This window comes from Mustela lutreola, chromosome 17 (assembly GCF_030435805.1).
Source record: "Mustela lutreola isolate mMusLut2 chromosome 17, mMusLut2.pri, whole genome shotgun sequence".
Lineage (NCBI taxonomy): Eukaryota > Metazoa > Chordata > Mammalia > Carnivora > Mustelidae > Mustela > Mustela lutreola.
In genome coordinates this window covers 33280270-33398162 of record NC_081306.1, presented here as the reverse complement: position 1 = coordinate 33398162, position 117893 = coordinate 33280270, and the positions used below count along the sequence as shown (strand labels likewise).

General features: G+C 40.9%; 3 long non-coding RNA genes, 1 other non-coding gene and 2 pseudogenes across 4 annotated transcripts; 3 read left to right on the top strand and 3 right to left on the bottom strand.

Annotated features, from left to right (window-relative positions):
• Positions 1–30606: 30606 nt before the first annotated feature.
• On the top strand, positions 30607–43526 carry LOC131819440 (uncharacterized). Its single transcript, XR_009349187.1, has 3 exons — positions 30607–30724; positions 39739–39864; positions 42913–43526. It is a non-coding gene; the product is annotated as an uncharacterized LOC131819440 (long non-coding RNA).
• A 10-nt stretch (positions 43527–43536) lies between these two features.
• Positions 43537–62374, top strand: LOC131819441 (uncharacterized). Its single transcript, XR_009349188.1, has 3 exons — positions 43537–45655; positions 45970–46025; positions 61289–62374. It is a non-coding gene; the product is annotated as an uncharacterized LOC131819441 (long non-coding RNA).
• On the bottom strand, positions 50292–55870 carry LOC131819442 (uncharacterized). The gene is made up of 3 exons (XR_009349189.1): positions 55794–55870; positions 53638–53734; positions 50292–51983 (listed from the first exon to the last, which is right to left on the bottom strand). It is a non-coding gene; the product is annotated as an uncharacterized LOC131819442 (long non-coding RNA).
• An 11300-nt stretch (positions 62375–73674) lies between the features above and the next one.
• LOC131820254 (U4 spliceosomal RNA) lies at positions 73675–73757 on the top strand (annotated as a pseudogene).
• A 5844-nt stretch (positions 73758–79601) lies between these two features.
• On the bottom strand, positions 79602–81017 carry LOC131819801 (Y-box-binding protein 1-like; annotated as a pseudogene).
• An 11162-nt stretch (positions 81018–92179) lies between these two features.
• LOC131820217 (U6 spliceosomal RNA) lies at positions 92180–92286 on the bottom strand. The gene has a single exon (XR_009349535.1). It is a non-coding gene; the product is annotated as a U6 spliceosomal RNA (small nuclear RNA).
• Positions 92287–117893: the final 25607 nt, after the last annotated feature.

Sequence of the window (117893 nt, the reverse complement as noted above, 5' to 3'; positions counted from 1 at the left end):
AACATATAGATGGGTTTTGTTTTTTTATCCATTCTGATACCCTGTGTCTTTTGACAGGGGCATTTAGCCCATTCACATTCAGGGTAACTATTGAGAGATATGAATTTAGTGCCATTGTATTGCCTGTAAGGTGACTGTTACTGTATATGGTCTCTGTTCCTTTCTGATCTACCACTTGTAGGCTCTCTCTTTGCTTAGAGGACCCCTTTCAATATTTCCTGTAGAGCTGGTTTGGTATTTGCAAATTCTTTCAGTTTTTGTTTGTCCTGGAAGCTTTTAATCTCTCCTTCTATTTTCAATGATAGCCTAGCTGGATATAGTATTCTTGGCTGCATGTTTTTCTCGTTTAGTGCTCTGAAAATATCATGCCAGCTCTTTCTGGCCTGCCAGGTCTCTGTGGATAAGTCAGCTGCCAATCTAATATTTTTACCATTGTATGTTACAGACTTCTTTTCCCGGGCTGCTTTCAGGATTTTCTCTTTGTCATTGAGACTTGTAAATTTTACTATTAGGTGACGGGGTGTGGGCCTATTCTTATTGATTTTGAGGGGCATTCTCTGAACCTCCTGAATTTTGATGCTCGTTCCCTTTGCCATATTGGGGAAATTCTCCCCAATAATTCTCTCCAGTATACCTTCTGCTCCCCTCTCACTTTCTTCTTCTTCTGGAATCCCAATTATTCTAATGTTGTTTCGTCTTATGGTGTCACTTATCTCTCGAATTCTCCCCTCGTGGTCCAGTAGCTGTTTGTCCCTCTTTTGCTCAGCTTCTTTATTCTCTGTCATTTGGTCTTCTATATCACTAATTCTTTCTTCTGCCTCATTTATCCTAGCAGTGAGAGCCTCCATTTTTGATTGCACCTCATTAATAGCTTTTTTGATTTCACCTTGGTTAGATTTTAGTTCTTTTATTTCTCCAGAAAGGGCTTTTATATCTCTCGAGAGGGTTTCTCTCATATCTTCCATGCCTTTTTCGAGCCCGGCTAGAACCTTGAGAATTGTCATTCTGAACTCTAGATCTGACATATTACCGATGTCTGTATTGATTAGGTCCCTAGCCTTCGGTACTGCCTCTTGTTCTTTTTTTTGTGTTGAATTTTTCCGTCTTGTCATTTTGTCCAGATAAGAGTAAATGAAGGGGCAAGTAAAATACTAAAAGGGTGGCAACAACCCCAGGAAAATATGCTTTAACCAAATTAGAAGAGATCCAAAATCGTGAGTGGGGAGAAAGGGGATAAAAAGAGGTTCAAAAAGGAAGAAAGAAAAAAGAAAAAAAAAAAAAAAGAAAAGAAAAGAATATTTTTAAAGAAAGAAAACACCTAAGAAAAATGTAAAAAATATATATATATATATTAGATAAACTAGTAAAAAATCGTTAAAAAAGAAAAAGGTAACAGTTAAAAAAAAATTTTACCCGAAGGCGAGAGAAAAAAAAAAAAATGAAAAAGAAAAAATTAAATTAACTGCAAGACTAAAAAAAATCACAGGAAAAAAGCCATGAGTTCCGTGCTTGGCTTTCTCCTCCTCTGGAATTCTGCTGCTCTCCTTGGTATTGAAACCGCACTCCTTGGTAGGTGAACTTGGTCTCGGCTGGATTTCTTGTTGATCTTCTGGGGGAGGGGCCTGTTGTAGTGATTCTCAAGTGTCTTTGCCCCAGGCGGAATTACACCGCCCTTACCCGGGGCCGGGGTGAGTAATCCGCTCGGGTTTGCTTTCAGGAGCTTTTGTTCCCTGAGCGCTTTCCGTAGAGTTCCAGAGGACGGGAATACAAATGGCGGCCTCCTGGTCTCCGGCCCGGAGGAGCCGAGAGCCCAGGGCCCCACTCCTCAGTGCGCCCTCAGAGAACAGCGCCCAGTTACTCCCGTCTGCCTGACCTCCGGCCGCGCTCCGAGCTCACCGAGCCTGCAACCGGTTCAAGGTAACACGGAGCTGCGAGCTTACTGTCGGCTCTGTCTCTGTAGCCGGCTTTTCCGTTCCAATACCCGCAAGCTCTGCGACACTCAGACACCCCCGATCCTTCTGTGACCCTGCGGGACCTGAGGCCACGCTGACCCCGCGTGGGCTTGGCCCTGGTTTAGCCTCTGGAGCGATGTCCCTCAGCGGAACAGACTTTTAAAAGTCCTGATTTTGTGCGCGGTTGCTCCGCCGCTTGCCGGGAGCCGGCCCCTCCCCCCGGGGTCTATCTTCCCCTCGCTTTGGATTCACTTCTCCGCCGGTCCTACCTTTCAGAAAGTGGTTGTTTTTCTGTTTCCAGAATTGCTGTTCTTCTCTTCGATCTGCCGATGGATTTTCAGGTGTTTGCAATCTTTAGATAAGCTATCTAGCTGATCTCCGGCTAGCTGAAGCAGTCTCAGCTTGCTACTTCTCCGCCATCTTGACTCTGATTCTTTATTTTGAGGACTTTCTTGGGCAGTGCCGGTTGTGTGTATTTCTTGTTCAGTGCAAAGGGGTCCTATTCACAGCATGACTTGAGGGAGGACATTTGTCCAAGTTTTTGTCTCATTTCTAAGGGGCTGGATTGGTTTGACACTTGTGTCCATTGGGTTATTGGTATGGATGGGCTCAAAAAGAGAGGAAGCTGGGATTTTTCTATGGATTGGAGGAGTTTAGACGTTTTCTTTTGACCATGTGTAGAGTGGTTTTAATTTGCCTGTCCTGAATTACGTTTTCTTCTCCTGAGCGATTCGGTGGTGGAGGTACAGTTATGCTGGTTGTTGTGCTTTTCCTGTTTTGAGCGGCAAATGTGTGTTCCTTTCTTGTGTTTGAAGAAAAACGTTGGGGTTGGATAAAGAAAGTGTAATTTTTTGGAAAGCTGAACTGTCAGTTTGTGTTTGTTTGTTTTCTGATGATCACTGCAGTGGGGTGATGGGTGTCTTTCTAGACAGCGTTAAGGTACACATTTGTCTTTTTGGGCAGCACTCAATCTCCTCTCTCTTGGGGCAAGGGATAGTTAATTCTGTAGGTTATTACTGTAGGCTTTGCCATTTAGCTCATTGGGTTGGGGATAATGTAAAGTTGAGACCTTTGTGTAGAGGCTAGTCTGCTTTTCCTTAGTTGCCTGCCATTTTCTGAGGCCAGGCCAGCTAACTTGTCAGTGTATGCTGTCAGTTGCTGGGACGGGAGGTTTCAGTGACGTAGGTTCATCCTGTGCTTCAGTCAATGCTGAAGAAATTCCAAGATGAATAAAAACAATTTTGGTAGGGACGCCTGGGTGGCACAGTGGGTTAAGCCACTGCTTTCGGCTCAGGTCATGATCCTGGGGTCCTGGGATGGAGTGCCCCATCGGGCTCCTGGCTTGGCGGGGAGCCTGCCTCTCTCTCCACCTCTGCCTGCCTCTCTGCCTGCTTGTGTGCTTTTTCTCTCTCTTTTTGACCAAAAAAACCAAAACCAAAAACAAAAGCAAAACTATTTTGGTGAATGGCAGCTGGGTGAGGAAGTTGTCAACACTAACTCAGTTCGTTAGAACTTCAGGTAATAGTGGATCCCTGGATGTCTCCTCTGCAGTCTGAACTGAAACATGCTGTATTCTTTGGCTCTCAGTTTCTCTATGGCTCTGTCACCTGGGCCCCTTTGGTTGTGTTGTCTTCCTCCCCATGGGGAAGTTCTCTTCTTCTTTTTAAGGGAAGGGGTTTTTTGTTTGTTTGTTTTTAAGGCCTATTTATTATCTTAAATATGCTTATTTCCTTGAGAGAGTCTCTGTGGGGGCAAGGGAGGGCAGAGGGACAGAGAGAGAATGTCAAGTACACTCTGCACTGAGCCAGGAGCCAGACTGAGGGCTCCATCCCAGGACCCTGAGATCATGACTTGAGCGAGAGTCAGGAGTTGGATGCTTAGCCCATGGAGCCACCCAGGCACCCCTTTAAGTCAACTTTTTGAACCTCAGCATATATACAGAGAAGTGCACAGATCATAAGCCAAAAGCTTGAGGAACCTCCACAAGGGGAACATACCATGCGACTTTATACCCAGGATCCCAGAGTCTGTGATAACCCTCTTGAGGGTCACTTCTGCCACGGTTCTTGACTGCCGTTGCTGGGGAGCTGTTGTGCATGTTCCTGAATTTGGTGTACGTGGAGTCATCCAGTTGGATGCACTCCTGGGTTTGCCTTACGGAGAGTCATCCGTGTTTGAGTCTGTGGTGGTGAGTTGACCAGTGCTGCTGTTTCATCCTCAGACTATTTTAGAGCTCCACTCTGCGTGTAGACCCTTAGACATTCTAGAAATAGGATAGCTCCTTGGTGCCTTTTAATTACCTGCATTAAAACAGGTAATTTTTTAATGAACAAAAGGTGTTCATTTGAACACAGGTGTCTTCTTTCAGCTGTAGTGTAAGGATCAAGCCTGGTGTGTGGAACTTTTCTACAGCCCATAAACAGACAAAGCTTTTGCCTCCTCAGTTGTAGAGTTCTATCAGTCACTGCTCTTTCAAGTCATTGGTGAAGTGGATAGAAAATGCCTGCTTTCAGGGAACCGAACGGATGTTGAAAAGGTGAGACAAAAAAGGTCTTCAGTGGTGGGAGGCGCACCCTTGGAATAAGTGAGTCCATGGGAGACATAGTTGGTCTGTGTGGGTACTTGGGGAAAGGCCTTACTGAATCTGGGATTTATGATTCTTGGAGGTCATTTGTTGGGCAGGCCAATACACGTTAGTTTTTTGTTCCCTCCTCCATCCTTTTTCAGCTCTTCCTTCACTTCAGAGGTCATCCACTCCTTTCCACTTCTCCCCACAGGCTGGTAACTCCCATTCACTGTATAATAACCATCACCAGCCTTATGCGTCCGGGCCCGAGGCAGGCAAATCCAACTCTCTCTGCTTGGTCCACTGGCAGTTTTCATGCCTTTTCTTTTCTTTCTTTCTTCCGTTTTTTTTTTTTTCTTTTTAAAGATTTTATTCATTTATTTGACAGAGATCACATGTAGACAGAGAGGCACGCAGAGAGAGAGAGAGGAGGAAGCAGGCTCCCCGCTGAGCAGAGAGCCTGATGTGGGGCTAGATTCCAGGACCCTGGGATCATGCCCTGCACCCAAGGCAGAGGCTTTAACCCACTGAGCCACCCAGGTGCCCCTCTCGTTGCCTTTGAAATAAAGTCCAAATGCCAAGCATCACGAGGGGCTCCTGATTCAGTTCTTTTGTGTTCCTTTACGATTTCTGCAAGCAGACTGCCACCAATCCCCATATGCCCTCCACATATAGGGGTCTGTGTTTCCTGCCAACTGCTTTTGTCTTGGGCTTGGACCATGGGACCTCATTTCCATACCTTCACACCTTCTCTTCCTCTGGGTTTTCTCTGAAATGCTTTACCTTGCTTCTGTGTCCTGCCTCATTTGGACTCCTAGATGTCTCGGGAAGCCTTTTCATCAATCCAGTCAGGTGTAGCTCATCTTTGTAACACTCGAGTTTTATTTTTATTGGCTTACCTCACCCTCCAAATCATGTACAATTCGTTTAACACTTGAACAGAAGTTTTATTGGATCACCTATTACATTTTACCATTTTTGAGGGTAGGACCTTTTGAAAACAAAACAAAACAGAACAAAGAAACCTAATGATTTTGAGGGGGGTGGGGACAGAGGGAGAGAGAAAGTTTTAAGCAGTCTTCATGCAGACTCTGAGCCCCACATGGGGCTCCGTCTGATGACCCTGAGATCCTGAGCGTCTGACCCTTAACTGATTTGAGTCCTGTCAAAGAAGAATTGTCAGTAAAGACACTGCAAGAAACCTGCAGTGTTAGTCAGAAATCAGGAATAGTGGAAATCATAAGGTAAACAAGGGAAATTTTAATTTTTCAACAGGATTAGATAATGCTCTCTTTTCCCTCCCTTTCTCAGTTTAGAAAAACTATTTAAGTGATCCTTTGGTTGAGAAAAGAAACTGGTAGAAGGGATACGTTAAAAATAATCTTACTTAAAACTTCATATTAAGAGCATTCGCAATACATTTTAAGATGAAGTTACTTTTGCGGGGGACAGGAAATTAAAGGGGATGTAGGCTGCCAGTTATCAGCCTGTATTGGATCTTCAAATCTGTCGAGTACTTGGTGGTTAGTCAGGGAGAAAACAAAAGACAACCAAACATAAACCTGATGACTGCTTTCTGAGAAGAGATGAGATTTCCTATGTACGGTAGAAGGTTTATACACTGTTCATTCTTTTCTAGAAGTAAAAGTTGTCGAATATCATAAGTCTGCCAGAATATTCGAGGTTTCAAGAAACAAAAATTCAGCTTAAAACGACCTTCAGTCAAAACCAAACCGTTCTGTGGTCTTGGGGTGCCTGGGTGGCTCAGTTGGTTAAGCATCTGCCTTTGGCTCACGACAGGATCCTGAGGTCCTGGGATTGAGCCCCACGTCGGGCTCCCTGCTCAGAAGGTCTTACTTGGAGGGAAATGGGGCACTTACCCAGGTGGATAGGAGGTAGCTACCGTAGTAACACCTGCTTGTAACCAGGTTAATACCCATGTGTTCACTTCGAATTTCAAACTTTAATAAGCATGAAGGTTGGAACTCGGTTTATCTGGTACTACCAAAGCCTCTTTTGAATTTTTATCCCGCGAAGGAGAGAGATTATCAGCACATTGGTCAAATTTAAAAAATAAGTGATGTATTTGTAGGGTATGTTCCTGTATCATTCCATATATTCCTGATTCTCCTTTCTTTTGGTTGTGAAGGTGGTAATACATGCTTGGATGGAATTAGGGGACAAAACAACATGAAGGTCACTTTTATTCTGCCCATGCAGAATTACTTTTATTTGACCAATTTATTTGTTAATTCCCTGGACCACAAATATTTGCATAATTATAGTTTTCCTGGTGCTGTTTAATATGCTAGTTCATTGAATTTTGAATGTGCTATAGGTTGTAGTTCCATGTAGAAATGGGGGTATCAGGCAGTATATGATACAAAACTAATTGAGTCTCTGGTTTGAAAGACATCAGTTCTGACCTGTTGGTTCTCTGTGGTTCATTTTGGGTTTTTCTTCTCTAAGGAAATTTTTTTGTGATCACTTCATAGTTTTAGGGATTCCTTTTTGTAGGAAATAAAGCTAACATCCAGTTTCCAGTTTTCTTTTTGTTTTGTTTTCTTTTGTTTTGCTTTGGGGGAGAATGAAAATATGTCTCTGGATTCTTAGGATCTGTGGCATGATTAGCTTTGCTGAAGTCTTTCATGAAAAGAAAAAGTATGGAAGACAATCCAGATTTAATGTTTTTCTACTAAATTTGTTTAACATTGTGGAGCTCCAACGTTCCTATGTATCGGAATCCCCTGGAATGCTTGTTGAAACACATTGCTTGATTTCCGGCTCTACCCACCACCTTCTGGGTTTTTTTTATGAAGTAGGTCTGGGGTAGGGCCTGTGAATTTGCATTTATTTCTTAGAAGTTACTAGGTGATGTTAGTGCTGCTAGTGCTGGTCTAGAGAGCGCTATTGGGAACTATTGGTTAGATGACCTTAAATGCGAAAGAGAGGCCAGCCATGTTTCTTAATGAAACTGGAGATAGTTTTATTGTTACAGAAAATTGACATCTTGGTATTTCACAGGGAATTTAAGAGAAGTGATATGCATTCACGTTTTAGTTAATTAATTAATTAATTAAAATGATTTTATTTGTTGGGGGAGGTAGGGGAGAATGAGGAAGCACAAGCAAGGAGAGAGGCAGGCAGAGGCAGAATCAGGCTCCCTGCTAAGCGGGAAGCTCCATGCGGGACTATATCCCAGGACCCTGGGATCATGACGGGAGCTGAAGTCAGTTGCTTAAGTGCCTGAGCCACCAAGGCTTCATTGCATTCATTTTTTTTCACTTAGAGCTGGAATTAGATGCGGTTTCTTAATAAAGACATTGTGTGTAGTAGAAGAGCAGTTATCAATTGGGGATCCATATCCACTAAATTTTTATCGTCCACATTGAAAAGTCAGATATTGTCTTGGGCTATTAATATGTGTTGGATTTCAGATACATGTAATTTTAAAGGATGTTTCTTTTTAACATATGTTTGAGCCAAGTTTGTTAGTCAGTAAACTAAACTATCAATAGAATATTGGCCAAAGAATATGAATAGGTAGTTAAAGAATGACAAATTAAGTCCAGCAACATGAGAAATATATAACTTCTATTACTTCAATACAAAACAATCTTTTTGGGAAGTCAAATTTTAAAGACTACAAAATTGTTAGTGCATCTAGTAGTAAGAAGTGGACATTGTAACAGCCGTGGTGGCTACGATAAGCTGCTTTACATTTTCTGAAGGGCAGTTGGTAGCAATTCCTTTAAAAATATTTGTAGCTTGTGACCCATCATTTGCACTAGGAATTAGTGTTCTCTGCATATACATTTTCTGTGTAAATTTATTTGTTACATCGTTGTTACAACAAAAAATAGCTTCCTGGCCAATATACTCATTAAATGTTGGTAGTTTGCTTCATGAGGGGCAGGTCTTTTGCTAAGACAACAAGGGGCTGTGGCCCAAAAAGTAGAGTTTGATAGTAATTCTTGCTGCAAGTTAAAAACAACCAAACAAAACAGTCTACATAGAGGTCAGGGAATTGATACAAAACTGTGTAATAGTTACAAATATTTTGCAGGTCTTTAAAATGTCAGCTTTACTTTTTGTATGGTAAAACTGGAAATAACCCAAATGTCCTTCTGTAGACGAGTGGCACATCCATACCAGATGGAATACTTCTCAGCAATTAAGAAGGAACAAACTCTGGATGCATGCAACACCTAGTGTGGATTTCAAGGGCATGATGCTGAATGAAAAAAAGCCAGTCTGTACAGGTCACACACTGTAGGCAACCATTCACGTTTTTGTTATCACAAAGTTAGATTAGCAGTCACCAAAGGGTTAGGGCTGGTGAGGTTGGGGGTGGGGTGGGTGGTTGTGACTGGAAAGGGTTACCAAGAGGGAACGTTTTTGTGTTGATGAAATCTGATCTTGATTGTGGTGGTTGTTACCTGAATCTACACTTGTGATAAGGTGACCTAAAATGGTACACATGTGTTCCAATGTCAGTTTCCTGGTTTTCATGTACTGTAATCCAGAGGATGCAACCCTGTCTGGGAAATGGGGTGCAAATTATATGGGACTTGATACTGTTTTTGCAACACCCTGTGGTTCTGTAGTTATTTCAAATTAAAATGTGAAGTTTTATAAAGAATATATAATAAAAGGAAGTGTTCCTAGGGAAGTGGGCGGTAAGGATCCCATGTGTTGGAATGTCACATAGACCATGATGGGTTTCAATATTTACTCTTTCACGTCAGTGTCTTCTCCAAATGACATAAAGCTATGAAATTGGGTAATTTCCCCTTGCCAAACATTTCCCATGGGTTAAAAATTGCAGGGCAGCCACACAACTTTTAGAGTATAGGATGGCACAATATCCTAGTCCATTCACCGGGCACCCATCTGTAGCCTAGGATGCGATGGGGAAGAAGAGGGATGCTGGCACCCCTCCAGGGCCTTTTATGGCAGGAATGCATTCCCGAGAAGGTAGAATGGTGATCAATAGCGAGGTCTTGAGGGACACCTTCTTGAGGGTGGCTTTTGACATATGGGCAGCTCTGACATATCCTGTGTGGGACGCCACCCAGGCATCAGGGGGGATTTGGTAATGGACCTTCGTTCCTTCTCTGGGAGCATGGCCTTAGTAGGCTTCTTCAGTCCCAAGGACTCTACCATGGGATGCTTTTGAACGCACTGGAAAGAATTTGGATTGCAAAACTTAGGAGAGGACTGAGCTCCTGTAACACTGCATGGCCTCAGTGGGATCTATCAGTTAGATCTCCTGTGCAGGAAAAGGGGTGAATGAGCCTAGGGTGCCTTCATTGTTCATGCCTAGGCCATCATTGCTCTACACTAGGACCCCGACCTAAGGGCGTTTTGCAGAATGTGTTTGCCTGAACGAGTGAGCTACTCAACTCCCTCCTGACATATTGGGTGATAATTACGTCAATAAGCCTTCTAGTAAACCCAGGTTGCTAGGCCACCCCTAGGAAAGGGGACTCTGACTTTCCCTCTCTCTGTTTCTCCTCATAGATTGGGGGGGGGGGGCTTCTCCTTTACTCATTTCTGTGTTAATGGCTATAACTGGAGGCAACTGGGGTTAGTCTAACTCGAGATGGAGACTTTGAGGAATATTCCCAGGCAGCTGCCAAAACTCCCTTTGTTTCAGGGAAATTCCCTTTCTTCTTTGGCCTGACATGGACTGCTTAACCCCTCCTTCCTGGCGGGAAAACATGGCTTTTGCTCCTCTGTTCGAGCTGTCCTTTTAACCATTGCTGGTTCTCTAAGGTTTGCTCTTCCAGACTAAGGAAACTTTATTCTTAAGAGGTCTGTGATTTAGAGCTATGTAAAAATATTTATTTTTAAATAAAGCCTTCAACTTTTCTATCTGAACCCTCTAAAACTCAAAAGGTCTCAGGAAGTATTTTCCTCCATCGCAATCAGTCGTTTTAATAAGTTCAATAAGAATCTGTTCTCCTTGTAACAGAACACCATGGGAAACATGGGATATTTTGCCAAGGCTTTGACTGGAATGCCCTATTTGAGAAAGACAAAAAGAACAACCCAGATATGACCAGACAGCTTTAAGGAACTAAGGTTGCCTTTTTGAAACCTGGAACCATAAAGCCCCTTGAAACTGTTGGCCCAATACCTGGCTTACAGTGTTCCCAGCAGCCTCACCAGGTGAGTAAAGAATGTCACTTTCTGGCAGGTGCTGGAACCTCGGGATACCCTGGGGGACCTCAAGAAGAGGAATTCACCCAAATTGACAGGTATTGCAGGCATGTCTGATGGCAAGTACATGGCTTGGCTTCTGGCCTGGAGAGGCTATAAAAAGTTCAACCTAGAAATTCCTTACAAGAAGTTCCAGTAAAGCAGATTCTAAAAGATCTATATGATCGCTCACTGTTCTTGCTGAGCTTATGTAAATAATTAGGCCACATCTGTTAAAACTGGACTTGTATTTCAAATAAACTAGTCCTGATTTGCCTATCTCTGGAAATGAGGGTTATTTTAGAGAGAAATTTACGTTTTAATAACACACCTTTATGAAGGTTACATTCTAGATTGAATTGTCTTTAAATGTTTGTTTACCTAAGCTAGAGAATTTGAGGTGCACTTCAGAAAAGTTGCACAATAGCTCATTCCGAGGATCTCTTTGCATTTTTATTCTGTGGGGATAATAACAAGAGCCCATGGCACTTGGTTAAACCACTGAAAAATAAAATTGATTCCCAAACAGTTGTATAACTTAACTATCACCTTGACCATTGTACTTCTCTATAGAGCATAACTGTTCAGATGTTACTGATCTTGCTTACTGTATTTGGCCAGATTTAAGATGCCCCTGTTTAAAATACAAATGATAGTTGGTTTACTGATGCCATTAGTTTTCATGAAAATAGTAAGAAAATCTAGGTGTGCCATAGTGCCCATTAGCACTTTGTAATTGCCAAAGCCTTAAAAAGTTAAATATATCCTGCATTTAGCCTGGCATCCAAAATCTTCTGGAAAGGTAGAAAAAACTAATCCTACTTTACAATGTCATATTACTAAGCTTAGTCTATAAACCCAGGAAAATTGAATTACTCTCCTACCAATAGGACTTCTCACGATGAGAACTGCTCCAAAACAACCTGTAGGACTCAGCCCTTTTGACTTATTACATAATAATATTATATAATAATTATTATAATTATATAGGAATGAGTTATTATATATATACATATATAAAATATCTCTTTCCATAGATCTGTTATTAGATGAAGATTATAATGCCTTATTAAATACTCACTAGAGGCTGGTTTAACTTATAAGATACTCAATGAAGATACTAATCATATACTCCCCAAACCTGATTTAATTATAGCTGAAAACCCACCCCATGTAAATCTCAGAGACATGGTTTATTTAAAAAAAAAACTGGAAGACACATACAACAGAAAGCCTACATCCAAACTGGAAAGGTCCATATCGGGTCATACTATGTACCCCCACTGCAGGAAAGCTAGAAAGATACTCTTCATGGGTGCGTATATCTAGAGTAAAACCCTAACCTCCTTCACAGAAACCGAGTGAGCAAATGAATGGTCCTTCTTACTCCTCTGAGCCCATAGAAGACCTCAAACTTCTCTTCAAACCAAAATGAAGGTTGTAATTCTCTTTATCTTCCTTTCACCTATCTTAACTGACTGTTCCTTTCTACAGTGGGCACAGCAGTATACTGAACTACATAATCAGTTTGTTGGATATGTGGAATTTTGCCTATGTCAAGTACATCCAGTTTACCCTGGTGTGTTTTGCCTTTACAGGGCACTGATTGGCATTCTCTGCAGGATTATATTTCAGATATAATATATGGAGACAGTACGTACCAGGATAACTCTATCACTACTCCAGATGTTTCTTCCTGGCCCATCCTCAGTGAAACATAGAGTTCACCAGGACTCCATGACCAAACTTTTTCATACTCTCAAGCTATTAATGTCTTACCTGACCTTATAAGCCTACAAATTAATACCCAACAACTAGGGCCTAAGCCTAAGCAAAAACCCTCCTCATTGCTATACCAAGGATGGCATATATCAAATTTGGGATACATATTTGTGGGTCCTACCCACCATTGGACAGCTCAGTCAAAAGGCAGTTTTATGCCAGGAACAAAGAAATCATACATATGATACATGGGCAAAATGCACACGACATCTAGGACGGCTATCATTAGAAATATGTTCTGAAATAATAGTATTCCAGGCTACTGACTGGTTTGCTACTGATTGGGTAAGGTGTCCTGGCATTAGATGGACAGCTCCAGACGGAACCCACTGGATATGTGGAACTAACCTGTGGCCCTGGCTTCCTCCAGGGTGGATAGGTTGCTGCACCTTAGGATTTGCCTGGATTCATGGACGCGATACTAAAATCATCACTACTCCAGCTAGTCTCCCAGTTTAAAGCAAAGATGGACACGATCTGTTTTTAAGTGCTATGATCATTTCACATCCATTTTTGCTCCATCTGTGAGACTAGAGGATGTCATTTGGTATGTAGAAGCCCTTAATAAATATACTGCAAAGGCACTCAGTGATTCACTAAATAGCATCTCCTTACTTAATATTGAAGTCTCACAGATGCGCAAGGCAGTCCTACAAAATAAGATGGCCTTAGATGTCCTGACAGCAGCATAGGGTGACACATGTGCAATTATCAAAGAAGAATGTTGTGTGTACATCCCAGAATATCAGAAATGTCACAGGACTAGTAAAAGATAATATTACCCAGATTGAGAGTCTTCAGGATCTCTCTCTCTCTCTCTCTCTCTCTCTCTCTCTTTCTCTTTCAGTGATTGGTTAAGTTCCTGGTTTAAAGGAGGACTGTGGCCAACAATTAAATATCTCCTTTTTGGCGTTCTCATCCTTCTGGCCTTGATAATCTTAATGTGTTGCCTTGTTCAGTGTTTCTCTGCTTGGTGCCGAGCTCCATTGCTGCAATGACTTCATGACAACAGATGATACTTAACACACACAGAGACACTTCCTCACTGTCAGCGCTGGATTCAGCTGCCTCCCTCTTTTGTAACTTTCTTACACATTCCTCAACTGATCAATGTTGACCCGAGTAGGTAGGGACCACTCTACACCCCTATTCAGCAGGAAGAAGTTACAGAAGATGAGACCTTCCATCTTCAACTACCGTAAAGATTTAAGGGTCAACATAGTTCAGGGGGGAATGATGTGGGAAACAGAGGCAGAAGAAAAATTATTAAATTTTCTTACCTACTGACAAGCCCTTAGAACAGGCATAGTGACCCTCCTCTAGGGACTCAACTACCCCCACCTTCAGGCTTTGCTAAGGGCAAAGGGCAATCCTAGCCTGCCTGACCCCTACCCCCAACCAGGATCCTATAAGTCTACTTTAACAATTCCTTTGGAAACTTTATATCTAAACCTCCAAGATAGTGTTGATAAACATTCCCAAGCATATGGCCCACTGGTAGACATCGAAAGGGTCTCACATAAAGGTTTAATTACTGGTAATGAATAACCTTTTCCCCAAAACAATAGCTAGCCCCTCGAGGTCCTAGAAACTTGCTTCCATAATTCCTTAGAGACTGACACCATCCCTAACTTATTCCCTCCCCAACTTATAAGTACATAATAGACCACTCCTGAAAACCCCAGGGCCTCTCTTCTTGTCTACCAAGCCTGTAAATGTACAAAGAATGCCTTAGCATTCTTTATGAAGAACTCATTTCTGATTTTGGTGAATCTTAGCAGCATGAAATTCTGCAATTAGAGTGTTTTTTTTTTCTTTATTGAACATTTGTGAGGATTGTGGAATGTGGCTGTCCAGACTAAGTGAAATTCGATATAATGATGTTTCATAGATTTTTTGGTTTTTTTTTTCTCAGTACTTTAGGGTGTCTTAAAAGTTTCAGTATACACAGTGTCTGTTTATTGCCATTACTTTGTGGATAAAAGCTTTAAAAATATCACATTGAAGGATATTATGTATGTGTAGACACATGCAGGTTGGGATTTTAAACGCTGGGTTGCAGTTAATTGAAGTTCACTGAAATTCATGGAACTGGATGATTTCTTGGTTTTGCCAGTTATGCTGTGATTTATGTCAGTTTTGGCAGTTTCTAATGCAATAATGAAATATCTTGATGCCAAATTACTTGTCTAACGTTTATTGAAAATAATTTATTGGTAATGTCTCACTCCTCCACCCCCAGGATATGTCAGTAGCTATTTATACATTTCCAAATCTCTGAATAGGAAGGTTTTCTCTGTTAAAACTTGTTGGCAAGAGTATGTGTAGTTGGAGATGCTGGGTGGGTCAGTCGGTTAAGCGGATGCCTTTTGCTCAGGTCATGATCCCAGGGTGCTAGGATTAATTCCCTCATCGGGCTACTTTTTAGGCGGGGAGCCTTCTTCTCTCTCTCCCTTTGCCTGCCACCCTGCCTGCTTGTGCTCTCTCTCTCTCAAATAAATAAAATCTTTTTTAAAAAGTATGTACAGTGGAAATTTCCTTATTTAAGTTATAATTAAGCTTTATATTTTGAAATCCTTCACTAATAATCCTTCATTTATGGACTTAAATATATTTGCCCTTCTCTTTCCCAGTCTAAGAATTTAAACTCATCACAGACTGACCAGATGACTAGATACAGTAATCCTCCTATTTACAGATCTTTAAGAAAAGATTTTTCTGTCAAAACACCTGGTGTGGAAGGTGTATTCCCTACAGAATCGAGTACTACAGCCCGAGGGGTCGTCATAGTCTTTGCTGTTTAATTAAAAGAAAGACTCAGGGCTTCGCTTTTTCTTTATCGTTCGTTCTGTTTTTAATTTTGTTTTTGGAAAGTGTATTACTGAAATAGTTAATACTGTGTGATGCCCCAAGGTAACGTTTGGTTCTGTTAAACAGGTGTACATTTGTACTTTTTCATGCTTAGTGTTTATTGAATGGCCATTATTTTTTTAATGTTTTTATTTATTTATTTGACAGACAGAGATCACAAGTAGGCAGATAGGCAGGCAGAGAGAGAGAGAAGAGTTAGCAGGCTCCCCACAGAGCAGAGAGCTCCATGCGGGGCTCGATCCCAGGACCCTGGGATCACGACCTGAGCCAAAGGCAGAGGCTTTAACCCACTGAGCCACGCAGGCACCCTTTGAATGGCCATTATTGAGGGAGTAATCGGAACAACAGACGGAGAAGGAGCTTCACTGGGTATCAGGAAGAAGAGTGGGACACCTTATCAAGTCTTCATCTGTAACCTACACTCACCCTAATACGAATGCTGATAAGGGCCACCACTTAACCTGCATTTAATAAGTGGGCAGTATATTAAGCCTATTTCATGGATTGTCTCATTTAATCCTTTTAAGGGTATGATAATTCGCTCCATTTTGCAGATAACAAAATGAGCCTTAGAGTTTACATTTCCAGCTGGGTTTATATTGTCCTATTGCACTTGACTCAGATCTTTTCCTACTTCACGTTCATATTGTTTTTAATAATTTTTTTTCTGAAAACGGTATTGCCATCACTACAGCCACCAGTCTGTACGCATCATTAGACACCCACTGTAGTGGTCAGATGCCAAATTCTGTTGTTTTATTCTTCCTAAGGTCACTACCACCTTAATTTAAGTCCTCATTCTTTAATTTTTCAGTTCACTGTGAACTTCATTAATTGCAAATCTCTACAGTACAGACCTACACCTGGACTCTTGGAGTAGCTTTGCTCAGCCAGGTGTCCAGTGATCTCTCTAGGAAACATAGAGCTCATGTAGCTTGTCTGCCTAGAATTCTTGGTTACTGCTTGATGGCCGCCTGATTGCCTGAGGAGGTATTGCCTTTTTTCCTTGAATGACCTGTGAGGCCTGGTCACAGTCTGGCTCTGTCCTACCTACCAGCTCATCTTTGCCACTTCTTACCATGCACCTTTGGGTTAAACTTGTGTTCCTCAGCATGATCTCTCATGTCCCTGTGTTTCCTGAAGACTTTCCACCTCTTAGTTTTACTGGTAAAAGCCACTTTTAGATGTAAGACCAAGCTCATGTAAACACTTTGGGGAAACCTCTTGATTCCTTTTTTTCTGTGGTCATTGAAGAAGTATGTGTATTTCATTTTATGGTGGAATTTCCTTTTTACATTTTTGCCCCAGATTTAAATTGGAAGCCCACATGGCCAAGGATAGTGCCTCTGACACAGTTAAATCTTCAGAGGCAAGGTCCTAATGTGCTACAGTATTTGTACTCTTAGGTATAATTTTAAAGTGTAATCCATTCTCCCAATCTCTAGTTATAAAGTGTAATCCATTCTCCCAATCTCTAGTTTTAAAATGTTTCCTTTGAAAAATAATGTCCTATATTGGTCAGTTTTTTTCTGCAAATAGGGTATGTCTATTAAAATTTTTAAAAGGCACTGGGGGCGGGGCACCTGGCTGGGTCAGTGGGTTGAACCGCTGCCTTTGGTTCAGGTCATAGTCTCAGGGTCCTGGAATCGAGTCCCACATCGGGCTCTCTGCTCAGCAGGAAGCCTGCTTCCCTCTCTTTCTCTCTCTCTCTGCCTGCCTCTCTGCCTACTCTGTCTGTCAAATGAATGAATAAAATCTTAAAAAAAAAAAAACTTTAAAAAAAAAAAGCACTTGAGGGGTGCCTGGGTGGCTCAGTGCGTTGAGCCTCTGCCTTCAGCTCAGGTCATGATCTCAAGCTCCTGGGATCGAGTCCCCACAGCAGGCCCCTGCTCCGCGGGGAGCCTGCTTCCCCCTACCCCAGCCCTCTCTCTTTGCCTCTCTGCCTACTTGTGATCGTTGTCTATCAAATAAATAAATAAAATCTTTTTTAAAAAAGCACTTGGCAAATGACGTAGATACACTGCCAATATTCGTTTACTTCCTCTCTTTGGTTTTTAATTTTACTCTTTGTATAGCCCCTCTTTAAAATTTTGTTTTTATTTAATTTCTTTTCAGTGTAGCAGATTTCATTGTTTATGCACCACACCCAGTGCTCCATGCAATACCTGCCCTCCATAATACCCACCACCAGCCTCCCCCAACCTCCCACCGACCCACCCCTTCAAAACCCTCAGATTGTTTTTCAGAGTCCATAGTCTCTCACAGTTCATCTCCCCCTCCAATTTCCCTCAACTCCCTTCTCCTCTCCATCTCCCCATGTCCTCCATGTTACTTGTTATGCTCCACAAATAAGTGAATCCATATGATAATTGACTCTCTCTGCTTGAATTATTTCACTCAGCATAATCTCTTCGTGTTCATGTTGATACAAAAGTTGGGTATTCATCCTTTCTGATGGAGGTATAATACTCCGTAGTATGTATGGACCACATCTTCCTTATCCATTCATCCGTTGAAGGGCATCTTGGTTCTTTCCACAGTTTGGTGACCATGGCCATTGCTGCTATTAACATTGGGGTAGAGATGGCTCTTCTTTTCACGACATCTGTGTCTTTGAAGTAAATACCCAGTAGTGCAATTGCAGGGCCACAGGGAAGCTCTATTTTTAATTTCTTGAGGATTCTCCACACTGTTCTCCAAATTGGTTGCACCAACTTGCATTCTGTCCAACAGTGTAAGAGGGTTCCCCTTTCTCCACATCCTCTCCAACTCATATTGTTTCCTGACTTGCTAATTTTGGCCATTGTAACTGGTGTAAGGTAGTATCTCAGTGTGGTTTTAATTGGAATCTCCCTGATGATGAACATTTTTTCATGTGTCTGATAGCCATTTGTATGTCTTCATTGGAGAAGTGTCTTTTCATGTGTTCTGCCCATTTTTTTTGACATGATTACCTGTGTGTATTGAGTTTGAGAAGTTCTTTGTAGATCCTGGATATCAGCCTTTTGTCTGTATAGTCATTTGCAAATATCTTCTCCCATTCCGTGGGTTGCCTTTGTTTTGTGGACTGTTTCCTTTCTTGTGCAGAAGCTTTTGATATTTGACATGGATTTCTTACATGCAGATATGATTGTGTTTCTTTTTTGTAAATATTGTAGTCTTTGCCTTTTTAAAGAGACCGTTTGGGTTTTTATGATTATTGACATGATTTGTTTTAAACCTGTCCTGCTATTTGTTCTCTGTTTTTCCCACCCATCCTCTTTCCCCTTTTCTTCTACTGTCTTTGGCTTAGTTGAATTGGTTTTTATTTTAAATCCAGTTTATATCATTTCTTCTTAGCTATAACTCTCTGGTTTTAGTTGTTCGTTTAGTATACCTCTTTAGTATGTTATCTAAGGTTATCTTCCAGATTTTTTCCCTATCCAGGTGACCCCTGACCAGCTTGGGGATTAGGGATGCCAGCCCCATATAGAGTTGAAATCCCAATATAACTTATGAGTCCCCCAGAACTTACATACTTCCAGCCTACTGTTTACAGGAACACTTACCAATAACATAAGCAGTCAGTTAACGTATTATGTATGCTATCTATGGTTTACAGTGTATAATGTGGTGAATTAAGTTAGAGAAAAGAAAATACTAAGAAAATCATAAGGAAGAGAAATACTGTGTGATAAATACAGTATTTTTCATACCATGTATTTTTTGAAAAAAAAAATCCACTTGTAATTGAACCCACGTAGTTCAAACCATGTTGTTCAAGGTTCATCTGTAGTTGAAGAGTACAGGTGTGTGGCCACTTTCCTGTAACTAGCCTTTCTGCGATAGTGTTGTTGTAATCCTCCGTAAAAGAATTTTTATATAGTCACTTATCTTTTAAAGAGATTGCGAAATATAAAAGAAGAAATCTTTCCTATTTTTCCACATATGTACCAGTTCTGGTGCTCTCCATTCCTTTGTGTAGAGCCAGATTTCCATGGGGAATGTTTTCATTCTGCCTGAAGGACCTCCTGTAGCATTTTTTTAAGGTTTTATTTATTTATTTGACACAGAGAGAGTTCACAAGTTGGCAGAGAGGCAGGCAGAGAGAGAGGGGGAGGAGGCAGGCTCCCTGCTGAGCAGAAAGCCTGAAGCAGGACTCAATCCCAGGACCCTGAGATCATGCCCTGAGCCGAAGTCAGGGGTTAACCCTCTGAGCCACCCAGGTGCCCCTTCCTGTAACATTCTTATAGTTTGCGTCTGCCAGTGATTCATTCTTCTGTTTATTTCTCAGTTTTTATTTTGCTTTTCTTCTGATAACAGCTTTTTGAGCTATAATGCATATATAGTATGGTTCATGTAGTTAAAGTGTGCGGTTCATTGGTCTTGAGTGTATTGGCAGAATTATGAACTGTGGCCTCATTTCATCACCCCCAAAAGGAATCCCCTGGTTTTTCCTTGTCACTGTTCAGGGTGCCCCCAGTCCCAGTGCACACAGCCATCCCCAGTGCTAGAGAACCCCTGATAAACCCTCTCTCTAAAGATTCAGGGTTCTGGGTATTCCGTATAAATGGAATCAGATGACATGTGGTCTCTTGTGACTGGGTCCTTTCACTATCATCATGTTTCTAAGGCTCACCTTGGAAACATGCATGTTGTAGCATGTATCAGTACCTACAACTGTTAATAGCCAGATGATATTCTGTTGTATAGGTAAACCACCTTTTGGCTATAAATGAATAATGCTGCCATGAACGTGAGTGTACACGTTTTTGTATGGATCCATGTTTTCATTTCTCTGGGATTTAGGCTTAGACTCGGAATCACTGGGACAAATGGTAACTCGTTAACCTTTTGAAGTATAGGCTGTTTTCCAATGTGGCTGCACCATTTCATATTGCCAACGGTGTATGAGGCTTCCAGTTTCTGTCCTTGTTTTGAAAGACGTTTTCAGTGGGTATAGAATTCTGGGTTCAGTTTATTTCTTTCAGTACCTTAAAGGTGGTGTTCCATTGTTTTCTGGGTTTCATGATTTCAGGTGAGTAATCTGCTGCCATCTCCCCCCCCTCATTTTTCCTTGTCTACAAGGTGTGTCTTAGTTGCTTCTAAGATTTCTCTTTATCCCTGGCTTTTAGCAGTTTATGATGGTCCTTGGTGTTGTTTTCTACATGTTTCTTGTGCTTAGGGTTTGTTGAGCAGCACTGAGCTTTCTACTTAAAGCCTGTAGTCTGTTGGGAAATAAATAAGGAACATTTTTATAAAATGAACTAATGTTCAATCTACATTCCTAATGACTATAGTTGCAGCTGGCCCAGAAGAGCTAGAATTCCTTGAATTGCCCCGGGTACTGTTTTTCCTCCATGGAAAAATTGCTTTAGAATGGACCTTAGAGATCATTTTATCCAGTCATTACATCCAGGAATCCAGTGAGCTTAAGTGACTGGCCCCAAGTCATGAAACAGGTTAGTAGTAATAGAACCTGGACTAGACTTCTCGACTAGTTTTGTCCTCTTCTGCGAAGTTGTATCACCTTTCTGACAGACCAAGCATTAGGAAGATGATAAGAGGCATTCCTCTGTACTCTGCAGTATGAGTGCTATTATGCCTTAGATTTTATGGTTTCTTTACATTGAAGATTCAGAACTGTGGTAGACACGTGTGTATTTCATAATGAAATAAGAATTATTTCTTCTCAATTCCAGCTCTCATTTTTTCTGTAGAAAGCACTTCCGTGAAATACTCCCCGTTTCAGTCTGAACTATCTTAGACTTCTAATACTTGGGTGTTGTCATAGGAAGCCCTGTGATTTGGTTTGCACAACAGGGATTTTTGATACAAAGGGATTCAGGGTGTGAATTATCTTTCTCTTGATTTGTCTGTGGACCTAATGTCTCCCAGTGGGAGAGATGTATGAATGTGCATGGTGATTTGTAGTTGTTGCCATCACATGCATAAAACTCCCTAAGATTTCCTTTGTTTTTCGACTCCTTTCCTTTGATGATTCTTCTCGGATGATTTTCTTCATAGATGATTGTGGAGCTCCTGTAGTACTTTGGCAGAGGCAGAATGCTTTACATGCTTTTATCCTTTTTGAAGTTTATGAGATTAGCTCTACAAAACATGCATTGGAAATACTGGATTGTCTCGTCATATGGAACATCTGGTTGTCTTGGAGTTGAAGTTTGATCAGTATGGTTATATGAGGCTTTCAGAAGTACATTTAGAAGTACATGATGAGAGTATTTGTTAGAGAAGTTTGAATGGAGTTTGGAAAACTGAAATGTTAAAATATTTTAAAGAATATACTTAAGAAAAGGATGTTTTTTTAAAGGTTAGATATACATATACAGAATAGTCAGATTAATCTTTCTTGGTGTACAGGTCTGTGAATGTTCATGAACTTATTAACCCTGTAATTACAAGCAGTAATAATATTTGCATCATCCCCAAGAGAACCATTTTGTTTTTCATCATCAACAGTGTAGAATTTGTTTGTGCATCCTCAGTATTTGACATTGCTGGTTCTTTGTCCTTTTGTAATACCAATATAATAGATTTAATGGTCTATCTTTGTAGTCTTAATTTGCATTGCCTTAATGACTAATGATAAGTGTCTTTTAATGCGTGTTTTTTTTTTAAGATTCAATTTATTTAACAGAGATCACAAGTAGCCAGAGAGGCAGGCAGAGACATAGAGGGGGAAACAGTCTCCCCACTGAGTGGAGATCCCTAGGTGGGGCTCAATCCCAGAACCCTAGGATCATGACCTGAGCCGAAGGCAGAGGCTTTAACCCACTGAGCCACCCAGGCACCCCATCCTTTCATGTGTTTCTATGCAAGTCACCCATCTATCTCTGGGGAAATGCCTTCAGATATATTTTTTTGCCCATTGCATTTATTACTCAGCTTTCATACAGGTTTTCATATATTCCAAATAACAGTTTATTAGATACATATGTTGCATATTTTCTCTCCTAGTCATTGGCTTTTCATTTCCTTCGTGGTGTCTTTCAGTGGGAGAGGGAATTTGAGGAAGGTGGTCAAAAGTCACAAATGCCAAGTTAGAAATAAGTACTAAGGATGAAATGTACAGCATCATGACCATGAGTCTGTTGTATTATGTATAGGAAAGTTGTTAAAGGAGTACATTCTGAGAGTTCTTACCCAAGGAGAACTTTTTTCCTTTTTATTGTATTTAGAGAAGATGATGGCTGTTCCAAACTTGTGGTAATCATTTTATGACATATGTAAATCAAATCTTCATGCTGTTCACCTTAAACTTTTATAGTGGTATGTGTCAATTATTTCTCAAACCTGGGGAAATGCCCTCTTTCAGAAAATGGAGATTTTTAATTTTTTGAAACTCAATATATGTATTTTTTTCTTTTGCAGGTTATGCTTTTTATGTATTGTTTTTTTTTTTTTAAGATTTTGCTTATTTGACAGAGATCACAAGCAGGCTGGGAGGCAGGCAGAAGGAGGGGGGTGTGGGGAAGCAGGCTCCCTGCTAAGCAGAGAGCTCGATGTGGGGCTCCATCCCAGGACCCTGTGATGAGGACCTGAGCGGAGGGCAGAGGCTTTAGCTCACTGAACCACCCAGGGGCCCCTGCTTTTTATGTTTTATCCAAGGAATCTTTGCATAGACATGGTCCTAAAGGTTTTCCTTTATTTTTTCTCAGAATTTTATAATAACTTTAGTTTTACAATTAGGTATTTAATTCATTCTTATATATGGATAAGAATATGGATTGAGGTTCTTAATTTTTATTTGTGGACATCCCTCCTTTATCTGTACCAGTTATTGAAGACTCTCTTTTCTCTAATGAGTTAAATTGGTATCTTTGTTCAAAATCAAATGATTTTATGTATGCGTGTATATGTATCTGAACTTTGTGTTTTTGCCAATACCACACCATCTTTAATTACTATTAGCAGTCATCATAAATCATGAAATCCAGTAACATCAGTCCCTCAGCTGGGTACTACTTTTTCAGAATTTAAAAAAAAAATTACTTTCTTACTCATTTAGAGTCTATGAGGTCCTCTCTTCTCATCCTCATTTCTGTGAAATTCGGTGAGATTGTGACTGGATTGCATTGACTCTGTAGCTAGCAATGTCCAGTAGCAATAAGAATTCTTGTAATGAGGGGGATGTTTCCCATCTACACTGTCCAGTATGGCAGTGATGGACAACATGTGACTTGAGCTCTTGAAAAGTGATTAGTGAAATTGAGGAAACGAATTCTAAATTTTATGTGATTTTAATTAAGTGCAAATGTAAATAGCCATGTAACTAGCGACTGCTGTGTTGTGTATCATAATTACAGGTCATTTTGAGGAAAATTGATTTTAACATTAATAAGTTTTCTCACCTAAAACCTGGTATAGCTCTTACTCAGTTAAGTCTCTGATTCTCTCATCAGTGTTTCGTATATTGTAGCGTACAGGTCTCCTACATATCTTTTTACATTTATCCCTGAATAGTTAATGTGTTTTTTATGCTATTAAGTTGTACTTTATGTTTTATTTCCAGTTGTTGGTAATATGTCAATAATATTGTATTTATTTTAGTATTTTCATGTTTCAGGTATGAAAGAACTTTGCACTCCTGGTATAAACTCAATTCTTTATTACGTTTTACCCTTTTTATGTATTGCTGGATTCAATTTTCTAATTTCTTAAGGAGTTTTGGTTCTATATTCTTGAGAGAGCTGGATAGTTCTCTTGTGTTGTCTTTCTTTTTGGTGTTCTGATAATGCTGACTTCATAACACTGAGTTGAAAAGGGTGTTCTTTTGGGAAGGAAGAATTGGTGAAGAATTCTTTCTTAATTTTTTGGTAGAAATTTCACCAATGAAGTTGTCTTGGTGGGGGTATTCTTTTGGTTTTGTTGTTTTAATTGTTGAAGTCTTTAAGTACAGATCAGTTATTTTAAATATATATATAGGTCTTGTACTTCACCTATTCTTATGTAACCTTTGATAATTGGAGAAATTCTTTGAGACATCTCATCTAAGCTGTCACATACACAAATTGTAAGTTTCCCTTATCCTTTTAATATCTATAAGACTTGTAATGATGTCTTTTTCTTGATTCTTGGTAGAATTTGCCTCTTCTTTTTTCCTTTGACTTAATGTAGTTTTCCGTTTTGAAACCTTTGGAAAGACAATCTTTTAAACTAATAGAAAAAGACGAAGTAATACGCATTCCCTAAATTTAAGAAATGTTAATAACTCTTTTTGTGCATTTGATTTGGATAGTTTTTTTTTTAAATTAAGATTTTATTTATTTATTTGCCAGAGTGAGAGAGAGAGAGAGAGCGAGCACAGGCAGGCAGAGTGGCAGCAGAGACAGAGGGAGAAGCAGGCTCCCCACCGAGCAAGGAGCCTGAAGTGGGACTCGATCCCAGGACACTGGGATCATGACCTGAGCCAAAGGCAGCCGCTTAACCAACTTAGCCACCCAGGCATCCCTGGTTTGTATCGTTTTGATTAAAATATTCAAACACTGGGACACCTGGGTGGCTCAGTGGGTTGGGCAGCTGCCTTCGGCTCAGGTCATGATCCCAGTGTCCTGGGATCGAGTCCCACATCAGGCTCCTTGCTCAGCAGGGAGCCTGCTTCTCCGTCTGCCTCTGCCTGCCATTCTGTCTGCCTGTGCTTGCTCTCTCTCTCTCTCTCCCTCTGATAAATAAATAAAATCTTTAAAAAAAATAAAAATAAAATATTCAAACACTGAACAATTTGCAGGAATTGAAACTGAGCACATCTTCTTTTTCTCCCTCAGTGCCTTTCCGAACCACCGTTACTGAAGGAGATCTATATCATTCCTTTGCATATTTCTGTATTTTTTGGTACATATTTGAATGAATTCATCATCTGCATAAACCTTTTTTCTAGTTGGAAAATCTGTCTAAATGGTGTACTTTACGTATCTTTTTGCATCTTGGGTTTTTTGTTTTTGTTGTTGTTGTTTGACTTAGCTTTGTGTGACATACAACCATGTTGATACTGGATCTAGCATGCATAAACAGAATTCCAATTTTCTTGTAGAATACCAACAGTTTGGGGTTATCAGGTTTCAGGTCTAGAAAAGAGAGTGGAAAATGGGAGGGTGGTAAATGGTATTCGAATCTTTTACTGTACATTTACCTTATCCAGAAGTATAAACTTCTTTTCGTATGTTTGTTAGCTGTTTGAAATTCTTCTGTTTGTTAACTGTGTTGGAATGTTAAGAAAGTATAATCTTCTGGACATTGTTCCCAGAGTTATAATTTGAACTTTGGTGTTCCTTTCATTTAGTGCCTTTATACACTTTTCTTATGTTTTCTGTCCTTTGTCTTGTTACCTGTAATTTCAGGGTGCAAAAGGACCAGAGTATGTGCCCGTCTTGATTTTCTTTCTTTTATAAGTTTCAGGTAATGTAAGGATGTTACAGTTTTCAGATGGCTCCTTTACTGTTGCTTGTTACTTTGAAATGGGAAGGAAAGCTTCTCCACCTTTACTCTCTGCCTTTCTTTTTCTGGCAGCATCCATTGCCTGTGAAGTCTTGCTGGGTGCCATCAGTAGGTCACCAGGTGGAAAGGGGATAGCTTTGCATGCTTTATGTGGCGTTAAGAGACAAATCAGGCTCCCAAAAGATTTCCACTAACCAGATATCCTATCAGATGCGAGTTGAAGGTATCAAGGTGCTAAGAACCTAGGTTGGTGATTTGAACTGACTTGGTAAACTTGGAATTAATAATAAAGTGTATGCCTTTGTGTGTGTCCTACAATCTCGAAGGCATGGCTGCATCTGTACCATACCTTTCTGATTGAAGAGATTGTTCCAGGGTTTTTGGTTAAAAATTTAAATCCACCTCTAGAGATTGTTTTTTGCAGCTCAATGTAGAAGATTTCAGTGCTGAATTTCTTTCTTATGTTTGCTCTCTGGTGTTTAAGAATCAATAGCTAATGGTTGTTTGAAATCACTTTTCTTTGGTCTGCTGTGTGTAGGGTTTATACCCCATAAAGAAGATTCATATATTGCAAGACTTCAAAAGTGATGCAGCCTCAGAATATGTGAGCTACCGGTATTCTGTAGAGGTAGCAGTGCAAATATGCTATGTGGAAATTTTTTTAACTTTAAAAAAATTTTATCTTGAAATACTTGTAGATTTATATGCAGTTATAAGAAATACTAGAGACATCTCACATCTCCTATAACCTTTATCCTGTTTTTCCCAGTGATAATGTCTTGAATGACTGTAGGAAACAGTAACACATCCAGAAACTTGACACCGGCACAATCCAGACTTTATTTAAATTCCCAAGTTTTACTTAGACCTATCTGTGACATTGCCGAATAGAGGAAATGAGAAAGAAAGAGAGTGTATGCATAATTAGTTGTAGGTAATGTCACCATACATGTAGTTTGTAATTCCACCATCACAGTGAAGATACAGAGGAAGTCTGTCACAAGAATCCCTACAGTCCAGTCCTCTGCTCCCAGCCTCTTCGGCAACCACTCATCTGGACTCTCTCTAGTGATGTTGTCATTTCAAGAAAGTTTTGTAGATGGAATCCTATATAGGATTTCACTTAATCATAATTTATTTAAGGTGAATTCAAATTGTGTGTTTTACTAGTTATCCCTTTTTACTGTTCAGTTGGTATTCCATGCTGTGGACATACTGAGGCTATAATATCCACCCATTGTATGGTATTTGAGTTGTTTTCAGTTTTGGGCTATGATAAAGCTGCTAGAAACACTTACGTAAATGTTTTGGTATGAAAATAGGTTTTTCTTTCTTTAGAATAAATGCCCAAGAGTATACTTACTGAGCAATGTACTGACTGTGTTTTGGCTTTTTTTTTTTTTTTTGACCATGTAGATGAGAATGAAATACCTGCTGTTAGACATTCATAAACAATACACCTTAAATGGAAAACTGTCATCTTAAGTTCCTTTTAATTCTATTACAGTTTGTGTTTGAAAATACAATCTTTTGCCTTTGGTAACTGTGAGAATTTGTTGTAAACTAAATTAGCTTCTACTAAAAATTTTGGAGGGTTGGGTTTTCACTTATAGCAGCATTTTTTTTTAATATTATTATACACAATTCACCTGTTAAACAATTTAGCGAGTTTATACATGTGTCCATTAAACAGATATTTATGGAGAGAGGGAGAGAGAATCCTGAAGCAGACTCCCCACTCACGATGAAGTCCAACACCGGGCTGGATGCCAGGACCCTGAGATCGGGACCTGAGCTGAAACCAAGAGCTGACCGCGCATACCATTTGGTTTAAATGGTAAAGATGTTTCTTAATTCCCAAGATACCCATTGAAGGGCAAAGGTCAAAATGGCTTCAGATTGCCGTAGAGATCCAGGCTCCCTCTGCTACTTCTTGTGTCCCTAAGGCTGGTTCCTCACAGTTGGCAGAAGACCTTCACTGGTAATTTGGGCTTCAGCTCCTGGTTTAGAACACTAAAACTTTGGTTCCTTGTAGCGTACACCACGGAGAGTTTAGGCTACCCTAGTATTTTCCAGGTTGTGTAGATCAGAGTTCAGGCTACTGCACCATTTTCTAGGTTGTAGCTATTATGTTTATTGGTTCCTGGTTTTCCCACTGCGACCTGCCTAAGGGATGTGAAGGAGTGGTACCTATTCCAGAGCTGGGGGAAAGGCTTAGGAAGTCATTCAAGTGAGTTTTAGGAAACAATCTTGAAGCTCTTTTCCCATAGACATAGAACTTGTGGTCGAGCAGAGTTGTCTGACTGGCTCTTGCCAGTGAGTTTGCTGAGGGAATAAATGGTGGCAGGTCTTCTAGGTGAGGTATGAGGTGAGGTGCTGTGCTCTGTAGGGTCCTGGGAAGGGAGTTATGCACCTGAGCAAATAAAAAGAAGAAACGGCCGCTGGCGAGGGGTGGAACAATGAGGGGCTCTGTACGTGAGCACCAAGACAGATGGCTGAGTCTGCTGAGGTTTGTAATGGTGCATGAAATGTGCCTCTGATGACCTTTGGAGGTAGCTGATTGTCCTCCTTGACCTGCTTCCTGAGAACTGGGCCCGAACCTATTGACCTCCCCTCACCTGCCTCGTTTCTTCCCTTCTAGGTCTGCAGTAAGCGTCAGCTACTGGCATGGTCCTTCCATCCAGCATTTTATAAGACTGTCTAAGGAGAAGAAGGCCTCCAGAATTAACAAAGGCAAGTGACTCCCTCCCTCCCAATGTCCCCTCATCAGCCCAGAGGCCTGAGGTTTTAGGGGTTCATTCTTCAAAAGAGAGAGTTCCAGTGTTCACTCTCTCCGGTGGCATATGAAAGTGCTCGTTTCCCAACATCCTCACCAGCACAGAGAACTTTTCATTGTGGTTCATCTGTTATGTGAAAAATGTGATCTTACATATATTTATGTTATTGTATTCCTCTTATTTGGGGGCTGAAATTAAGGATCATTTTTATATGCTTAAGAACCATTTCTACTATCTTTTACAGTAAACTGTCCAAGTAATGAATCACCTTTTTGGCCATATTAAAGTGATAATAACACTATTAGGCTCTGCAAGTCCCTTCTATCAAGGAAGGCAATGAAAAGAGTTGAGATGGGAGGGTGACTCATTCTCGATCACATGGAGAAATTAGCCAAATGACCCCAAGTCCTTGGGCATGCAGGGAATCCTGGCCAAAAATATAGAGCCTCTGGGTAGATTTTGTAAGAAATGCAAAGAAAGTTTAAAGTGACAATAAGCACAAGGACCTTCCTTTGAGCTGAGGGTGAACCCAGGCTTTAGGAAGATAGGACCAAGCCTGCCTAATAGGCCTGAAGCCTCCATTCGGGGCTCCTGAGGCAGATTTCAAAACCAGAGGCGTGCCCCCCTCTTGGAGCCCTGAGGACCTGGGTTCCTTGAGGCAGCGAGTCAGCAGCCTGCCTGCCTTCTTTCTCTGCATGGGCTAGCATGTCCAGAGTGCTTCCCAAGTAGGGTGTGGTGAGCATCTTTTCAGTTTTTGTTTCAACATCCAGTCTGTTGTGGATGATACTGTATAACATACAACAAAAAAGATTTCCTAGAAATAAAATGCAAGATAACCTGTAAACTACAAGCTCAAATGATTTATTAGGAGAATCAATAGACACAGAACTCCTATATCACATTGCAGTACATTTCTAAATGCGGCTCAGGTTTTGTTCTTAAGATAGTTACACTTTAAGCAACAGGGCTATAGAACACAGATTTTATCTTCCTTTCCCCCTTTTATTCGCCATCCCCTTTACCCACGCTCCTCACCCTGGAGCTGAATAAATCCATTTTGGGGGCAATGTTTGCTCGTTCCTTCCTCTCCTGCAGTCAGTCTGTGAGGTCAGTTTATAAACATAGAGAGTTTTACTGACACAGGTTGGAGATGAAGGGAACATGGTAAGAATTACCTCTTTATTTTATTTCATTTTGCTTGGACATTTATCTGCCCCATATTCTGACCGCAAAATATTATAGCATCTTGATCTCGCATGTTGATGTTGAGCTGAGTCCTCAGTAGTTTGCACCTGGGCACGAAAAGCATATTTCGAAGAGGAACATTAAGATCTGATGTTTTGATGTAAAACACTTGTCTTTCCTGTGTACAATCATGGGACATTTTATGGTAATCTTTATTTATTTTTTTTTTAAAGATTTATTTATTTATTTGACAGAGATTACAAGTAGGCAGAGAGGCAGGCAGAGAGAGAGAGAGGAGGAAGCAGGCTCCCTGCTGAGCAGAGAGCCCGATGCGGGACTCGATCCCAGGACCCTGAGATCATGACCTGAGCCGAAGGCAGCGGCTTAACCCACTGAGCCACCCAGGCGCCCTTATGGTAATCTTTAAAGATCTCATTTGTTTATTTATTGGAGAGGGAGAGCATGAGTGGGAGAGCCAGAGGGAGAGGGAAAAACAGGCTGTCATCAGAGCAGGGAGCAGATCCTGACCTGAGCCAAAGGCAGATGCTTTACCGACTGAGCCACCCAGGTGGCCCAAGGGACATTTTTATTTCTAAGATCTATATTTCCACCATTAAATCATTAAATAGATTGTAGTTACTTTGGTTCCAGCAGGTTTAAGTTAAAAAGAAGAGAATGCGAAAGTCTTGATTTCTCCCATGAGTCCACAGGAAAATCACTGACCCCAAAGAAGAGCACCCGAATCCTCATTGGCTCTTCTCCTAGGGCGGGCTCTGCAGGGATGCTTTCTATCTCACTGAGCGATAACTTGTCTCTGTGTCTCTGTCTCAGGATATTTTGCTTGAGTCTATGGCATCAGTCAGCTGATAAGGGCATTTCTGCAGAAAACAGAATGTCATTGTCAACTTCTAAATCTCGGGACTGGGATGGAGACCACCTTCTGGAGATTAAAGGTAAGTGAACATTCGCCCTCTTTTTTTTTTACTTTTTTCTTTTTTTTTTTTTTTTTTTTTTTCATTCATTCGCCCTCTTCATTCCCGAATTGTTTCATTTGTGAAGGTGGCCGCCTGGTTCAAAATGTTAAAAATATATTAGGAGGTGACTGCCTCTCTCCCATGCCTGTCCCCAGCTACTTGCGCCTGCTGCCACCGTCAGCCACGTACTTGATGTCACCGGGTCCCCGGTGAAGAATGGGTGCCTGGCTTCTCATCCTTTGCTGTTATCAACAGGGCTCCTGAAAAAAACCCTTATCGACATGTCCTCTGCATGAGTGGAAGACCCTGCCAGTGGGACTGTGAGCGCTAGACCCCTGTGTCTGCTGTATTCACAATCACGAAGATTTTATTGTCAGCGTGACAGTGTCTTCAGTACAGTTTAGAGATGTGCAAGGCTGGTGATAGTGATATGTACAAAGGCCTTTCATAGCTGCTCCCTGATTTCATCCCTCACCTGCTCGGTTAACGATCAAGAACAGTTTTAACTTCTCTCACAGGAAATGAGACAGGTCCGGTTAGTGGCAGAACCAGGACCGAATAGACTTCAGGTCCCACAAGTCCAGGTTGCTTCCATATTTCTCTGTACAGAGCCTTGTGCTTGCTCAGGGAGGTCTTTGTGGTCCATCAGTCAGTGGTGCCTGTACCTCAGTGGCCATCAAGTGGCGGAAGGAGCTGGATCAGAATGCAGGGGCAGAGCGTGTGCAGTAGGAACAGATGCCACTGGAGAAATGCCTCCTCTCAGCCCCACGTCCTTCAAATTGGTCCCGAGGTTTGTTTTTTCCTTTGTGTCATATAGTTGGGTTGATCAGTAATACATCTGACATTTTCATTTCTGGTCCAGGTACACTGAGTCTTAGGTACCCCTTCCAAGGATAAGGTTATCTGCCAGTAGTAAGGTCGGCAAATAGCACAGGGTAGAACAGATTTAGTGGAGGTGTTTTGGATCAGTCCAATGGGTTTTTTAAAAAACTCAAGTCCCCTTGAAACAAAAGAATGTCTGTTCCAACCATCTTCATGTTCATTCCCTGCTAGAGGGTAAAACTACTTGACACTTGCCACTTGACATTGGCAAGGTCTCCAGTATCTTGTAGGTCTTCCTCAGCATAGGAAAGTTCTTTTGAAACCCTGCCCTCTCCTTACCTCCCCCAACTTTAAAGGGTGTATCAGTTCCTCCCACAACACAGATGCCATTCTTTCTGTGCACGGATCCTGTCCCCGTGCTTTAATAAAACCACCGTTTTGCACCAAAGAGGTCTCAAGAACTCTTTCTCGACATTGGCTCTGGACCTCACCCCACCAAACATCACCTACATTCCAAACCTCTATGACTGCTCCCCTGTCTACCTGCCGTTTGGCATTATTTCTATCTTTTCCTACAAATGATGGCAAAGGAGGCACTGCTAGGCTTTAGGGGACAGGCATCAACTCTGGAACAGGATCAGTGCACACTAAGATCATGGAGTGGAGTAGCAACCAAATTAAACACAAAACAAAGCCACTAAGCGAAAAGTTATGGGGCAGGGACCCGCAAACCCTCAATTGCAAGTTTAGAAAATGAGAGGGGAAGGAAAAGCATTTTGGTACACGCACACCAGAAGAACTGTCACATGTGCTTTGGCCAAACCTCACTCTCCATTTGACCCAGTCGTTGGGGGAAAAAACAAAAAAGCAATAGCTGTGGAAGACTCACACTTGGGTATCTCATCCAGAATAAGCAGTCAGTAGGTCCAGTACAGCCAGCAGCCCTAAGGACCTTGAAAGCTGTGTCCCAGATAACTGGGCATATGACCATCACCTCCAGGAGCTCTCAAAACCACCAGTGAGTGATTCTTATTCCAACAGCCAGGTGGTCTACAAACCCTGGTGTCTGCTGTCATTTCATAGTGGATAATGTTTCCCCTCAGGCATTAAAGCAGAAACCAAAGATACTTTGAGAGGATCTGCATCCAAACCCAGAGGGAGAAAGGATTTTTTAAAAGCTCTTTAAAAAAATAAAAAGAAAAAGAAACCGAAAATTCGGCCCAAAGCGTTTCCACAGTTCTTTCCTCCCAGAGGCCTGGGTTTGGAGGCAGCAGCACCTCTACAGTCCCTCCATGGAGGGAACTCCGGAGGCAGATCCTATGGGCCCGGACCTCCAATTAATTCTTTCCTGCAATTAGGCACTTGGAGGCTGAGGATCTGCAGAGGTGGGGTGCCCCCGAAAGGCAGAGAACACCTCCCCCAGAGCACAGCGTCCATGGGGCCTCAGGCATATAAGTACCAGAGTTTTCACCCAGGGCAAACCCTGGTGTGGGGGCCAGGGGAAGGCTCTCAGGTGCAGTCCCCCCCAGGGCGATGCTGGGCATGGCCAGGACAGAGGGCGGTGGACACCCCCTGCAGGGGTCGTCTTGGAAAGGCCAATCCACCAAGTAGCTCTTCCCAGAGTCTGGCACAGGCCCAAGCTGGCCTCCAGTCTGTGGCTTGGTGCAGACCCAGACCAGGACCCCTTTTGCCTGGTGCATGGTTGTGGCAGGGGACGGGAGCTTGCCACCAGGAGAGCCGCCAGCCCTCCCGTTCTGGCTCCTGACCTCACCTGGCACAATCCCAGCGCGAATGGGCGTATTTACAGGCCAGGGTCTGGTTGGCCAGCTGCTTCACGCAGCAGAATTGCTTCTTAATCGTGGCGATGTGGTGGGCAGCGGGGCTCCCGCGGAGCAGCTGCCAGCGCCGTTCCTAACCCTATCCCCTGGACTAGCATCAGTCAGGACTGGCAAGGGGGGTGGAATCAGGCCTCTGCTGCTGCACACCTGCCACTCTGTGCAGGCGGAAGACCCGCGGACCAGGCGTGTCCACCATTCTGCCCTACCGCCTGCCTGGTCTAGGTGCACATCTGCGGGAGGTGATAGAGGCGCAGCGTGGTCAGTGGCCAGTGAACCACCAGAGCAAATCATGACCAATCTGTCCCTGCAGAACTGATGGGGCAAGGAGGGCAGAGCAATCTGGAGCCACTGGAGGCTGGAAATACACAAAGTCTCCATGAGGGCCATCCTCTGTGCAGATATAGACCTCTGTGAAGTGCTCTGAGGATCCTCTCTCCTAGCTGGATGGATGTGTGTGACCCTGTAATTTACACCAGAATGAAAAATTTACTATTGGGTGGAAAGACCATACCACAGGACTTTGTGTATTGTGATCCCACTTAGGGGAAGTAGAGGGCCATGTGCATTTTCTGGGGGCAGGCACCTGGGTGCAGTCAGGCACGATCATGCACTAGGGGCACACCCTGGACAGGTACCAAGGAGTACAATGGGCCCAGGCCTGGGTGGGAAGTTGTGGGCATGAGCTGTGGGGACAGGGACCTGGACCAGTGGCCAGAGGGCCTTGGCTGTTTGGAGCTACCTGACCAGCAGAGGCGGGTGGGAGTGAGCGGCAGGAGGTGGGGTGGGAGGGTGGAGGGGTAGGGAAGTGGCATGCAGGCATTGCCTGTAAAGGTCTGTATGCTTAGGCAGAAGGGAGCTCTAGAGAGGGGGTGGGGGAGGGGCATGCAGGCATTGCCTGGTAATGTCTGTATGCTTAGGTACACCTGAGGTCACAGAAGGGGGCGGGGGAGGGGCATGCATGTGTTGCCTGGAAACTTCTGTAGGCTTTTGATTCTCAGCCTTGCACAGCTTGGGGTTCTGGGACACTTGGCGGGGTAATCCGACTGGGCTGGACGCTTTTGTACCGCAGACCAGGACAGTTGTATGACCGTCAGATGTTCTCCTGGGCTGGTAGGCTGGGCTCTGGCCTAGGCCATTCCCTAGGGGCCATGGACAGCAGCCAAACCTCTTTGACCAGGGACATCGATATTAAGAGATATGTGCTGGGGAAAGGGACTTTCCCTGGGGATGCCAGGGATTTGGCTGATGTCATCTTAACCCAGACACAGATCAGTAGACTCCTCCATGAGATTGAAACATTGGAGGCTGAAGTGACTCATTAGAAGAAGTTGTGCCAGTGTTCCACCCAGGGACCAAATACCATCAACACAGAAATACTGTGGAAACTGAAGAGCCACATCAGGGACCTAGAGCAGCGGCGGAAGCGGGAGCTGGACAAACATCAGCTGGAGGTGGCGGGGTTGCAAAACACCCACTGGCAGAAGCTAGCAGACCTCACTGACTGGCACCACCAACAACTTAGAGACTATCAACGGATGGATCGGCTCTCCAAAGAGAAGATTGGGAAACTCACTCAAATTATCCAGCAAAAGGATTTGGAAATTCAGGATCTTTCTAGGAAAATATTTTTGGCTTCTCACTGCCAGAATGGGCACGTGGAACAACTTCAGCGCCAATTGCAAGAGTGTATTTTGAAAAGCGAACAGGTCTTGGTGGTCCTAAATGAGAAGACGAGGGAGAATAACAATCTGAAAAGGAACTATCACAGAATGACCAATCGATTTGCTGCCAAAGAAGCAGAACTCCAGAAGATGCAAGAGGAAAATCAAAAACTGTCCACTAGAATAGAAAGCAGTGACATAGAGGTGTTTAGAGAAATGATTCGGAATTTGTCACACATTATTCGAGAAAAAGACCTGGAAGTGGATGCGTTAAGTCAAAAATGCCAGACTTTAATGACAATCCTGCAGACACCCAGCACTGGTCATGCGGTTGGAGGAGTTTCTATTGATCAGTTCCAGCAGCTTCTACAGGAACGGAACACATTAAGACAGCGGGTGATGATCATGGAGGAGTGGAAAGAGCAGGTGCTGACCACGGTCCAAAATATGAATCGTGAGTCATCCCAGCTTCAGAGAGATCTGCGGCAACTCCAGGCATGGGCTTGCACCAACAGCGAGGTTTTGAAACTGCAGACGACCTCTCTTGACCAGATCCACACTTACCAAGGACATGAAATAAACTTATAAGAGCTAGAGAAGGAACTAGCACAACTTCAGCTCCGCATCAGGGAGCTCTGCAATGCCAAGGACCTCCTTTTAGGGAATCTTGACGCGATTTTCCTCCGGCCCTCCAGTGACTCTGCAGAGGCAGCCAACTCTCTGAAGGCCGTGAAATCTGACCGAGTCTTCTCAGGTGCTCTGAGAGGAGGTAGAAGAGCTCAGAAAATCAGGGCAAGGAAAAGATAAAAAGATTCAAACCCTCCAGGAAGATCAGCAGAGACGGATTGCTTCAGGGGCTGCTATAGGGGAAGGAGAAGGCAAGCCACAGGAACACAGCGATTCTGATTCCCACATGGAGCAGCAGAAGGAGAAACAGGCTGTTCTACAAGATTTCCCGCAGTCTCAGGACCTCCGAATCCCAGCCAAAAGTGAGGAACTGCTTTCTTTACAGGAGAAGCTCAGGGGCCAACTGAGTGAGAATGAGCTGCTGAGGCAGGCAGTCACCAGCCTGAAGGAGAGGATAGCAGATTTTGAAATGGATGTGTGTCTGCTGAAAGAGGAAAATGGAAAGATGGTGGAAACATGTAGAGAAAAGGACATGGAAAAACAGGCCTTGCAAGAGACAAATCGGCTGCTTTCAAAGATGCAGAGGGAGGAGGAATCCCAGCCTGCCGTGATGAAAGAGAAGGCACTTGCTCTGGAGCAACTGCTGCGAGAGAAAGAACACGGTGAGAGCGGGGAATTGAACCGGCATATGGACGTCATTCAGTCAAAGCAGGAAAAGGCAGTTGTGGGTCAACAGGAGAGAGATGATGTCGTGTTGGCACAGAAACAGAAACGGAAACCTGTGCCCACCAGAAGGAGAGTCACCAGTTACATGAGAGACAATTGCGCCTAACTCAGGAGCTGGAGAGAGGATGGCACCTCGCTGCAGAGGCCCAAGATTCTCGTTGCCCGGAACGTTTGGCTTCAGAAGACCAAGTGGCTCAGCTAAGAGAGAAAGTGACAGTCCTGCAGGGAAAACTCGTTTTGTCTTCCGCTGCCATGGAAAAGGGCAACCATAGAGCCAGTCTGCAGGTGGAGTTGCTGCGGGAGCAATTGTACATGGTCACCCAGCAGAAAGAGGAAGCTGCGCTCCGGCTTGCCGCCTCCCAGGAAGAGGGAAGGCACTATGATCGAAGGCTAGCGAACCTCAAGCTGGAAATCACTGAATGGATGGAAAAGGCAGACACCCTAGAACGAAAACTGAAGTCGTTACAGGGACGATGGCATCAAACAAATGCCGACTTGGAGGTGAAGGAGGACCAACTCCAAGAGTTCAAGAAACAGAATGAGGTCCAGCAGGAAATACTGGAGGTCACACAGAAGAAACTCTTGACTTTAGTAATAAGGCTGAAGGAATGGTGGACAAAACCCTCCTAAGGAGACTCTTCGTGGGATGTTTCCAGGCAGCTGATGAGGAACGGCAAGAAGCGTTGAGGTTGATGGCAAGCACACTGGGGATCCATGAAGACCAGCTGCGGCAGCTGCATGGTCAAGAGCCTGTGGGTGTGCCCAGCGGGGTGACTGGGGAGCCTGGATCCAGAAGCGCCCCCAATGCACCTGGGAAGCCAAATCACCAAGCTGTGGCCAATTCTTTTTCAGGACTTTTTGTCCAGTTTCTAGAAGTGGAATCTCATTCAGCTTCTTCATTGCCAAACTCCTCTGCTCATGACATGAAACCCCAGATTCAGGAGGAACGGGACAACTGCCTAAGAAACAAGGCCCACCATGACTGAATGCTACCCTGGGATCCACACCCGGAGAAAAAGATGTCAAGCCCCAAACCACAGCTGTGTCTCTTATTAATCCACCAGGACCGGAAATGGATGGGTCGGAGCACCTTCTTCTACATGTTATCTCTGATTCTTTACCCAGATACACGCCCTATATACTGTCACCTGCCAAGAAGGTTGGAATGACGGCCAAAGACCTCTCAAAGAAATAGATGATTGTCAAGCCAGAGACGAGACCATGCTTTGAAGATCCCAAGTCACTCTGTGTCTACCTTAACCCCAAATGCCCTTTTTCAAAATGTAAACTATTTGCAGTTCTGCTTTCAGCTTAATAAACATAGTATTTTATGACTTAACAAAAAAAGGGGTCATTTAATAACTGCAGAAGTATTTGCCAAAGTGAAAACAGTGGTGACTTCTTTTTCTTTTTTTAAGATTTTCTTTCTTTTTTTTTTTTTTTTGACAGAAATTGGGGGCACACAAGCAGGGGGAGAAGCAGAGGGAGAGAAAGAAGTAGGTTCTCCACTGAGCAGGGGAACCTGTGACCTGATCCTAGGACCCCGGGATCATGACCAGACGGTTAACAGACTGAGCCACCCAGATACCAGAACAGTGGTCACTTTGTTAGGACAGTCCGACACTGCTGGGCTTGGGGGCTGTGGTCAAAGGATTCTTCCAATAATTTCTGTAATGCTTTAAGGTTTTCACAAGGTTTAGGTGTCTTCGTATATCTGATCTAGGGAACACATCAACTTGTTTTAGTCTTCCAAATTTATCAAATACACGAGTACACACTTTTTATATGGGAAACAAAGTGAATAGCATGAAAGTACAAGATGAATATAAGGTTAAAAAAAAACGGCAAGTTTGCTTTTCCCAGGTAAGTCTCATTTCTGTTAGCTTATTTTTTAGTTTCTATTTTTTTAAAATCATTTCCTTTTCTGTGGTCTGCAAAAGCACTCTATAGGTAACCTGAGTCCTCTTGGGCCTTATGTATATTTGTCTAGTTAGGAGTATTGTATTCTCTGACTTGTTTTATTTTTTCCCTCCACATCACTCTGCCTTGGAGACCATTTGAAATGGGAATGAATCCCATCTTATTCTTTAAAAGAAAATCCAGCTGCTTATGGTTCTACCCTACATTATGCAAATAGCTACCCTTGATTAGCATTTAAGTGGTTTTTACCTGGAATGTCCATGGTCAACTCCCTTGTTCATTTCTTCAAAAGCCCCTTCAAATCTTCCTTTGCCCTTTGAGGTGAATTGTTCCATTGCACCTTGGAAAGGATCCATTCAGATTTCTTTAAGGACCTCATTCCATTTTCCATTCTGCTCTCTCTTCAGCCTGCCAAATATGGTCATTCCGTCCCTGCTTTCCTGTTGTCAGTGCTGTGATTCACCCACTGCTGTCTCAGACTGGTGCAGTAGACTCCCTAACAATCTTGCTGGTTCCACTCTTAGCCTCCCTTGAATCCATTCTGAACTCTGCTGTCAGGAAGAACTGAGATGAACATGTGATGTTGCTTCCCTGCTGTAATTACTGGAGGGTTTCCCCACTGCCTGGAGTTTGACCTTTAAGAGAGCATCCAAGCCCTTGCCTTTGCAGCCTTCCTTCCTCTTCATCGTTCACATAAAGGCTGCCCTTTAGCTCCAGGTGAATTCTTGCGAGCCCCAAATAGATTATTATCCAAATAACTTCATGTCCATGAGCCTCCTCTTTGTGCCTTGACAAAGGTACAAGTGAGAAAGATTTCATCCTCTTCTTCACCCGTTGGCGAGGGGAGGGATTCCAGCCCTAAAGCTATGCAGTGTCCGCATGCAACATAGCTGACATCCACCGTGATTTGTTACCGACCTATCCTCATGGCCCAGGGAAGGAGGACACACACATCATGCAGGGCCATGGGGGACGTTGCACCTGGGAACAGAATGGACAAGGGCTGTGGGTGCAGACTATGTAGTAGGAGGAGAGTGAAGGTGAGCCCTACTTCCTGCAGGAGGGAATGACTGGCTTGCTGGATCATTCAACAGGCTGTCAGGGAACCGGAACTTACTACTTGGGGAGGAACTGTGCCTGGTACCTGTGCTTAGGAGGCCTTGTTGGCCAGAGGATCTGATCTGTGGGAGCAGTGTGGGAAGAGAACATGGAGGCCATTTGAGGCCATCTGAATCTTAATCAAACTCGGGCTTTCCATCACAGTGGACTCTGATATTTGGACATCCATTTCATCTGAGACCCTTAAGGCATAGGAAAGTTGCTTCTCCAGGACGTGAAGCTGTCATGTGAGCAGGAGGGAGACGTGGTCATCAAAACCAAAATGTAATATCTTCCATAGATGTTCATGCAGTTGATCCCAAGGAAAACCCTGGGTGGCCAAGGGGTAGAAGGAAGAGCTGAAGTCCTCCAGCACCATGGAATCTGGCAATGCACTGTGGACTGAAGCCTCCACCTCCACCTGCAGGTAGGATAAGCAGACTTTGGCTTCAGCCTGTAGCAAGTAGGCCTTGGTGACTCTATTAAGCTGGTGGGGGTGCCATGACCCAGAGAATAATAGACAGCTGGATAGGAAGGCTCAGAGCCTGTGAGAGACTCTATTTTCAGGATACCCCTGTGCCAGCAACTGCTGCTTTCGTGGTCTATAACCCAGGAGTAAGGAGGGCTGTTTCTTGCATTGAGATCCCATGGACAATTGACAGATAGAATGGGTGGTCCAGGGACTCCAGGAAGGAGAGAGGAGGCTACTGAAGCCTTTTCTCCTGGGTACTAACAGGTGATTTTTAAAAAAGATTTTATTTATGTAGTTAAGAGAGAGCTCTGGCTGGAAGAGGAGGTGTAAGGGAGAGGGAGAAGCAGGCTCCCCACCAAGCAGGGAATCCCCCTGCCAGGCTTGATGTCAGGATCCTGAGATCAGGACCTGACACTAAGGCAGATGCTTCACCAACTGAGCCACCCCATCACCCTCAACAGGTCATTTTTACTTGCACATTTTTTACTTGACTTTTGTTGAGGGGAGACCCTCCTGCCTTCATTGTGAGCTCATTGACAAGTAACAGCTTAAATGGGCTTCTGTAAAATTTATAAACAAGGAATATGTTGCCTCAGAACCCAAAAAGTACTGAAAGATGTTGGACTTCTATGTCCTTTTTTCTTTTTTAAAGATTGAATTTGTTAGTTGATAGAGCACGAGAGAGAGAGAGAGAGAGAGAGAGAGAAGAATAGAAGGGCTGGCAGGGGCAGAGGGAGAGGGAGAAGCACGCTTCCCGCTGATCAGTGAGCCTGATGCAGGGCTTGTTGCAGGACCCTGAGATCAGGACCTGAGCTGAAGGCAGACACTTAACTGACAGAGCCAGCCAGGAACACCCGCATTTGGAGGTCCTTAACAAGTTTGCCAAATAAATTTCCTCACATTAGGATGTCTTTTTTTTTTTTTAAGATTTTTTAAATTTATTTGTTATAGAGAGAGAAGCGAGAGCAAGCACAGGCAGACAGAGTGGCAGGCAGAGGCAGAAGGAGAAGCAGGCTCCCCGCCAAGCAAGGAGCCCAACGTGGGACTCGATCCCAGGTCCCTGGGATCATGACCTGAGCCGAAGGCAGCCGCTCAACCAACTGAGCCACCCAGGCGTCCCACAGTAGGATGTCTTAAATGTGATGTCACACCTATGTTCCTCGAGAAAGATGGGTGTAGTAAGCTCCTACCCACAAAGGTTGCCTATGATAGCAGAGTGGTTTGGATGCCCTTTGTATAACAAGGTATATCATGTGTCCTTCAAGGTTGAGGCACACATGCCTGTGAGGATGTTGAAATAGGCACTGATCAGAACATCTTGGCCAAATCTATCATAGCGAAGTATTCACCATCTTTAAATTGGTTGGGCTCCCTCATTTTTTTTTTATTTTTTAAAAACATTTATTTATTTATTTTGACAGAGAGAGATCACAAGTAGGCAGAGAGGCAGGAGGGGGTGTGGGGGAAGCAGGCTCCCCACTGAGCAGAGAGCCCAATGTGGGCCCAATCCCAGGACCCTGAGACCATGACTGGAGTTGAAGGCAGAGGCTTTAACCCACTGAGCCACCCAGGTGCCTCATCCCTCATGGTTTTTTAAATGACGTTATTTCTTTATTTTAAAGAGAGAGCAAGAGAGAGAGAGAGATAGCAAAGGAGCGGGGGTAGGGGGTGGTGGTGGGAAGGGAAGGTCAGAGGCAGAGAAAATCCCAAGTGGACTCCACCCCGAGCATGTAGCTGGACATGGGACCCAATCCTATGACTCTGAGATCATGACCTTAGCCAAAAGCTTAACCCACTGAGCCCCTCAGGTGTCTCAGATGTTTTAAGGGGACTGGAGTTTATTTTAATCAGTTATGGTAAGACAGGCAGATATACAAGTAACTCTCACAACGGAAAACGTGTTTTGGACTCACAGATCCCATGAAAGGAGGTGCTGGGAGGCATTGAGGGCGGCCCCGGGAAGCACCAGGCTTGGTCAAGAAAAAGAGGAAGTGAAGGCTTGGTCAAGAAAAAGAGGAAGTGAAGGGACAATAGGGGGAAGACCGTTTATCATGGATTCCGTGGGAAGGGGCAGGTGAGTCTGGGTAAGCACGTTTAGGACTGCCTAGTTTGTGTCATCTCAGTGGGTTCTGGGACACAGTGGTGTCTGGAGTAGCCTGTCCTTGCCCCTGGGGTGATCAGGGCAGGGCATAGTGGCCCAGAGTGTAAGAGTTTCTTACAAGAGATGGTTGGGGGTAAAGCATCTGATTTGGTTGCTTTACCTGTGAAAGGTTTGCTGGCAGGCAAGCTGCTGACCATCTCTAGGAATTCAGTAAGCCTGCCAAGGACAGTCCCTCCGAAGTCAGCAAGGCCTGAGATGTCAAAGCATTAAATACAGAGGATAGAAAATATGGTTATTATATTTGCTACAGACGGGATTTTAGCCCTCATAATACGTCCATTAAGGTTAGGCAAGCAGTGCCTCCTAGCAACATTAAAGTTCATTCAGAACCTATGATGTAGAGGCACAAAAGCCAGTGGGCCTCCTTTTATTTTTGCCAATTAAATTATTTTAGTAAATTTTGGATTTCTTTTTTTTTTCAAAGATTTTATTTATTTATTGGAGAGAGAGAGAGAGAGCGAAAGTACGTGTGATATAGCAGGCCTCAGGGGGAGTAGCAGGGAGAGGTAGAGGTTGAAGCAGACTGACTCCTTGCCCAGCAGGGAGCTTGATATGTGGCTCTATCCCAGGATCCTGGAATCAAGACCCAAGCTAAAGTCATTGACTAACCATGTGAGCCACCCAGGTGCCCCTATAAATTTTGGATTTACAGTTGGGTCAAATTTTGAACCTATGTTGAATTAGTCATGGTAGGTGGGGGTTGGGTTCTGCCTCCTGTATTCAGATTTCTCTCTTCCACTTCTCCTATGCTTGGGTCTGTTTCTTCCTGGAAGAAGAAAACCCTGTGGGGTGGGGGAGTGTCTCATTACCCTGCTGCTCTTTCTCGGGGTTTTTTTTTCCAGAGTGTCCCAAATCAGCATCATCAGCCTTGGAGTTTCCGTTGTGGCAATGGTTGTATGGTTTCAAGTCTCCTGGTGTAAGTCAAGTGGGAATTGATCCCTTCACTGTACCACAGGGGTCCCCCATATGTTTTCCCCATAATCCTGAGGATCAGGATCTTGTGCCAAACAGATTAGGCAATGGGGTGGTCAGTGGAAAGGCACAAGACCCACAGCCTAGTCGTTGATGAAGCAAAACCATCTTCTGCTACAGCCCTACCTTCTCTCAGTAAGCCTCCTTTGCACCCACAAAGACTGTTTCCCTTCCCCCCTTTTCCCTCTCTACAGATTTCCTCAGGATAGATTTTCATTTCTAACCACACAAAGCCATGAGATTTTGTTTCTGTCCCCATCTAATCACATGGTGCACATGTTCTGCATGTTTATGGGGGAAAGGGAGCTGGTTTGGTCAGCCCACAGATGGCCATCCTCTTCTTGTGGGAATGCCAGTCCATCTCCCAGTGTTCGAGTCCACAGCCAGGAAAATCATTCTGTCTATGGCCAGAGTCAGAGCCTCAAGCCCCTGAATCACAAGATTAGTCTATCGACGAGCTGGGGAGCAACAACACTACGAGAAAGGCAAGTGTGCTGGTGAGGTGTTTGGCACTGCGAGAGAAGTGGAACACCAAATGCCCCCCCTCCACTTTTCTGTTTTTGATCAGCTGGTGGGCCCTGGGCTGCCATGGATGTCTACCTGAAAACCTTGAGGGCTCAGGAAGACACATGGTTACAGGGAGAGGAGTGGCAGCTCGGAGTCGGGCAAGGCCACTCCCAATGCCTGAAACACAGTGACTCGGGAAGCAGCCAGGGAGCCATTCTTACATTTCCCTGGGGCCGCGGTCTCCCTCCTTTGCACCCACAACACAGAGGGTCAGCCCCAGGACTGTGCTTGAGGTGCACTTTCCCCCATAGACCTGTACATCAGCCCCAAGCACTGGGCCATCACCCAGTCCCTGGAACTCAAGCACACCAGTCAGCATGTCCTGCAGTTGCCAACCTCAGGGGGGAGCCTTGGAGACCAATGCAGGCCACATAGTTGACACCTCTCCCCCAGATAGTCAATTCTCATTCATTCTCACCTTTTTGGCAAGGATGGGGTATTATTTTGGAAATGGATGGCGACCTCCATTTGAGAGAATAGAACATGAGCCAAAACAGCTTGCCAGTGATTGCCAGTTCCCTCCCAGATCGTCATTGTCACCCCTGAAGCCAGTGACTTAGCAAAGCAGCAGGTCAAGCTGACTCCATGTCTTCATTTAATGTGGGAACACCCTGTTTGTGATGCCACTTGTTTGAATCACCTTCTCCTCAGGTCCCTGATGAGGCCTGAGGAGACATGCTCCAGATGTTTGGGGATCCCCTGACACCTGCTACATGCGATTAACAACAGTTTACTAGTCACATATACTCACACTTCAGGGGAGAGGATACCAAACACGGTGCAGGACTGCACAGAGATTGCACTTGGGAACAGAGAGAAGGAGCAGGGCCTTGGAAGGGAAGACTTGGTTGAAACAAGAGGGCAGGCAAGTCCTGGTTCCCATGGGAGGGTATGAGTGGCTTCCTTGAAAAATTCAGTGGGCTTCTAGAGAACTGAACACTACTCTCCCAAAACCAGTAGGCTCTTTGTCTGGTCCCTGTGATGAGAAGGGTGTTTGGTTAAGAGACCTCCCCTGTGACAGTGAGAGGAGAATGTGCATGATGCCATTTGAGTCCCTCCTTGATCTTCAGGTGTCAAGACAGCCCTTATTACAGAATCTTAATTTCAGGCCTTATGCCATAAGAGGGTATGACAAAGTAATTCTTACCTTATGTAAAGTAAGTTGTATTCCTGTATGCTAGCAATGAATATATGGGCTCCACAATCAAACACACATTCACAATTACTCGTACAAAGAAAGTACTTCAGGATAAATCTAACAGTGCCTGTCCAGGCATCCCATGCTGAAAGCTATTTAGCACTGATACAGGAAGTCAAAGATATAAATAAATGGAGAAATACACCATGCTCGTGATTTGGAAGACTAAGCATTGTAAAGATGTCAATTCTCCCCAAACTGATAGAGTTAATGCAGTTCCTATCAAAGTCCTGTCAGCTTTGTTTGTTTTTGTTGAAATAGACAAAAATATTCCAAAATGTATGTGGAAGGACAAAGGAATTAGAGTAGTTTCAAAAATTATTTTGAAAATAATACTAATGTGTGAACACAGTCTACAGAGTTTCAGAACTTAGTAGTTAAAATAAGGAAGGCTGTGTGCTATTTGCAGGACAGAAACATGGAACCGGGCAGAACAGGGGCACCTGGGTGGCTCAGTGGGTTAAAGCCTCTGCCTTTGGCTCAGGTCATGATCTCAGAGTCCTGGGATGGAGCCCCACATTGGGCTCTCACCTCAGCAGGGAGCCAGCTTCCTCCTCTCTCTCTGCCTGCCTCTCTGCCTACTTGTAATCTCTGTCTGTCGGGTAAATAAATAAAATCTTCAAAAAAAATTTTTTTTTAAAAAGAACAGAGCAGAACAAAGAACCCAGGAATAGTACCCACAAATAAGCCCAACTGTTTTTTGAAAAGGGCACTAAAGCAACTCCAATGGGAGAAAGCTGGGTTTGTACTCTCTACAGCCTTCTAAAGCTTGTGGAAGTCAGAGAGGCCAAACTCAGAAACAGCATCAGCAGAGAAGAATGATGGTGGTGTGACCCAGGCCCTACCACGTGGGAATGGGGAAGGAGAGAGATTGGGTGACCCGGGTTGTGTGGGCGGGGTCCAAAGAGCTTTCCAGTGATGCTTTCCAAAGGCCTAGGGAGCTGGGAAACTGTCCAATCAGCATGTGGGCACAGGCGCCAATGAGGGGGAGGGCTGTTAGGATAGCTGACATGGGCCTGGTCAACAAAATGCCTCTGCTGAGTGCGGGGCTTTCCTGGCATCTCCGGATCCTGCTTCCTTACCCCAGTGGGTGCAGAACCTCCAGACCCATGGCCACTGGCCTGAGGACGCTCTTTTTCACCTCCTGTACTTCCTCTTCAAGGTCGACGCAGAGGATGACAGATTTAGTGGCCCCTGGGAAGATGCTTCTGTGCAGAGGTACCTGTGGGGCATGATGTCAGGACCCTGTGTCCTTGGGGGGCTGGGGCCTTTCTGGGAGGCAGCCTGTGTCTCAGGAATACACTGGATTGCCAAAAGGTATCTGTCAACTCCTGTGCCCCTCGTTTCGCATCTGTGAGGAGCCCAGAGCAGGGCTTCATTTATGGAGCTGCTAATTATCTCAAGTGTGTTGTGAGAAAGGGGGAGTGGGAATGCGGCCTGAACCAGGCACATGGACTTTCGGCCTTCTTGGCCGAAAAGTCCTGCTTAAAACCCGACATGAAGCGAGTAAGTTGTAGTTTTGATGAGGGAGAAGTTTCGGTTCTTCCTCTTGAATAGTTACATTCCACTAGGGTTTGTCAGGATCTCCACTGTGCACCTGAGATAGGGCCAAATAGGGGTGTGTGTGAGTGTGTGTGTGTGTGTGTGTGTGTGTGTGTGTGTGTAGGGGTAATGGCCTTTTGGATGGGTGGTGGGCCTTCAGTGACTGGAAAGCATGATCAGTACGACTGACAGGATGTGTGAGGGACTCATCAACTGGTTGAAAAAGACAGGAAGGAAATAATGATCCGTGAAATTCATCATTACTGTTTTGCATTGAGTGCTGAAAAATACAGCGTGCGTTAGAGTTTATTCTTTACTGAGTACTGTTGAAGCTGAGACCAGAAGGCTAAGAAATAAAAGGCGGATGTGGGAAGGTGTTCAGTGAGAGCAGGGAAGGATGTGTACTGTTACAGGAACTGAGAGAATGTCCTTGAATCTTGGGTCACGTGGGGACTGTAGGGTGGGGAAAACCAAGGTTTGGGGTGAGGACTTGGACTTTTTGTAGGTTCTTGGAGACTAATCATAGTGATTTAAAACATGATGCCCAGGCCCAAGCTGATCCTAGCTATGCCTCTTATGAGCTGTGTTACTCTACCATTGTAGGTCTCTTGTTTCCTGAAGGAAGAAATGGGGGTGATGATAATCCCACTTCAGAGATTATTGTAAAGATGAAATGATATTTAACGTTAATAAAACACTCAGAGCCATGTCTGACATGTAAAAGGTGTCGGTGGTTGATTCAAGAAATAAATAGGGGCACCTGGGGACTCAGTGAGTTATAGCTCTGCTTTTGTCTCAGGTCATGATCCCAGGGTCCTGGGATCCAGCTTCACATTGGGCTCTCTGCCAACAAGAGTTTGGATCCCAGGACCCTGAGATCAGGACCTGAGCTGATACCAAGAGTCGGATGCTTTGCCAAACTGAGCCACCCAGGCACCCTTACAGGGCCTGTTGCCTTAGGAAAATAAATTGCAAGGGTAAAGAAAGAGGAGGGAGAAAGTGAGGCCTGTAATTAAGAGAGGCTTGAGAGACTTGTTAACCAATTGCAAGGTATGGATCTTATCCTCACTCAGGATTTAACAAATACAGAGAGTCAAAATATTTACGACATAATCAGCTAAATTTCTTATTTTCCCCAAGATTTTACTTATTTAGACAGAGATCACAAGTAGGCAGGGGCAAGGCAGAGAGAGAAGAGGAAGCAGGTGCCCCGCTGTGCAGGGAGCCAGATGCGGGGCTCGATCCCAGGACCCTGGGATCATGACATGAGCCGAAGGCACAGGCTTTAACCCACTGAGCCACCCAGGCACCCCCATCTGCTAAATTTGAGCTGTGACTTGACATGTCATGATATTGCGAAATTATTTTGAAATGTTTAAAGAGTGAGTATAGTTTTGCGGGCATATATATCTGTGTGTCCATCAAGGGCAATTTTGCTCCCTAGATGTTTGGCAAAGTCTAGGACACATTCGGTGGTCATAAGCACAAGTGAGGAAGAGGCTCTCTGCACCTCATGTATGGAGACCAGGGGTGCTGCTAAGCTTCGTAGTATACTCAGGACAGCGCCCTCAGCAAAGAATGATGGGGTCCAAGATGTGGGTCATGCCAAGGTTGTGTAAGCCTGTTCTGGAGACAGGTGTTGACGTAGCCATGGGTTCAATGATAGGATGAAGATAGTTGTTTCAAAATGTGATGGGGGCTGTGGGGATGGGCTGTGAGCTGAGAATTATTTAAGTTAGTGATGGGAGTTCCTTATACCATTCTCTCTATTTGGGTGTGTGTATATGTATCTATCTGTATGTTTATATTGTGTGTGTGTGTGTGTGTGTGTGCAGTATGTGTGTATATTATATGCAATTGTATATTTCCATAACAAAAGCTCACAAGCTTGCTAGGGGTGATGTAGAGTCTGTGTTCACGTGGCATCTGGTGCCAGCACGTGGCGAGGGTGGACAAGCTGAGACAGGATTTCGCAGGAGCGGCAGCAGTGGCGTCCTTAGCAGGCTTGGTCTGCAGTGGAATGTTGGTGGTGTCTGGCTGTCGAGCTTCCCTTTATCCCTGTTGTATTTTCATTTTTTTGTCTTGTTCTTTGGTCTTCCTAATAGCCTTTCAATAAATTCTTTTTCTGTTAAATTTAGTCAGAACCAGTTTCTGTGAAGCAAGAATTACGACTTACACAAAAAAAGGGTGAAGCTGATGTATAGAGAAAAGGTGATCTGACAGAATGTGAGAGGAGAGAGAGGAATTAGGAGAAACAGATATATAAAAATATATGTCATTTATATATCTAACAACTAAAATTTACAGAGTATAGGGATGCCTGGGTGGCTCAGTTGGTTAAGCAGCTGCCTTCGGCTCAGGTCATGGTCCCAGGACGCTGGGATCGAGTCCCGCATCGGGCTCCTTGCTCAGCAGGGAGCCTGCTTCTCCCTCTGCCTACCATTCTGTCCGCCTGTACTCGCTCTCTCCCCCTCTCTCTCTCTGACAAATAAATAAATAAAATCTTTTAAAAAAAATAAATAAAATAAAATAAAATAAAATTTACAGAGTATATATATATATAGATAGATAGATAGATGTAGATAGATAGATTTATCTATATGCACATACATATGTATATAATATTTGAGAGAAAGAGAATCTCATGGTTTCTGTTTTTCTTGTTCTTCACTTCTATCCCTCTCAAGACCACAGTTTAATTCTTGTCCAGGGATATTATGAGATAGCCCCATTTTTTTAATATAAGAAACTCTCCTTTCTACTTCAATAAATGCAAGTGATCTTCTGTCACCTACAACCCACAGAAGCTCAGCATAGTTTAGATGGTGATGTGCTCACCTAACCACCTTGTTGCTATACTTGCTTTTGCTCACTGCTGTGCAGAGGTTCCACAAATGTCTGTTTCATGGACACACTATTGTCCTTTGGCTCCAGACAAGGAATGAATGTGCTGTTCATGGCAGCAGAGGCACTCTGGTCTTCTTGGCCTTTCCAATAATCATTGTAAGTGGACACACTTATCGAGAGTTCATTCTGTCAATTGTGCTTGTCTTTCATAAGTTTTGCCAGTAAGCATCAGTCTCTCTGAACACCTTTGACTGTAGGGTCCTCAGTCCTTGGGTTTGTGAGGCACATGGAATGAATGAATCCAGCGGGGTCCTTTGAGAGACAGCCTGCCGGCCTCTCCTGGTGGGTCCTATACCGACAGACAAAGGCCATTGCAACTTCATTGAGGAAGGTGGCATATAATGTGAAAGAGTGTACAGGGAGGATAGCCTGGGATTTCCAAGAACAGGCTTTGAGTCAAATAGCCTTAGACTATCACCCTATTTCTACCCTGTGCTCCTGTGCTTCCTTAGGCATGTTTTTTGACCTCTCTATCCTCGGTTTTCTCGTCTGTAAAATGGACTGTTTTATGGATTAAATGAAAAAAATATATACATATGTAAATTCACAGAGAAGATGGCCTATGGGGAGCCGTGTAGAAATGGTATTTTTATTATTACTCAACATTGTGGTTAATATTATCATAGGAAAGTTCTTCCGGTATAAAGAGCATGAAGCACGAGATGCTCCATTTGGCCCCTTCCAGGCCCTGTGGTTTCCATGATGCCATTTACTCATCAGCTTAGTGATCTCATGCGTGGGTGACCCCTTCTGGACCAGCACATTAATTATGCAGCCTTGGTAGCTCCCAGGGGCCTGGTCTTGTGGGGAGGGTTTTTGTGTTGGAGCTGTTGGGTCCTGGCTACCTGGACTCCATCACCTTCTACCTGTGTGACACTCGGGACCTAATCGCCCTGTGACAGGAAAGCAATTCAGGCTGTTCCTTAGGGTTGTTGATGATGATTAGATGGAATGATACATATAAAATGCCTGGAACATGTCAAGAAAGGTTTGACCTCATTCCATTTTCTTACTCTTTTTTACTAGCTCCCAGAACAACCCACTTCTACCCATTTCTGTTTCAGAGAGGTGAGGTGATTCTGCGAAGGCCATAGTGTTAGGCGAATAAGGTGAAGAAAAGACATTGCAGGTGTTGTGAAGAGCATGAGTAAAAACTGGGGAGTAAGAACCCGCTGTGAAGCTGCAGGTAACCGCGTGTAGCTGGAGAGCCAGAAGTGGGCGAGGGAAGGGTGAGGGATGAGTTTAGGAAGGACTTTGGATGTTGTGCTGAAAGACAGTGGGTCCCTGAGGGACTTTGAAGTTGGAGTAACCTCGTTTAATTTGCATTGTCAGAGCATTCCAGAGGAGAGGTTGGAGGAGGAGCCAGTAGAGACAGAGTGACTCCAGAGGAGGAGGATCTTCTCTGAGGGATCATGGCAGCCAGTGCAGAGGGTTTGAAGCAGGAGTGAAAGGATCTGGGTCCTTAAGAAGGCACAGCCCACTGGGGAAGAAGAGGCCTGCATGGGAGGGAAAATGATGTAGTACAGTGCCCAGCATGGATGCCAAGAGCATGCAGCCTGGAACTGCCGGTCACACAGGCCTATGGTGCCGGGTCCCATAGTCACGGAGCATTGCATTGATCAGATGGGATCAGAGCAATAGATTCTGCCAGTACTACTTTTGTCAGTAAAACTCAGGATTTAGCTTCCTAAAGTCCTGCTTTGTTAGGACTGCTCTCTCTTCTCAAGGCGTATATGTGTGTATTGGAATAATGGACCAACGTCCTAGTTACAAAATCAGGAGAGAAAACTTATTTTTCTCTGTGAGATTCTACCTGCCTCCAGCCCTCAAAAGAGAGTGCAGCATTTTTTGTCATCAGGCAGATGTGATTCCAAGTTCACACCCTGCCACCTCACTGTATGACCTTGAGAAGAAAACCTCATTTCTGGGTCCTCGGTTTTCTTATATAGACAGTGGGAGTTATTATGCTGTCTTCTTCCTAGAGTTGCTGTAAAGATGAGATAGTGCATGTGTGTTTGTTATCTCAGAACATAGCGTGAAGTGCAAAATGGACATTAAGCATTGTTTCTTGCCTTGTCATTCGTGGCCTTGTGCCCAGGTCAGATAGTTTGGGTTCCCATCCTGACATCAAGTCGTGAGAGCCATTTTGTTTCTATACAGATTTCAGTGACTACAAGAGAGTCTGAATACATGATCAATCAGACTTGATTTGTCCTCAGTGGTCCAGAGCCTCCGATTTCCAGGAATGGTTCAAGGATCCCCCTGGGGGCATAGCCCACGTGGAACTCACTCAGAAGCTTTCTGGGACTTGGTGACCCTTATCACTGTGATAATGGCACAGCTGAATTTCCCGGAAGGAATCATTAATCACAGCAGCCAATGATCCCACAAAGGACAGAGCTGAGCTCTTTGCCAGGCATCTAGGACAAAAAGGATTCTTGCTTATGATTCTTGGTTTCAGTCCACCAAGGAGAGAAGGAGAAGCAGACTCCCCCTTTCCATGGAGTAGGTCATGGTTAGATATAGACCATGGATTAGTTTTCAACTTCCCTAACCTCTAAACTCAGCCCTTGCTTCCTTCTACCCTGTCTACCCCCAAATCAGAACAAATGCTGACCTGCTGGGATATATGATGGGGCTGAGGAGAAGGAATGCTAAAAAGTAGAGCAAGGATATATCCCATATCTTCTTGCATATTCACTCTATGTCCACTCCAGGTTTTTGATCCTGTGATGAATAAGAAAAAGAAATAATAAATGGAACTTCATGAGTCTATGCTTTTCTTCACAGCATCCTTCCTTTCAAATAAAATCCAGAAGCCATATGCAACCATGCCAAAGTATCTGTGTCACTCAAGTGTAGAGCCCGTCTCCTGCAGTGAAACATGCAGATCAAACGTGAATGCTTTTCTGTTGCTGTCTAAAGCTGCTTTCCACCAGGATGGCACTGCAGAACTCATTGCTTTGAGGAAAGGAAAAAACATGGAAAAATTAGTCCTCAATTTCAGTTCGAAAAAGATTTTGAAGATTTCTTGCATGCAGAATAGAACCAGGACCTATAGACTCTGCAGAAGAATTGATGATCTTGAGTATATCATTGACATTGGCCCCAGTTTTTTTGTCTGTAAAATGGGGAGATGAAGTTAGATCAAGTGTCCCAGTAGGTATAGTCTTGGCTCTTGGCATTCTGGGTTGGATAATTCTCATTGTGGAAGCTGTTCTGTGCATCGCAGAATGTCTAGAAGCACCCCTGGCCTCAACTCAGTAGACGTCTATAGGATTTCCCTTACGGTGACCAATGGTGTCTCTAGACGTTGCCAGATATCCTTTGGACATAAAATCACCCTGGTTGAGAACCACTGAATTAGATCTGTTAGATTATAAGCAATTTAAAATTTTCCAAGCTGGAGTGAGAGTCGGGGCTCTGCTATCTCCTGGTACCTAGCCCTGTGTGTGGCATTGTGGCAAGCATTCAGTACAAGCTGAACGAGTGAGATGAAATAGACAGTTCTTTCCAGTTCTAGATCAGTTCTTTGGCAGCAAGAGAATCACTAGATGGTGATGATCTTATCACCCATGTGACTGCCTCTATTTGGGTACTGTTTAACATTCCTGGATAGAAGTAGACTAAAAATACCACCCGGTGCTATGAAACAAATAGGTCTGTCTGGCAGTTTAGCAACAAATAGTGACTATAATTATCAAGGAGGGTCCACTCAATTTCGACAGCAATCTTAGATCGTGTCCCCTGAAAGTTAACTCTGAATTTTATGAATATGACAAAAAATTTAGTTGAGAAAAATGAGTCCAGATCTTGGAATATCATGATCTGAACCAACGTCAGACACTTATCCTGGTAAGCCACCCAGGTGCCCTCAGCCTGTTTTTTAAAATGGGATTTTATTGGAATACCGCCATACTCATTCATTAACAGATTGTTTAGGGCTTCTTTGATAACACCAATGGCAAAGTGGAATCCTTGGGACAGAGAATCTTTAGCAAGTAAAGTCCAAAGTATTGACCATGTGGTCCCCTTATAAAGAATCTTACTGGCCCCTCTTGTAGAGCACAAGATTTCTCAGGGATGCCCTGTTGCACAGTAGGAAATATGCTTATATTTAATGAGCGTGTGTTAGGTTGCGCCATATTAAATTGTCATCATTGTAGGACAAAATGGTCAGGTATTGGCACTTATGTATATGGTCCACATAATGTAACTTTCCAAGCATAGATACATGGAGTACAGTCTGTGCCCTTAAGGACACGCACATAGGTACACACATGCACACATGCTACTGCTGTCAGTGAATGTAGGAATCGTTATACTAGAGGCACAAACTCAGTATTTCAGGAGCACAGATTAGCGTGTGCACGGTTCTTACCAGTAAGGGTGAGGGAAAGGGACTAGAAGCTTGAGAGGCCTCCAGAGAAGTGGCTGTGTTTCTGGCTGCTGTGCATTTGAGCTGCACTTCATGGCACCTGTAGGATTTGTATCGGGTCAAAAGAAGCGTTTTCTACAGGGGTGGGGGTGGGATTGACATTGAGCTATAAGAAACATGCTGCATTCTTTCATTCAAGCACAATTGCCGTTCATCCGGGAAAACAGTTGCTTAGAATTAGAGGACATTAAAGATCGAGTGAGCATGACTCCCTAATTTTTAGATGAAGGTTGGAGGCAAAGGGATCGGTTCAAGGTCTTCCTGCTGTTGACCAGTTGTTTTATTAGCAGGACTAGAGCCTATGTCTTCTACGCCCCAACTCAAGGTGATGTCCATCAGGCCACTCGGAAGTCAGAGAAATCAACTACTAGGGACAGTGGTAGCAGACAGGCCTGGGCTTGCATTCTGGCTCTGGTACTTACTGTCTCTGTTACTCATCACAAGGTTTGTGAGCCAGAATTGCCTCCTACACAGACGCCCTCAGAGTAGAGGTTTAGAAAGCTCAGAGTCTGAAACCAGACTCTCTGAGTTTCATCCCCGCACTGCTATGTGCTAGCTATGTCACCCTGGGCACATTACTTAACTTATCTGACCCAGTAATATAGAGAGAGTACTACTACTTACCTCACTGAGCTATAGGACTGAGTGACTTTAGGATTAAATGCAGGCATAAGGCGCACAGAAAAATGCCTGGGACATGCTGGGTTCTATATGCTAACTTTATTAGAAGAAAAACAGTGGATTGGGACATCTCAGTGGCTCAGTTGGTTAATAAGTGTGTGCCTTTGGTGCAGGTCATGATCCCTGAGTCCTGGGATCCAGCCCTGCCATGGGCTCCTTGCTCAGCAGGGGGCCTGCTTCTCCCTCTACTACTGTTCTCTTTGCTTATGCTCTCTCATTCTCTCTCTGACAAATAAGTAAATAAATAATAAAATCTTTAAAAAAAGAAAAAAAAAAACAGTGTATCCTAGGACTGTTCTAAGAACCAAGGAGAGTAATTTAGGGGAAGCCTTTTTCCATACTTGTAGAACAATACAAGTAGAAATGTATTTTTCTTCTCTTTGTAAATTGAAAGACTAGCATCCTGGAGATTGATGGTGATGATTTTCATTTCTTACAGCCTTACTATTTGCCAGGGACGTGACTTCTGTTAGTTAAGCGTCACAAGATCCAGAGATGGTTCTTAGTTTTGGCTGACAATTGTGACTGCGTAGCAGAGTGTAGGAGGACAGTGTACTGCCGACTCTGGGGCCAGGCTGCCTGGGTCTGAATCCTTGCTCAGCCTCTTACTGGCTGTGTGATCCCAGCTGTGTTGCTTACACCCTGTGCCTTGGGTTTCTAGTCTATACATGAGAATGATGAATATAGTGGTGTTGAGGATTAAAGGAGATAATTTTGTGAAGTGCTTAGGACAGTGTTTGATGTATAGTATTTGTTTAAGGAAGAATGAAAGCGAGGAGCAGACTCCTTGCTGAGCAGGGAGATGGATACGGGGCTCAGTCTCAGGACTGTGAGATCATGATGTGAGTTAAAGGCAGATGCTTAACTGACTGAGCCACCCACGTACGCCTGTCATCACCATTTTCACTATTACTATAGATAGAGTTCTGTGGGCATTCAATATATGCTGGGGATTAACTCTGTTGATATTATTGATATCACCAGTAGAGCACAGGTCCTGTACACAGTAGGCACTCAGCACACAGGGAATCAATGACTGCATACTCTAGAGCCAGTCTGCTCAGATTCCCATTCCGGCTCTATCACATTAGAGCTTTGCGATCAGGCAACTTATTTAATCTCCTTATGCTTGTTTCTGTCTCTGTAAACGAGGGTCTCAGTTTCCTAAATTAATGGGGTTGCTGTGAGCAGGATGTAAGCCAGCCCATTCCCGTGCGTGCGCGCGCGCGCGCGCACACACACACACACACACACACACACACACACACACACACGTGAGGCCACACTGCCCTCTGCTGACCACCCCGTGTAAATGCACATGTACGTCCCCTGGGCCTCCTTCCACCCTAGGTCCAAGGCATCCCTGTACCTGCCTTAATGCGCACAGACACAAGGACGGACCTCTGTGTCCTCCTTACCTCCCTTCAAGTCGGGTCCGGGCTGCTCCCCACAGCTGATTCAGCCACCTCAGGATGTTCGCTCAGGTCGTTCTCCCCCTCCATGGGCCCGATGTGGTTCCCGCAGGATCGATGGCTCTTGGTTGGTTTCTGAGCAGCTGCCCAGGCCAGGAAACCCAGGCCCTCAGGGCTCGGGTTTTGAAGGCTCCCATCTACCTCTGGCCTGCAGGAAAACTGTCGCAGGGAGCCAGATACCTGGGACCTGGCTTTGTCATGGGCCCCAGACATGAAGAATGCACACTCCATGATGAGGAATACAACACTCGCACGCTCCCCAGAGTTTCCCACCTCACTGCCTCCGCTCAGAGAGGTGGGTGAATATTTAATCCTCCCCAAGCTCTAGGTCTTGACTCTAGCAGCTTCCCTTGGCCTGAAACATAATGGAACTCTCAACCTTTAACTTAAATATTGATGCAAATTCTGCATACGCTTCCCCATTAGTTTAGCATGTTTCAATATGAACCCCGCATTTAGCCCATCCATGTCTGAGCCTTTCAGGGACACCTACGGTGTCAATCTGCACTACTGGTCAGAGGGAGGGTCTTGCCACACTTGCCAGCCAGTCCTGCAAAGTGGTTGCAGGACCACGTGAGGTTTCATGTGGTTTAGAGCAGAATGCTGACACCAAGACCGCTGCTCTCATCCAGGAAAGAGGATGCATGACACGCCATTAGAATTTTCATAGGAATTGCACTGAATCTATAGATTGTTTTGGGTAGTATGGGCATTTCAATCATGGTAATTCTTCCAACGCATGAGCATGGAGTATGTTTCCATTTGTTTGCGTCTTCTTCGATTTCTTTCAGCAGTTTCTGGTAGTTTTCAGTATACAGGTCTTTGCCTCCTTGATTAATTAGACTCTAGGTATTTTATCTTTTTGATCCATTTATAAATGGGATTGCTTTCTTACTTTCTCTTTCTGATAGTTCATTTGCCTTTACCGCTAACTGGTCTTAAGTTTTACCTTTATCTCTCTTGCCATCAGTAACCATTATTCTGACTTCTAAAGCCATTGATCAATTTTGCCTTCTCACTTATACAAATGGAGTCATACAGTCTGTGCATATTTGTATCTCACTTCTCTTCAAATAATGCCTGTGAGATTTATACATGTCATTGTCTGTATCTGTACCAATAGTTCATTCTTCATCATTTTGTAGAATCCCATTCTTTGAACATACCTAAAATGTACTTCACTCTACTTTTGGTGAGAGAATAGAATTGTTTCCAATCTGGGATAACATGAATAAAGTTGCTATACATATTATAGTACATATCTGTTGCTGAATCCTTGCAGAGATTTTATGATTGATATATATTCAGGAGTAGAGATGCAGAATCGTAATGGTGTACATAGTTGAAGTTTGATTAAGTTATTACCACACAGTTTTTTAATGCCTAACATATACTCCTACCACAGTGGAAGCTGAATAAAATTGAATAAAAGTTCCAATTGCATAATTATGCTGAGCAAAATAAGTCAGAGAATGACAAATATCATATGATTTCACTCATGGGAAATCATTGATGAGCACTGGATTTTGTACTGTGTGCTGAATCACTAAATCCTACACTTGAAACTAATATTATACTTTATGTTAACTAACCAGAATTTAAAATAAAATTTAATTAATTAAAAAGATCTATTCACTCCATACCCTCAACAACACTTGTTATTATGAATCTTTCAGATTTTAGTTATCCCTATAAGCATGCAGTATTATTTCATCAGAGTTTTCGTATAATTTTAGGGGCCATGTAGTAGTTCCTTCTGTCAAGATGATAAAGTTTTTTAGTTTACTAATCTTTAATTGTTGGAGGCTTGTTTTTGTTTTCTTTTTAATTCTTTACAAAACACCTGGATGATCAATCTTTAATATAAAATTTTTGTGTGCCAATATCAGAAATGAAAAGAGAGTTATCACTACAGAGGCAACTGGGTGGCTCAGTGGGTTGAAGCCTCTGCCTTCGGCTCGGGTCATGATCCCAGGGTCCTGGGATTGAGCCCTGTATTGGACTCTCTGCTCAGCGGGGAGCCTGCTTTCTCCTCTCTCTCTCTCCCCCTGCCTCTCTGCCAAATTGTGATCTCTGCCTGTCAAATAAATAAATAAAATTTAAAAAAGAGTTATCACTGCATATCTTACACTTAAAAAAGTTAGGGGAACCTGGGTGGCTCAGTTGATTAAGTGTTTGCTCAGCAGTTTTGGCTTAGGTCATGGTCTCAGGGTCATAGAATCGGGCCCTAAGTTGGGCTCTGTGCTCAGGAAGGAACCTGCTTGAGATTCCCTCTCTCCCTCTCACAATCTCTTGCTAACATACATAAATCAATCTTCTTTAAAAAAATATAAAAAGACAATACTACGAGCAGTTTTATGTCAACAGATTCAACAATGTAGACGAAATGGAAAGATGCCTTGAAAAATATACCTTAGTGGCGCCTGTGTGGCCCAGTGGGTTAATCCTCTGCCTTCAGCTTTGGTCGTGGTTTCAGGGTCCTGGGATTGATCTCAGATTGGGCTCCCTGCTTCCTCCTCCTCCTCTGCCTGCCTGTCGACTTGTGATCTCTCTCTATCTCTGTATCAAATAAGTAAAATCTTTAAAATATATATATAACACCACAAAATAAAACAAAAATCTGAATGATTCAATATCTATTTTAATAATTGAAATAATTATTAACAACTTTACCAGAAAGAAAGTCCTAGATCCGAGTAGTTTTACTGGCAAATCCTATCAAACATTTATGGAAGAAATAACACCAAAATTACAAAAACCCTTTCAGAGAGTAAAGGAGCAAATAACACTGGGTGTTATGAGGTTTTAAGCCTTTGCCAATGTGAAAAGTGAAATCACTTTAATCTTATTTGTCCTTTCATTACTAATAAGATTGGATATTTTTTTTAAAGATTTTTGTTTGTTTTTTTCAGAGAGAGACAGTGAGAGCGGGAACACAAGCAGGGACAGTGGGAAAGGGAGAAGCAGTCTTCCCACTGAGCAGGGAGCCTGATGTGGGGTGTGATCTGAGCCATGACCTGAGCCAAAGGGAGATGCTTAACAACTGAACCACCCAGGGGCTCCAAAATGTTTCTTTTTTTTTTTTTTTTTAAAGAAAATGTATTTATTTGAGAGAAAGAGAGATACCACAAGTAGGCAGAGGGCCTGGCAGAGAGAGAGCAGGGGTAGCAGGCTCCCTGTTGAGCAAAGAGCCTGATGTGGGTCTCGATCCCAGGACTCTGAGATCATGACCCAAGCTGAAGGCAGAGGCTTAACCCACTGAGCCATCCAGTTGCCCCAGATTGAAGTTTTCTGTATATTTGCTGTCCTTTTCCCATTTTAAAATCTTTGAGAGAGGGAGAGAGAACTAGGGAGAGAGAACACGAGTATGGAGGGGAAGGCAGAGGAAGAGAAAGAGTCAGAGAAGAGAATCTCAAGCAGGCTCCCCACTGCATGGGGAGCCTGGCACTGACATGGGGCTCAGTCTGACAACTTAAAGTTCATGACCTGATCCAAAATCCATCAAGGGTTGGACCCTTAACTGAGTGAGACTGAGCAGACGGTGGTGTGCTCATTATGAAAGTAAAAGTCCTCAGTTCACAGTCCCTCTACCTCCACGCTATGGTCTAAAATACCTGCTTGTCATTAGAGCACTTTTAACCTAAGGTATCATTCAAAGACTGCAGCTGTGGGAGAGACGGATCATGAATCCAGTCACTCCTCATTTACTAGATTTTCAGTAGTGCACTAAGGCACAAGGAGACAAGGTAGTTTCATTTTGATGGAGAAAGGAGACAGGTCGTGAAAAACCAGAATATAAAACCATAAAACTCAGTCCTGAAGGAAGCCCCATGCAGCCTGATAAGTGGAGTTAAAGAAGCAAAACAAGCCCTCTGGCAAAATATTTCATTACAGACCAGGGCCTGTACCATATTTGTCTGGGGGAAAATCTGTTCAGGGAACCAGAAATGTAATAAGACAAAGAAAAGTGCAGGATTATAATTCTTGGAGAGACTGAGAGTGTATGGCTGGAAGTAATTTGGAATATTGTCTAAGAAACCCATAAAGGACACAGGAGTCAAAGGAGGAAGTTGCTAACCACCTACCTGAGCAAAGTAGATCAGACCAACTGCAGGGCTTTGCTTCTGACTGAGAGGGGCATGTGAGTTTAGGGCCAGAGGTGCTCTGCTTGGCACTCTAGGGATGAGGCTGCACACTGTCGCCTCTATCTTTCTTTTTCATCCTTCCCCACGCAGCAAGCAGCTTTTCCTCCAAACAGATGTTGAACAAGTGTCTAAAGGATGTTGGTTAAATTTTCGTTATGAAGAATATTGGGGTCCCTGAAGGGCTGCCCATCTCAGTCTCAACCTGGCTTCAAGAAGGTGGAGAGATGAGAAGTAGAGAGATGCTGCACTTTTCCTGGTACTCACTTGAATCCTCAAACTCTCCAGCTTGCTCCCTCCTCCCTTCCTGACAAAACAAAGAGAAAAAGAAGAAAAGGGTAAAAGTCGGAGGATGTATTTGGTTATAAAACACCAGAACTCCTTTCCCCTGCCTATAATGTAAGGGTGATAGAGCTCCGACATCTCCTATCCCCCATTCCAAAATTGGAGAAGCTCTGAAAAATAAAACTGCCTCTCATATTTCATTTGATGCAAAACCTGACCTATCAGGAAGTGAAACTCTCTGTAGTCTTTATCCTAATCAGTAGACATATTCATATGTTTCAATGCAGAAATATTTACTGGTATGATTTCAAGATGCAGCTCCATGGTTTTATGTACCATATCACCTTTATAAAAGCTGAGAAACAATGAAATCTAAAACACGTTAGCCCTATGGTTTTCAGGTAAGAAATAATATTGAAAGATATTTCAGAAGCGATAAGTGAGAGAATGTTCACAAAGCACCCAGAACGTGCCTGACACCCAAGAAACAGGAATTGCATTTCCTTCTGCCCATGTTTGGCTTATTTGAAGAAGGAGCCCTTCTTCAGAAATTAGCTCCAGGCTGGCTAACGGGGATCAGATATTACCAATGAGGTATAGAGTGAAAATATTTGCAACTTCTACAACAGAGAGCTAATATATATCTAACATATCCAGAACTCTTAAAGAAGAAAAAGACCAAACTTGGTAGGAAAATAGGAAAAATAAACGGATAGTTTATAGGAAATGATAACCAAATGTTCCTTAAACATTAAAAAAAAAAAAAGCCCACAGAGGGTTACAAGAGGGAAGGGATGGGGTGAAAGGGTAATTGGGTGATCAGTCCTGAGGAGGGCAGGTGTGGTGATAAACACTGGGTGTTATATTCAACTAATGAATCTTTGAACACTGCATCAGAAACTAATGATGTAGTATATGTTGGTTAATGGGACATAATAACAATAATGATGATAATAATAATAATAAATAAGCCACCCTTGGAAGACTTCTTGTTTTCTGCTCCCTTCAACCCAGGTCCCTGTTCCCTCTTCTGGGTGCTCTCTCCTTCCGTTCCAAACTCCTGTCCAAGAACAACGAGATGAACAATGTAGAAAGCAAAGCAGGACCAAACTGTAACAACAAGCAATTACCCAACCAGAGTAGGAGGCTCCAGCCCTCTCTCAACAACTCAATGCGGTCTACAGAGCATCCACGAAATACAGGTCTTGATGGCAAACCATCTGAATCCCACAGCTGTCTCCATACATCTGTCCACATCCACATCCACTGTGGAGGACACATTGATTTTAGGCACAGAGACCATTACAAAAATGCTCCCGATTTACTTTGGCCATAAGGGAAATTTCAATATGTTTCAGAGGCATGAAATCACACAGAACATGTTGTGGTAACATAATGTGCTAGAAATCAGATAAAAAACTAACCAGAAATTCCCATATGTTTAGACAGAGAGAAGAACCTCTAACAATGATATAGGAGTAAAGAAATAGAAAAAAAAGAGCTACATTGGAACTGAATGATATGAGTCATGTTACAATAGTAATCAAATATGTCTTTGGCTGAGAATATCCTGGAAATGTGGTGAGAACACTATATGGTCTCAAAATCATGCCTAATAGACTGAACCCTATAAATCCTATGTGATGAAGGAGAACACAAATCCATCCTGACATAGGCCTCCTGTCATTTGCTACCAATATCCCACGTCCCTCCTCCAACCCTGCACAGTCCCCCAGATGGACTGGCACCATGTGGTGGCCCCAAGTGGCTCCAGCAAGGATGTCATGCTGTCCTCTGACTCAGGAAGTTGGATGAAGTCCTGTAGACATGCTCTGACTAGTAAGATGTGTGAGGCAATGAGACGTGCCATCTTGAACAGAACACCTGGGACTGAGTCAGGCTCTTGTTCCGTCCATCTCATATAGCACCTGGCAATTACCCATGGTGGGTGCTCTTTTATCCTGGCCCCTGAAGAGCGTGTGGACATGTGGCAGGTCCTAGAAACATACTTCCCTAATAGAAGCTGCTAAGGCACAGGGTTACAGGTTACTCACAGTAACATCTGGCCCTTCCTAACTGGCACACATCCTCCAGTCTTCTCTCTGTGAGGCAGCACAGCCTTAAAGGCAAACCATGAACTCTGTTGTCTGAGACACAGTGTTTGACTTCCACCTCTGCCCATGTCTTTACTCCAACCTCAGGCAATTTACTGTGAGTCTCTGAGCCTCCATTTCTACTCTAGAAGGTGGTTGGTTATACCATCTCAGGTTTGGGGGGATTAAGGAAATAATAATACATGTAAAGTTTGAGTCAGCAACTGGAACAGACAGCAAATGCTCAATAAAATTTTTGCTGTATACCTTTATGTCTCGATTGTAAACATTCTGAAAGCTCAGAAATGTATTGTGACAAAAGAAGGACTTGTTCAATTTTTGGCCTGTGCATCCTTTTGAACTGTGTTTTTCAACAAACAGTGTAATATTTACATTCATTGACAGCATTTTTCCTCTTAACAAGGTACTGTGCTCTTTTTAAGTTACAAATTATAGCTTGCCTCAGCTTTTTAAATTATTTAATGTTAAATATTGCCAATAATTTAATCGTTTTTCTATTGTGGGGCATTTTCATGGGCTGCACATGGCATCAAAAACAAAAGAAGTAGATTAAAGTATATCATGTATTATAGGCTAGAATAAACACTTTGTTCACTTTTGTTTGTCATGTATCCATATATGTCTACATATATGTATATATGTATACAATTTAAGATGTACTCCCAGAGACTCTAAGATGGTGGAGAAATAGGAGACCTTCATTTCATCTGGTCACAGGAATTCAGTTAGACAGTTATCAAATCATTCTGAACGCCTGTGAACTCACCCAGAGATGTAAGAAAAGAGTAGCTGCAACTCTAGAAATATAAAAGCGTCCTCTTTCTATAAGATAGGACAAGTGGAGAAGTGAATTCGTGTTGATATATGGGAAGATAAACTGCAGGGAGGTACCAGAAAATGATATAGTAGAGGACTGCAAAGTAAGGACTTTTAGAAGTTTGCTCTGATGAGGGCCATTCCTGCCTGAATGGTACCCAGGTGGTGAAGCAGGGCAGAATCCTAGGTGGGACAGTGTCATCTCGAGATGCCCAAGGTCACAGAAATAACAGGGTTGCCGAGTGTGGCAGACCTCCCAGGCATTGAAGCGGGGACTCTTGCTGGAATCATCAAGTCCCAGTGTGGACTCTCAGCTCCAGGCTGCCAGAAGCCATGGGACCCAGCAACAGCACACAGTGCCAGCAGGGACCCAGCAACAGCACACAGGCAAGATCCCCTCTCCTCCCAGAAGGAGCGGCTTGGGTGTGCCCTGCAGGAGTCTCTAGGAGTCTCTAGCGTTCCGCCCTGAGATACAAATGCTTAGTCATAGGCTGGGTTAGCACACAGAGCAGACAGAGACCAGGGAACCAGGAATGATTCACTGCTTTTCCCTTAGGGTGCACTGAGGAATGGGGCCTCAGACTCTTGGATCCCGGCCTGGACATTGCAAGGCTGCCTTTTTCATTCTCCTCCTCTAAGGAGGCACAGAGAACCTTCAGGGAACAAAAGCTGGAGCAAACTAGAGTAGATTACTGAGCTTGACACCTAGGCAGGTGCAGTGCAAAACTGCCCTGGGGCAAAAATGCCACAGAATCAAGGCAACAGGCTCCTTACCCAGAGGATCATGAAGAACACACCGCCAAGTTTACTGATCACTGAGAATGCCCAAACCCCAGTGCTAGGGGAATATAGCATATAGAATTCATGGGTTTTTTTCCCCACGATTTTGTCCTTGCCTTTAAAAATAAAAATATTTTTAATTGTGTTGTTAGTCACCATCAAATATATCATTAGTTTTTGAGGCAGTGTTCCAAGATCTATTGTTTATGTACAACAGCCAGTGCTCCGTGCAATACACGCCCTCCTTAATACCTACCACCAGACTGATGCATCTCCCCCACGCCCTCCCCTCTAAATCCCTGTTTGTTTCTCAGTCTTTCATGGTTCAGCTCCCTCTCTGATTTCCCCCAATTCACTTTTCCTTTCCTCTGCTGATGTCTTCCATGTTATTCCTTATGTTCCACAAGTAAGTGAAACCATATGATAATTGACTTTCTCTGCTTGACTAGTTCATTCAGCATAATCTCCTCCAGTCCCATCCACACTGATGCAAAAGTTGAGTATTCATCCTTTCTGATGGCTGAGTATATTCCATTGTATATTATGGACCACAACTTCTTTATCCATTCACAGTTTTGTCTTTCAGTTTTAATTATTTGGTCTCTTTCTTCTTGTCAACCAATTTATTTTATCCACACTTCTTTAATCTTAACTTTCATTTTTGTACTTAACTTTCTATCCTTCCATTATATTTAATTTTGTTTTTGTAAATATTTAAGTTTCTTGTTCTTTATAAGTTTGGGGTGCAGTTTCTCCTAACAGATCAAAATACACCTAGAATCTAGTGTATTATTCTCTTTGCTTTAACTGGCTAATCATACTCTCTTTTCTTCCTCTCCTTCTTTCTCTTCCACTTCTTGTTTTTGTATGTTAAGTTTTTTAGTTGTGTTTTTTTGTTTTGTTTTCTTCAAGTCTTTTTATTTTTTTTTATTTTTTTATTTTTTATAAGCATATACTTTTATCCCCAGGGGTACAGGTCTGTGAATCACCAGGTTTACACGCTTCACAGCACTCACCAAAGCACATACCCTCCCCAATGTCCATAATCCCACCCCCTTCTCCCAAACCCCCTCCCCCCAGCAACCCTCAGTTTGTTTTGTGAGATTAAGAGTCACTTATGGTTTGTCTCCCTCCCAATCCCATCTTGTTTCATTGATTCTTCTCCTACCCACTTAAGCCCCCATGTTGCATCACCACTTCCTCATATCAAGGAGATCATATGATAGTTGCCTTTCTCTGCTTGACTTATTTCACTAAGCATGATACGCTCTAGTTCCATCCATGTTGTCGCAAATGGCAAGATTTCATTTCTTTTGATGGCTGCATAGTATTCCATTGTGTATATATACCACATCTTCTTGATCCATTCATCTGTTGATGGACATTTAGGTTCTTTCCATAGTTTGGCTATTGTGGGCATTGCTGCTATAAACATTCGGGTGCACGTGCCCCTTTGGATCACTACGTTTTTATCTTTAGGGTAAATTCACAATAGTGCAATTGCTGGGTCATAGGGCAGTTCTATTTTCAACATTTTGAGGAACCTCCATGCTGTTTTCCAGAGTGACTGCACCAGCTTGCATTCCCACCAACAGTGTAGGAGGGAGGGTTCCCCTTTCTCCGCATCCTCGCCAGCATCTGTCATTTCCTGACTTGTTGATTTTAGCCATTCTGACTGGTGTGAGGTGATATCTCATTGTGGTTTTGATTTGTATTTCCCTGATGCCGAGTGATATGGAGCACTTTTTCCTGTGTCTGTTGGCCATCTGGATGTCTTCTTTGCAGAAATGTCTGTTCATGTCCTCTGCCCATTTCTTGATTGGATTATTTGTTCTTTGGGTGTTGAGTTTGCTAAGTTCTTTATAGATTCTGGACACTAGTCCTTTATCTGATATGTCATTTGCAAATATCTTCTCCCATTCTGTCAGTTGTCTTTTGATTTTGTTAACTGTTTCCTTTGCTGTGCAAAAGCTTTTGATCTTGATGAAATCCCAATAGTTCATTTTTGCCCTTGCTTCCCTTGCCTTTGGCGTTGTTCCTAGGAAGATGTTGCCGCGGCTGAGGTCGAAGAGGTTGCTGCCTGTGTTCTCCTCAAGGATTTTGATGGATTCCTTTCGCACATTGAGGTCCTTCATCCATTTTGAGTCTATTTTTGTGTGTGGTGTAAGGAAATGGTCCAATTTCATTTTTCTGCATGTGGTTGTCCAATTTTCCCAGCACCATTTATTGAAGAGGCTGTCTTTTTTCCATTGGACATTCTTTCCTGCTTTGTCGAAGATTAGTTGACTGTAGAGTTGAGGGTCTATTTCTGGGCTCTCTATTCTGTTCCATTGATCTATGTGTCTGTTTTTGTGCCTGTACCATGCTGTCTTGATGATGACAGCTTTGGAATAGAGCTTGAAGTCCGGAATTGTGATGCCACCAACGTTGGCTTTCTTTTTCAATATCCCTTTAGCTATTCGAGGTCTTTTCTGGTTCCATATAAATTTTAGAATTATTTGTTCCATTTCTTTGAAAAAGATGGATGGTACTTTGATAGGAATTGCATTAAATGTGTAGATTGCTTTAGGTAGCATAGACATTTTCACAATATTTATTCTTCCAATCCAGGAGCATGGAACATTTTTCCATTTCTCTGTGTCTTCCTCAATTTCTTTCATGAGTACTTTATAGTTTTCTGAGTATAGATTCTGTGCCTCTCTGGTTAGGTTTATTCCTAGGTATCTTATGGTTTGGGGTGCAATTGTAAATGGGATTGACTCCTTAACCATTTGATACTCTGAATAGATGCTGAAAAAGCATTTGACAAATATAGCGTCCCTTCCTGATCAAAACTCTTCAAAGTGTAGGGATAGAGGACACATACCTCAATATCATCAAAGCCATCTATGAAAAACCCACTGCAAATATCATTCTCAATGGAGAAAAACTGAAAGCTTTTCCGCTAAGGTCAGGAACGTGGCAGGGATGTCCATTATCACCACTGCTATTCAACATAGTACTATAGGTCCTAGCCTCAGCAATCAGACAACAAAAGGAAATTAAAGGCAACCAAATGGGCAAAGAAGAAGTCAAATTATCACTCTTCGCAGATGATATGATACTATATGTGGAAAACCCAAAAGACTCCACTCCAAAACTGCTAGACCTTATACAGGAATTCAGTAAAGTGTCAGGATATAAAATCAATGCACAGAAATCAGTTGCATTTCTCTACACCAACAGCAAGACAGAAGAAAGAGAAATTAAGGAGTCTTCAAGTCTTTTTAAATTTTCATCTTCATGGATACATTCTATCCTTTCCGTATATTTAATTTTATTTTTGTGTATATACGTGTGTACATATATATAAATATATATATGTATACATATATATGTTACAAGATTATATATATGGAAATCTGCAAATTTGTAAAATCTAGAAGTGCCAGCAGGAACCATATTATTTCATAATATGTATTATATAATACTGTATATTGTATGTATTACTTATTTATATATATTTCATATGTATATTTATGGAAGATTTTCCTTCTATACAATTTTGAGGTGGAGTTTTTTCTAACAAACCAAAGGATACACTCAGGATATGTAGTGTATTGTTCTGTTTTCCCTACATGTCCCATGATATTCTCTCTGTTCTGTTCACCTGGCTGAGTAACTTCCCTTTTTTTTTTTCTTTCTTTTGTTTTTGGACTTTTAGGTTTCATTTATAGGTGGGTATTATAGAGGGCACAGATTGCATGGAGCACTGGGTGTGGTGAAAAAATAATGATACTGTTATGCTGAAAATAAATAAATGAAAAAAAATTGAAAAATAAAAAGACCTCATGTGAGACAGGAATCCATCAGAATCCTAGAGGAGAACATAGGCAGTAATCTCTTTGATATCAGCCACAGCAACTTCTTTCAAGATATGTCTCCAAAGGCAAAGGAAACGAAAGCGAAGATGAACTTTTGGGACTTCATCAAAATCAAAAGCTTCTGCACAGCAGAGAATATGGAGCTTGAAATCATATATGGAAAGCCTTGGGGGATAAATAAAACTCACACAACACACAAAAAAATATAATGGCACTAACTTCCTATCTTTTCATAGTTACTCTGAATGTAAATGAATTAAATGGACAATCAAACGGCACAGGGTATAGGATTGGATGAAAAGGCCAAGACCCATCCATAATGTTATCTAAAGAGAATCAGTTTAGACCTAAAGATACCCCCAGACAGAAAGTGAGGGTTTTAGAAAAATATTTATCATGCTAATGGACATCAAAAGAAAAATGGCATAGCAACCCTTATCAGACAAATTAGATTTTATGGGCACCTGGGTTGCTCAGTGGGTTTAAACCTTTGCCTTCGGCTCAGGTCATGATCCCAGGGTCCTGAGCTTGAGCCCAACATCGGGATCTCTGCTCAGCAGTGTGCCTGCCTCTCTCTCTCTCTCTCTCTCTCTCTGTGCCTGCCTCTCTGTCTTCTTGTGATCTCTGTCAAATAAATAAATAAAATCTTTTCTTAAAATTAGATTTTAAACTAAAGACTGTCATAAGAGAGGAAGAAGGCTACTATATCATATTAAAGGCTCTATCAAACAAGAAGCTCTAATAATGATAAATATTTGTGTTGCTAACACAGGGGCAGCCAATTATATAAGCAAATTATAACAAAATTAAAGAAACACAGCAACAGTAAACAATAGTAGTAGGGTACTTGAACACCCCACGTACAGGAATGGACCTATCATTTAAGCAGAAAATCAACCAGGAAACAAGTGTTTTGAATGACACAGGGCACCAGGTGGACTTCACATATATACTCAGAACATTCCATCCTCAAGCAAAAAAAAAAAAAAGACACTTTTCTTGAGTACACATAGAACATTCTCCACAATAGATTACATACTGGGTCACAATCACATTTCAACCAGTACCAAAGACTGGTATTATTCCTCACGTATCCTTAGACCCCAATGCTGTGTGAATTTTTAACTTAATCATGAAAGGAACTAACATACATGGAAAGAACTCACATACATGGAGGCTAAAGAGCATCTTACTAAAGAATGAATGGGTCAACCAGGAAATTAAACAAGAACTTAAAAAAATCATGTAAACAAATGAAAATTAAAAACAAAACAAAACAATGGTTTAAAACGTTTGGGATGCAGCAACGGTGGGCCTGAGAGGGAAGCATATAGTAATACAAACATTTCACAAGAAACAAGAAGAGTCTCAAATACACAACCTATCCTTAGACCCAAAGGATCTGGAAGAAGAACAGCAAAGAAGCCTAAACATGGCAGATGAAAAGAACTAATAAAAATCAGAGCATAAGACAATGAAATAGAAATCAAAAGAATGGTAGAACAGATAAATGAAACAAGGAGCTAGTTGCATGAAAGAATCCATAAGATTGATAAACCCCTGCCAGACTTATCAAAAACAGAAAAGAAAGGAACTAAATAAATATAATAATGAATTGTATTTGACCAACAACAAAGAAATACAAACACTGAAGAAACACAATTATAAGAACATATAATGAGCAGTTCTACGTCAACAATTAGGCAATCTGGAAGAAATGGAGGCATTCCTAGAGTTGTCTAAACTACCAAAACTGAAATGGGAAAAAATAGAAAACCTGAACACATAACCAGCCAGGAAGTTGAACCAATAATCACAAATCTCCCAACAACAAGAGTCCAGCACCAGATGACTTCACAGAGGAATTCTACCTCAAAAGGAACTCTACCAAACATTTAATGAAAAACTTACACCTATTCTTCTGACACTGCTTCAAAAAACAGAAATGGGAGGAACACTTTCAAACTCTTCCTGTGAAGCCAGCATTACCTGCTCCCCAAAACAAAGACCCCAGCAAGAAGGAGAATTACAGGCCAGTATCCTGATGAATATGGATGCAAAAATTGTCACCAAAATACTAGCCAATAGGATCCAACAGTCTATTAAAAGGATTATTCACCACAACCAAGTGGTATTTATTCCTGGGTTGCAAGGGTGGCTCAACATCTGCATATCAATCAATATGATATACTCCATAAATAAAAGAAAGGACAAGAACCATATGATCCACCCATAGATGCAAAAAAAAAAAAAAAAGCACTGACAGGTATAGCATTTTTTCTTGATTGAAAGTCTCTACAGTGTAGGGCTAGAAGGAACATACCTCAATATTATAAAAGTCAAATAAGAAAAGACTAGTGAATATCATTCTCAGTGGGGAAAAACTGAGAGCTTTTCCCCTAAGAACAGGAATATAACAGAGATGTCTACTATCACCACAGCTATTCAACACAGTACTAAAAGTCCTAGCCTCAGCAATCAGGTAAAAAAGAAATGAAAGGCATCTGAATCAGCAAAGACATAGTCAAACTCTCACTCTGCAGATCACAAGATACTCTATGTGGAAAACCCAAAAGACTTCACTCCAATATTGTAGAACTCATGCAGAAATTCAGCAATATGGTAGCATATAAAATCAATGCACAGTAATCAGCAGCACTTCTATATAATGTGAGAGAAGAACAGAGAAATTAAGGAGTTGATCCCCTTTACAATTGCATTCAGAACTGTAATATACCTAGGAATAAACCTAACCAAAGAGGCATAGGATTTGTCCTCTGAAAACTATGGAACACTCATGAAAGAAATTGAGGAAGACAGAAATAAGTGGAAAAACATTTCATACTCATGGATTACAAGAATGAATCCTGTTCAAATGTCTTTGCTGCCTACAGCAATCTATATATTCAATGCAATCTCTATGAAAATACCATCAACTCTTCACAGAGCTGGAAGAAATAATCCTAAAATATGTACAGAGCCACAAAAGACCCTGAAAATCCAAAGGAATGTTGAAAAATAAAACCAAAGGTGGTGGCGTTAGAATTCCTGACTTTAAGCTCTACTACAAAGCTGTAGTCATCAAGACAGTATGGTACTGGCACAAAAACAGACACACAGAACAATGGAACAGAACAGAGAGTCCAGAAATGGACCCTTACCTCTATGGTCAACCAATCTTTGACAAGGCAGGAAAGAATAGTCAATGGAAAAAATGCAGTCTCTTCAACAAATGGTGTTGGAAAAATTGGACAGCCACATGCAGGAGAATGCAAGGTGGACCATTTCCTTACACTATACTCTAAATGGATGAAAGACCTAAATGTAAGACAGAAATCTAGAGGAGAATACAGACAGGAACCTCTATGCCCTCAGCCACAACAACTCCTTGCTAGACATATCTCCACAGGCAAGGGAAACAAAGGCAAAAATGAAGTACTGGGAATTCATCAAAATAAAAAGCTTTTGCACAACACAAGAAAACAGTGGACCATACCAAACAACCGACAGAATGGGAGAAGACTATTGGAAATGACCTATCAGATAAAGATCTGGTGTCCCAGATCTATAAAGAATTTCTCAAACTCAACACCCAAGGGACAAATAATATAGTCAAGAAATGAGGAGAAGACATGAACAGACACTTCTCCTAAGAAGACATACAAATGGCCAACAGGTACATGAAAAAATGTTCCACATCACTCAGCATCAGGGAAATAGAATTAAAATGCACAATTAAATAAAAGAAAAAAAGCACAATGAAATACCACCTCACACCAGCCAGAATGCCTAAAATTAACATGTCAGGACATAACAGATGTTGGTGAGGATGCAGAGAAAGAGGAATCCTCTTAGAGTGTTGGTGGAATGCAAGCTGGTACAGGCACTCTGGAAAACAGTACGGATGTTCCTCAAATAATTGCAAATACAGCTACCCTATGACCCACCAATCACAGTACTGGCTATTTACCCTCAAGATACAAAATGTAATGATCTGAAGGGGCACATGCACCCAAATGATTACAGCAAGAATGTCCACAATAACCAAACTGGGAAGAGCCCAGATGTCTTCCAATCCATTCCAGTCTTCTTATCCATTCCAAAAGATGAATGGATAAAGATTATATAGGGTGTGTTTGTGTGTGTGTGTGTACACATACATACATACACACAATGGAATACCACTCAGGCATCAAAAACTGAAATCTTGCCATCTGCAATGACACTGGAACTATGACAATAGAACTAGAAAGTATTACTGTAAACAAAATAAATCAGAGGAAGACAATGATCATATGATATCATACTATCATACTAGTGAAAATATGTGGAATTTAAGGCACAAAACAGAGCATCATAGGGGAAGAGAGGGAAAAATAAAACCAGAGGAAACCAGTGAGGTGCACAAACCAGAAGTACTCTTAATCATAGGAAACGAACTGAGAGCCTCTAGAGAGGAGGATGGTGGAGGGATACGGTAACTGGGCGATGGGCATTAGGGGTGCATGTGATGTAATGAGCCCTGTGTTTGATAAAAGACTGATATCACTGACCTCTACCTCTGAAACCTGTAATATATACTAACTAACTGGAATTAAATTAAAGAACTAAAAACAAAAACAATGTACTGCCTACTATGACTAATGTTTTGAAAAGCATGTTAGCAGTCCTTGATTTGAATTTCTTTTTCAAATTTTGAAAGATGACAAAAAGCCTTCAGGGGCACCTCAGTGACTCAGTTTTTTAAACACCCAACTCTTGATTTTGGCTCAAGTCATCATCTTAGGATCATGACATCAAGCCCTGAGATAGGGCCCAGGCTCAACAGAGTATCTTAAGTGAGCCTCTCTCTCCCCTCTCCTCTCTCCCTCCCCTGCCCCATCTCTCTCAAAGACAAATAAATCTTAAAAAAATAGATTACATATAAACTTCTCATATATTTCTAGACACTGGTCTGATGTTTTTTCCTGTAGGTTGACATGCCAGCCATAGATTCCCATTGGTTTTCCGCCACAGGAAAGAAACTTTCTCTCTTTTGAGATGATATGCTACTATACAGAGAAAACACTAAAGACTCTACCAAGTAACTACTAGAGTGATTAATGAATTCAGTAAAGTTTCAGAATATAAAGCTAATACACAGAGATCTTTTGCATTTTTATACACTCCTAAGGTAAGTCAAGAAAGAGAAATTAAGAAAACAATCCTGTTTACAATTACTGCAGAACGTTTAAAACACCTAGCAATAAGCTTAACCAAGGAGGTGAAGCACCTGTACTCTGAAAGCTATCCAACACTGGTGAAAGAAATGGAAGATGACAGAAACAAATTCATGAGCAAATGCCATGTTCCTCAATTGGGACAACCAAGATTAAAATGTCCATACCACCTAAAAGAACCCACAGTTTAATGCAATCCTACCAAAATATCAACACCAGTTTTCACTCAACCAGAACAAAGAATCCAACAGAACAGAAAAGACCCTGACTGGCCAAAGCGATCTTGAAAAAGAACAACAACATTAGAAGTACCAAAATTCCAGATTTCAAGGTATACTACAATGCTGTAGTAATCAAAACAAAAAGGCCTGGTACAAAAATGAACACACACATCAATGAACACAACAGACAGTCCAGAAATAACCCCATTCTTGTATGGTCAATTCACCCATGACAAAGGAGATCAGAAATGCACAATGGGGAAAAGATCTGTCTCTTCAGTGAATGATATGGAAAGAGAGGACAGCCACCCACAAACAATGAAATTGCACTGCTTCCTTACACCATGCCTAAGAAAGACTCAAAACACATTAAAGACTTACATGTGAGACCTGACGCCAGTGGCACTATCATAGCCAATGAGGTTTATCCGAGGCTCGATTATTGCTAATTGAAAATTCTTAAAAGAATATAGGCTGGGCTGTCTTTAACATTGACCAGACATGCCCAGGAATTGGGCCCAGACAAGGAGAAACAATCTTGCAAATCTAATGACATAAAAATTTAAAAATGATAAAAATATAATAAAAATATTTTAAATATTTAGATATTAAATATTAATTAATATTAAATATTATTAAATATAAATTATTTTAATAGTTAAATATTAAATATTATTAATTGTATATTTAAATATTTATTAAATATTAAATAAATAAAATAAACAAAATGATAAATAAGAGGGAATTCAGGCTTGGAGCAAAGAACAATCTGGCCCTGCCCCACATTCTATAATTCCCATTCCTGACAACTGTACCAGCATTAAAAGATTGGTCTGCTGACAACTTGAGAGAGTTCATGAACCACTATTGGCGGGGAAATGTTACAAGACCTTTTGCAAAGACTGCAAAAAGGGCATACCTTGCTTGTCCCACTTGCCCAAAATACAATCTTGGGAAACAAACCCATACCTCCCCTGGGAATTTTAAACCACTCAATGAACCATCTGACATTTGGCAACTGAATTTCATGCAATTTCCTCATTTCATGAATAGAAGTAAGTGTTAGTTAATGTGCCTATATCTTCTCACTAGACAAACGCTTTCCCTTGGAGAAAGGCCAATGACTCTTTTGCGGCTAAAATCCTGTTAGAAAAAAATTACCCCTTCCAGGGAAGCCCTCTTGAAGTATACACAGTGACCAGAAAACCCATTTTACCCTGCAGGCGTTTCACCAGTTTGCGATGTTTTGCTAGTTTTAGAAAAATTTCATTGTATGTTACTGTCCCCTGACTTCAAAGTTAGTCTCACAAAATGACCACACTACTGGGGACTCCATTGGCAAAATCTACGGAGACTTTCCAGCTCCCTGGGTCAAAGGGATTGCTGTCACTCCTAAATCTCAAGTCCACCCCTTTGTGGAAATCAGTCTCTTCCCCTGGGAGATAGTCACTGGATTTGATTTGAATTCGATGTGCATTCGACCACTGCCTCTCTGGACCCACAGTTGGGAAAAGGGGATGTATTTCTAGAAAGCAAAGATTGAATTGCCTCTATTCAACCTAACCACACTGCAGTTGAGCAGACTTTTTCACAGTGCGCTCCCAGGGGACACTTACCCTGACCTCCACACCTTGCAACCTGATTCTGTTGGGAAAGATCCCACAAAGATTCTCTCCAACCTGCCCTGAAAGGCCCCTCTCCAATACTGCTAACCAAACCTTGCACTGCCAAATCCCAGGGAAATGGATGCTTGGGTCCTTGGGACACGTTTAAAGAAGTCGCCAAAGCCTGACTTGACCTCTACATCGTCTGGTCACAAGAAGGTTATTACTGCACCAACTGAAATACAAAACATCTGGGGAGACAGCCTTCTCCACATGTCCGGGCCAGGCCTGCATTCCTCTCCTCACTATTGCTCCTTCTCCATTGTCGGTGCAAAAAGCATGCCATTTTCTGCATCTCCCAGTCTCTTGCAGAAGGAGGAAACTTCTTTGGATTATGACCTTTCCAAAAAACACTCATTTTGAACTTGTGAGCATTTCTAGACATTTAGAAGGTTCAGAATTCAAAAGTCGTTCCTTTAGTTCTACTATTAACTGAATCCTGATTCTAAACCAAATGCATGGTTTCTGAATTTACAACATAACAGACCGCTTTTGATAACACATAGAGCTCTAAACAGTTCTTTTGAAAATACAATACTGTTTGAGAATGTCCCGGACGTATTCCTATTCTTGCAACAAGTTGTCTAACGAATGCTTCACGTTTTTCAGTGTATCCTATGTCCCCAAACACGCTCCCTGATTTTATTTGGTGCACTCTCCCAGTATTTCACTATTTTGCTCATAGCCACTCATGGAGGACACTTCCAGAAGGCATACAGGACTCTGAGTTGGCCTTCATTGGGAGAAAATCTTTCTCCTTCAGTCCAAACAAGTGCCAATAAATATGTTCAGTGGCTCCTTTAATACACAGGGTCCTGGTTTAGAACCAACATATGCTTTGGAATTGTCACCATGCTTTGGTTCTGCCCTTGTTGTCTCTCAAATCCTGTGTAGAAACACTGTCCCCAGTGAGGTGATGCTGACTCACTGATCTCAGTCTTGAGCAGATACAAACTTCACATGGGGAGCTGGTGAAAGTTTCTCCCTTCTAACCCTCCCTGCTCCTCAGTGGTCACTTGAGTAGTTTACAACTGTGATGCACATACCCTCCAACATGAGACATGCCAACCAGAAAAGGCTTTGCTGGCACTGAAACACAAAACCACTAAATACAAAGAACGTGACTGTCGATTGAAATTCCTCCAAGGAAACTTTCCTAAAGTTTTAATTTATATTACAATTAACTCACACACTGTTCTATTCATTTCAGGTGTATAATCGTGATTCAGTACTTCCATGCAACTCCTGGCACTCATCACAAGAATACACCACAATCCCCATTACCTGTTAAACTCATCCGCCCCCACCAACACCTCCTCTATGATTACCAACAGGTTTTTCCTCTAGTTAAGGGTCTGTTTCTTAGTTTGCCTCTTTCTCCTTCTCTTTGCTTGTATGTTTCATATCATAATTTCCACAAATGAGTGAAATCGTATAGCACCTGTCTTTCTCTGACTGACTTATTTCATTTATCAAGGCAAATCATGATGAGACGGGGCAAAGTCATAAGGGGAATGTCACAGCAGAGGGGTGTTCTGACACACTACCACTCCACATAAATGGGGAACCAACAGGAGGACATGGACTTGATCTTGCACATGGGTGCCCCACTATTCCACCTAGCAGAACTCTATTCTCTTCTCTCTATCCAGCCCCCCACCTTCTCCAACAGGACTCACCCATGAAAAGCCATAATGATTTGAACTTCCAGATGCCTCCAATGCACTTCTGGTTCTTAACAGCCTTTCAAATTGCCCCCTGTCTCTGACTACAGTGAACCTCTCCGAAGTTCCCCAATGTGCCAAAGGATCAGTCACCGCTTCTTTGGCCTGCATTCAGTTTTCCTTCCTTCTCAACAAACCCAACATTTGCTGATACTTCTAACCTTGAAGGTTACAAACTGGATGGCACTTTGTTTTAACCTGGGGTTCTGATTCCAGCAGTAATCCGCAAGTGGGCCCCAAGCACATTCTTCTAAGACACCCTGAGAGTCAGCAGGTTGTGTTTTCATCTCCCAACTACAGGCTGCTCCTCTTACTCTTAATTTGAGTTGGGATCTCTCCCCAGAAACAGGTCTGCTTCTGTAACAAACCAACAATGGCATCTCAGGTAGGGCATCGCAGAACCCTTCCATCCAGAGATTAGGCCCTAAGTAAAATAGGTCTTATTCAACTACCCTCGAGGGAAATGAGGAGCAAACCATGGGAACAACACCAAAAATGCAACAACGTGGCGGCTCACCTACCAGCATGTCTGGGGAAGCAGCCCAGAGCCCCCTCCTCAGCTCTTAGCCAACGAGGCCGCTTCTGCATCGCACCACAGGAGGCACCAACTGCTGCAAACACAGCCCTGGCCCTCTGAGGGGTACTGGGTCCTCAGCTGGTGGCAGAAACCCTTTGGGCCCTGAAGAACCCAGCCTCAGGTGATGCCATGGCACGCACTAGGACCCCTGAGGCTGCTGTGCCCAGGCACAAACAGCCCCTTGCCAGCTGGAGGTGCTTGGTCGCCCTCTGCTGGACACTCTGGTAATCTCTGCAATGCACTAAGCAGGGGCAGGGGTCAGCTCAGCGGGAGGCACTGAGGCAGCTCTGTTTCCGGGGAGCCTGTTCTCTGCACTGAGATAGACTATTGTGACAGCGCCTCAGACACAAAGAATCTGATTCCTTCTCCTTTCTGTGTGAGTGATGAATGAAGCCAAATTTGACAATGTTATTATGTAATGTGTAGTGCTTACACCCCTCCTTTCATTAATACACACCTGGGTGACTCAGTGGTTTAAAGCCTCTGCCTTCGGCTTTATCCCAGAGTCCTGCAATCAAGTCCCGAATCAGGCTCTCTGCTCAGTGGGGAGCCTGATTCCTCCTCTCTTCCTCTTTTGTTCTCTCTCTCTATCAGCCTGCCTTTCTGCCTACTTGTGATCTCTGTATGTCAAATAAATAAATAAAATCTTTAAAAAAAAATACAGACTACAGACGTACAAATGTAAAGTAACAGATAACTTTGGTTACCCACCCAAATATTCCTACTACATAAATCACTGACACCCATTACACTATTTTAATTTTTTTTTCCTTTTTCTTCCTTTTAGAAAGAATTTCCAGTCATGTCAGGGTATATGAAAGTCCACTGAATCAAGACATCATCTAGCACTATGATCTTGATTGTGAGACTTTCTTTTCAACCTTGCCAATAAAGTATTTGGGGACACATAGGTGACAGGGTCAAAATGAAAAGCTAGACAGAACTACACATGTGTTATGAATTTACTGCATGTCTCTTTAGATCATGTTTTCAATCAAAGGGGATTTAGACATGGTAGATGGATAAAATCATTTCCATCATTCTGGTAAGGAACCAATTTTGCCTTCAAGTACTAATTGCCATCTCTTCACTAACAGAAGAAGGCTTGATGAAGTAGATGTTTCTGCTTGCATGTAAGAGAAGGCTGCAGGGGTTGAAATCATCCACCTAACATCCTGGGTCAGGATGCTCATTGGACATGAGGATAATATCTAAGTGTATAATTACCATACATACATTTCATATACTTATTTTGTATATACTACTATATGATATGTACTTGTATCATTATGTATCTATTTCTACATTCAGATGGTTTAACCATCTAGATCTTCTGCATCCTTACTGATTTGGGGTCTGCTTTTTATCAGCTGCTGAGGGAGGGCTGTGAAAATTTGCCTCAGGGAGGATTTTATTTTTCTTGGAGTATTTTTTTTTAAAGACTGTTTTATTTAGGAGAGAAAGCATGAGTGGGGGGAAGGGGAGAGTGAGAAGGAGAAGCCGACTCCCACTGCATGGGGAGCTGGATGTGTGGCTCCATCAAAAGTCCCTGGGATCATGACCTAAGCTGAAGGCAGATGCTTACCTGACTGAGCCACCCAGGTGCTCCTCTACTTGCAGTCTTGTGAAACACTCCTTTATAGGTTTGACGTCTATGTAACTAAGATCCACAGTTTTACTTCCCTGGGTAAACTACAGCTTTTTTCATTTTGTACCAACTTTCTTTGTATCTAGTAATGCTTTTGACCTGATATTACTATAGTCAGAGCAGCATTTCCTTCATTGCTGTTTGCATGGTTCATTGTTTTCCCACTGTTTTATTTTCCAAATATCCATAACGTTAATTATTGGAGGATTATCATATCAAAATTTTACCATGGTTGGTCGGTTGGTTGTTTGATCAAGTTGTGGATTTTTATCTGATATTCCTGTCCATTCGCGTTCATCGGGACCCTTTTCTCTTCAACTTTACATTCACCATCTCATGATCTGCTCTTTATTTGTCCAGAATTCTCTACGTTTGCTTCTTTTGGAAATCAGTTATTATCTGATATCATACCCTTCACTTTGATTCTGCCCCATGAGCAACATGGGAATAGCCTAGTTTTACTAGAAGGAAGTGGTGTTAAGTTCCCCATGGTTCTCACAGTCCATGTCCTGTTCTCCAACATCATTTCACCCAAAGACCTTAGCATCTACTGAAAACTGGTGGCTGATTTTTACATATGCTTTTGCAAGATGATTTCTTCTTTCCATTTCTACTTCTGTCTTTATTTCTAATCAATCTTTTGTAAGGATCTTTCGCTTCTCTCAAATCCTGATTCTTTTTTTTTTTTTTTTTTACACAAAGACAATTATTTAAGACCTTTATTAACGGGTTCTTGCCGTTTGTTGACTTTTTTGAAAAAATCAAGTTGTAAACTTTTATTACAAATTAAAAATGAGGTTCTTAAAAATCTCAACTTGACCAGATATGAAACAATTTAAAAACCTTTAAAGGTGTATTGAGAAAAACCAGGCTTCTTTTTTTTTTTCTTAAAAAACACGTTTGTCATTACCAAAAAGAGACGTCTTTAGGTAAAAATAATAAAAACCCCATGCTGCATAGATAATGCAGATAGTTCTATTTATCTGGTCAATGGGCAAAAAGCAAGCACTTAAGGTCTTCAGCTCCAATCTTTTGTTCATTTCTTATTGCTGGAATTTCATCTTCATTTCTTTGTGTTGGATGACTAAACCGGATGATGGTAGAGATGGTAAGCCGGCATTTACTCAGCCCCGCCCTGCTCAGCCTCGGGAGCGGACGAATTCTCAGCTGGTGGATAGGCTGCTTTTGTCTCTTTGCCATCTTGTGGTTTAGGGTTTTCTGGGTGTCTGCGTCGGTAATTGAAGTTGCGGCGGTACCGACGTTGAGGTGGCTGCTGACCCTGGGTCTCATCTCCTTGATTTTCCTTATCTTCCTCGTTGCCATCTTCTCTAGGTTGTCTTTGGCGAGGAAGACCCCTGCGGAATCGTGGTCTATAACCCCGATACATATTCTGTCTCACTGGTCTACCTTGTTCTCCTGCTCCCTGGTTGTCAGCACCTTCCATCACTTCTCCCTGCACAGGAGGGTTGGAATACTGTGGTCGACGCCCATAGGGTCTCCTCATATAGTAAGGTGGGAACCATCGCCTGCGGTAGGGCCGGCGCTGTTGGGCCTGGACTTCAGGAACACTTTGCGATCCCTTGTTCTTTTCCCCACTCTCACTATTCTGGTAATTTTGCTGGTAATTGCGTGGAGGACCCCTGCGACGTGGATAGCGTCTATAATGGTTACGGTCTGCTGCATATTTACTGCCTTGCACTGGAACTCCACCAGGGCCTGTCACATTTGCTGCCTCCGCACCCTTTTCTCCTTCAACAACATCAAACTCCACAGTCTCTCCATCTCCTACACTGCGAAGGTACTTCCTGGGGTTATTCTTCTTTATGGCAGTCTGGTGTACAAATACATCTTCCTTGGTGTCATTCCTGTTGATGAAACCATATCCGTTTCTTACATTGAACCATTTTACTGTTCCCAAAACCTTCGTTGCGATGACCTTCTTGTCCCCGCCGGCAGGCGCCGCTGATGTGAGGCCGCCCAGGCCGCCGCTCCCTGCGCCGCTGCCCCTGGTGCCGGGCTTGGTGTCGGCAGCGCTGAGGGCGGGGGAGGCGGGGGGTGGGGGGAGCGGCGGGCGGCTGCTGGGTCTCGGCCTCGCTGCTCATGGTTGCCATGATGGTGACTGGGGCCGGCTGGGGCAGCTACGGCTCCTCCCGCAGTGTGATGGTAACTAGGCAAGCGGCGGCGGTGGGGCTGCTCAGGGCTCTCTGGGGTCCGCTCTCCGCTCCTGCTACCGATCGAACTCTCCAATCCTGATTCTAAAGGTTCTCTTAGGTAGTACTCTAGATTTACAGATTATTATTCAGTGTTGGGAAAGCACTCCTGCCATGATTCATTTTGGTGCAGGTTGTCTTTATTTGGTCAATGGTGACCCTTTCAAGCTGATTCCTGCATCCTTTTAACATGAATATATCCTCCTTCTCAGTCCGCACAAGTTCAGGCACAGAAACCCAGAGGCTGAGAAAGAATTCCCATCTGCTTGAGTACAAAAGTCTCTCAGTCTACACCAGAGTCCAGGAAGTTTGGGAAACAACCTGAAGGATCTGATCAAGGTCCTAGTTGATAAGTAACCTCATCAGAGGTGGACTAAAAAGGCCCTGACCTGAGGTCAATATGGCGTCTTCCCCCAAGACAGACACTCTGACTACACTTTCCTGGGAGGGCCTGCTTTTTTTTTTTTTTTTAATACTTTCTCTCCTCCATCGAGAATATTTTGAGTCCTATTAGGATTGAATACCCCCTTTCTCCCTTCACCAGTAACAATCAAGTGGCAAGTGGCTCTACAAAAGTTTAGAAGAGTCTTGAGTGGAAGGGAAGTCTCCCTCTTGGTTGATACCCTAGTTTCCTCCATCCCTAGCTGTGTGCCTGTCTCTGAGCCTCAACGTGCTCACTTCCAAAATGGGGAGGACAATGAGATTTATGTACTGTAGGGCACTGTCCCCTGAGAACAGTTTGATTAATAAAGGTCTTTGGAGCATACCTTACATAAACATTCAATAAACATGACATCCCATTACTTACATTTCCTTCCCTCGCATTTTTTTATTTCCTGGCTTCACAGCTGGATCATCTTTCAGGCAAGGCCTAACCAGACTATATCTCCTGACCTCTACCCTCCCACAAATATGCTGGTGCTCTTTCCAGTGCCCAGAAAAGGCCTACAGTTTAACATATTTGTGTTTAATTCAATCTGTTCTTTCTATAGACTAATATACAGGCAATCCAGGACTCCAGACTGGGTCCCATTCCCCCTTTTAGGGCCAGGATATGAGGGAAGGAAGAGCAAGATCTTCATTTATACTCACATCCCCTCCTACTAACCAGAGGGGATCAGGAGAAATGGTGGATGCAAGGAACCTCTGACATCTGAAGGGTGGGAATCTGGAGCCAAGATGGATCTTGGGGAGAAGAAAAGGAGGAAGGGACACAGAAAGTGGGAACAAGGGAGGTGGGGATGGATGGGAGTGAGTCGAGGACTGGATACAAAGATAAGGACGGGGCATGAGTTGAGGGTGGGCACTTAGCCAAGAAGTACCATTATGAGCAAAATGGGAGTCAAAGAGGGACGTTCAAGAGATAGGATGTTTGAACTCAGTAACAGTACCACTGATAATGATACTACAATAAATGTCTCCTTCCAACCAGAGCATTCCACTTTATGTGACAAGTTGAATAATCTCACTATTATCTAGGTCACTCTACTGCCTTGCATGCATAGATTTTCAGTTCTCCTACAGAAGGGAAAAATGTAAGTTTATTCTCATGACTGAGCTTTGAGATCTCCCAAGAATGTTTGTGTTTTAAAAGGTAGATCCTCTCCTGGGGCACAGAGGGACAACACCCATCATTGTTGGCAGCACCAGGAGTTATGAGGGGTTGGGTGCCTCAGAAAGTGACTCTAAGACAAGGATGTGAGTATAAGTAGTTTCTCTGGAAGGATCTTTGGTGGGAAGAAATGATGGGAGCTAAGATGTGAAGAAGGAGAGCAGTCAACACAGAAGACAGGGTGTTAGTTTAGAGGTCACTGCTTGGGCAACTCTGTCTCCATCCACTGGGAACGTTTTAAATACATGCAGAACAGCCCTGAGTCATCCCATCCAAGTGCAAAAAGACCTGCACAGGATGAGTGTTGCTCTTATGGACATTGGTTACCTGGCTCCCGAGCTCACTGCCATGGCCAAAGAAGCCAAGGAAGCCAATGGACACCCTTGGGTAAAGAGCTGCAGGCAACTGTGAAGGCAGCCACTGTGTGTACAAGACAGGGCTTGTCAGTGAAGACACTAGAGGGCACCAACCCTCTCCTCTCCTCTCCTCCCTATCATGACCCATGGGATCTGAAATATTGAGAAATTAGTGTAGTGCTGCCAATCATACACCAAATGACTGCCAGGAGGTCTTACTTTCCTGATCACTTACAGTCCCAACACTGATACTTCTTAAATAACAAGTAACTTCTGTCCCATGACTACTCCAACCCCACTCTTTCACTCCAGAAGTTTCAGTTCAAGCAAATATTCTTCCAAGCACTCTTCAAATCTTGCCAGGAACAAAGACATGCACCTTTAACAAGGGATGGAGGATTATCGACAGTCTATACCTTGTGCCAAGAACAGCAAACAATTTTGTCCTCCAAGAAAAAATTCCCATTCCTTGGAGTCTCAGAAGGCATAGGATTTAAGAGTGCTCACTATCCTTGAAATCATTATTAATAAACACAGCTTTACAAGCTAAACAGCAATTGACAGTATATTGTGGTAGTGACAAAATAAAAAATGTAATCATGTTCCCATCCTATAAACATTAACAATTAACTATGCATCTTGAAATCAACCATATATATATATATATATATATATATATATATATATATATATATGATTTTATTTATTTACTTGACAGAGGGAGAGATCACAAGTAGGCAGAGAGGCAGGCAGAGAAAGAGGAGGAAGCAGACTCCTGATGCACAGACAGCCCAATGAGGGGCTTGATCCAAGGACCGTGAGATCATGACCTGAGCCAAAGAAAGAGACATGAATCCACTGAACCATCCAGGGCCCCCCCCCTTTTTTTTTTTGAGAAAGAGAGAGGGAACAAAATCTGAATGGGTGGGGTGGGATAGTGGGAGAAAGAGAAACTTTTTTTAAAAGATTTTATTTATTTATTTGACAGAGAGATCACAAGTAGACTGAGTGGCAGGCAGAGATAAGGGAGAAGCAGGCTCCCTGCCAAGCTTAGAATATGTTGTGGGGCTCGATCACAGGACCCTAAGATCAAGACATGACCTGAAGGCACAGGATTAAACCACTAAGCCACCCAGGCACGGGAGAGGGAGACTCTTAAGCAGACTCCATGCTCAGTGTGGAACCTGATTTGGGCTTAGTCTCATGACCCTGAGATCATGACCTGATGCTTAAGCAACTGAGCCACCCAGGCAGTCTTCCTATCAACTCTATTTTATTTCCTCAGTAACCCCTAAATAGCCTTTGTTGGTATTAACTGTTCTAGTATTATGACCATGATTGTTCTCCCATGAATAATTAGTCCCTAGAATGCCAGGCACCAACTTCCCAGAGCACCATGGGATGACACATCCATTCTAGATTAGAAAACCACATTATGATAGAATACATAATGTTATATATGTTTTACCTTAACACAAAACATCTGTAATAGCTCCTTCTGTGATTTCTATATTGTTGTGTATTACTCAAATTCTGTAACATGAATGATATTATTTAAATAAACAACATAAAAGAATAGGTGTCCATTACTACTAAGTAATGGTAGCACTAATTATGCAACATTATGTATTAAAAATAAAAAAACAATGATTATGAATAAACTTTAAAATAGGTTTAGATTTACCAACAAAACCAAATAGGAAAGACAGGACTGAACATTTCCATACACCTAGCAAAGTTTGCCAACTATTTTCCTTTTCTTTTAATTCCATTATGGTTCTCATACAGTGTTCGTTTCTAGAATACAACAGAGGGATTCAACGCTTCCATGCATTCTCCAGGGCTCATCAGAACAAGCAGCTCCTTCATCCCTATCACCTACTTCACCCATGCTGGCAACCATCACCTTGTCTGTCGTGAAAAGTCCGGACAAAAGACCTGAGACTGAGGCAGGAATCCATCAAAATCCTAGAGGAGAACAAGGGCAGCAATCCCTTTGACTTCATCCACAGAAACTCCTTGCTACACACACCTACAAAGGCAAGGGAAACAAAAGCGAAAATGAACTTTTGGGACTTCATCAAAATCAAAAGCTTCTGCGCAGCAAAGGAAAACCATCAACAATCAAAGAGGCAACCCACAGAATGGGAAAAGGTATATGCAAATGACACTACAGACAAAGGTCTGTTATCCAAGGTCTATAAAGATATTCTCAAACTCAACACCCAAAAGACAAATAGTCGAGTCAAAAAATGGGACAAAAATGTGACGATACAGTTCTGCAAAGAAGACATACAAATGGCTAACAGATGCATGAAAAACTGTTCATCATCATTAGCCATCAGGGAGATTCAAATCAAAACCACACAGATACCACCTTCCACCACGTAGAACGGCAAAAACTGACCAGGCAAGAAACAGCAAGTGTTGCAGAAGTTGGGAGAAAGGAGAACCCTCTCACACTGTTGGTGGGAATGGAAGTTGGTACAGCCCATTTGGAGGTTCCTCAAAAAATGAAAAATAGAGGATATAATATTGCACAACAGGGCTGAACCTGTTTGAAAAATTGTATGTGGCCAAGTGATTCATGTTGGCTGGCTCACTTGTTCTCAGGATACCTAATTTTTCTCTTCCTCTCCTTCATCCTCTTTAGCAGTAATAGGACATTCAAATATTTCAAATTTAAAAAGACATTCCACTTCCCCTTTATCCTCTACAACATTAATAGGACAATCAAATATTTCAAATTTAAAAAGACATTCCAAGCCGGGAAGAATGTAGAGTGAGTTCAATGAGTTTCAGGCTGAAGGAAAAAGATGTGACCATGAGGTGGCAGTAACATGCAACCCCCTTTCCTGGGGGGACTGACAGGTTTGCAAGAGGGGTGGTCCATCACAGTAATAATCCTTCCAATACTGGGGATATTGAACAGGATACACATGTGCCTAAGTAATGCCTTTCTGCAGCCTGGATGGGAGAGCGGGGTCTCTGCATCAGGGATTTAGAAAGCCAACAGTTGTTCAGGGTCTTTTAGAGCTGAAGGATTAACCTGGATTGCTTGACTGACTCACTGACTTTATTTATGATAAGAAAATATTGGTCACAGTTTCATGACATACATAATTGAGGCAGGCAGTCAATACCTAAACATCTGCTCTCCAGGGTTATGTTTTTAAAAGACTGGATGTGTAGAAAATAAATCTGACTTAGGCACCAGCCACAGGTCTTTAGCTCATGGGTTGCAGCCTGCCAATACACAGGGGCCATCTCTGGCTCACTGATATCACAGAACAGAAACAGAATCTGTTACAATGAAGATGTAATATTTCATCATGAAGGTTTTTTTCAGAACAAAGTTCACAAATTACTCAAACACATAATTTATTCCATTATGCTTTGTAGCAAATGAAAAAAATATTTTTAAATGAAAGATAATTTTGGGAGTGATTTAGATGTTATGTTTTGTGCAATAAACAATTTACATCTTAGGGGATCACAAGAAAATATTGAAAACAGAAACTCTGGAAGGATTCTAAATTTAGAGTATTATAGATTATTTAATGTCTATATGCCTAATTATATAGTGATAATAAGATCTAGTCTTATATGTATAAAAAATTCAAAAAATTTGTAATGCTATTACAACATTATGTTAGACCTGAACCACTATTGAGAATATTCAAAGAAAAATGCTATCCCCTGGTTATTGAATGGAAAAAAGGTAAAGCCCATCAGGGAGCTGTTTCTGCGAGTTCAGCGTAGGCGCCTGGTGGCTAGCGCATGTCTGCCCCAGGGACAGGTGGCCAAGGAGCTGCTGTCTCCTTGGGCCCAGAGGTTCAGGACAGGCATGCTTTCTGCCCAGTCTCCTTCCTAAGGGTGGAGCACGCGCCCTGCCCTACTCATCCCCTCCTGTCTCCTTAGCAGCCAGGCTTCTGTCTCTGCACTGGGAGCGGGTGACACTTGTATTTCCACCAGCCTCTGTGCCTGCCAGGGCCGGCTCTCCTGCTTTGCAACTGTTTCCAGACCAGAAGGCCAATGGCTCCTGCTCTTCTCCCCGGGCAGCGTGCTGCACCTTTCACAGACATGCTCCTGGGGACCGCAGTGAAAAACATGTCCCTTTCCTTAAGGCTCTTTCCACAGACGCAACCGCACTTCTCTCTCAGGCAGAGGGGATACCCAGGCATAGAGGATTTCGCTCCATGCAGGTTTATTACACCGTGCTGAGGAGACCAGCTCAGGCAAAGAGGAGCATCCCTCAGAACGGACTCTGATTTCCCAAAGAATGCTGTGCTTTCCCAGAGGGAATGCCGGGGCAAAGAGGCTTTCACTCTATGCGGGTTTCTCCCATCGTGCTGCGAATACTAGGCTAAGGCAAGCAGCAACAGCAGCCCACAGAACCGACTCTGATTTCCCAGCGACTGCTATGCTTTCGCAGAGGTTTTCAGCTTGGCACGAACCGAACTTCGCTGCTTCTTCCTCAGAAAGGCTTTGGGTGTTCGCTCTGTTGCATCAGGTAAGAAGAGTCATGGGAGAGCTGGTGTCTCTTGGGCATTGCTTTCCCAGGCTCCATGTTGGTGCCCTGGGTTCACTCTGCCAGGCCGAACTAAGCAGACACAGTCACCACCCTGCAGCAGCGTGCGTGGCCTAAGATGGCACTCTATGCACACTACCATCTCCTGGTGTAGGCAACGCTTGGCCTTTGGCACTGGACCTCAGGCGGATTCGTGGACAAGGCCAGTGCCTTCCCCACAGGAGAGGAGAGGAGACAGGATCCCTGAACACCGCCCGTTCACTGGAATGGGGAGCTTTGGGGGATTATCCCCACTCCTTCCCCCGGAAACCCCCTGCCACCGAAAACTCTGTCACATGTTGGAGCAAGATGGCATCTGACTGCCCGTTTCTCGAGGGAGCTGTTTCTGCGAGTTCTGGGTATGGAGCCTGGTAGCTAGCCCAAGTCTGCCCTACGGACAGGTGGTCAAGGAGATGCTGTCCCCTTGGGACCAGAGGCACAGGACAGGCCTGCCTTCTGCCCACACTCCTTCCTCAGAGTGGAGCACGCATCCCTGCCCTAGTCATCCCCTCATGTCTCCTTAGGAACCAGGCTTTGTCTCTCCGCACAGAGGGCGGGTGACACTTGTCTTGCCACTGGCCTGCTCTTCCTGCCATGGCAGGCTACCCTGCTTCCCATCCTTTTCCCGACCACAAGGCCAATGGCTCCTTCTCTTCTCTGGCGGCGGAGTGCTGCGCCTTCCCCAGACTTGCTCCTGGGGAGTGCAGTGACAGGCGTGTGCAACCACGCTTCTTTCTCAGATCTCAAATACACAACATAACCCTACACCTAAAGGATTTGGAGAAAGAACAACAAAGAAAGCCTAAACCCAGCAGGAGAAGAGGAATAATAAAGATCAGAGCAGAAATCAACAAAATAGAAACAAACAAACAAAAACCACAAAAAACCAACAACAACAACAAAAAAAACAATAGAACAAATCAACGAAACTAGGAGCTGGTTCTTTGAAAGAATTAATAAGATTGATAAACCCCTTTCCAGACTTATCAAAAAGAAAAGAGAAAGAACCCAAATAAATAAAATCATGAATGAAAGAGGAGAGATCACAACCAACACCAAAGAAATACAAACAATTATAAGAACATACTATGAGCAACTCTACTCCAACAAATTCAACAATCTGGAAGAAATGGATACATTCCTAGAGACATATAAAGTACCACAACTGAACCAGGAAGAAATAGAAAACCTGAAGAGACCCATAACCAGTACGGAGATTGAAACAGTCATCAAAAATCTCCAAACAAACAAAAGCCCCGGGCCAGATGGCTGCCCAGGGGAATTCTACCAAACATTTAAAGAAGAATTAATTCCTATTCTTATGATACTGTTCCAAAAAAATAGAAATGGAAGGAAAACTCCCAAACTCTTTTTTTTCTGAGGCCAGCATCACCTTGATCCCAAAACCAGACAAGGATCCCATCAAAAAAGAGAACTACAGACCAATAGCCTTGATGAACACAGATGCGAAAATTCTCACCAAAATACTAGCCAATAGGATTCAACAGTACATTAAAAGGATTATTCACCACGACCAACTGGGATTTATTCCAGGGCTACAAGGTTGGTTCAACATCTGCAAATCAATCAATGTGATACAACACATCAATAAAAGAAAGAACAAGAACCATATGATACTCTCCCTAGATGCTGAAAAAGCATTTGGCAAAGTGCAGTATCCCTTCCTGATTAAAACTCTTCAAAGTGGGGGCGCCTGGGTGGCTCAGTGGGTTAAGCCTCTACCTTCGGCTCAGGTCATGATCCCAGGGGCCTGGGATCGAGTCATGCATTGGGCTCTCTGCTCAGCAGGGAGCCTGCTTCTCCTCATCTCTCTCTCTGTCTGTCTCTCTGCCTATTTGTGATCTCTCTCTCTGTCAAATAAATAAATAAAATCTTTAAAAAAAACTCTTCAAAGTGTAGGGATAGAGGGCACATATTATCAATATTATCAAAGCCATCTATGAAATACCCACTGCAAATATCATTCTCAATGGAGAAAAACTGAATACTTTTCCCTGAGGTCAGGAACACGGCAGGGATGTCCATTATCACCACTGCTATTCAACATCATACTAGAAGTCCTAGCCTCAGCAATCAGACAACAAAAAGAAATTAAAGGCATCCTAATTTTGCCAAATTGGCAGAAGAGAAGTCAAACTATCCCTGTTTTCAGATGATATGATAGTGTATGTGGAAAACTTAAAGGACTCCACTCCAAATCTGCTATAATTTGTATAGAAATTCTGTAAAGTGTCAAGATATAAATCAATGAAAAGAAATTGGTTGCATTTTTTTATACCAACAAGACTGAAGAAATAGAAATTAAGGAGTGAATCCCATTTACAATTGCACCCAAAACCCTAAGATACCTAGGAATAAACCTAACAAAGAATCTATACTCAGAAAACTCTAAAGTACTCATGAAAGAAATTGAAGAAGACACAAAGAAATGGAAAAATGTTCCATGCTCCTGTATTGGAAGAACAAATATTGTGAAAATGTCTATGCTACCTAAAGCAATCTACACATTTAATGCAATCCCTATCAAAATCCCATCCATTTTTTTTTCAAAGAAATGGGACAAATCATCCTAAAATATATATGGGACCAGAAAATACCTCGAATAGCCAGAGGAATATTGAAAAAGAAAGCCAAAGTTGTTGGCACCACAATTCCAGACTTCAAGCTCTATTACAAAGTTGTCATCATCAAGATAGTAGGGAACTGTCCCCAAAACAGACATAGATCAATGGAACAGAATAGAGAGCCCAGAAATACACCCTCAACTCTATGGTCAACTAATCTTCAACAAAGCAGGAAGGAATGTCCTTTGGAAAAAAGACAGCCTCTTCAACAAATGGTGTTGGGAAAATTGAACAGCCACATGCAGAAAAATGAAATTGGACCATTTCCTTACACCACACATGAAAATAGACTGGAAATGGATGAAGAAGCATAATGTGAGAAAGGAATCCATCAAAATCCTTGAGGAGAGAACAGGTAGCAACCTCTTTGACCTCAGCAGCAGCAACTTCTTCCTAGGAACATCGCCAAAGGCAAGGGAAGCAAGGGCAAGAATGAACTATTGGGATTTCATCAGATCAAAAAGCCTTTGCACAGCAAAGGAAACAGTTAACAAAACCAAAAGATGACTGTCAGAAGTTATCTGGGAGAAGATATTTGCAAATGACATACCAGATAAAGGGCCAGTATCTATCCAAAATCTATAAAGAGCTTATCAAACTCAACACCCTAAGAACAAATAATCGAATGAAAAAATGGGCAGAGGACATGAACAGACATTTCTGCAAAGAATACATCCAAATGGCCAACAGACACATGAAAAAATGCTCCACATCACTCGGCATCAGGGAAATACAAATCAAAACCAGAATGAGATACCACCTCACACCTTTCAGAATGGCTGAAATGAACAAGTCAGTCAATGACAGATGCTGGCGAGGATGTGGAGAAAGGGCAACCCTCCTACACTGTACGTGGGAATGCAAGCTGGTGCAACCACTCTGGAAAACAGCGTGGAGGTGCCTCAAAAAGCTGAAAATAGAACTACCCTATGACCCAGTGATTGTAGTACTGGATATATACCCTAAAGATACAAACGTGGCATTCTGAAGGGGCACATGCACCCAAATGTTTATAGCAGCAATGTCCACAATAGTTAAACTATGGAAAGAACCTAAATGTCCTTCAACAGATCAATCAATAAATAAGATGTGGAATATATGTACAATGGGATACTGTGCAGCCATCAAAAGAAATGAAATCCTGCTATTTGTGATGACATGGATGGTACTAGAGGGTATTATGCTTGGCGAAATAAATCAATCTGAGAAAGACAACTATCCTATGATCTCCTTGATATGATGAAGTGGAGATGCAACATAGGCGGTTTCGGGCATACGAAAAGAAAAATAAAAGAAGATGGGATTGGGAGGGAGACAAACCATAAAAGACTGAATCTCACAAAACAGACTGAGGGTTGCTGGGGGGAGGTGTGTTGGGAGAGGATGGTGGGGGTATGGACATTGGGGAGGGCAGGTGCTATGGTGAGTGATGGTGAGTGCTGTGAAATGTGTAAACCTGGTGATTCACAGACCTGTACGCCTAGAGATAAAAATACAGTATATGTTTATAAAAAATTTTAAAAAATAATTTTAAAAATCCATTAAAGAAAAAACACATATTGCAAGCCCAGAGCTAATCTCATATTCAATCAAAAAAGTTTGAAACTTTTCCCCTTAAAGATCAGAAAGAAGACAACTGTGTCCACTTTCACTACTCTCATTTGACATAGTACTGGATGTCCTAGCCAGAGAAACAAGGAACACAAAGAAATAAAAGACTCCAAAAAAAAAAAAAAAAAAAAGGAAGAAGTAAAATTTTCTTTTTTTGGATAACATGAACTTACATGTAAAAAAAATCCTAAAAACTTCACAAAAAATTTTGAATAAACAAATTTAATAAAGCTGCCAAATACAAGATCAATATATAAAAGACAAGAATTTTGTTTTGTTTCGTTTTTTTTTTAATAGTTTTTCATGTCATCCTTGCTCAGTGATCACGCTAATCTTCTCTGCATCATTCCAATTTTAGTATATGTGCTGCCAAAGTAAGCACAAGACAGGAGCATTTTAACACTCTAATGATGAACTATCTGAAAAAATAAAGAGAACAATCTAATTCACAATAGCATCAAAAATAATAAAATACTTAGGAAAAGATTTAACTAAGAAGATGAAAGATCTGTACTCCATAAACTATGACATTGATAAAGAAATTGAAGGAGACACAAATGGAAAGATAGCTCATATTTATGAATGGTAAGAATTAACATTGTTAAAATGTCCATACTACCGAAAACCATCTGTAAATTCAATTCCTATCAAAAATCCAATGTTAGGGGCGCCTGGGTGGCTCAGTGGGTTAAGCCGCTGCCTTCGGCTCAGGTCATGATCCCAGGGTCCTGGGATCGAGCCCTGCATCAGGCTCTCAGCTCAGCAGGAAGCTGCTACCTCTTCTCTCTCTGCCTGCCTCTCTGCCTGCTTGTCATCTCTCTCTGTCAAATAAATAAATAAATAATCTTTTTAAAAAATCCAATATTTTTTTTTATAGAAGTAAGTAAAGAATCCTAAAATTTATATAAGACCATAAAAGACAACAAATAATTAAAGCAGTTCTGAGAAAGAATGAAGAAGCGAAATTACACTTCTTGATTTGAAACTATACTACAAAGCCCTCATGCTCAAAACAATAAAGTATACTGGCATAAAAATAGACCAATAAACAAGTAGAACAGAATTGAGAGTCCAGAAATAAATCCTTTCATACAGTCACCTAATATTTGACAGGGGCCAACATATATAATGTGTAAAGATAGTCTGTTCAATAAATGATATTTAAAACTGAATAGTCACATCAACCAGCATGAAACTGGAACCTTATATCACTCATAAATCTTAACTTGAAATAGATTAAAGACTTAAATGTGATGCATGAAACTAAATTTCCTAAAGGAAAACATAGGAAAAATTCTCCTTGACATTGGTCTTGCCAATAGTTTTTTGGATACCAGGCCAAAAACACAAGCAAAAGAAGCAAAAATAAATAAATGGTATTACATCAAACTAAAGTTTCTGCATTGCCAAAAAAAAGGGGGGAAAGAAAACACAATCCACAGAATGTAAGAAAATACTTACAAATCTTATATCTGAAAAGAGGTTAATAACCAACAGATACAAATAGAAAAAATATATAATTAAAAAAATAGCAAAAGGATCTCAATAGACTTTTTTTTTTTCAAAAAAGTTATATAAATGACCAACAGGAGCATTAAAGTGCTCAACGTAAAAACTCAGGGCAAAGTCATTATGTTGTTGTTGTTGTTGTTTACCTCTGAAAAACACAACAAGATATTACTACCTATTAGAATATATACTACCAAAAAATTAAAACTACCAAATTTTGGTAAATATTGGGGAAAATGGGGAACTTATGCACTGTGATAGGGATATAAATTTGTATGGAAAACAGTATGGAGATTATTCATAGTATTAAAAGTAAAATTACCATATGATTCAGTAATCCCACCTCTAGGTTTATATCTAAAGGAAACGAAGGCACTATTCGAAGACATATCTGCACTCTTATGTTCATTATAAAATTATTAACTCTAAGCAGGAGATGGAAATAACTTCAGTATCCATTAATGGATGAATGAATAAAATAAGTATGGTAAATATATACTATGGAATACTACTTAACCATGAAAAATTAAGAAATACTGCCATTTACAACAGCATGGATGGATCTTGAAGGTATTATACTAAGTGAAATATTTCCAAGATTTTATATATTTTTTAAATTTATGTATTATGATATCCCTTACATACAGAATCTGAAGAAAAAGCAAACTAATGGAAACTTAGAGTTGAGTTGACAAGAGGTGAACCTGGGGTGGAATAAGGTGGTCAAAGGGTACAAACTTGCAACTATAATATGAAAAAGTTCTGGGGATCTAATGTACAGCATGATGATCATAGTTAATAATATATACATACATTTTTATTGTGCTTCCCTTTATTAAACTTTGCATATATCACATTCTTACAAGTTGAAAGTTTATAGCAATCTTGTATAAAAGAGGTCTGCTGCCACCATTTTTCTAACAACATTTGTTCATTTTGTGTCTCTCTGTCACATGTTGGTAATTCTTGCAATATTTCAAGTTTTTTCATTATTATTGTATTTGTTATGGTGATCTGTGATCAGTAATTATGACCCACTGAAAACTCAGAACTAGTTTACTTAAGGTATATACATTGTTTTTTCTTAAAGACATAATGCTTTTGAACAGTACAATATAGTGTTTATTTTTTATATGCACTGGGAAACATAATTTTTTATTTGCACTGGGAAACCAAAAAAATAATAATAATTTGACTTAGTTTATTGAGATAATCACTTTATTGAGGCGGTCTGGAACAAAACCCACAAGACCTCTGAAGTTTATCTCTACTGTACTATATACATAAAAGTTGCTAAGAGAGTAGATCTTAAAATTCCTTACCATACATGCATAAAAAACAGTGGCAACTATATGAGATAGTAGATGTATTAACATTTATATGTAGATTATACTGCAATACAGATGTATGCCAATTTATCAAATTGTACAAAATTTACACAATGTTAAAAGTTTGCAATGTTATAAGAAATCATTTCTTATATTTACAAATTATAATATGTCGATTTTTTTCAATAAAGCTGGAAAAAACTTTTTGTAGAATTAATCTATTTTTCAAAAAAGGAAGTAAGGAAGTAGAAACTGCATCTAACTCTGAAATAATAGAATATAAAATCCATTTTCGTTATATACACTGTGACAAAAACTATTACTTAGTTTACAATGAAGGAGTACAGTGAAGGATGGTCTATAAATAAGGCTGAAAGAGCTCAGTTTTAAGGTTTAAATTTAAAATCTACTTTTGAAATACTAAACTGACCACCCAGTTTTCCAAACATAAATGTCTTAACTGCATGAATTTATTTCAGACAACTCTATAATCTAGTTTCATAAGAAAGCAGCATGCAAATTTTGAATAAGACAGACTTGCTTAAGTTTCTTTATGTTCAACAGTAAAGGATACTTCCCTAAAAAGAAGAAAAATCAGCATATTTATTATGATAATTATTATTCATAATGAGATTCATATTGAATTAGGGAATATATATCCTCAGAGGGGGCAAAGTAAAATGAAATTTATTTTGGTAAATGTGTCTATGAATAGTCAATACAATGCCTCAATATAAATGAATATTATCATTTTGAACAATTTAATTACTATTATTAGAATTATTATAAGTATAAAAATAGCTATCATTTTAGCATGGAATATGAGACTCTCATGCTCCATGCTTCATCACATCTACACAACAACTCTGCATAATAAGTATTATCATCACCATTTCATGGGTGAAAAAACTGAGGCTAACACATTTAGATAACTGGTTTATGATTACATGGCTAGTAAAGATGCATCACACTAATTTAGGCTAATTTAGGCTTTATGATTTCAGAATTATACTCTTTCCACTGCACATTCTATTACTCTGTAAATATTGGCCTGTTTTCATTTAGTTTTTTAATTTTATTCATGTGGTGATGGCTTAAAGCTTCATTTAAAGGAAGCTTAAAAAATTCATTTAACCAAAAGCTCCCAAGAATTAAAAATGTCATGGATCTAATGTAGACATGGATATCATTAGTTAATGGGTAACTATATATTTTCCACTCTAGTGAGATAACAATCAGAGTATTTTTCTAAGTTTTAGTCTCTGAGTGTTCAAAAGGACTTTGTTAAAATAGAAATATTTAGACAAAGGTGATCAAAAGTCTGGATCAGGTCACCTTAAGATAAATATGAGGAAACTGAGGAAACAAATGGAGATTTGAACACTGAACTATGATATAATGAATGGTTTAAAGTATTTAGTAGAGCATAGAAAAGCCCTTTAAAGCCTGGTCTTAGCCTAGCATTGCAGCTTCTGGGATATCTGTCTATCTATCATCTACCTATCTATCTATCTATCTATCTATCTAGATATAAATTTGAAAACTTTTTTAACTTAAAGATTTTGAGAAAAAAACATAATTAGCACCATAGAAGATCTTTTTATGATAACAACATAGCCCCTCCTCCCAGTTTGTTAATATTCTCTCTTATTTAATGTAACATTGTGCAAATAGACCACTACTGATCTGCCGTTATGAATGAAATAACTAAAATCATCTGTTTGCATATCCTGGTGAAAATATTCATTTAGTTCCATGTTGTATTTCTAGGAATGGACCAAATTTTATTTTTAATTTTTAAGTTTTCTAAATATTGTCCAACTTACCTCATATGTTTTTATTATGTGCACTGTCATTCCTTCACATTCTTGCAAGACATTTTCACTGTTGCCCAATATGGTATGTCATTCTAGGTTTTAATTTATTTTTAATTTAATTTAATTAAATTATTTTAAATTTAATTTAATTTAATTCCAGATTCATAATAAAGATAAACAGTTTTTATATATGAGTGGCCATTTGGATTACCCTTTCTGTAAAGTACATGCTCAAATCTTTTGATATCTTAACATTGTGTCATACTGACTTCTTTAATAGTAGATTTTCTGAATGAACTTTTAGCTGTGTAGGTCTTCTCTATTTTATTTTGAACTTGTTTTCATTTCAAAATCTTTATATTTATTTTCATAATCTGCTTTTATTTTGCTTTGTCTATTATCTATCTATCTATCTATCTATCTATCTATTTATTTGCAAGCAAGAGAGAGCGAGCAAGTGAGCACAGGGAGGGATAGAAAAAGAAGGGAAAAGAATCTTAAGCAGGCTCCAGGCTCGGCACAGAGCCCAACTCTGGGCTCTATTTCACAACCCTGACATCATGACCTGAGCCAAAATGAAAGAAATAAAATAAAATTAAGGTGTTAACAAAAAAAGGAAAAAGAATTGGAGGTTTAATTAAGTGAGCCACCCAGGCACCCCTGTGGTATCTTAAATTAGCTGTCATATCTTTAAAGTTCTAGAGTATCCATTTGGTTCATTTATAAAACCTTTCTCAATATCATTTTTAGTTTCAGTTTTTTGTTCAATTTGCTTCCCCTCTCATTTCTTTGAGCAGAGTAATCAAGCCATTTTACAATCTTTATTGATCATTTTAACATCATACTTATTCCCATTTTGTCTATCAAATCTTGTTAATGGTTTTTCTTTGTGTGCTTTGTTACATTTTGCTATGTTCAAGACATTATATTTGAAACTCTTATTGAGTAGGGATAATTAAGAGCTATAATAATGGTATGGTCCTCCTTGGCAGGATTTTCTCTTATATCTGAGACTCTACAAGACAATCATATTCCAAATTCAGTGATTGACTTTCTCAGTTTACACAGAAGGCAAGGTAGGATATAGTCTTATTTCTGCTTCTCCTTGTGCTTTGGGGATCTCAACTTAAATTTGGGTTGTACCAAAGTTTTCAAATTTGATTGCTGTTGGATTTTGAATTTTGTTTCTCTAGTATCAAGTGTCTATTAAAAACACAGCTCAGTGTGTTTTAGCAGTTTCAAATGCTCTCATAGCTAAAATGGCTTCAGGCATATATCTCTAGACTCTCATTGTGTTTCGTATTTTGGCCCAGTAATACCTCACTTATTTTTATAATCATTCTGATATTTTTAACTTTAAAAGCTATTTTGCCTGGATTTTTAAGTTGTCTTAAGTAGGAGTTTTTAGATCACCATTACTAGAAGCAACAAGAAATATACCTGAAAATATCTGCAGTAGTTTATCACATCTTTATGGCTTTGAACTTCCATAAGCCGAGGCATCCTTCTCTAATCACTTAGGCAAACTCCAATTTACCCTTTAAAACAACACAAGAATTGCTTCATTTAAGAACATGTTCAGGGATGACTCTTCCCTACTGTTCTTACCAACATTACCACACACTCTTTGCTACCCACACCTTGTTTATGAACTTTCATTAGGTATATCAGCGTCACCAGAATTTTGCTCTATTGTATTTTTGTCCTTTAGAGCTTTAATTAAATATTAATTCCATAGAAAGTCTGTCCCTTTTCTTTCAAACCTGGGTTAGTTATTTCTTCTCATTCTTTGTCAGAAGTTACTTTATTAGAGAAACTTACAGCAGTATTGTGACTTTGGAGCCTTTACAGTTTTTTGACTGGAAAAATCACCCATCCCTGAGATTTTTACGCAGCTTCCTAGCTGATATTATTCAGAAATCTGTTCAAAACAGACTTTTTCAGGGAGGCCCTTTCGGACCACTCTTCTCTTACAAAACCTCTTCTCAATCACTGCTCTTTTTAAAATGTGCTTATTTATTTCAAATATGCATCACTCTTAAAGAAAAACCAGTTCGATTTTTTTCTTTTTAAAGATGGCTTACCTATTATTTTTCTCTCCCATTAAAATGATTCCTCTGGGCTGGGGTTTTGTTGTGCTCATCTTACGCCAGGCACTCAATAAATTGTCTCTGAATGATTGAATTGTTTGACTCCCTTGCTAGATTCTCAACTTCATGAGGCCAAGGATTGTTCTATTCAGTCCTTCTTTATCCTCAATGTCTGTTATATTGCAGTCACTTACGTGACTAATGGGAAAAATCACAGAAAGAAAGAGTTAAAACTACAGAAAAACCCTGTAGGTTCAATAACACAAAGCTTTCTAAAATTATTTAGCCCAAGAATTGAATACTGGCTGCACTTTTGATTTTTTTAAAATGGTATTGAATGTAATTTAAATGGAAATACTTGAATGGTAGAATAATAAAAAAAATTATAAAAGCGACTAGCTCATTAAAGTAAGAATTATATAGGGCATCACTTCTAGAAGCAAAATTTTCAAATGTCAAACATCTGAAAGCATAGAAGGAGAAGTAAGAGTGTGAATTGTACTTCAATGCTCTTTTCTTTATATTCAGCAAACAGCTTCATTCACACCTTTCCAATTTTTTCAACTCTTTTGACAAAGCCGTCAGAGGAGTTACTGCTGATGACCACCATCACAGCCTGACAGGAGAAATTTTATAAAGAAAAATAATAGCATGTTTTTCCCAAATTGTTAAGGATATGGTGAAGCTCTGTCGGATTCAAAGGAGGAATGTGCAATTCCATGCTATATATCATAATAACTTATTTTAATAGTGGCTTTGCAATTTTTCAGATATATCCATTTACTGAAACCACTATCAAATAAACAAAAACAAACAAATTAACAGGGGTTTGAGACAGGAATTATCTAATCTAAAAATAGCACATGTTCACAGAATACACAACACATATCCCAAGTACTACTATAGGTTTCAAGTAATAGTCAAAACAATAGTAAACATGATTCAGACCCTACCAGTCAAATCATAAATGGGACCTTAACTGTAAATCCTTATCTTTAGATCAAAGCGGGTAATTGGGTGCTGAAGATACATTATAGAACTAATATGTTATAGAACTCCTCTGAAATGAGTCATTTATTCCATCACTTTTCCTGCACAGCTGCTGACCCATGTTTTGGTTCCTGGAAATAGCTGCTACCCTGTCATACTTCTTAAAAGCACATATATTGATAACTCTACTCATTCCTCCATTCCTCTGTGACTGTCACTGTGTTAAAATGTGGAGTCAGCTGACTCACTTGGGGTGGTAATAAAGTAGATGAGTTTGCAAAGTATTTTGTTATTTCTAAAAATGCAAAAACCAAATTACATTGAAATCATAAGGGGTGTTTCAGGGAGAGCTGTAGGATGTGGTTTCTTGTGTAATCCACAGAGATTAGCTCCAACACATATTTAAACTCTCCTCTAGGAGCAACCTTAGTGGTAAAACAAGAAGATAAACAGATGTATACACACCCTGGCACAAAATTATCACTTATGTTTGGCTTCCTCGTCTCCTCGTGTTACTTATTTATCTTAACTTCTCTTTGAAATCAGGAAACACAGAATCTCAATCAGATGACATTTTTCTACTGAATTACCCAATAGTCTGATCATACCCCTAAGACTTTTTTAAATTATTTCACTCATAATCCCAAATCTGCTTTGCTTCCTCATCTTAGTACACTGTAATTTGATTTCAAAATGAGGATAGTTGTCAGTAATGCCACATTCATTAATCTATTTTACAATTCCATGTACTTAGAACTATGAAGATATGTTAATATCCATTCCAATAAGCCACCCTAAATTTTTTATCATGAAACAAGACCTCAAGAAAGAGAATTCAAAATCATCCATGTATTTGCAATTTATTGCAACAAAGCCTTTATCAATAGACTTCCCTGTGCACATGGTGGTCAAATTGCTGGTGAAAGCCAGCCATATCTATTACAAGCTTTCTCATGGCTTCTAGGTAACCCAAGTGAGCCTTTATTGATACTGGGAAGGGATAAAGCAGGGAAGGGATAAACAGTGGTGTAAGAATTGGCTAGACAAAAGTAATGACTCTCATTACAAAGTGAGTATTTTAAAGCAAAAGAGCCTGTTGGGAATATTGTTTTATAAAATAGTGGTTTTTTTAATTAACTTTTTAAAATTCAATTAGTTAACATATAGTGTACCATTAGTTTCAAATGTAGATTTCAGTTATTCATCCATAGCATATAATAGCTAATGCTCAGTACTTACTGTTATAGCTTCTTGAAAGCAGAATTTTAACCCACTGAGCCACCCAGGCGCCCTTGAAAGCAGACTTTTAGATCATATTTTCTGATTACTTCCATGTAGTACAACACTTTCCTGCTACCAACCTTCAAAACATACTGTTTGTTAGAGGAATTTCTTTAATAATAAATAAATAGGAATTTATTTAAATTTATAAATATATAAAATAAATAGGAATTTATTTAAATTTATTTAAATATTGCACACTGTTTCATTGTTCATAAATAAGATGATGATATCATAGCCATTAGTTGGTAGCACTGATATATCACTTTCTTTTTACTTCTCAGTGCATTCTCTTTACACAAAATAGATATATATTTTAAAAGAATCTGAATCTGTGGCAAACTTGTAAAAAACCCTATACAGTAAAGTTTATCATTTTAAGTAATCTCAATTATCTTCCTCAATTGTGATAGTATATCCTTCTATCTAGGCCAGATATTGTATGAGGGATTTGAAGAGACATACTTTTCTAAATTTCACTTTTCTCATCTGCAAAATGCTGATCATGATCCTACAATAAAATACACTTACAATTGTTTGATGAAAATTTATTTATTTATTTTAAGATTTTATTTCTTTATCAGAGAGAGTGGGCGAGAGAGCAAGCACAGGCAGACAGAATGGCAGGCAGAGGCAGAGGGAGAAGAAGGCTCCTGGCCGAGCAAGGAGCCCTATGCGGGACTCGATCCCACGACGCTGGGATCATGACCTGAGCCAAAGGCAGCTGCTTAACCAACTGAGCCACCCAGGCGTCCCTTTTGATGAAAATTTAATCTGTATAAACAATATATTTGCTGTAATGCGTGGTTCATGGAAAACATCTTATTTAATTATAAGCAACAACAGTATTAGAAATTAAGTAAATGTGTCTATAATATTTAAAGTTTTAACACATAATTCCAGTGCTTTGCCTTATTTTCTCAAATCCCTTTACCACTTTCACTGACAGAGTCAAATGTACTTTTTCTACTAGTAGCCAGCTCTTTGTCTTTTGTCAGAAAGATGCCCTTGTGAATTATTTATAATAGAGATATTAGCAATAATAATAATAATAATAAGTAGCAATGAAAATGTTAAAAAAAGTTTTCTTAACTAATTAGGGTTCTTAGACATAAATTAGAGGAACCACCTCTGGAAAGCAAATTAATCTGCAAGACATTCCCAGAATTAACAAGTCAGTCAGATACAGGGTTGTCCGTAGACTGAAAGGGGAAGCAAAAGGACTAGGTTTGGAAATTAGGTAAGGACAGTGAAAAAAATGATCAAATTTTTGGGCAAAATAAATTCTTAGGTGTCCTTTCAATGGAGTCCTGGGCATTATGTAGCAGAAACTCTGGAGATTATCTCAATCCATTGGAGTCACCCCGTTTATTAGCTTGCTATTGACAAAGTTATTTACAAACTGTAGAGCAAGAGGTTATAATGTAGAAAACTGATGGTAATGCAAAAGAGTCTTGTTAACAATAATGCAAGTTAGTGATTTTTCATTAGAAAACATAAATTCTATATCCCAAATTATGGGCCCAGAGCACTTCTGCTGCACAACTCTGCTTATATCCCAAATAACCATGTGAACTAGTTTTAATATCTGCTTCTCTTATTACTTTTTGAATAAAAATTCCTGACACAAGTATTTTATAATTGTGTGATCATCATGCATTTAATTTCTTGGAGAACAAAACACACTTTAGCATAACTATGTTCTTTCACAGAACTAGCCTTGATAACACACTTCTATATGTTAGAAATGATGTAATAATTGTAGAATATTGGGCACTCGTTTGGTATTCTTTGCCATGTTTTGCACTATCTAAAAAGAGATCAGTGAACTTGGACTGGAGTTAGTAGACATGGAATAAAATAAAATATCACAGAGAAGAATACTCTGTGGTCTACAACCTAAATGGGCTGGAATTCCCATCATTTGGATCCCTGTAGCTTTACAAAAGTCAATTAAATTTTTGTATCTCCGATTAAAGTTGATTCCCCAGTACTTTTTCAAACATCTCTTGTAAAGTATTGTTTCCCAGGAAAAAAAGGGATTTTGCACATGTATCTGCCTTTGTCTCTGGTCATGATCTCAGTCAGGATCCTGGGATCGAGCTCCATATCGGGCTTCCTGCTCATTAGGGAATATACTTCTCAGTCTCTCTCTGCAGCTACCTCCCCCTGCCCCACTCATGCTCTCTCTCTCAAATAAATAAATACAATCTTTAATTTTTTAATTAAAAATAAGATAAATAAAATAAAATAAAAAGTCTGGTCTTACTGTCCCATTTAGCTCCTTTTTTTTTTTTGAGTTGTATTTAAAGCAGCATGAGAGAACATGAGGCTCTCAAACTTAAAAAAAAAAAAAAGGAAAAAATTGAGTTCTGTTAGGATTTAAGATCTTGTTTGCTAGATAAAAACGTTGGCTTTGTTAACATGTGAAAATTAACAAAAGAGAATAAGATAGAATTCTAATAATTTTTGTAGAAATTAAAAATTTCCTCCAACCCAATTACATACAGACCCATTAAGTAAATTCATTCCAATGTCCCAAACCAACCTTTTCTAATAGTAATGCATCTGTGTAAACAGGGTCAATCCAAGGAATAAATAAATATTATTATTTTTTTCCTGTCTCTTCCACAGTCACATCTGGGTATATTGGTAGCAAGCCAATTATCTATCTTATAAGACATGATATCATAAGGAAGGGTATTCTGTCCATTTGGAACAATTGAAAATCATTGTAATTTTATCTTGGTGCAGTAACTTGAGATGGCAGTGTGGGTTATGAATATATTTTAATTTTTTTTTACTGGGAAGAAGAGATTATAGAGATATTGGTTATCCAAGAGAGACTGACAGGTGTTGATAGTTGCCAGGTCAATATCCATCTACTTTTTCCTTTAATATCAGAAAGCAGTGAGGGATTGACAACAAGGAAATGTAAAACAACATCAAATATTTTATTGTCTCTTTTCTAGTTATATTGTAGCCATATGACAAAGTATCAGTCATACAAGCTATCATGCTCTTTTACCTCTATCTTTCTGCCAGAAATGTGGGCTTAATATTGAGAACTCCAACAGCAATTTTTGCAACTGTTAATAAAAGCCATGAAAACCTCTAAGATAGTTCACTTGACTTTCTTAAGACTCTGAACCAACACCAGAAAACACTCTCTGTAGTCTTCTTGTTAAATGAAAAAATATGGTTAAACCACATTTGAAAGTCTACTACATACAGCAAAATGTAAATCTTAATTGAAATATGTCCTCTCAGCTGTGCTTAAGCAACTGAGTCCTGAGCTTTTCAGGTTTTCAGTCTGAAAGATTACACCTCTGGTGCTCTGAAAGGGAAGAGAAAGGACACCCTGTTCTCCATATAAATGAAAGAAGAGAAATCTGTGCATTTAAGTGGGCCATATAAAATTTATCAAGCAATTATTTACTAACTCCTTCCTATCCAAATTACCTGATATGCTCTCCCTACTCCTTTATTCCACGTTACTGCCTTTTCCAGGATTCTGCCTCACATCACAACATGTCTTCTGTTATTTCCTTCTTGCAAGCTAGTTTTGTTTTCTCCATCTAAAAAAGTCAACAATCATTGTGTATTTCAATTCCCACTTTCCTCAAATGCATTGATTCTTCTTATCTATTACTCTTATCTCATATTCAGTGTCTTTGTCTTTATGGGGTTTGTACTTTGCTTTTCCCCATCCTTTACTGCCATTATATAATCAAATCTAATAACTTCTTAGAGAAAGTTAAAAATTCCTGCATAGCCACACGTGAACACAAAGTCACTGATTTTTAGCAAACCTATAAGATAGTCAGACATCCATTCAATTTCTTTTTTTTAAGATTTTATTTATTAATTTGACAGAGAGAGATGACAAGCAGGCAGAGAGGCAGGCAGAGGGAGAGGAGGAAGCAGGGTCCCTGCTGAGCAGAGAGCCTGATTTGGGGCTCGGTCCCAGGACCCTGGGATCATGACCTGAGTCGAAGACAGTGGCTTAACCCACTGAGCCACCCAGGCGTCCCTCCATTCAATTTCTTTTTTTTTTTTTTTTTTTTTATTTTTTTTTTATTTTTTATTTTTTATAAACATATATTTTTTATATACATATATTTTTATCCCCAGGTCCGTGAATCACCAGGTTTACACACTTCACAGCACTCACCAAATCACATACCCTCCCCAATGTCCATAATCCCACCCCCTTCTCCCCAACCCCCTCCCCCCGGCAACCCTCAGTTTGTTTTGTGAGATTAAGAGTCACTTATGGTTTGTCTCCCTCCCAATCCCATCTTGTTTCATTTATTCTTCTACCCACTTAAGCCTCCATGTTGCATCACCACTTCCTCATATCAGGGAGATCATATGATAGTTGTCTTTCTCTGCTTGACTTATTTCGCTAAGCATGATACGCTCTAGTTCCATCCATGTTGTTGCAAATGGCAAGATTTCATTTCTTTTGATGGCTGCATAGTATTCCATTGTGTATATATACCACATCTTCTTGATCCATTCATCTGTTGATGGACATCTAGGTTCTTTCCATAGTTTGGCTATTGTGGACATTGCTGCTATAAACATTCGGGTGCATGTGTCCCTTTGGATCACTACATTTGTATCTTTAGGGTAAATACCCAATAGTGCAATTGCTGGGTCATAGGGCAGTTCTATTTTCAACATTTTGAGGAACCTCCATGCTGTTTTCCAGAGTGGCTGCACCAGCTTGCATTCCCACCAACAGTGGAGGAGGGTTCCCCTTTCTCCGCATCCTCGCCAGCATCTGTCATTTCCTGACTTGTTGATTTTAGCCATTCTGACTGGTGTGAGGTGATATCTCATTGTGGTTTTGATTTGTATTTCCCTGATGCCAAGTGATATGGAGCACTTTTTCATGTGTCTGTTGGCCATCTGGATGTCTTCTTTGCAGAAATGTCTGTTCATGTCTTCTGCCCATTTCTTGATTGGATTATTTGTTCTTTGGGTGTTGAGTTTGCTAAGTTCTTTATAGATTCTGGACACTAGTCCTTTATCTGATATGTCGTTTGCAAATATCTTCTCCCATTCTGTCAGTTGTCTTTTGATTTTGTTAACTGTTTCCTTTGCTGTGCAAAAGCTTTTGATCTTGATGAAATCCCAGTAGTTCATTTTTTCCCTTGCTTCCCTTGCCTTTTGCGTTGTTCCTAGGAAGATGTTGCTGCGGCAGAGGTCGAAGAGGTTGCTGCCCGTGTTCTCCTCAAGGATTTTGATGGATTCCTTTCGTACATTGAGGTCCTTCATCCATTTTGAGTCTATTTTTGTGTGTGGTGTAAGGAAATGGTCCAATTTCATTTTTCTGCATGTGGCTGTCCAATTTTCCCAGCACCATTTATTGAAAAGGCTGTCTTTTTTCCATTGGACATTCTTTCCTGCTTTGTCGAAGATTAGTTGACCATAGAGTTGAGGGTCTATTTCTGGGCTCTCTATTCTGTTCCATTGATCTATGTGTCTGTTTTTGTGCCAGTACCATGCTGTCTTGATGATGACAGCTTTGTAATAGAGCTTGAAGTCCGGAATTGTGATGCCACCAACGTTGGCTTTCTTTTTCAATATCCCTTTGGCTATTCGAGGTCTTTTCTGGTTCCATATAAATTTTAGAATTATTTGTTCCATTTCTTTGAAAAAGATGGATGGTACTTTGATAGGAATTGCATTAAATGTGTAGATTGCTTTAGGTAGCATAGACATTTTCACAATATTTATTCTTCCAATCCAGGAGCATGGAACATTTTTCCATTTCTTTGTGTCTTCCTCAATTTCTTTCATGAGTACTTTATAGTTTTCTGAGTATAGATTCTGTGTCTCTTTGGTTAGGTTTATTCCTAGGTATCTTATGGTTTTGGATGCAATTGTAAATGGGATTGACTCCTTAATATCTCTTTCTTCTGTCTTGCTGTTGGTGTAGAGAAATGCAACTGATTTCTGTGCATTGATTTTATATCCTGACACTTTACTGAATTCCTGTATAAGTTCTAGCAGTTTTGGAGTGGAGTCTTTTGGGTTTTCCACATATAGTATCATATCATCTGCGAAGAGTGATAATTTGACTTCTTCTTTGCCGATTTGGATGCCTTTAATTTCCTTTTGTTGTCTGATTGCTGAGGCTAGGACCTCTAGTACGATGTTGAATAGCAGTGGTGATAATGGACATCCCTGCCGTGTTCCTGACCTTAGCGGAAAAGCTTTCAGTTTTTCTCCATTGAGAATGATATTTGCGGTGGGTTTTTCATAGATGGCTTTGATGATATTGAGGTATGTGCCCTCTATCCCTACACTTTGAAGAGTTTTGATCAGGAAGGGATGTTGTACTTTGTCAAATGCTTTTTCAGCATCTATTGAGAGTATCATATGGTTCTTGTTCTTACTTTTATTGATGTGTTGTATCACATTGACTGATTTGCGGATGTTGAACCAACCTTGCAGCCCTGGAATAAATCCCACTTGGTCGTGGTGAATAATCTTTTTAATGTACTGTTGAATCCGATTGGCTAGTATTTTGTTGAGTATTTTCGCATCTGTGTTCATCAAGGATATCGGTCTATAGCTCTCTTTTTTGGTGGGATCCTTGTCTGGTTTTGGGATCAAGGTGATGCTGGCCTCATAAAATGAGTTTGGAAGTTTTCCTTCCATTTCTATTTTTTGGAACAGTTTCAGGAGAATAGGAATTAGTTCTTCTTTAAATGTTTGGTAGAATTCCCCCGGGAAGCCGTCTGGCCCTGGGCTTTTGTTTGTTTGGAGATTTTTAATGACTGTTTCAATCTCCTTACTGGTTATGGGTCTGTTCAGGCTTTCTATTTCTTCATGGTTCAGTTGTGGTAGTTTATATGTTTCTAGGAATGCATCCATTTCTTCCAGATTGTCAAATTTATTGCCGTAGAGTTGCTCATAGTATGTTCTTATAATAGTTTGTATTTCCTTGGTGTTAGTTGTGATCTCTCCTCTTTCATTCATGATTTTATTTATTTGGGTCCTTTCTCTTTTCTTTTTGATAAGTCGGGCCAGGGGTTTATCAATTTTATTAATTCTTTCAAAGAACCAGCTCCTAGTTTCGTTGATTTGTTCTATTGTTTTTTTGGTTTCTATTTCATTGATTTCTGCTCTGATCTTTATGATTTCTCTTCTCCTGCTGGGCTTAGGGTTTCTTTCTTGTTCCTTCTCCAGCTCCTTTAGGTGTAGGGTTAGGTTGTGTACCTGAGACCTTTCTTGTTTCTTGAGAAAGGCTTGTACCGCTATATATTTTCCTCTCAGGACTGCCTTTGTTGTGTCCCACAGATTTTGAACCGTTGTATTTTCATTATCATTTGTTTCCATGATTTTTTTCAATTCTTCTTTAATTTCCCGGTTGACCCATTCATTCTTTAGAAGGATACTGTTTAGTCTCCATGTATTTGGGTTCTTTCCAAACTTCCTTTTGTGGTTGAGTTCTAGCTTTAGAGCATTGTGGTCTGAAAATATGCAGGGAATGATCCCAATCTTTTGATACCGGTTGAGTCCTGATTTAGGACCGAGGATGTGATCTATTCTGGAGAATGTACCATGTGCACTAGAGAAGAATGTGTATTCTGTTGCTTTGGGATGAAATATTCTGAATATATCTGTGATGTCCATCTGGTCCAGTGTGTCATTTAAGGCCTTTATTTCCTTGCTGATCTTTTGCTTGGATGACCTGTCCATTTCAGTGAGGGGAGTGTTAAAGTCCCCTACTATTATTGTATTGTTGTTTATGTGTTTCTTTGATTTTGTTATTAATTGGTTTATATAGTTGGCTGCTCCCACGTTGGGGGCATAGATATTTAAAATTGTTAAATCTTCTTGTTGGACAGACCCTTTGAGTATGATATAGTGTCCTTCCTCATCTCTTATTACAGTCTTTGGCTTAAAATCTAATTGATCTGATATAAGGATTGCCACTCCTGCTTTCTTCTGATGTCCATTAGCATGGTAAATTCTTTTCCACCCCCTCACTTTAAATCTGGAGGTGTCTTCGGGCTTAAAATGTGTTTCTTGGAGGCAACATATAGATGGGTTTTGTTTTTTTATCCATTCTGATACCCTGTGTCTTTTGACAGGGGCATTTAGCCCATTCACATTCAGGGTAACTATTGAGAGATATGAATTTAGTGCCATTGTATTGCCTGTAAGGTGACTGTTACTGTATATGGTCTCTGTTCCTTTCTGATCTACCACTTGTAGGCTCTCTCTTTGCTTAGAGGACCCCTTTCAATATTTCCTGTAGAGCTGGTTTGGTATTTGCAAATTCTTTCAGTTGTTGTTTGTCCTGGAAGCTTTTAATCTCTCCTTCTATTTTCAATGATAGCCTAGCTGGATATAGTATTCTTGGCTGCATGTTTTTCTCGTTTAGTGCTCTGAAAATATCATGCCAGCTCTTTCTGGCCTGCCAGGTCTCTGTGGATAAGTCAGCTGCCAATCTAATATTTTTACCATTGTATGTTACAGACTTCTTTTCCCGGGCTGCTTTCAGGATTTTCTCTTTGTCATTGAGACTTGTAAATTTTACTATTAGGTGACGGGGTGTGGGCCTATTCTTATTGATTTTGAGGGGCATTCTCTGAACCTCCTGAATTTTGATGCTCGTTCCCTTTGCCATATTGGGGAAATTCTCCCCAATAATTCTCTCCAGTATACCTTCTGCTCCCCTCTCACTTTCTTCTTCTTCTGGAATCCCAATTATTCTAATGTTGTTTCGTCTTATGGTGTCACTTATTTCTCGAATTCTCCCCTCGTGGTCCAGTAGCTGTTTGTCCCTCTTTTGATCAGCTTCTTTATTCTCTGTCATTTGGTCTTCTATATCACTAATTCTTTCTTCTGCCTCATTTATCCTAGCAGTGAGAGCCTCCATTTTTGATTGCACCTCATTAATAGCTTTTTTGATTTCAACTTGGTTAGATTTTAGTTCTTTTATTTCTCCAGAAAGGGCTTTTATATCTCTCGAGAGGGTTTCTCTAATATCTTCCATGCCTTTTTCGAGCCCGGCTAGAACCTTGAGAATTGTCATTCTGAACTCTAGATCTGACATATTACCGATGTCTGTATTGATTAGGTCCCTAGCCTTCGGTACTGCCTCTTGTTCTTTTTTTTGTGGTGAATTTTTACGTCTTGTCATTTTGTCCAGATAAGAGTAAATGAAGGGGCAAGTAAAATACTAAAAGGGTGGCAACAACCCCAGGAAAATATGCTTTAGCCAAATTAGAAGAGATCCAAAATCGTGAGTGGGGAGAAAGGGGATAAAAAGAGGTTCAAAAAGGAAGAAAGAAAAAAGAAAAAAAAAAAAAGAAAAGAATTTTTTTTTAAAAAAGAAAACACCTAAGAAAAATGTAAAAAAATATATATATATATTAGATAAACTAGTAAAAAATCGTTAAAAAAGAAAACGGTAACAGTTAAAAAAAAAAAAAATTTTACCCGAAGGCGAGAAAAAAAAAAAAAAATGAAAAAGAAAAAATTAAATTAACTGCAAGACTAAAAAAAATCACAGGAAAAAAGCCATGAGTTCCGTGCTTGGCTTTCTCCTCCTCTGGAATTCTGCTGCTCTCCTTGGTATTGAAACCGCACTCCTTGGTAGGTGAGCTTGGTCTCGGCTGGATTTCTTGTTGATCTTCTGGGGGAGGGGCCTGTTGTAGTGATTTTCAAGTGTCTTTGCCCCAGGCGGAATTACACCGCCCTTACCCGGGGCCGGGGTGAGTAATCCGCTCGGGTTTGCTTTCAGGAGCTTTTGTTCCCTGAGCGCTTTCCGTAGAGTTCCAGAGGACGGGAATACAAATGGCGGCCTCCTGGTCTCCGGCCCGGAGGAGCCGAGAGCCCAGGGCCCCACTCCTCAGTGCGCCCTCAGAGAACAGCGCCCAGTTACTCCCGTCTGCCTGACCTCCGGCCGCGCTCCGAGCTCACCGAGCCTGCGACCGGTTCAAGGTAACACGGAGCTGCGAGCTTACTGTCGGCTCTGTCTCTGTAGCCGGCTTTCCCGTTCCAATACCCGCAAGCTCTGCGACACTCAGACACCCCCGATCCTTCTGTGACCCTGCGGGACCTGAGGCCACGCTGACCCCGCGTGGGCTTCGCCCCGGTTTAGCCTCTGGAGCGATGTCCCTCCGCGGAACAGACTTTTAAAAGTCCTGATTTTGTGCGCGGTTGCTCCGCCGCTTGCCGGGAGCCGGCCCCTCCCCCCGGGGTCTATCTTCCCGTCGCTTTGGATTCACTTCTCCGCCGGTCCTACCTTTCAGAAAGTGGTTGTTTTTCTGTTTCCAGAATTGCTGTTCTTCTTCTCTTCGATCTGCCGATGGATTTTCAGGTGTTTGCAATCTTTAGATAAGCTATCTAGCTGATCTCCGGCTAGCTGAAGCAGTCTCAGCTTGCTACTTCTCCGCCATCTTGACTCCTCCCCCTCCATTCAATTTCTTAACTGAGTCTCAAATGCATCCTGAGTTCTAACCTAAACCTAAGTTCTACTTCTTACACGTTGTTCTATGACCAAATTCTTTCAGTTCAGTATTTTGTAACATTTAAATATTAATCAATTGATACTTTGTCTGTGTATTTCTATGAAAATAATTTGAATACTGTAGATTTATTGTTATATTTATAGATTTATAATCAAAGTTTCATCAGTTGAAGTTTTTGGAAATTTCAGATATAATGATTAACCTAAAATGATACTGCCTCAAATCCCTCTGATATCAAGGCCCAACACCTGATTATAGCCAAACCTGTGGTGGATAGTTCCATGGGAAATTGCAGTTACTTAACAGTGATAGCATCTCATGTTCTCTCTCTCATTTTAGAATGTCTCCAACACAACCCAAAAGTGTAGGAGAGTTAATGTCCTCTGAGGACAGCTCTCAGTGAAGTGGAAATAAGAACCATAGGTAAAATTGTCAGTTTTCAGGTCTTCATGAGGACAACTTAAAGAAGTTTCTCAGGACCTTTCAGTAAAAGCAAGCCTTCATTTTCTATCCACAACAATTATATCAACAATGTACCTCTTTGACAAAGTTGCTTCTTCACTGTATCACTTTCCCATTCTTTTCTACCTTGGATAATCTCCCAGATAAACTAACAGTACTCAAATCCTTTGTCCTACTCTTTGTTCTCAGGATAAATGGAGCCAAAAGACTTAGATTAAAATCAAGTTCTGAATGGGATCTTAGAGCTATTTCTGTCCAGATTTTCATAAACATAGGGACCTTTGAATTATCAGGCTATAAATAAGTTCTAAATGGAGGGGGCAAAAGAAAAAAGTAGAAATTTTTATGTTTGATTTTTAATCATGATTAATTGACTTTATTGATTATTAAAAATACTAACATTATAAAAGTGTGGATCTTTGTAAAACAATGTCATAATGTAAGAAATAAGTTGCATAGTCCTTTGGAGAATATTAAACCAAGTGTTCAGGTGCCATCTAATTTCTTGTTTAATCCAGAACTTTGGTGTGCATTATCTTGAGGAATAGGATTTTGAAGTCCAGATAGACTAACAGAAAACTGATCCAAATGTGTGTGTTTATATTTCTGCTTTTGTTGTAAAAATCAAAGTGTGATTGCTGGTTTAAAATGGTAAAACTAATAATGTTCATGGACTCTATTATAAATTTTCTAATTGTATGGGAAGAATCCAATAAACATAGAATTAATTGATTTGCAAATCCTCAAAGAGCTACAGGATCAGGTAGTGGTATGTTCTGATTCAACAGCATCATAATGCAGCATTTTATATGTGTGGCTAATGGATATTTTCATGAATGTTTGCTAGCTAGTCAGCCAATACAGAGAAATATTAGGTAGGGTAATTACTCACAGTTGTGTTTAATAAAATGAGAGAAAATTATCAAATGACACTAATAATAATAATCCTATAGCAGGCTAAATAATTCAATGATAATTACAAGTATTAATCTAGCTTTCTTCCCTGATTATGACTCTTCTCTCCTTTATCCTAATGGGAGTAGCAGATTGTCTGCAATGAATTGTGAAAACCCAGCAGTGACTTTGGCAGTGAAGGCCTCCCATCAATTTTGATAGGTTAAAATGATTCTGGTTGGTCTTGAGCAAATGTGTCAATTTTTTTTTTCTGTGTGTGTCATAAAAGAAAGAAGCAATAGTAAATTCTTGCTGTTATTCCATGGAGCCAATAAAATCATACTGCCAACAAGAGGCTGTTGACACCATAAGTGTAGTTAACTGTCTTGAAATACTAGGCCTGGAAATAAAATTCCAATATTTCACATAACCTCTTTTTTTTTTTTAAAGAAAAAAACAAAACAAAACAACTATACTGCTTACATTTAGGGCCCTGCTGTTGTGTAACTATTCTTGAACATGTCTACTGTAAGTGTATATGTATATATATATTTTTTTTTCTGTGCAATAAATTCATTTAGAGATAAATTTGGATTGCAAATTATTTTGGGGGAGGCATGGTATTTGTGGCTAGTCTTACAAGTAAAAAGGACTAAAAGAAAGAAGAAAAACATTTTTTATTACAGCATATTTACATCTGTCCAAAGTACTTATTTACTATAGTACTGACTAATGTATAAAATACTGTACACAAAGAAAGAAGTTAAATGAGTTATAATTCAGTCGAAGTATAGCTGGCCATTTTAAAACTTACCACTGAATCTTTCTGGTATGAAATGTGATATCTGGCAATCTGGTCCAGTTCATTACATCAGGCCATTTGTATGTTCTTATTACCATTTTGATAGCATAGCACATTTTATAACCCAGACATTTTACAATGGAACTATGTTGCATGTATTTTCAAAAGTATAGACATACATGACGCTATGAGGTCAAAAAAGATGAATGTCCGTAGTACCATATAGACTCAACAAATAAAAGTGTCCAAGGCTCTGAGTGAGATTTATGAATATTGTGTAAGATTAGGCCAACATGTGGTTTTGATATAAATAATCTGTTCTTAAATTAGAATTACAGTCGTTGAGTACAGTGTTGAAAATGGCAGATAGATTTTAGCTATCTTTGCTCACTAGGGAAAATGGAAAAATGTTTAGTTTGGTCAGATTTTCACTTAACTTCCGAAAAATCTTACGTTTGAGAGAACCCTTCTGAAATAAGAATCTTTAAAGGAATAACCCCTTTGGCACAAGTTTTCAAGAAACTTGTTTGATGTTGTAGACAATTATATGGCACACGTACTGTTCTAGATGTTTCATGCCAATAATATGTAAGCCATACCAAGGCTACATATGCATATAGAGATGTTCCTCAGCTTACAAGGGGGCTATATACAGAGACACCCATAAAAAATTGAAAATGCATTTAATACCCCTAAACTATCAAATATCATAGCTTACCTTAAGCTTATTTAAACATACTCAGAACACTTACATTTGCCTGCATTTGGGCAAAATCATCTTAAGCAAAGCCTATTTTATAACAAAGTATCAAATATCACATGCAATTTATTAAATATTACACTAAAAAAAAGAAGAATGGTTATATATAGAATGGTTGTAAGAATATCAGGTGTTCACCCCTGTAATCTTCTAGCTGACTGGGAGCTGTGGCTCACTGCCCCTGCCCAGCATCAAAAGACGGCACCATACCACATGTCACTGGCCCTTTTTATAAAGACCCAAATTCAAAGTTCAAAGTACAGTTTCTACTGAATCACTTTCACTTTCACATCATTGCCAAATATATCATAAGTTGAATCATTGTAAATCAGGAGCCATCTGATTTGAAAGTTAAATCACAGTCACCCATATACACACAAAAAAAGGCCTTCATGTAGGGCCATCTATGGATCTCTAAACAACAGCATGACATATCAACGGCAAAAAATGGATGCGAAGGGGACAATTTCTTTGCGTCAGTACTCTGAGCAGTAACATACATGCCCTTACTCACCTAGCAGAACTCCAGAGCTAGCTGATGGCAAGGAATTTTACAAATGTTTGCTGAACAGCTTAAGCGCTATTATTTTTAACTTAGTGTGCATATCTGTTTTCTAAAGATATGTTAATTTATTTTATTGACTTATTACAAAACCAAATAATTTCCTCTTATTTAAGTGGAAGGTAAATAGAATTCTTTTTAATTTAAATCAAATGGCTTTTTAGGGAAAATATACTAAAATTCTGAAACTTGTATTGCTTATGAATCTTTTATTGGAATCCTTATCAAGTTGTATTTTTCAAGTTTTTCCTAAATAGTCTTCAATGAATTGAAAATATTTTTTGGATTTTATTCAAGGCTATTAACACACAATTTCACTTTGTTAAATATAGTGCTAAACGTTCAACCAAAACGTTGTGTCTTTTTTTTTCCACTACCACATCCTCCATCTACTGACTGGATTCTCTCCCCAACTAGCACATATATACTATTGTCTATCTTTAGGATAAGTAAGGGTCATCTTTTGTCTTTATTCTATTCCTCGTATGCTTCTGAACTTGTTGAATTTTAATATAGTCACACCATAAGCATCACATATTTGATTCCCCTTTCAATAGTAAACAGTGCACAACCAGAGCATACCTTCAAAGATATCAATAGACTTACTCTGATATATTATTTTTGCATTTTTGTAAATTAAAATAATTAAATTATAGAACAAGAGTTTCAGGTGGTAGGTGTTGTAAGTTTTACCCAAACTGACTTTTGTCAAACTCGTTTTTGTCATCATATATGTCAAGTAGTTTTCTCAGGTTTATTTTTAGAATATCCCTGTATAATGAATATTTACACTGATATCTAGTATAAAAATCTTGCAATTTATTTTAGAAACATTAAGATATTGAAAATCAATCTATTTCTTTAATTCATTAAAGACATTTTTGGCTTGTTTCCAGTACTTTCTTACTGGTTAAAAAATGAATTTGAAGTAGTCTGAATTTCATTATTATATGGCACTTTCCCTTTGATGAATACAAAGACCATATTCTATATTAGATATCTGAGAATAATTTATTTTTTTAATTTTATTTATTTGTGAGTGAGAGAGAGCACAAGCAGGGGGAGCAGCAGGGTGAGGGAGAAGCAAACTCCCGGCTAAGCAGGGAATCTGTTGCAGAACTGAGTGCCAGGACCCTAAGATCATGACCTGAGCTAAAGGCTCAGACGTTTAACTGACTGAGCCACCCAGGTGTCCCAATCTGAGAAGAGTTCTGTATGTTATTCCTATTCATATGAAGTTTACAGTCTAGGTAATTAACTTAATATTTTAGTGGCTATTACATAGATAGCACTATGTTCCAGGCAGAGAGTAAGAAAGAAATATCAAATCAACCATATTCTATGCATTCTAAATGAAAATAATTAATCAATCATAATAAATCCTTCTATTTATGGAATATCAACTTAAAAGCTTTCCTCCATATGAATAATGCCAAATACCAGAATAAAGGGTCATCTAATACAAATAAAGGATAGAATTAAAGAATTCTGGTAAGCCATTTAATTTTGAAAAATGGTGCTATATTGTTGCTGAGTTGTGGTTTTCAGTTACATAATATCTGATAAGTGTAGAAGTAACGTGAGTGTTACGTGAGATGAGAAATGGTATATAATTAAGATATTTTTAAAAGTACAGATAAATACAAATTTGTAAACATAGCATTATGGAGGAATAAAAATAAATGATAGCTACACACTCTAAAGTGAATAAGTCTTGGAAAGTTAATAGAGAAGTAAAACAAGGACAGTGCAAAAAGTATGGTACATTTTTGTGAAGTTCAAACAAATTCTGTGCAACAATAGATGGACTTAAAGATACTATTATGTATTAAATATTGTAAAAATTAAGCAAGGAAATAGCAAACATAAAATAACCAAAGCATACAAACTTGGGTAGATACAATAGGTGTGATCATGTTCTACTTCATAAAGAGATGAGTTAATACATAAATAAAAGTAACTAGACTTTTTAGAAGTTAATAAAACCTTGCCTGTTATTTCTTAGTAATATAAAATATATGGTTTTCTAACAAAAACGCTTATCTTAAAAATATTTAAAAATAAATTTCAGGCTACTCATAAGGTTATTTTTACTTTTCCACTGAAGGAAAAGCTGGTTGTTGTAGTTGTAGTTGTTTGTTTGTTTTAGTCTCCTCCTAGTTTTTATTATTATAATGTGGAATGAGGAATGTTAGATTGAAAAGTGAATTATTTTATAGACAAAAATCATTACTTGATTCACCTCCTGGTACAGCAGATGGAACTCCTGAAAACATGCCCTTTTGCCTTACAGAAGAGTAACAGTTATGCTTACTTCTGAAACATGCTTGGTGGTGGCCCTAAATAGTGACACCATAGTAAACATTTTGAATATTTGCAATTAATTTTTATAGTCATAGGGCTCCAAAAGGCACTGCTGGTATCTTAGCAGGTATTTCAATAAAGCTAAAAGTTGCCTGACTGTTTAAAAATATTAACAAGGCACAAAACATGGCAGAAGTATTGTCCTCAGATATTATTTTTTTCCATATGCTCCTGATTCCAGACATGACAAGTAATTTTTTAAAAAATTTTAATAAAAGATTTTATTTATTTATTTGACAGAGATCACAAGTAGGCAGAGTCAGGCAGAGAGAGAGGAGGAAGCAGGCTCCCTGCTGAGCTGAGAGCCCGATGTGGGACTCGATCCAAGGATCCTGGGATCATGACCTGAGCCGAAGGCAGAGGCTTTAACCCACTGAGCCACCCAGGTGCCCCCATGACAAGTTATTTTTTTAAAGATTTTATTTATTTATTTGACAGAGAGAGATTACAAGTAGGCACAGAGGCAGGCAAAGATAGAGAGGAGGTATCAGGCTCCGCGTTGAGCAGAGAGCCGGATGTGGGGCTCCATCCCAGGACCCTGAGATCATGACCTGAGCTGAAGGCAGTGGCTTAACCCACTGAGCCACCCAGGAGCCCGACAAGTTATTTTTGATAGATATATATACAA